This window comes from Psittacula echo (genome assembly GCF_963264785.1).
Source record: "Psittacula echo genome assembly, chromosome: 11".
Taxonomy (NCBI): Eukaryota; Metazoa; Chordata; class Aves; order Psittaciformes; family Psittacidae; genus Psittacula; species Psittacula echo.
The window spans coordinates 1,846,802-1,977,006 of record NC_137746.1 but is presented as its reverse complement, the minus strand read 5'-3'; the positions used below and the strand labels follow the sequence as shown (position 1 = coordinate 1,977,006).

General features: G+C 48.4%; 4 protein-coding genes across 7 annotated transcripts in view; 3 read left to right on the top strand and 1 right to left on the bottom strand.

Moving 5' to 3' along the window:
• P4HA2 (prolyl 4-hydroxylase subunit alpha 2) overlaps nucleotides 1-6,098 on the bottom strand; it is a gene marked incomplete at both ends in the record, with an annotated part of 18,626 nt that extends 12,528 nt beyond the window's left edge. For both annotated transcript variants that reach the window (XM_080627074.1, XM_080627073.1), the window contains 5 exons: nucleotides 570-809; nucleotides 1,571-1,708; nucleotides 3,662-3,813; nucleotides 4,506-4,602; nucleotides 6,017-6,098. In XM_080627074.1, coding sequence (XP_080483200.1) covers nucleotides 570-809; nucleotides 1,571-1,708; nucleotides 3,662-3,813; nucleotides 4,506-4,602; nucleotides 6,017-6,098 — 709 coding nt within the window. The remainder of the gene's footprint in view (nucleotides 1-569; nucleotides 810-1,570; nucleotides 1,709-3,661; nucleotides 3,814-4,505; nucleotides 4,603-6,016) is intronic.
• A 34,043-nt stretch (nucleotides 6,099-40,141) lies between these two features.
• Nucleotides 40,142-78,760, top strand: PDLIM4 (PDZ and LIM domain 4; the record flags this gene model as incomplete). Its single annotated transcript, XM_080627028.1, has 7 exons — nucleotides 40,142-40,234; nucleotides 51,095-51,246; nucleotides 58,556-58,640; nucleotides 71,670-71,848; nucleotides 73,851-74,008; nucleotides 77,318-77,438; nucleotides 78,556-78,760. The coding sequence occupies 7 exons, from the start codon at nucleotides 40,142-40,144 to the stop codon at nucleotides 78,758-78,760; spliced, it is 993 nt and encodes a 330-aa protein (XP_080483154.1).
• Nucleotides 78,761-85,492: 6,732 nt separating this feature from the next.
• Nucleotides 85,493-105,334, top strand: SLC22A4 (solute carrier family 22 member 4). 2 transcript variants are annotated; one of them, XM_080627186.1, is made up of 10 exons: nucleotides 85,493-85,925; nucleotides 91,419-91,522; nucleotides 92,489-92,643; nucleotides 94,602-94,773; nucleotides 95,997-96,123; nucleotides 98,017-98,117; nucleotides 99,078-99,292; nucleotides 100,002-100,184; nucleotides 101,762-101,889; nucleotides 102,722-105,334. In XM_080627186.1, exons 1-10 carry the CDS (start codon nucleotides 85,533-85,535, stop codon nucleotides 102,752-102,754), a joined length of 1,611 nt encoding a protein of 536 aa, XP_080483312.1. In that variant the 5' UTR covers nucleotides 85,493-85,532; the 3' UTR covers nucleotides 102,755-105,334. The 2 variants fall into 2 exon arrangements, with proteins under 2 accessions (XP_080483312.1, XP_080483311.1); XM_080627185.1 differs by having other exon boundaries at nucleotides 101,762-101,897.
• An 827-nt stretch (nucleotides 105,335-106,161) lies between these two features.
• Nucleotides 106,162-129,482, top strand: LOC308225948 (organic cation/carnitine transporter 2-like). 2 transcript variants are annotated; one of them, XM_080627184.1, is made up of 10 exons: nucleotides 106,162-106,729; nucleotides 113,031-113,134; nucleotides 115,356-115,510; nucleotides 116,348-116,519; nucleotides 117,432-117,558; nucleotides 121,730-121,830; nucleotides 124,455-124,669; nucleotides 125,848-126,030; nucleotides 126,375-126,510; nucleotides 129,319-129,482. In XM_080627184.1, the coding sequence occupies exons 1-10, from the start codon at nucleotides 106,337-106,339 to the stop codon at nucleotides 129,332-129,334; spliced, it is 1,602 nt and encodes a 533-aa protein (XP_080483310.1). In that variant the 5' UTR covers nucleotides 106,162-106,336; the 3' UTR covers nucleotides 129,335-129,482. The 2 variants fall into 2 exon arrangements, with proteins under 2 accessions (XP_080483310.1, XP_080483309.1); XM_080627183.1 differs by lacking the exon at nucleotides 129,319-129,482 and adding an exon at nucleotides 127,039-128,898.
• Nucleotides 129,483-130,205: the final 723 nt, after the last annotated feature.

Below are 130,205 nucleotides of genomic sequence, written 5' to 3'. Positions count from 1 at the left end.
ACAAATGCATAACACAGTAGATGTCTAATTGGGGAGGCTGAACCTTTCCAATGCAGGAAGCAGGCAATGCTGGATAGGAAGCAATGCTTATTTGCTTACTCAAGAGACAGCTAGAAACAGACCAGAGATAAAAGGAGGTTTTAAGAAACTCAATCTGTTCTGGGTATTCACTAATAAATACTCTAAGAGCTCAGGCAAGGTATGCTTCTGCCATCAAAGAGTACCCAACACTGAAGAATAAAGGGGAATACATGAAATCAGGAGGACTTTACAGAAGATACAGCACTGCCTAAATCTGGTAGCCCTGATCACCACTTCAGACAACCTGACCAAACACATCTCAGGACACTGAAGCAAAGCACACAGATCCTGCAGCCAGACACACATCTGATCTCAGGTAAGAACAGCACACACTATAAGATAACTTGTTGAAGATACTGCATGCATAAGGAGACCCAAGACCTGTAAGTCATCTGGCAGGATACCCTTCCAGTCAGCTCACCCATATGGACCCATGGCTGTTCTGGCACCAGTTCCCAGTGCTCCAATAGCAGGTCTTTTGTTCTTACCAAGGGATATCAGCCGCCTGGTTAGCTCCATGGCTCTGTGCAAATCCCCAAACTGGAAAACAGCATAGCTGAGATAATCTAGGATCTCCACTTTGCTGACTGCTGTATCCTCCCCTTCATCGTGTTGTTTTAAGGCTTGTTCCATCCACAGTACTGTGTGATAGTAGTCTCCATCATTGTAAGCAGTCTTCCCCATACCAAAGCAGTCACCTACTGTCAAATAGGACCTGTATTTTGTTCCTAAACCCAGAAAGACAGCATATTTAGGAATATCGGTAAACACACTTTTATCATCCAAATAGGCTTCTAAAAGACAATGCTTCAGAGTTAAAGATTAAATTCTATCCTACTTCTGTGACATTAATTCCTTTGGAAACCAAGAGAAGTTTAACATAGGTATTAGTGTAAGCTATTACGTTTTTTATTGTAGACAAAGGCAGAGCAGACCAACAGCTTAACAGGCTTTACTGAACCTCCAAACACTGTTAGATGATCAGAGAAGCCTGACTACATCCAGAGCTGGCTTCTTTGTTCATTACTGGAGATGCAAATTTGTGTGTAAGCAAGCTGATGGTTATTAAGACAAACTGGGCATCCATTTGACTGTATCTGCACTGATTTCCAGTTGCTCAGCAGATGCACAGATAAAGACTTTACATTAAGGTCATTGTTAATAACCTACATATAATAACTGAAACTGTTTTGCCAGCTCAGCTATCCACACTCTAATAAAGCCTATTGAGTTTTAAACAGTGTATTGCTAGCAACCATGACCTGCTCCAGTACATCTCTTACAAGCAGCAGCAACATTTATCAGGGCATAGATGACAAAACACTGACTCATCTCAATATACCTCTGGATTGCCCAAAACATCTCACTGGGGCAAAACCTGTTAAACCCCATTTCATAGATAAAGAACAGGAGCACAGTCACTCAACAAAAGCCTCCTTGGAAAACCACTTCCTTCCTCGTAAAGGAAAAGAGTCCTCTGTGCACTTACCTGGTAAGTTGCCTCGAGAGAGAGTTTCAGGATCCAGTTTGTACGTGTCCTGCAAGCGCATCAGAGCCTTCGCAGCTCCAGTCTCATCCTCTTCCGTTGGGAAGAACTGACGCTGAATTGTGAGATTTGCAATAAAGCCTTTGCAGTGAAAGGGAAAGATGTAACAGTCAGCACGTGAGTAAGTATCAGTACAGGATTAACACAGAAGAGGAAGCATCTGCTTAGTTTTGGGAATTCAGATGCAAATAATCCAGATTTGAAGCCCCTTATTATGCTCTCAAGATATGAAAACATAGCTTTCTGTCCCATTTTGAGAACACAGCTCATGAGCAAGAGACAAAGGATAAAGATCTAAACCCCTCAGTTTTCTTGTGCCACACAATCACTAAAGTACAATGTGAATCTAATGATCTTAAGTTTTCATGCTAGAAAGAGACAAGGAAATGAACGGCTTTCATCAGTTCTCTTGCAACACCCACACAGACAACCGCAGATCATAGCACTAAATGATGATTTCAGACTCTCTACTCCAGCATCTCCAATGGCAGCTCAGGAGGCAGAGACCCTGATCCAGGATCCCCCAAGTCCGGGTAGGACCTTACTCAGTAAGAGGCTTTTAAACCTGACAAGTAAGACCAGAAAGCACTTAGAAATGGAATGAAGGGTACTACATAAATGTATCAAGGTTACGGCGCAGGTTGGTTGGGCAGATGTGGGGGCCACCAGCTGAAGGAAAACCACCCAACCACTTCAAGCCATACAGCAAGCAGAACTGGGAAAGGACACCTTAGAGAAAGGATTAGAGAGAAATACCCGATAGAATTGAGTGATTTATTTCCATCTAGGATGCCTATCCAAAAAGCAATAAAAATCTTGGCTGGAAAAAACCTTCCAACTACCTAAACTTTGGCATATGCAAGTAGAACGGGAAAACATGCAGTGCTCTGCCCAAAAACATCGCCTCTTCCCCCTTACTGACAAGGAGTCCAGTGAAAATAAACCTCCATTTAAAAAAGTAAGCTCTGGAAGGAAATTCAGGCAGGCACTGACAACAGGATGCAAAACCAAAGATTACTAATGGAAACATTTGATTGAGGAGAGCAGGTTTACAGACAGCAATTCTTTATTACCCTGTTATCAACAGACTGACTACAACTTTGCCACTTCTGAATGCTGGGCCTGATACAAATTCCTCTAATAGTTCAGTATGTGTCTCATTTTGATTCTTAAAGCTTATCTACTGATCAACGTGGTCAAAAAACAATGGTCACCAGGAGAAGTACGAGACTGGGAAAGCAGATGATTAAGTTATTTTTAGATATATATATATATCTAAAATTTATTTAGATATTTTTATAATTAATATATATATTAAATTATATATATAAATATATATTTATTATTATATATTATATATATTATATATATTATATATATTATATATATTATTATATTATATATTATATATATTATATATTATTATATATTATATTATATATATTATTATATATATATTATATATATTATATATATTATATATATTATATATTATATATATAATATATATATTATATATTATATATATTATACATTATATATAATATATATTATATATTATATATATTATATATTATATATTTATTATATATTTATTATTATTATATATTTAATATATATTAAATTATATATATAAATATATATATAAAAATTATATAAATTATATAATAGATATAAAATTTATTTAGATATATATATATATCTAAAAATAACATAAAGCTCAAGAACAGGGATAAAACAATGGTTGCCAACACAGGTGACAACTTCAGCATATCCTATTCTTTCATTTTCCTCAAGCAAAACTAGTACCAGTTTCTTTGAGCCTTCACTGAGATGTGTTTCAGTGGCAGCTTTCACTCACTTGGGGAACCAGTCAACAAGAGCCAGTCCTTACTTTAAATCTCAGACAAACTTGGCAATAACACTTAAGCCACAACACACAAACAAACATTTGCAGCTTTCCAAAATACAAGGAGGATAAGCAAGTCTGTTGTAAGGCTGCCTCTTGCCATCCTGCCTCCTCTAACTCCTTACCATTCGTTGTATCCTGAAGAACCAGGTTTTCCAATTCCAGCCAGTCAGTATTTAAACGCTTCACCAGCTTATATGCATTTACAGGATGTGCCAGGTACCCTTCTGGATCTGAGGCTGATTTGCTGGTCAGTGCATCCAGTTTTTCAGCCCAGCTGGAATAAGAAGTGTACAACTCAGTCTGAGAACGATTTATGAATGCATGTCTTCCTTCTTAAGTCATTCTAATTACACAGCTAAAATTAATTTATTGCTGCTTTTGCCATCGTAACCAGCTTTTGAGCTTTCAACTTCACACAGATAAAGTGAATTCCAACTGATTTAATTATAATAGTCTTTTTACTTTAAAAGGTATTTGTTTTCCTATTATTTTAAGCCTTATTAAAGTCGGATGCATCTCACTTGCAGTAAGTCTTAGCCATCAGTTTTCAGCATGTCCAAGATGTGCTATAGCCAAGTTGACAACTGAGGAGAACAAAGCAGGAGAGCTGTCCCTGAGGGCAAACCCAACACGGTAAAGCAGCCAGGGATTTCGTGTCCACTCCACACGTTGCCACAGGCACGCTTTGCCATTATAAGGAGTGCTACTCCAGGTAGCAGAACACTGGCACTCAGAGGCATTCAACTCACACAGAGAAGCCTCTCCTGCTTCTCCAAGGGAGCACTGTGATGGTACAAGGACAGGGAAGAGCAGGAAGAGCCCAGCAGACAGGTTCTAAACAAGCAAAGATTAATCAATATCTGAAGCAGGGCCCCCTACTAACACAATCTAGCAGCAAAGAGTGGACATAATTGAACACAGACGAGTCATTTCATCACCCTTCATTACACAAACCTCTCCCCCTACCTTTTAATCTGAGAGAGCTTGCTCTCTTCTGCTCTGATATAGTCCTTTAAAGATTGTACCAGGTCCTTCTCTGCATAAATCAGGTCTGTCATTTGACCTAAAACCAGGAGTACGAGCAAATGTTAATCAGAGCTAAAAAAGGAACAATTTCCAACAGCACAGAAGACAGACTTGAAATGCTTTAGGACCATTAAAACCACAAGTTTACAAGTTAAGGGCATGCACATCAGCATTCATAAACCACAAAAGCTGTTATACGCACAGGCATGACTTCAAAAGCTTCAAGGGGCTTTTCAAATCCCACCTTCAATGGCTCACACAGCGCTGCTGTGACCCTTCCACTGCCTCCGAGTTACTTTTAGCATTACAATTGTATATAAGAATCAAAAGAAAGGTTTGACATTAATACAGCTATTGAGCCAAAGCAACAAGAGATCCAAGTAGTTGCTATATGTAGAACAGATGCTTTGGATGCAGATTGGGTCACACTATTAATTTATTAGCTTAACCATCGGCACCACTTAAAATTACAACTTTTCAATGCAAGTAACTGTGGAAACACAACATTAAACACAGAGGCATTTCAGGCTAACATGTACAGACTGACGCACACACTCGCTCCTGATGGGCATTAGCGGTAATTGCTGGCATGTCAATCCTAATTGCTGTGACAAACTTTGATTTCAAAGACCAACCACAGAAAGACCGGATGAGATTTCTAACTGCAGCCACAGCTTAAGTTTCAGCATTCTAAAGTAATTATTAATAAGGCATGATTAAGTAGATGGAAGTCAGCAGGTTGGGCTATTTCCAGAGCTGGGGAAGAAACCACCAGGAGTTTTGAGTTTTGCCATTCACAAGCAGTTCCATTGAGCTCGGAGCACGTTGTGCAGAACAGCCAGTTGTAGTTAATCTCCAACATGTTTACAGGGGAGAACTCCCCACATTATTCCACAGGAAAACATTAGACCAAATCACGGCAGAAAACTCCATTGGTGCTTACTTTTAGGCTCTACCACAACCATACTTGGTTCTCTCACAGTTATCAGAATACAAGAGCTGACGATTTACTTTCAGCATTTATAACAATGTGAATTCCTCAGGATTTACTCAGGTCCTACAGAAGTGGGATATTAATTTGTCCCTTCTGACAGCTAACTCCAACTTTAAGACAGGAGAGTTCAGCTGCTGTCAAGAAAATATATCACTTCCATTCTTTTCACAAATCACATTCAGGACTCAGCTTCTTAGCAGAAGGTTTGTGCTCTGTTCAGGATGGCAGCAGGTACATAAGACACAGGCACTGTCTTATTTTACTGACAGAGTCCCCAGAGACTTGCAGGTCATGAGTAACAGCACATTGTGATCAACTGCAGATGTTGCACTGACACAAGACTTGCAATGCAGAACAGCATCAAGGATGCAAAAGGGTGGCTTTTCCTAATGCAGACAGGGTTTGAAACTGGCAATTGCACTGACTACATCACACCGTGCATCAGTTCTTTCCATACCTATGGATGTGAAAAACTCCGCTTCTGTGTGCCAGATCAGGAGAATCCAGGTGAAGAACACCAACTGCAGCCTGGGCTTCATCTTCCAAATAGCTCAAACCTGGAATAAATTAAAAGGAGAATGAGGAGTAAAAATTACTAACCTCTGAGGAAAAAACCCATGGCATGGGGGTTGGAACCAAGGCCCCTTCCAACCCAAACCATCACAGGATTCCAAGATCCTCATCTTCTGTCATTTCATCCTCATGGAAAATTATTTTGGTCCTTGAAAGACCGAATTCTAATCAGTGCCGAAAAAAGAGTAATCTTCAAGCACAGCAACTGTTATTTAACAGCCTCAAATGCTATCTTGTACGCTCTCTGCGATTCACATGGAAGACACTGCAGTCCATGAGAGAAGTAACGGAACCAGTCTACTGTCCACTGAGATAGAGAGAACAAGGGCAAGCTCCATGCCTTCCACATCATGCATAATTATAGCTGGAAAACAGGAGAGTACACAAGGCTGAATTCTCTGCCAATAATAATAAATGTCTACATTCAATGGTCAGACTTTTAACATGCTGTAAAACTCAGTTACATAAAAGCTGTCTCGAAAGGCAAACAGTGGGAAAGCCAAATAGAGGAACAGAGCATTCCGTAGTGTGGCAGCGGTGGCTGGAAAAGTTGAAAGCGAAATTTCCAGCTCTGCTTATTCAAGATGCCTCATCCCAGCACATCGGCCCCTGGACATGGTCCTTATGGCTTCTGTATTTCAAAGGCTGTGCCAGGTGAAACCCAGACCCTCGAGATGGTGGCTGGAAGAGGAATGCTGTGTTTCCGAGAGCACAGCCCACGGAGGGCACGGAGGGAAAGCCCATCTGAGCAGAGAGGCAGGCGGTGGATGAGCGCGGAAAGGGATGCGAGGTCTGCACAGGAGAGCCGCCGGGGCCCTGTGCTTCTCCTGGTCGATCTGACTGATGGCCAGGACTGCCTCTTCCAGGAAGCTCATGAGGAGCCCACCCTGCACTCGCAGCACCCATTGCTCACAGGAGCTGCCTGTTCACTGAGCAGGAACCACCACGGCCAGCCTGCACAAGCACTGCTGCTCAGTGAACCCCGAGCTCCCCTAACACCCATGCACACGCACGGTGTCAAAAGGGAGAGGACAATTGCTCACCTTAACTCAACTCTAGGATTTATTTTCCTACCCAGTGTAACTGGGCAAACTTTACATTGGCTTTAACCTGCCAGAGGGGAGACTGAGATGAGCTCTCAGGCAGAAGCTCTTCCCTGTGAGGGTGCTGAGGCGCTGGCACAGGGTGCCCAGAGAAGCTGTGGCTGCCCCATCCCTGGCAGTGCTCAAGGCCAGGTTGGACACAGGGGCTTGGAGCAAGCTGCTCCAGTGGAAGGGGTCCCTGCCTGTGGCAGGGGTTGGAGCTGGAGGAGCTCTAAGGTCCCTTCCAACACAAACCAGTCTGTGATTCTCTGATTCTATAAAACTTGAGGCTGGAAATGACCACTTGCAACCTGCTCTTACTCCAACTACAGTAACCAGCATGTAGCTGTTTGGGACAAAATGGAATCACTTAAATCTGATGAGAAATGGTAATAGAGGGGAGAAGGGAAAGGAAAACACATTGAAGGTAAACACCAAACACCACCAGTGATACAACCATCACTAAGAACAATAGTAAGAGCTCTGTTCTCTGTATTACCACACAGCAAGATGACTGGTTTTAAATAACTCTTTGATTTGCTTTGGAAGCCTTTATAAAGAATCAGACACATTTACCCCAACAGTCTGCAAGCATGAGTAAGCAGGAAAACATCTCACAGCATCATAATAAAGTCGTCTTCTTTCCCTCTTCTGTTTCTCACCCCCCTGCAAACCACATATTCCCAAACTGCTTGTTTAAGCTAGTTCAGAACTAGTACATGGGTAATCTGAGAACGGAGTAAAGCTGAATGAACTGTACCACGCAGAGGTCTGCCAATACTAAAAGCCACAATAAGCGATGTAGCAGAAAGCACAGCAAGTCAGGAGCAGTTGGGAAGTGCATTAATTTGGATATATTAAGCCACAACTGTCCATCTGCACTGCCTGTCATCGTTACACTGAGTGCTTTTCTGGATGTGCTATACAAAGCCTGGCAAAACAATTACAAGGGAATTTTCCAGTTAAAACAACACAACCCGACATCCTCCGCCCTGCACCTCCCCACCGTGTTTTCGCATGGCTGAGGATATCTGCCAAGAACACTTACTACAGCTCGCAGCTTGTCTTTACAGCAGATCTTTAACAGCTTCGCCATCCCACTCACATTTACTTGAGTCAATAAACAGAAACCTCAATAAACAGAGAAACGGGCTCTTGCTTGCACAAGCAGGACACCTGGCTGCAGGGATTTCATGCTGCTTGGACACATTCTTTTCACAGCCATTACTTGGGGAATCAGCACAAATAATGACCTGCAGGAGGCTGAGCATGATGCTAGAACCACATTCTTGGACAGCACGAGCATGTATGCACACACATACACACACAAACGCCCATCCCACCATAGCTAAACCATCTGCTAACAAAGAGGGTAAGAGGCAGAAGAGACATTAGCACCTCCTACCTCAATAACTGAGACAAATCTTTATAAAGCCAGTGTGTTTTATTCAGAGAATGGAAGAACCCTGTTGCATAGAAATGCCAGGTAAGAAGCCTGTGTAGGATCAACACTGCCTACGTTCCTGGCTTTGTTTCAGCAGCATCTTCCAATGAAGGAGACATCCTGCTGGACACGTGAATTTAGGATCTCCTTTCATTTAAGTGAGCATAGTGACGTTCCTCTGCAACAGACTGAGCAGAGACACTGCGTTCAGTCCAGCCTTGGGCTACAAAACCCCCCCATGCTGAACTGACAGCTGATAGTTCCCTTGTCCTGAGCTGGGGCTGTAAGCCCAAGACAAGCAGCACACTGCCCTGGCTCATCGGGCTACATCAAGTGCCATCAGCACAGGGATCCTAAGGCCATGTGTACCTCAGAGATGAGCACTTACACCACTGCTTTACCTGTGAGATGGCTCTCTCTGCAGTGAGAAGCTGTTTCAGCAACACTGGTAGAGGAAAACTTCTCTGCATGCACTAACAGATAATTAGTGTTTTGCTCCTTTCCTTCCCTTCAATGTGCCCAGCCAGCAGAGCTGAAAAGCAAACCAAATGGATATAGTACAAACACTTCACTTCTTTGAGTATAAGCAGTGAATCATTGCTCCCATTGGAAAGATGCTGTCAGGCTTCAGAAAGCACTGGCAGAAGAGAAGAAGTTTCTTCTAGACGAAATGAACCAGGATGGGATTTTTTCTCCACAATTTAGGGAAAATTCTTTATGAAGCTTCCTAAAAATTCTGAACCAAGAAGATACAAAGACATGACCTGAACCGTAAAACAGCTGCTTGCACACCTACCAGGGTTATCGGTTTCTCACCCACTCTGAATTTCACACCCAGTCACAGGGGATTGAAGTCAGCTCCCACTGGAGCCAAGGGAAGGGCTTTTTTTCAGGTCAGAAGAGGAAACAAATACCCATGACTCATCCAGTCCCTTTGGGACTCCCACTTCTGATTGAACTGATAGGCTGCAGTCTCTTTTGTATGCCACAGAACAAGAGCAGGATCCTCACAGAGCCTTCCTTTAGACCAGAGGCTCCACGCCGAAGCCATAAAAACATGAACACCCCCACCATTTACCCCACAAAAAGAGTGAACTATCAGAGTACAACCACTTACAAGCTGATGCTGCAAATAAGGGTTACAGCTGTCTCCTGTGCTTGCCTCTGCTATTAAAGACACCTGGAAAATCACTGCTAGAATCACTGCCTCCACATGTCCCTAAATTTGAAGTATCTTGGTGAAATCTAACAAGCAAATGACTACCCCAGAGTCACCTCAGGCCACAGATGGATTCTTGGTGCAGACACAGTCGAGGCCCACACGCCAGGCTCTGAAGAACAGCTCATCCTCAAACAGCAATTTGAGGTTGGACTCTTGGATGGGGCAGGTCCATTTGGGGCTTCTCCAAATGCCAGCGCTTTCCACCCACTGTTATTGCTTGCAGACACAGGAGGAAGTAGCGAGCTGGCTGTGCAGCTGCCTTCATCCCCTTCCCCCTCCACAAAGCTTCACAAGTAGGCAACAACTTGCTATCAGTATTGAACGCTGTAGATAAGGCTAATTATATTTAAGTGAAAAATATACAACAATAGTACAATGAAGTGCAAGACTTTTACATACTTTAGAGCCAAAAGATGGGCTTAATTATAAACAGATTCTCAGGATGCTGCCAAGGAAGAGCTTCGCTCAATACCTCTATAAGAAAAGCAGTGGTAAAAAACATCCAGCTTGTAGCAGTATTTCAGCTCTTGCCTGCCACATTAGCCAGGAGATGCCTGGCACATGATGGCAGCTATGAAACTACTTAAATCATTAAATCCTAAGGAAGCATTAATGTTACCCCAAGCAAGCAAACCTTCACCACTGGCTGAAGACTTTGAAACAATTCAGGGCCAAAATTCATCATCTACATGAACTCAGATGCTCCAACGTTCAACCACACCTCTGACCCAAAGTGCTTTGGATTCCAATGCCTGCCAGTGTCCCACCCAGATCGTGCCGTCATATCTTGAATCTCATGTCATGATTCACAACACTGTCAGCGCAGCATGCAGTGATTTACCTTGCTACAATGAGCCAGCTCTCAGCCATACCCAGGGACAAACAAAGCATTGCTCCTTTTCAGCATTAGCTGCCTCCTTGCAAGTGAATTCTCTTCTCTCTTCATCATTAACTGCTTCCCAGCTCCTTCCTCCAGTTGGATTTGCTGCTCAAAGCAGCTGATGCCAACATCACTACCTTCCTTGCCAAAGGGTTTCATGTGCATCTGAAAACAATTATAATTGCCTAGCAAATAATACATGATTGCCTTGTATTTTGCAAGGCAACCCAAAAGAAAAGGAGGACAAGTTGTTCATTTGCACACACTGACATGGATACAGGACATTCACACAAAGCTGCATGTACTTCTAGCATAGAATGGCTTGTGTTACCTTTCACTGTAATAACAACCTTAGAAGCTGTAATCATCTTGATCAGCTCCCAACAGGTTTTTTTACACCATAGCAAAGAATGTTCCTTCCACACTCCAGCAGGCCAGAAAATCTGTGCAAGTCTAAGGCACAGCAGAGCTGCCTGCATCCTTACCCTGCAGCATCTGCAAGCTCATCCCATATGAAGCAGCCTGAAGCCAAACCCCACGCTGTTAGTGAAAACAGCAAGACTGCATGCTCTTTTTCCACTAGAGCTTATTTCTTTCATCATTTAAGTTTAGACTGCGTTTTACTGTGCAAAGCCCAGAATTCTAGCACATCATATTTCACATAGCCTTCCATGTGCTCATATAGCATTAAAATCTTCCCGTTTAGAAAGGTTTATGTCGGTGAACTGTTTCTTCCACTTAATATTGGCAATTCAATTAAAGTCAGACATTATCTCAGAGGTGCGGGGGTTGACTCTAATCCAAGATCACTCCAGAACGTGCTCCCCACCACACTCCACATTCTCATTCCTCAGACATACAGAAAACCCTACACAAGAATCAGAGCTAGTCATAGGAAAAATATCCATGTTTACAGCTTGCTGCTCTGGAAGCTTGCCAGTATGCACAGCATGGAAATCATAAACAGATTGGATTCCTGACTTAAACCTCGACTGAAAAACTTCTTACACTAACTGGGGAATCATGCTCCCTCTGCTGTTACTGTCCCTGCAATACAGACTCATACTCTGGGCTCATGCTTCCTGCACTGCTTCCCAGAGTATGATTAGCTCCATGAAGAAAAGGAACCTCAAGAAATGATGGCTTAAGCAAGAAGCAAAATTCTTGCCTGTTAGTGTCATAGTAATGCTAACTCATAACTGCAGCACAGCATTCTCCCTGCAAAACATCACCAGACTTATCGGTTGCTCTTTGTATTTACCACATACCTACAGGATTATTTCCTAGGTCCGTAGCACCAGAAAGCTGAAGTATTATCCTGGTAAGGGCTGTTGGTGGCAATTCAGCTCAGCTTTGTCCTCACAGACCACATATAAAATTAAGGAGCAAAAGGTGTTACAAAAACATCTCCTGGGAAAGCCTACCTTCAGTGCTTAATACTAAGGTGATTCCTGGCTGCGAATACTGAACATCACAAGGTCAAACAGCTCCACATCCTCTTTCCTCCTGGCTTCCAGGTTACAAGGGCAGCTTTTGCTGCCTGAACTAAAGCTATTCCTGCCTGGTCAAGCGCATGTTTTGCATTGCTATGGCACAGCAGGCTCCTGTGCCCACCTGAGCTGGGGTAACACTCGAGGAAGTGCCTTCAGGCCAGGCTGCCCTCCACTGCAGCTGCTCTCCGCTGGCTCCTCGCCCAGCACATCAGTGCGCTCGACAAACACCAGGGCATGTGCCTTTAGGAAAACAAATCTCGGGTTAAACCAAAATGACACGGGAGGGGAACAAGTGCCGCTTGAACACCTTTATAAAGCTTAAGGCTTAAGAGTGAGCCTGCGGCAGGCTGGAAGCGCACGTACAGCCGGCTATTGCAGTGACTCACAGTGCCCTTTCTAAGTGGCAGTATCAGTCATATCTAAACCCAAAGAGCAGGGAAAAGGGGAAATCAGCCCCGCCACAGCTTTCACTGACAACACGTCCAACCTCTTGACCCAAACCCGGTGGTGCTTTGGGGTGTCACGTCGGGCACCCCCGGGGAAAGGGTGCACACACCGGGCTGCTCACCCCGCACCGAGCCGCCGGACGGACCCGCGGGCACCCAGCACCGGGGAATGCGCTCCTCGGGGGCCGGCGGAGCACGGACCCGCGGCACCTAGAGGCTGGAGCCCGCTTTCCAGGCAACTGCCCCCCGAAAGCACCCGAACCCCCGCCCAGCCCCAGCACCCGGGCTCCCAACGGGGACGGTCCCAAACCCGCCGCGACCCCTCCGTGCTTGGGAAGGGGGGGTTCCACCTGCAGCCCGCCCGCCGGACCCTGCCCCGCTCACCCGGCCCCGCCACGCTCCTCGCCGCTTTCTAGAACCGCCCCGGCCCTTCCAGCCGCGCCGCCGCCGCCCGGCCGGGCCCGCCCCCGGCCCGCTCCTATGGAGCCGCCGCCACGTCCGGAGCGCCGCCCATAGCCCGGCCCCGCCGCCGTAGTGCAGCGAGGAGCGGCGCAGAGCGCCCAGCGGAGAGCTCCATCACCTCGGGGCTCCCGGGTGGTAGCGGTTAGAACCGGGTTGCGCGGGGAGATTACACACGTTAAACACCGCTTGTACAGCCCGTGCTTTATGAACGCTGCCTGCCGGCCCTGAAAGCCTTCCCCGAGGACTGGCTCTGCCTGCGGCTCCGGCGCTGCCGCTGAGCCAGCGGAGCTGGGGTGACTCCGTTGCTCAACATCTCGTAAGCCTCAGGCAGCCTCATGGGAGAAGGGAAACCACGTTTAAAAGGGAAATGAGAAGATGAATCCCTTTTACAATGATGATGCCTTTAGACATGGACATGTACTGACAGGCCAAGGGCAATGGCTTTAACCTGCCCGAGGGGAGACTGAGATGAGCTCTCAGGCAGAAGCTCTTCCCTGTGAGGGTGCTGAGGCGCTGGCACAGGGTGCCCAGAGAAGCTGTGGCTGCCCCATCCCTGGCAGTGCTCAAGGCCGGTTTTTACACAGGGGCTTGGAGCAAGCTGCTCCAGTGGAAGGCTGGAACTGGGTGAGCTTTAAGATCCCTCCCAACCCAAACCATTCCATGATCCCGTGATTCTATAATCTCTGCACTGGCACCTCGGAACAGGGTGTGAGATTAAGGAAGGAATGACAGTCTTTGACTCAGGCAGGATGGGCTCTGCCAAGGAGCAGCACAAGCCCCTGCTGCAGTTCACGGCTTGAGCAAGGACAGACTCCTCAATGGGGGCAGAGACAGAGCTGAAACAAAGCCGGAGAAGATAATTTCCCCAGCTCACCAGAACATCCATCTCATTTACTTGCTTTCCCCTACACAAACCAGTGATCGTAAAGTCCTTTCCGACCCTAACTATTCTATGATTCACAGCAATTCAGAGCAACCATCATCATTGCCAATCATGGTAACAATGACCTTAGCCAAAAATGACATCTTTTCAATCTTAAATACAGTCAGAAATCCAATCAGACCATACAAGAACCGGGAACAAGCTACCTCTTGCTTTCCACACTCACTCCACCATCACAGTCCATTTGCTGAACAGAGAGCTAGTGAAATGCAACTGAAAAATGAGGTTTGGGGAGATGACTCACCCGATCAGAATCCATAAAGAAAGTGGAAAATAGGAACTAAATATCTAACATAAGGCTGCAATTTCACTGAAGCTTTTAGCAACTGCTAATACCATAAACCATAATGAAGTGGTCCGGCTGTCCTGTCACCAGAACATCCTACCAGAGCTCCATATGTTGCACATACATACACTTTGTACATTAACATTTATTTGGGTGAAGCTGATTTCCATCACGTATTTAGAAAAGATTGCATTACTGTCAATGGAAAAAGCACTAAAGATGTTAGTGCATTATAGAGACTGCAAAAACATCAGTCTTCAGAGACAGTGATGTCATTCAGAGACAGATTTCTTAGTTCTGATGGTTCTTCTTTAACCTATTTTTATTAAAGACTTTCTGCTCTTGAGCAGAAATTTCTCTGCTTTAGTGGCAATGACTAAAAATGTGTTTATGGAGGTGTTGTGGGTTTGCATGGCAAGAGGGAACACACAAATCTGTCTCTCATCATGGGAATAACCAGCTATACAGTCCTTCGGACCGTACGTATAGCCCATAAATTGTGTGTTAACACAAAAAGCCTTGGCTATTTGATGTTCCTATATACTGCATAGTGTGCTGAAGGGACAACCCCAGCTGGCACCTGGGGAGCTGTGACATGGAGATCTGGTTTAAAACCAGGAGACTCAAGCATCCTGTGAGTGCTCCAGGCCCTCACCTTCCTTAAAAGTGGAGTCAAAGTCCCTCTGCAGAGAGCTTGGCTGCCAGATGCACACACAAGTATTTTTGGATGCCCCCTTGTCTCTCATGTTGCGAGCCTTTTGTCTGAGACCTTAGCAGAGGAAATACTGAAGCTATCTTAAGAGGACTAACATAGCACAGTATTGCATTCCCCATAAAACAAAGCATAGAGTCAGAACGGAGGAGGCAGGGACATGTCTGGATAACAGAACTCCTGACCTCACTGTAGCTCAGGTTTCTCCCCCAAACTGCAGCTAAAAAGGACATGTGTAAAAAGACCTCGTACACGAATCAGCTCTAAATTTAGCTGTGTGTCTGTTGCTCTTCCTTTGGGGTTTTTTTATGAATGAAAAAATAATCACAGCAGAGCCTAGAAGAGCAAGAATGGAAGCCAAAACCCAAGGCATGCCAGCATCCATTGTGCTGTTTGGCGATTCAGCCTAAAGTCTGACCAGTGTCTTTACCTCTACCACAGCCAAAAGGTCAATCTATGCTATGGAAGTGGTGTCTGATGAATTATCATCTAATTATTAGTCTTCCTTTAGTGTTTGTGCAGCTGGATCTTGCAAGCTGAGGATGCGGGGCAAAAGGAAATCCAAACTCCATTGTCAGTGTCCTCTGACAAAACCCAGAGACCCTGGCTGCAAACAAACTCCTGCTCTGAACGTTTCCCAAGCAATCAGACCTGCACCAGGAATGGGGAAAAGGCTCTTTTGCACTTAACACTGGGTTGGGAGCTCCATCCTGTGAGGTCCTGAGCTGCTCTGATGCTGGTGTGCAGCCGAGCAGACCAGAGAGGCAGGAGGCAGCAATGAGAGTTATTCGAGATTGCACCCCTGGAGGACACCAAAGCGCAACCAAGAGAAGTGAAAGGCTGGGATTTAGGTGTTAAAATTCTGCCGTGGATCACCTAGACAGGAGTTAATGTGAGATAAACGCACAGCGATCGAATGGAAAAGGTCTGTCACCCAGAGCGGCAGCTCCAGTGCCTGTGTGCCAGGATTGGGAAAGCAAGGCTGGATTTGTTGGGAGCATCAGGAACACGAGCCCAGGGAGGAATCCGACGGCTCGTGTTCCTGTTTAATGTAATTATGGTACAGCTGAGGCTGCTCTGGCAGCGCTCGGAGCCGTGCCCAGCTGCACGTTCACAAGGCTTTTCAACTTCTGCAAATAGAGGAATAACCAGTAATTGCCTGAGCAGCTTATTTTAACCTGCCCAAGAGCACCCACACGGGATTAGGGGTGTCTGACTACAGGGACACGTTCTCTCCCCTCCTCATGGGCGCTGCGCAGATTTCAATGAGACCTTCCAGATTGTCCAGGGGATGTAGGGGTGCAAATCCTAACCCTTGCTAAGCACTGGGAGTGAGGCAGCTTCTATAAATGATCATTTATAAATGGTCATTTCTGATGTTCTCCTCCAAAATCTGTCCATAGGCACCTAAGGCTGCAGCTCTGCGAAAGCCCTGAGCAACTGCAGCCTCCATCGCTGGGATGTCCAAGCTGAAACATGTTATAAATCATATCCCTGTTTTATGGGTTTTAATCAAAGGTTGGCCCCCTCCTCAGCCAGTGAGTAAGCTCTTTTGTAAACTTGGCCAGCAGGGATGATGAATCACCCCGTGTTCCCTGTTTGAACTAAGGGGGGGAAGCTGATGGATGCAGAGCTCAGCCCCAGCTGGGGCAAGCACATTCCCATCTCCCAAGTCACTGCACACTGGGGTGTAAGCGATGGGGAATGTACCTGGGCGGCTGCAAGAGGCCTGTCTGACCTCTATGTTCACCCCATGGCAGTAATTCTGACTGTTAATTGAAGTAAAGGCTTTGAAGTAACGCAGGCAGACCACCCTGGCTGAAGCTCAGAATGCAACCTGTATGGATTTAGCCTTGAACACATTTAACATAGGGCTGTGTGGAGGAGAAGCACAGTTTGGTGCAGAATAAAGTCCAAGAGGGAGCATGGAAAAGGACTGGGGTGACCCCGTGCTGCGTGGTGCAGACCTTCCTCCCTGCATGCCCTGGATTGTAACGCAGATGCTGTACATGACTGAGCAGCCAATGCAGAGCAGGCTCTGTGAGTCATTCCTTCGCAGACTCCAGCATAAATCAAATCCAGAAATAGGAAAGGCCAGCCGGTCACAGGATTCCTTTTAGGTTTAGGAAAAGATGTAGTTAGGAAATGTGGGTAAAAGACATTAAAAACCCCATGAAATACAACCAAACAAAAATCTCAACCTGTGTTTTATTGAGGCACTAAATAGTGGATGAAAAACCAGACCTTAAAAAATCACGTATTGAGCCAGGCTGAAGTCAGATCAGTATGAAACATTTCTCTCCAGAGAGGATAATTTGCAGTCACTGTGCTTTAGGTGGCTATCATCTTCTGGGCATGGCTCCTTCAAAGTGTGTGGGTTTTCCACATGGAACTGAGATGTATTTACCCAGAAGAGATTCCACAAATGGGGAAAGGTCACCACATCTCTTGATTTGGGACTGAAGAGAGCAGCCCAGGCAAAGGCTGCTAACAGGCTCTGCGGTTTCACTGCTCACTAGCTCCAGTGCTGTCAGCTCCGGATCCTTACTTATTTGGAATCAGCCTGTGCTGGCTTGTCACATCCCTTCTTTGCACCCTACATGTTTTACAGGCTCTTTAGAAGGGAAACCCAGCTGATGGAACATGCTCTTGCAGAGCACGTGTTAGCTTTCGGCTGAGGTTCTGAAATCTCCATTCTCAGGAACAAACTCCTAGAGAGGATGCCAGCATCCTTCCTGAATCTGATTGATCACAGGCCTAAGTTCCACGCTGGCAGAGCGGTGTTCACATACAACTTCAGGCCTGTCAGCAGTGAGCACGCAAAGGGAACACATCTTTCCTCCATCTGCAGAGCACTCAGTCCTTCAGCTTCTCATCGTTCTCACACATGATATCCTTTCATCCATGTTCCGTTTCACAGAATCACAGAATCTTGGAACAGTTTGAGTTGGAAGGGACCTTAAAGCTCCTCCAGCTCCAACCCCTGCCACGGGCAGGGACCCCTTCCACTGGAGCAGCTTGCTCCAAGCCCCTGTGTCCAACCTGGCCTTGAGCACTGCCAGGGATGGGGCAGCCACAGCTTCTCTGGGCACCCTGGGCCAGCGCCTCAGCACCCTCACAGGGAAGAGCTTCTGCCTAAGAGCTCATCTCAGTCTCCCCTCTGGCAGGTTAAAGCCATTTCCCTTGGCCTGTCCCTACAGGCCCTTGGTCCAAAGCCCCTCTCCAGGTTTCCTGCAGCCCCTTTAGGCACTGGAGCTGCTCTCAGGTCTCCCCTTCAGGAGCCTTCTCTTCTCCAGGCTGACCCAGCCCAGCTCTCTCAGCCTGGCTCCAGAGCAGAGCTGCTCCAGCCCTCTGATCACTGCGATCACTCGTGGCTCATGCGCAGCCTCCCAGGCCAGAACGTGCTAGGAGCATCCTTCTTCCCAGAGGTCTCCTCTGTCCGACCAGGAGCTGCTCCCGCAAAGGCTCTTTCCTGGATCCCCGTTTCAGTGGGGAAGTGGGGCAGCCCTGGCAGCATGGGTCCTGCTCCTTCCTCTGAGCAGTCCCATCTGAACAGCAAAATGCAGCAGTGGAATCGTGAGCTTGTGGAGTTCCAGAACTCCCTTCTGGCACATCCCTCCATTTAAAACATATTTGGCTGACTCCAACAGTAGATCTTTATTCCTTCCCAGGCAGACGAAGCAGTACAGTGTGTGCACTGTATACTCAGCATAAGTAAACAGTGAAGGCCTGAGCGTGGACATTCACGTTGAGGTATTAAAGAAGGCAAGAGAATCCTTTCATTTCAGTTGCTGGAAGGGGAAAGCACGTCTTCAACATACACCCATGCTCAATTCCATGGGTAAATTCACACGGCATGCTTGCTGGGGTTATTTGAGAGCAAAGGCTGTCTCTTGGCTCTTTTACTTTCTCTGGAGCTGGATGGAAATTCAAAGGAAAACAAAATTGTGCTTTCTCATTTCTAATTCAAGAAACACATTCAAATACCATGAGGTAAATCCTCATGCACCTTTCCCATCTGCGGGACCTGGCTTGTATTGAATGCTTGTCAGAGGAAACTTATCACAAGGGAAGTAATTTTGTCCCACAGACAAATCTTCAGCCCATACAAATTGTAACCCCCAATAACTTCTTCTTTAACCAGCAATGTTTGAAGCCCCAAGAGATGAAGCTATTTTTAATTAGCTGTGGGTCAGGCCCTGGCAGTGGGGCCTAAGATGCTGTCCCTGTAACGACTTTGAGGAGCCAAACCTTAAATGAATCCCCGTGGGTGACGCTGGTGTTTGTGTTGGGTTTTCTATAAGGAAGCAGCTGGTTTTACACCCCAGCAGCGAAAGGCTGCCCAAGGAACACAGCCATGGCCATGCAGGGAATGCTGGCAGGGCCTTGCACGGGAGCTGCCCGTTCCACATCCCTTTTGCTGCAGGAAATTAAAGGCTGCCCCTGAGCTATAGGAAAACTCCCTTAGAGCCATGTGGCCAGGCAAAGTGACCTTTCATTGCGGCAGTGTTACCTGTTTATCTCCCAGGAGCCCTCTCCCATCAATGCCAAGGTTTCTATTGGGAGCTCAGCATTGTGCTGGCCCCTGCTAACACCCAGGTCTGTGCAGCAGCAGCACCCCTGGGAAGTGTCCCTAAATGTCCCCGCTTACTGAGGGCTCCAGATGAACGTCCTCCCGTGAGGGGTGGTGTTAGAGCCGCTCTCCCTCAGCCCCGGCTTCTGGCCAAGGCAGCCAACCAGCCCCCTCCCAGGAGCATGAAATAAGGTTCCTCATTCTTTATTACATCCTTGAGTTGTGCTCTGCTGAGCTCTATCTCGGTGAGACAAGTAACAAGAGACAGGACAAGAGGAACCGGCCTCAAGCTGCACCAGGGCAGGTTTAGATGGAGCTGAGGAGCAATCCCTTCCCCAAAGGGTGCTCAGGCATTGGCACAGGCTGCCCAGGGCAGGGCTGCAGTCACCGTCCCTGCAAGTGTTCACACACCGTGGAGATGAGGCCTCAGTGCCATGGGTCAGTGGTGCCCTTGGCAGTGCTGGGGTAAGGGTTGGACTGGATGAGCTTAAAGGTCTTGTCCAACCCAGCTGATTCTGTGATTCTATGACTCTATGAAACTGTCCCTGATCTCCAGCCCGGTACCACAAATGCTGAGCTCTACGTTCTGCAGGGGACCCATTCGCTCTCCCCGCAGCCAGGGGTCCCAAAACCCACATCCACGCTGCTGCACATCCCCAGAGAACCCCGCGAGGTGCCAGGTCCCAGCTCCCTGCCCTGCCCGTCCACTTCCATGCCCCCTGACTGCTCCGCTGCCTGTCAGAGGAGCTTCGTCCTGGCCGGCCGAAGAGGCACTGAGCACCCGAGCGCCCGCTCCGGAGAGGGGCCACGGGCTGCGAACAGCAGCGAGACCCGGCCCGGCTCCGGACGCTCCGCCGGTGCCCGGGCTGCAATTCCCAGTGCGGCCGGGAGGGGGCAGAACGAGCTCGGGCCGCGGGGCCGGACCCGGCCCTCAGCGCCGATCCGACCGGCCTGGGCACGCTGCAGCACCGGCGGCAACGGAGGGGAGCGGGGGCTTGTTGATCAGTTGCTGCCTGGACATTGCCCTGCATCCCTGCCCCTCTTTCGGCCGTGAGATGAGGACCGGCTCCTCTCCGTGCAGCCGGTGGTCCCAGCTCCGTACATCCGTGCAGTGTGAGCTGCGCACGCTGGGGTCCCAACGGAGCCATCACCAGCAAAGGGCTTTGAGCCGCTGTGGCAGTGCCCCATGCTTTCCTGGCCTCAGTTTTGGGGTGGCTGCAGGAGGAGGGTATGAAGGAAGCAGAGAGGGATCGTGCAGAGGGAGAAGGGATGGAGTCACCTGCAATATGCTTGCATCCTAGAGCGTGGCTGAGCCAGGAGTACCCAGCACCGTGCATCAGATCTTCCCTCCCCTTGACCGTTTGCTGTGCACAAGCAGAGCCTGACACAAACATTCCAGGTGTACCTGTGACCCTTTGGGACAGGGCAGGGGAGGTGGGGCTGAAATCCTTGAAAGAGAAAGTAAGAAAGAAATTGAACACAACTCCCAAAAGCTGACCCAGGCACGTAGTGCAAGGGGCAGTGTGTGCACTAAAATACAGCAGGAATTTAGCCAGCGCTCAGGAGATGCTGCTGTCAGCTGGAGAGGCTTCTCATGGCAGTGCAGGATGTTTAATATGCCCTCCCTACAAGACGTTTGAAAAGCCTATATTCAAAACTCACATGGAAAGGGCCCAGTAGTTGTGATGGTACCTAGGAAAAGCCAGCCCCAATGGGAGGACCTGGCAGCCCATGGTAACCCCGCTCCTCCTGCACAAACCCAGCCATGGGGCTGACTCAGCACCGCACCATGGGCCTCCAGCTCCACACCGAGGGCGTCGTGGTGTGATCACCCCACCCTGCCTTGGGAAAGCCACTGCTCTGTGCTCGCTCAAGCTCTTTCTTCCTCCTCCTCTATTGCAGCGATGCTTGGCTGTGCGTTTCGGTGATGCATCACAGATGTGGATGCTGTGCGCCAGCAGAACACTGAATTCCCACCAGCTGTGCAGAAACAGTTAATTTTTGAGTGTTCACCATGGGGGTCATTGGGAGCCCGCTTGTCACTGGGTGTTATCTGTGCCTTGGGGCATCAAGGATGAGGGGGAATGGCTTTAACCTGCCAGAGGGGAAATTGAGATGAGCTCTTAGGCAGAAGCTCTTCTCTGTGAGGGTGCTGAGGCGCTGGCACAGGGTGCCCAGAGAAGCTGTGGCTGCCCCATCCCTGGCAGTGTTCAAGGCCAGGTTGGACACAGGGGCTTGGAGCAAGCTGCTCCAGTGGAAGGGGTCCCTGCCTGTGGCAGGGGTTGGAGCTGGAGGAGCTTTAAGGTCCCTTCCAACCCAAACCAGGCTGGGATTCTGTGATTCTAAAAGGACTTTGCAGACAGAGGAGGTTGGGGCTGGAGCTGGATGTGATGCTGAGCTCTGTTCTGCCAGGATCGGTAGGAACCAGCCCTGGCTATTTAAAGTGCCTCCGTCAGCACCTGGGAGCTTGGCCGAGTTCTGCTGTCTGCAGGACACGTGTGGGGCAGTTTGACCTTCCTGCTCCTCCATGGCCTGGCACTTTTATAGCTGCAGATGTGCTCACTGACCACAGAAGTGTTCAGTTCCTCTTTGAGTCCTACTCATTCCTAAATAAAAGCAACCTAGTGATGAGACTGAAAGAAGAAAAGCCGCTACATCCAACATCTGGGTACAGACTGCAGAAGGTCTCATGCATTTCTATGTTAACAGAAGATATTTATGTGGGTCGAAGTTGAATAGAATCTTTCATGTCTTGATGAAGTATTTTACTCAGAGGAAGACACACGAAGAGGGAAATAGTCCCATTTATTAATACAAGTGCATGAAAAATCACGTACAATATAGGATTAAATGATGGGACAGTCATAAAAGGGACAATTTATAGTTGAAGGTCAAATGAAATGGAACATTAACCTGCAGAGCAGCTCTTGGCCTTTCGTGCCCTGTTCTTTTGCTATGTCATTGTTTAAGGGCAGAGCTCTGGGCACCCTCCTCAACAGGCAGCCTTCCGCCTTCGGATGTGCTGTATTCTGGTCGGAGCTCCCGTTCCCACGGCAACAAAACTCAACAACATTATGGGATTTTCCATACAATCATGCAAGTTCCCCTCTGCCCGGGAATGGAAGCCCTGTGGCCGCTGAGGGATCCAAGCACATGGGCAGGGAAACATTCAGCCTGAAGAAGAGAGGGCTCCTGAAGGAGAGACCTTAAAGCAGCTCCAGTGCCTAAAGGGGCTGCAGGAAACCTGGAGAGGGGCTTTGGACAAGGGCCTGGAGGGACAGGGCAAGGGGGAATGGCTTTAACCTGCCAGAACAGGGGAGACTGAGATGAGCTCTTAGGCAGAAGACCACACAATGCACAGCCACACTGTGGGGCTTCTCCTCACATAGAGCTCCCCTGCTTATGCTCCATCATGGTGCTGTGCATCCCAGGGCTCATGCACCTGGTGATTTATTTGCCCCTCAGTGGCTGAAGCGAAGCTGCGGGGCTAACGCCTCTCTCCATCCAAAGGCATTCGTTTGTTCCTGGGGGTTTCACACTGGATGAGTCACTTTTCCTTTTAACCTCACTGCTCCGAGTGCATGGATGCACATCTGTCATCCCGGCCGCAGCTGGGGTAATGCAGAGGTCAAGGGGATAAATAGCAGAGGCTTTATGAACACCCTCCCTCCAGAATTCCCTCTTTGTAGCCAGGAAATAAAAATCACACAGAATCCATCAAATTACGTGCTTACATACTTCAGACATTGTTGTAAAAAATACCCCTATTGACTTTCTTTTCCTTTTTTTTCACCTCCTTTCTACAAGCCCGTGGGATAGGATTCCCTGTTTTCCATGCTCTCCTGACACGGTGCCAAACAGCAGAGAGCAGCTGAGGCCATATTTTGTCAAATGACCCGAAAGCCAACATACTTGGCAATAAATACACACAAGATGTTATGGTCATTTTGATACAATGAGTGGATTGCATTCCGGGCCAGTCTGTTTCATTGGCCTTTGAGTTTTCATGGCAATGCTCTGGCAGGGTGATTATCTTCATTCACAGGCAAGTTGCTAACACCATTATTATGCTGAATTACCAGGAGCGTTTGCAGCCCCTGCTCACATTTGCTGGCCACCTCGGAGGCCAGAAATATGGCCCCAGTGCTCCTAATTTTGCCTGGAATTGAGTCTGGAAGTATAATCAGTGCATTTCTGCCTCTAAATGCTCCTGACTATTAAAGAGAAGCTACAAGTCCAGTTGGTGAGGCACTGGCACAGGGTGCCCAGAGAAGCTGTGGCTGCCCCATCCCTGGCAGTGTTCAAGGCCAGGTTGGACACAGGGGCTTGGAGCAAGCTGCTCCAGTGGAAGGGGTCCCTGCCTGTGGCAGGGGTTGGAGCTGGAGGAGCTTTAAGGTCCAACACAAACCATGCTGGGATTCTATGATTCTAATTTGGGAAAACAAGGCCTGGAGCAGCCCCAAGGAGAGCTTCTGGGAGTTACCAGCATGCAGAGCTGAGGATGAGGATGAGGAGGGGGATGAAGATGATGAGGCTGAGGAGGAAGCCCTATGTTCCACAGGGGCAGGGAGGAGGAGGCAAGGCAAAGGGCTGTGGTCTGCCCCAGATCCTGCCCCACCACCTTGGCCTCAGTACAACACAGAGCAGCCCAGCTGTGCGGAGCTGTGTGTAGAAGGGGATGTTTGCAGCAGAGCTGGTGGTCAAACACAATTGGGATAATGGATGCTGACCCTGGAGAGGGAGGGCACCGCTGCCTTCCCATCCCCGTTGGTGCACCCAGTGCACCGTTTTAGGAGCTCCCTTGTTCTCCGTGCAAACGGACATCCTCGTTGGTCGTGGTGCTTGGTGCCTGTCCTCTCCACCATGGCTGATACACTCAAAGAATCCAGACCCTGCCCTGCCTTTGCCAGTAAAAATCCACGCTTTAGAACTACCGCTGATTTCCTCCAATAAATAATTAGCACTGAGTCAATCGACGCGTGGGGCCAGGAGACAAACTGGCAAAGCTTCCTTAGCGGAGGCGCGCTCCAGACTGTAAAGCAAACACAGAGCCTGAGCGAGCCGCTCACAGTAGTTGTGGCAGTGACTAATTGGAAGAGCACTTTCCAGCCGCAGGGAAGGGCAGCAGGGATGCAGCTCCCCAGGGTTCGGGCAGCCGTGGCCGTCACCACGGGCTCCAGCCTCTTGGAGTTGTTCTCCCAAGCAGCTGCAACCACCGTGAAGGTGGTGACAGGACTCTGGGGGCTCTGGCTCAAACGCCTCTGTGTGTTTCACGCCGGGGGCTGGTGATGGGAGCAGCTGGAAGGGAAGGAGAGGGCAGCAGCTGAGAAGAAGCCGCCTTTAGCCAGGATGAGCACAGCCCAATAACAATGAGGTGATGTAAACCCAAAGCCTATCTTCAGCAATTAATTAGTGTGGTTCCATATAAACAGCCCCAGCGGTAACCCCAGCTTGGCTTCTGCTGCACCAGCAGACACTGACTCACACAGTGCTGCACTCCGAGGTTTGGAATGGCTGTTTTGGCTACAAGCACATAGGAAAAGGGCATAAAGGTGCAGGTGGGGCTTGAGGAATAAATAAAGAGCAAATTCTCATGGAATTCAGAGCCTATTTAAAAACAGGATAAAATGCAATTTATTGTAAAACTTCAACGAAACATAGTGTCTTTGTGGGTTTCTAAATGAGTTCATCATACAGAAAGCTGTGGTTTATTGGGCCTGTAGAGACAGGACGAGGGGAATGGCTTTAACCTGAGAAGGGAGATTGAGGTGAGCTCTTAGGAAGTTCTTCCCTGTGAGGGTGGTGAGACACCTTTTATTTTCCCCTTGACAATCACAGCCAGTGGCATATGTGATTTCATCCACACTTGGAAAACATCAAGTTTCCTCCGGGTTATCCTGAAGTGAACTCCATTTAGGGCCCCAACCCAGGCAGAGCAAGTTGAAAGAGATCTTTCCACTAACTTAGGTGGGAACTGAAAACTTGTGAAGTAAATGTTGGCCCATCTTTTACAACACAGGAATTTCGTACTGAGTCCGCTCGGGAGTAATTCCTTCATTAAATACAGAAGAAACACAGGACTGGGTGTTAGTTATCATGAAGAGAAGCAGGTGCTCCTAACGTGACTTCCAGACACTGAAGGCAAAGAAGACCCAGCTCAGTCCCAATGCTCTGGCAAGCAGACATCGTGGTGTGCCGGGTTCTCCATGTGCTTTTGATGTACCCAACACGGAGAGCAGTGAGTGCCAGGGGAGGGGAGCCATGGATCCTTCCAGGATTGACACCCTGGGCTGGTTCCTGCTGCCCACTGCTCCTCCAGGAGTGGTGCCGGCTCCCTGGGTTCATGGGATTGCCATCTGATAGACACGGATTGCGCTGCTCTCCCCAAAGGCCTCTGTAAGGTCACTTCATTTCTGCACGTCTCAGCTTTGCAACCTGGAAACAGGCTCTTCCTCCTGTCCATCCCACAGCAAGATTTCCATCCTCCATCCATTACTCCTGGCGATGCCAGAGGGTGGACACGCCAGCTCCCACCTGGTGCCAGCTTCATGCTGGCAGGAGCCACAGGGCTGCCCTCTAGGGCCAAACCCTTCCCTCCAGCTCCACCATCAGCCCCACCGATGGTCAAAGCTACAGAAAGAGAAGCTATTGCCACAAACACTTCTCCTTGCACTAAGAGGCCAAGCCCACAGTATCCTACTCACATCCGCCATATGGTTTATCATAGTGTCCCTGCCCATGGCAGGGGGGTTGGAACTAGATGATCTCTTAGGTCCCTTCCAGCCCAAGCCATTCTATGATCATTTATGATGAGTATGATTTATGAGATAGGTGTGTTTTGCTTCTGGAGGAGACGAAGCTCTATTGTCAAAAAAGCAAATGAATTTGCACTGACTCAAAGATGTTGCATGCATTTACACGTCCAGCTGTACTGGATGGAGTACGGGGTGTATCTAACTGAAAACCCGTGGGAACTGGGACTAAATACGTGCTGTGGCTTAACAGTGACTTGTTGGTGACAGAGATGGGTCTTAGTGCTTGTATGGGATATGCCGTGACAGGAATCCTGGAATGGTTTAGGTTGGAAAGGACCTTAAAGCTCATCCAGTTCCAACCCCTGCCATGGGCAGGGACCCCTTCCACTGGAGCAGCTTGCTCCAAGCCCCTGTGTCCAACCTGGCCTTGAGCACTGCCAGGGATGGGGCAGCCACAGCTTCTCTGGGCACCCTGTGCCAGCGCCTCAGCACCCTCACAGGGAAGAGCTTCTGCCTAAGAGCTCATCTCTGCCCTCGCAGCATCTCCGTGGCCTCCTCTGGACTCTCCCTAAGGCAGCATGCACTGTGCTTGCAGGGGTGGGCACTGCATGAACACACCAAGTGCCATTATGGTTTATGCTCTGCAGAGAGGCAAGAGGGGCCAGGGGTCAGACTGAGCCTGTGAGATGGGACTGTGGGCACAGGGCTGGCCTCCTCCATCGTATCTGCTCAGTGGTGGTCTTATGGCGGGGGGGGAATTTACTTACAGGCAATAGAAAACAAATGGGGTGGTTTTATATGTCACATAATGCTAGGCTAGGAAAAGCAAAACAAAGCAAGAACTTCATTATGCTTAGAAACATCCCTGTTTCATTAGAAACCAAATGCATTTTGTCTTCAGTGCCCATAAAGCAAATGCCTGGGAAATATCACAAGCAATCCATTCCTTCTTCTGGCCTGCTCTGAAAAGCCACACTGACGGGAATGCTCACGTGGGTTGGATGGGAGCCAATACACAAAATGTTTAGGGGCCCCTTGGTGCATTCAGCAAAAGTAAATCCCATTTAGGCTCTAGCCTCACTCAGAGACTTCCCTCTCAGACACTTCCAATGGGCCAGGAAGGTCTTTTCTACACCCCAAAACTATTTTGGGGTGTCTGTGCATGACATATTACCTGGAAGTTGTGTCTGTTGGTGTCCATCTACATCCACATGAGGAATGAACCCTAGATATGTTATAGTTCTGTAGGAAAACACTGGGCTTATTTAAAGTACTTGGCATCTCTAAGTAGGAGCTGCAAGCTTTCCATGCTGGGAGGAGGTAGGAAATCACGGGGGTGACTGTTCAAGTCGCACAGCCTCACACTTTTGTTCTCCGCAGCAGCGGGTGCCAGCAGCCCAAGGTTGAGGCACCTGCGTTTCCTACTGACACGCAGGCCAGGAATGCAGAGGAAGTGCCTGGGAAGGGCGATGGAAGAGAACCAGATTTCTTTATAAACTAACAAGCCTCAAATGAATGTTCAAAGGAAATTACTTTAGTTTCTTGCACAGAAAGTTTTAGGTGAATGTGATTTGATAGCCTCTGAGAGGAAAAAAACAGGAGACAGGAAAAAACCTTCCAGAGAACACTTTATAGCAGAGTTACACAACCCTGGGGGTGCGAGTGGGGAGAAGCAGAGAATTCCAGCTCCAGAGAAACCGTATCCAAAGCAGAGAGATGCTGGGATGCGGAAGACGCCAAGGGCTGGATGTGTCCCCAGACAGCTCCAACCAGGACAAGAAACCAGCACCCCTACAGAATGAAGATGTTTCTTTATGCCTTATATCAACCCCTCCAACTTTAAACCCTCTACTTCGGAACACATCAGCACTGCAACAAAAGCTTTTCCAATATAAAAACACGAGAGTTCAGAGTTTTCTCAGTATAAGACCATGAAACAGATGAGGCAAACTGTTAGCTGGCATAAAGCAGCAGGGATGAGCGCACTTGGACACAGCTCCGCAGACTGACACCAGGCAGAGCTCCAGCGTCCCTGATTAGCCACCCCCGAGGAGGATTATATAAAAAAGGCCTTGGAAAACACCACAATAAATGTGCCACCTGGGTATAATTTGTGGATTTCGGTATTTGTTTAGCTCATCACATATTTCGTCTCTCATGAAGCAGCCATAAAGTAGCGTCATATTCTGCCTAACGTCAAAAAACTCCATAAATGGACATGAATTAACAAGAGTTCAGCTCAAACCAGAGTCAGGCTTCCTGGTTTGTTTGGGCTCTGTGTCCTGCCTGCTCCCCCGCTTGGGTGCGATTCCACAGCGGAAAGTCTTTCCCCACCATCCCGCTTCGAGCTGATGCTCAGACCTAATGGGGTGTGCAATTTGGTCTCTTTTGAGCTTTTTACAGCGGGTGACCCAATCTGATGAGCTAACAGGAACCTTACATCATTACAGAGGAGAAAGCTCTCTCCGGGACTAAAAATACCACGTTTGATTGTCCAAAAGGAAAGAAAAATTGTGCTTCCCTAAGCATGTTGTAACGATCCAGTTGGACATGGGCCGGAACAGCCTCTTATTCATTAATTCCATCTTCATAGTCACAGAAATAGAGAAAAGACCTTCTAAGCTGCTCCATTCAGTGAAGAATATTTTCCTGACAGCACTATCCAAACTTTTTTGCCAAGTTCAGCACAGGGACTTCCACTATTTCCTTTGTCAAATCTCTTCTGGGAGCAGAAACTCTCGCTTGTTGGGTTTTTTTCCCTGGTATCTGTTGTTGTCAGCTGGATTTCATCCCTGCCTGACAGCATGGAAACGGCGTGTGCAGCACGGGGTCTGCGGGAGGGTGGGATGGAGGCTGTGTGCTGGCTGGGGACAACCTGCCAACAGATCATTTCCAAGTGAGTCACCAGCAGTTGATGGTCAGTGGCGGTGAGATGCAGAGAAACCTCTCTGATGGTGAACTCACTATGTGCCTGCTCCCTCTCAGCTTCAGCTTAGGGACCATTGAGGCAATGGAGGTGTCTGTGGCACTTCAAGAAGAGCACTGGGCATCTCTCCTCCTTCAGCTCGTCAGACCCCATCTGACTTGAGAATGAGGTCTAATGACAAGGCTGGCTTTGCTATGAGCCACAGCTCAGGTCCAGTGACCTCCAGAGGTCCAGTCCAGCCTCTTGTGCTCTGTGATCACAGAACCATAGAATCAATCACATTGGAAAGGGCTTTAAGATCATCAAGTCCAACTGTTCCGCCAGTACTGCCAAGGCCACCACTAACCGATGTCACTGAGGGCCTTGTCTACACGGTTTGTGAACTCTTCCACACTTCCAAGGACAGTTATAGGTATATTTAGTACACATATTAATAATAATGAATACTGCACCTAAAGAAGGTGTTGTGGTTTAAGCCCAGGCTGTAAATCAGATCCACGCAGTCTACTCCCTCCCACCCTTTCTTCCCCCCGCTCCCGGAGGGATGGGGAGGAGAATCAAAAGAATGTAGCTCCCACAGGTTGAGATAAGAACAGTTTAGTAACTACGGTATAACACAAATCACTACTGCTACCACCAATAATAATAATGATAAAGGAAATAACAAGGGAAGAGAATACGATACCACCCGCTAATACCTAGCCCGACCCAGCAGTGATCTCGCACTTCCAGGTAACTCTCAGTTCTACATCCTGGGCATGACGTGCTGTGGTATGGAATACCTCTTTGGTTAGTTTGGGTCAGGTGTTCTGTCTCGGCTTCCTCCCAGCTTCCTGTCCTCCCTGGCAGAGCATGAGACTCACAAAGTCCTTGGTCAGGCTAAACATTACTGAGCAACAACTAAAACCATCAGTGTTATCAGAGCTGTTCCCAGGCCGAAAGTCAAAACCACAGCACTGCAGCAGCTACTGAGAAGGAATAAAAATGACTGCTACTGCTGAACCCAGGACACAAGGCCAGACTGAACGGGGCTTGTAACAAGCTGCTCTAGTGGAAGGTGTCCCTGCCTGTGGCAGGGGTTGGAGCCGGATGAGTTTTAAGGTCCCTTCAACCCAAACCAGTCTGGGGTTCTGTGATTCTATTTTAAAAAATTCTACAAAAGCACAACTTGGAAAAATACCTGGGGATCCATAAACTAAAAAGCTTCCTCAAACACATATTTGAATTATTTATGCTTCTCCTGAGACATTCTGACCAGGCACAATCGACTCCGCATCCATGAAAACAGAAAAGTAAATATCTACCCGTGCCAAGTATTTGCATTCTCCCTCCCTCGGCAGCAACACTGATTGCTTTAAAAGTAGTGCTGCAGTTAAGATAGTGAAAGAAGCAGTGAGTGGTGTCCCTGGGGCCTGATAGGGTTTTCATGAAGACAGGCAAGGAGAGGCAAGGCCATGGTGCTGGGTGGCAGAGGCAGGTCAATGGTAGTGCTGCTGAGAAGAAATAATGAGCTTTAGAGCACTGCTAAGGTTTAAAGCCAACCAAAAAGCCATATTACAGCTTCAAAGAGGCACAGAGGAGTTAGAAAGGCTGAACAGTTCATCCTTCCTGCACATCTTCCTGGCCATCTAGCCACAGGCAGGTCATACCCCTTCCTAAGAGAGCCAGAAAAAGGCTGAAGAACACAACGGCTGCATGTGTTAATAAAGAAATAGTGAGATGCGACTATTAGGTGGAACCAATGATTATCCTAATGCCCACTGAACACTGGGGATAATGGCCAAGCTGCTCATTGAAATGACATCCCCCCCATCACCAGTGGGAACTTTTCTATGGACATCACTGAATGTTGAATCAAAGTTTTCAGCGCTGTTAGACACACTTTTGTGCAGCATCACCTACAACCTTGCAGGTTCTTAAATATAATGAGTCTTATTTAAACTCTGAGGACAAATTCTACTCAAATCATGCAACACAGCTCTCTCTACCTAAATGAGTTGCCCAGATGCCGCCAAAGGCAGAACTTCAGCCTGGCCAACACAGCTTCTGAGTAGCACATTGCTGTCTCTCCACTTCCTCGCACTCCAGTAAATGTCAGGGCTATTTCTCTGAGTAATGACAAATCCTTCTAAATGCTTTAGACTTTTGTTCAGGCTCAGCTTTTCCACATCTGAGTAGCTGCATGCTTGGAATGAGGGGGAAAGAAAATGCAATTACCATTTGTGCAGAAGTAGTTTCAAGCAATATGCTGCAGAAGGTAACCTAGCTCAATGCTCTGAAGAGATCAGAGGAGCATCTTCAGTGGCAGGAGCCTGCAGCTTAATAGCCACATAATTATGTGTTAAGAACCTAATGATACCAGAGAAAAGAGATGGACAAAGATGTGCTTGAGCTTCTCTGAACAGGGATGTTGATGTGTGTTGTCCTCTGGCTGTAGCCATCACTTTCTCACTCTCAGCCTGGACCATGCCCATCTTAACTGTCATTTCAGTCCTCAGTGAGAATGCCCCACAATGAAACCTGATAAAACTAATCTTCTTTGACTGAAACCTATTCACGTAACCAGCCAAGCAGGTATGGGAAGGGTGCTGAGGAACCGGAGGGGATAACTGCATCACCCACACAGCTCCAGCTGAAAAGGATGGGCACCTACACCCTAAAACGACAAACACGGGGGAAATCCAGACAGCTCAGACCTGAGGGGGCAGGTACGGGGCTGGAGGGCCTGACAGATAAAAGGAGCAGTGATGGATGGTGTTGTAGCAACAGTCACTGCAAAAGCAGAGAAGGAAACAAAAGAAACAGGATACGGCTGTTTAAGGAGGTAGATACGTTACGTTCCTGCAAGCATTTATGAATTCCTGCTTATGTGCTAGAACACAAATATTGCCAATTGCTTCTATTTCAGTTTTTGCCTACTCAGTAAAGTTACTGCCTGTACTCAGGGGCCTGGATTTGTGCTGCTCCATTTGTGTAATCTGGTCACACACATGCAAACTTCAGGAATATTAAGAGAGAAATCAGACAAGAGACATAGTAATTCCAAAGCTCAGTATTGAATGGTTGTGGCAATCTTGAAAGTTGTATTTGCATGTTATTTGCCTGCTTTTGGTCTCACTTGGGGCCCAGGAGATTCACTTCCAGAAAGAGCAAGGTTTCGGCGCCAAAGCATCTTCATCTCATGCTCATGGACGATGAATGCTTATCCTCATGTCTAGCTCGAGCACCTCAGAGCATTTCACCTCAAAGTTCAAGAAAATATTTCCCAAACGATGTTTGGAAATCCTCCTCCAGCAATCCAGAGAACTCAGCAAACTGGGAGAGCTCAAATTGTTTTAATGCCTCTCGCATCCAGGATAAACACCACCAAATATGCTCTGCATTTTCCATTGGATTCTAGGGTTGTCTCCTGCAGTTCCCCAAGGCAATTAGAACTGATGTGTCTGCGTATCAGTGGGTTTCATGTGTGGTGTGAAGATGCTTGTGCCTCTTTAGGTAACTTCTACAAAAGGCCTGCAAGTGTTGAAGAACTGCCTGAGTGGAGAGAGGAAGCATCCATGCAAGTACTGAGCTGAGCTGTGTCTTACATCCTATTATCATGCCCTAAGCAATTTTGTTGGCATTGCTTTGCTCTTGCCATGCAGGTTACACTTTGTAGAGCGCAGCCTTTTACACTGGATGAGGACTGCTCACTTTGGACACCCTCAGCACAGCCTGAACACCTTAGCACAGAGTGAGACATCAACTGATGGACTGGGCTAAATGAATTTGGGCAGAATGCACAGGGATAAGGTATCACAAGGCTTAACCCCCTTATATTTTAGCATACTGTTTGTCCATCTGTCCCTATCAGTGGGATGTTTTGAAATGAATGGGAAAGCTTCTGTGAAACCCACCTACAGAAACCTTTGTGATTCCTGAGGCTTAATACTGGCATCTGTGGAACTCGGCCTTTCAAGAACAGTTAGTTTGCTGTATTATCTCTGACTGATAAAAGGCAAACTCTCCTTGACCTGCATAAATTGAGAACATTCAGCTGAATTTTCTCCAGTTGTCTGCATTCTGGAGCTGCACAACACCCAAAAAAGGAAGCATCACTATCAAGAGAGGCAAGAGTCGGGGCGATAAATGCCGACATCCCAAAGTAAGGCTGAAGACCTCCTTGGCTGAATAGGTACAATCGCTTGGCTTCTACAGCATGAAATACTGATCCTGAAAACGTACCAAATTTGTTTCCAGAACATGCCAACAGCTGACATCTGTCACGGTTTCGTAAGAGAAACACACAAAAGCTCAGTGTTCAGCTGCTCAGTGAAGTGACTCACATTAGACCAGAGGTTTTGACTTTGCTCTTCCAGGCACCGTTTCCGATGGGCAATCCATCAGTTTAATCCCATAATGGGAACAATTAGCCTTACAGAAGAAGCAGATCAATTGTAATCTCGTCTTCTGCTTACAATATTATGCCAATATTTCTTACTTTCTCAACTGCTGCTCATCGGGCACATTGCTGTGCCTGCACAGAGGTTGCAGCTCATGGAGAGGAAGAGCCGGGGTTAATCCTGCCCTCGCTCTCAGTGCCAGGACAGCAGCTGAAGCTGCTGGGAGGAGATTGTGCCCCCCAAAGCAAACAGCTCCTTGCATCTGGTCAATATAGTCATAGAATTACAGAATGGTTTGGGTTGGAAGGGACCTTAAAGGGTCACACTGCTGGGGATGCAGCCCAGGACACAGTTTCTGTGTTCAAGCCCACACTGTGGGTCATGGGGAGCTTCTCATTGACCATAGAATAGAATCATAGAATAGTTAGGGTTGGAAAGGACTTAACTTTGGATCTAACTGTTGGACCTAATTTTTTAAAGGAACTTGGATCATCCAGTTCCAACCCCCCTGCCATGGGCAGGGACACCTCACACTAAACCAGGCCACCCAAGGCTCTGTCCAACCTGGCCTTGAACACCGCCAAGGATGGAGCATTCACAACCTCCCTGGGCAACCCCTTCCAGTGCCTCACCACCCTCACAGTAAAGAATTTCTTCCTTATACCCCTTATACCACTTCCAGCACCCCCAAGCCCTTCTCCTCACGGCTGATCTCAATCCAGTGTCCCCCAGCATGTGCTTGTGCTGGGGATTGCCCCAACCCAAGTGCAGGACCTACACATGATGAACTCCATGAGGTTTGCAGTGGCCCACGTCTCCAGCCCATCCAGGTGCCCCTGGATGGCAATGGACGTGTTTGCTGAAAGCACTATGAAATATCTTGTGAGCATTGCAAGCCCTGACGAGCTGCTTTGTCCTTCTCCACAGCCTTCCTCAAGGCTGCCTGTTATCAAGAACAAGCTGCTGCTGTGCTCCGACACGAGCCGACCACGCTGTGTCATTGCTTCCCAGTGTTCCCCTTGGGAAATCCACTCACCGGCTTTTATCTTGTGTTTAGTCTGCGATGTTTGTGAGGTAGGGATTTATCCTTGCTGCTCAGCAAAACCCCAGCTCTGGAGTCTGATGAACAAGAATAATGTGTAAAAATTGCCTCATGAATATTTGCCAGCAGAATAAAGTGCATTTTGGGTCAGACTTTGCTGCTTTTTACCCTCTGAACACACCTCAGACAAAGGCTTCACCCTAGTCCTTTCTGTGAATCTGTGTCTGCTTCACGGTGTTGAAGAGAATCAAAGATAGAACTTCTTGCACATAGTTTTCTCTGTGGCAATCCTACAAAGCCAGGAAGCCTGTGGGGAGGCAGGAGCCTGCTCCACCTGAAGGTGATTACACAAGAAATTGTACTGGACCTACGAGGTTTCTTTCATTATCCTAATGATTTCTATCACAGCTGGGGTTTTCTCTGTGGGATGCTGAGATCGGCGAGATAAACCTTTAAGGAATGATTTAGACAAACAAATGAATTAAATAGAATTCGGAATGACAGTTCCCAACACTTGGGCATCCGCCAAAGAGCTCTCAAAAGCCAAAATAATAACTCAGATCTGAGAGATCCTGCAAAGCCTATAAATTAAGTAATCCTTGGGAAGCCTGCAGTTAAATCCGCCATAGGGTTGAGATTTGCCTGGACTTCATCCAAATAATGAGTTTCAAAATTAACTGGTTTCACAGGATGTTGGGTTTGGGGATATTTGGGAATTTTTAAACTATTAAGTAAAGAAATAAACTGAAACCCTGAAGAATCTGTCGTACATAAATCCCATGGGGTTAGGAAGGCACCAGAAAGGACTCAGGCAATGGAAATGGAAATGAAGATGAAACTGTCAGGGACTGATTAATGTAAGTAAAGATGTTTCCTGGAGTTTATATATATTGGAGTATATGTAATATACTCCAAGAAATACTGAGTACAGGGAGGACGAATCGCACAAATGCCATGAAACATTGCTTGGAGTCTTTCCTCCCACAATAGTTTTGAATTCCTGTGATTGAGAAAGGTCATCTCTGTGTTACACAGGAATATGTAGTATTAACGTGTTACAGCCCTCTTCTACACCAAAGGCAGGTCAAAGCAAAGTTCAGTTAATACTTCCCGCAAGAGCTTTCTGCATGAAGTAGGGACCTGCCAAATGAACCTTTATTAAAACCTCTTGCAGTTTAATCACTTGTACTATAACAATCACCTTCCCACACTTCAGATGCCCTTTCATTCTATGCCTTCAGCCAAAACCCGCCTGATTTAACTATGTCTTCTTCAGTTGCCATTCCATCAATGCACTGGATTGACGTTTCCAAATACGCTCTTTCTAGAAGGTAAATCAGGCATGACTGATGGATGAGTGAAAACTGTAATTCCCAGCACATTCCCAGTTGCAGATCACATATCCACGCTGAATAGCTAATTATACAGTGGAACACATTCTGGCTTGAAATGGAAAGGTAGTTGGAGTAACTACCAGGTCATGGAGGTGCCAGCAGTCATGCTGGGGGCTCCACAAACATTTGGGTGCATCTCCAGGAAGATGCTGCTGGTTTAGGGGATTCATAGTGCCACATGAATGTCATGAAGCCTCTTCATAATCTAAGCTGTGCCTGCCAGGAATAAAGCAGGAAGTGCATGAGGATACAGTGAGCAGCTTGTTGAGTTGAGCTGAAAGCAATGAAGAGAGATGCCCCTGCTCTAGCAAGTGGAGTGTACAGGTTGAGATTTTTAGGTCCTCATGTAAAAAGACCCCATCCATCTATAGAGTGGCTGAATTCTACCTTGAACTCTGAAAAACAAGGAAGCTTTATCTTAGCATCGTCATTTATTAAACTTACAAGGTTTATCTGGTACTTTTTTTGCAGTCTGAAATAAATCTGTCATGAAGGGCCTGGGGGCCCTGCAAAGAGGAGGCAATTTATCACTGACTGATAGTCAAATTGTGTCTATCCATCGATTTAGGGATGAATAACTTCTGCAAGAAGGAAAGCAGTGAAGAAAATGTTCATAGCAACCCATACACCACCTTATCACCCTTAAACTGATGTGAAAATATTAGAGCATCTCGTTTCTACTTCCACTAGACCCTGCCTGCTGCTAGAGGGGACTCCAGGCTGACTTCAGCCTCCTGAAGCCACTCTAAGGAGAAACAGTCATAGTCTAGAAGAAGGCAGTTTGTAGAGCAAGAAAATCTCCTGGCCTGGAGAACTACAAAGCCATAACTATGCTTGAAGTCCCTCTCTCATGGGGAGATGTTCAAAAACAGCCCTGGGGGGTCATTATCAGGCCTCCCAGATAAGCATGGGACCTCTGCTAGACACTGGGAGGTGGGCAAATGGAAAACCTGAATGCACATTCAAAATGGGACACAAAGCTGAATAGCTGTAGTTTACCCAGTCGGTCTGTGATAACAAAGGAAGGAAACCACGAGTGTCACCAGCAGCACAGAAGAGCCAGAATGGAATATTGAAACAAGAAACAAAGAGGTGATAAGGCTTCAGGGTGGAAAAATACTGGAAACAAACACCGAGGAAAATACTGAAGGGGGGAAAGATAAAGCGACGGGAGTGATGAGATTGGATTCATGAACATGTTTGACCTCTCTTTTGAATAATGTGTGCTCTGTGTTAGAGCTTGCTGCAGGGTTTCAGCACTCAGCTGAAGAATGAGCATGTTGGAGATACCGTGTTTTGGCTGGATGTTGGGGCTGGCTCCTACAGCAAGGTTCATAGCATCTCCTGTTGGTTCTGCTGATTCCCCATCCAGAATAACTCCAGTTAGCATTTGGAAATGAATTATAATTGAAAAGTTCTCAAGTGATCAAAGGCAAAGCAGAAATTTATGGTCCTGGTTTGGTTGATCAAAGTGGGAGCACGACTGGGCCCTTTGCAGGCTGCAGAATTGTGCTTCTCATAGGCAGCACGTGGGAAAAGGTGTGTGAGCAACTGAAAGAAATAAGGCATCTGTGAAACATGGAGTTCTTTAGTTCATGTTCTCATTCCCCAAATCCTGGGGAAAAACCATCTATGGCTGACAGAAGGCTGCCAAATTAATTCCTGCTGCAGCTCGGAAAGCTGAGGGCTGCTCTACATGTGGACACTTCCCACCAGGAGCAGTTCAACTGCAGGTACTTTAATTCAGAGTCAAACTGCCTCTCGTTCAGCTCAGTTCGATGTAGTTTGGAACGCAGCCTCATTTGAAAGAAGCCCACCCACAATTTATACCAATTGGGGTAATTATAATCATGTTTTACTTGGGCTGAGTTTTTGACAAGCTTTAAGTTACGTGAGGGGTAACCTAAGCCCTGAGGAGAAAGCGCCTCGCAGCCAGCAGCTTTCCCATCAGCTTTTGAAATGAATACTTTAATATTGGGGATTTCTGTGTTTTGATCATCTACCTCCTATGCCAGCAAATCACTCTGAAACCCTGACGGTTTGCTGCTCAGCAGAGCCTGCCCCTCGCAGCCCGTGTGCAATTTAGGTAATGAAGCCCCAGTGAATGCCCACGGGAATTGTTTGACTCCACGGAGCTTGCAGGCTCCATTTTCTTCCCTGCTCTTTCCCTTCTCTCTGTTTTTATTGGTGTTACTTCCCAGCAGACTTGGTTTCTCTTACAGGAAGGATTGTTTTGGATTCCCTCGTAAGAGGACGGAGATGCCAGCGCTGATACCGCATTCATGCACATCTTGAACTCAGTCCCTTGGGGAGAGCTCCTCGGCACCAGAGAGAGCAGCAGAGGTGGGACATGAAGCAGTCCTCTGCAAGACACAGTGTTTGGCTGGGTGGATTTTCTAACGCAAGCAAGGAAACCTCAGGCCAGCCTCCTCCCAGACTTCGGCAGGCTGGGTGATATCATGCAGGAATGAGGAGGTATGATTCATCACCGCTTCACAGACAAAAGTCAGCTTTTACAGCCTCTCCTGGTGCAGGCGCACGCTTGCATGGAACAAAGAGTAGGGGTGGAAGTGCTGCGGGTACCAGCTGCAGCTGAACCGCTCCTTCTGCAGGCACCTTTTGAGCAAAGCAAACAGAGTTTATTGTGTTTTGGGTGCGTAACACAGGACGCTCGCTGTGTTCACGTCGCTACATCCCAAGGCTCAGGAGTGTGTTTAAAAGGGACATGGTCACACAAACCCTCCGGTGTCGGGAGCAAACGCCTGCAGACAGATTTCACAGCAAACAGCCCGTAAATCAAACTCACAGAAACTGGGCAACAAGAAGGTGCTTGATGAAACTGGACTTTTCAAACAATGCATCCTTTGTTAGGCCCTTTTCTCTGAAGTGGGATATTCCGGCCCGGCCCTTTCCAGGAAGAGAGGGAGGATTTCAGCCATTCTGAGGTTTGCTCTCAGCTTCTAGGGGGGACGCTGAGCAGCTGTGCTGACCACCCATCGCAGCTCCAAGCTATGGCTGCGGGCCTATGAGCCATCACTTCAGACACCCTCTAAACATCTTCTGCGTGCTCCGACAGCCACCACTGGAAGCTGGAATGCTCCACAACACCTGGTGCTCCCCCTGCAAAGACACAGTGATCACAGAATCACAGCACAGGCTGGGTCGGAAGGGACCTTTAAAGGTCATCCAGTTCCAACCCCCTGCAATGAGCAGGGACATCTTCAACTAGATCAGGTTGCTCAGAACCACTTCCAGCCTGGCCTTGAATGTCTCCAGGGATGGAGCATCCACCACCTCTGAGCAACCTGTGCCACTATTTTACTACTCTCATTCTAAAGGATTTCTTCCTCACATCCAGCCTGAATGTCCCCTCTTTCAATTTAAAAACATCACGCCACATCCTATCACAACGGGCCCTGCTAAAAGGTCTCTCTCAATCTTTCTTATAGGCCCCTTTTTAAGTATTGAAAGGCCACATAAGGTCTCCCCAAAGTCCTCTCTTCTCCAGGCTGATGGGGTGCACTGGCCAAGAGATCCCCAGACTGCTTTACACCCAAATCTGATTTATTTCCTTGAAGTTTTCTTTTTTAACATACTTCTCACTATGGATGTTAACAGTTGTGACCACACATTTATAGACCTATTACACGATTTTCCTACCACTCTGGAGGATGGAGGTGCACTAAGTAAAGGCTTTGGTCACACCAAATGTGCGTGCCCTGCTTTACTACTACCAGCGGCCGCTTTAAACCCCACTGGGGAAAAGGTCCGGGGGAAACCCCCTGGTAAATCTCAGCCCCCCCGAAGGCCGGGAAGGGGTCGGTCCCGCCTCCCCACCACGCCCCGCCGAGCGGGGCGTGGCGGGGGCGGGACCGACCCCTTCCCGGCGCTCCGGCGTTCGGCTGCTGGGCGCAAGTGGGAGTTGGAGCTGCAGTTGCTCGTGGGCAGGGAGCGTTCCGCCGCCGCTATGTCCCACTCGGTGGTCTTGCGCGGTCCTTCGCCGTGGGGTTTCCGCTTGGTTGGCGGTAAAGACTTCAGTGCTCCGCTGACCATCTCCAGGGTGAGCCCGGGCGCGGAGCGGGGTCGGCAGCAGGTGATGGGGAGGGGGCTGCTGGTGCTCGGGGCTGGCGGGTAACATCGCTCGGGGGCTTTTTAAACACCAGTTACTATCTATACCCCCAAATAGAGCGCTCCTCTCAACACAGCGCTGATAGCCTTCTCCATACTTTGTTTTTTGGGGGATGTTAAATTCATAGAGATATGCTCCCAAAGTTTTCAGTTCTCAGTACTAAGGAGGGCTTGGATTTGTGCCCTGAACTGAGTTCATAGGCTGTTGGGGTTTTTTTAGGCAGGGACAAGTAAAGTCAGCAAGAAGTTTCTCTGTGCAGGCTGTTGCTTTATAGGGTCCCTGCGGGCTGGTAGTAATTACTGTGTAAGTGTGCTCGCACTTGTGTTTAACCTCACAAAGATGTACTTCTGGAAACTTCTTTGCTAAGACACGGCGCCTAGCTTGAGCTAGGCTTTGTGAGTAGATGGATGTGAAAACAAACCGTCCCCCGTGCAGGAAAGAGCGTGATGGGCTGGGTGATGGATGAAGTGCCGAGACCAAGCCGGGCACGTTCCCGCAGGCACTGGTGCTTCCATCGCCGTCGGCTGGCTTGGGAAGGGGCTGGAGAGCCGAGGCTCCTGTCCTTACACAGCGCCTTGCAGTGGTGTGGTATAGCTGAGCTCTCCTGGGCAGCTGCTGCCGGAGCGCTTGAACCCACTCTGAGAGCATTGAAAGGCTTTGAGAGGAGCTGTAACTTAAAAATACTGTCATAACGCATCCAAGTTGTTTGCTGTCTCTTCGTTCATCTGCCAAAGCTGTGATGGAAAAGGGAAAATGCGTTCCCTGAGCTTTAAAGAACTAATTATGGAAGAGGGCATGTTTTAAAGAGGCTTGGTTTGTATTTGGGTCCCAGTGCACCTATTACACAGCTTTATGTCTCTGGTTTTACTTTGCACGGTCCCTTACCAAGTGTTCAGCGAGGGGTTTTTGGAGGAGCAGCAGGAGATGGATGGAGGGGAGGGAAAACCAAGGCAGTGCAGGGAGCAGGGGCTGGCCGTGCTGCTGGGGTGCTGCGAGGGGAGGCACTTGGCTTCTGGGGCTCAGCCTGCACCTTCTGGAAACAGGGATGTCCTGTTTCTCACCCAGTAACGTGGGATATATTGCAACAAGACACAAAATCACCTCTTGGTGCTTGTAAGAACGTTCCTTGTGTGGAAATGAACATCCCAGTTGAGCGGAGGGAGCCTCTTTTCCTCTTTGAGAGAAGTTTGGTTTAATATTAAACAAGAAAAAACAAAGTCTGCTTCTGCCTAGGCAGGTGCCTTGCCAAATTCCTCGTTTGATTCAGCAGACCTGGGAGGCGCGAGGCCCATTCCCATCAGGCCAGGCTTGCTTTGGATCACAATGAGCTGTAACACAAGCAGTGCTCATGGGGTGTTATTGCATGATACTGAGTGTGACAGCCTGTACATTAGATCCTGGTTTACTTCTGCTCCCGCTTATGAGAAGGGCAATGCTCCAATGTGCTGCTGCTAGTGGATGCTCTGGGGGGTGATAAACAACTCGCTGGGATGTAAATTCGGGTGTGGGGTGCTCTGCTTGGGCTCCAGTCTCCTAATGCAGAGGGAGACCTCACTGGCTTTGCAAATAGCACCAGAAAATGTTAAAACTGGGGAAGAATTAGCTTCTGCTGCAGCTCCTGGCTGTGGGGATGGAGGAGGGGGCTTTGCTTGGTCGTGGGTCCCTCCAGCCCTGCCTCTATAGACGATGGAGCTGGTGTGGTGCCTTATTCACTTTAATTCTCTCGCTGTCTAACCAGGAAATCAGTTCTATCCAGCTTGAAACCCAGCCTGGGCTGGTGCGGGAGGGAGGGAGGCTCTTGCAGCCTAATTGCTGAGGCTTTTGGCTAACTTGTGCTTCCTTCAAAGTGCTTTTTTTTGTTTGGTTTAATTGTTTTATATTAAAATGCCATTAAATTACAAGCATATTTTCAACAGCAGAAATTCAGCCAGGAGGCAGGACCAGACTCTGGGATTCACACATCCATCTGTGTGCTGACATGCTCTGGGTGTGCTGGGCTGGATGCGGCTTTGCTGTGCCCCACTTGTGTGCTTGAGGGAGGCTGCGAGCATCCTACCTGTGCGGGTTACATTGGGAAGTCATAGGTTGCGGTTTGGGACTGGAGGCATGCGAAAGCCACCCACATCCAGTGCCGGGTGCCAAAGGCTGGCGGCCTCCTTAGGAAACACCAATTCATCTGTGCAGGGGCTGGAGAAAAATACTTGGTTGTTAGCAAGTTGCTTTTCTCTACTCGTTGCTCAGCTACTACAGAAACAGTTTCTCCCCAGACCTCCACTAGCTGTAGCAATGCAGGGATGTGCTGCTGCCCTAGGAGCCACAGTGAGGGATGCTTTGCTGTCCGCTGGGGCACACTGGAGGGTGCAGCTTCTTCCCCAAAGCCTGTCTGATGTCATTGCTCCAGGTTAAGTGCAGGCAGAGTTCCTTAATGTTGTGTTTATGGGATGTGAAGTCCAAGTGTTGCTGTTAGAGGGGAAAGAATGAAGCCATCGCTGGGAAAGGAGCTGCCAGATAAGGCTGAGCTGAGCAGGAGGCACAGGGATGCAGCTGAATACTGGGCAGAGAGAGGTCCCCAGAAGTGGTTTGTGATAGTATTGTTAAAGGGATAAACTTAAAAACATGGATTTGGCAGCAAGGAGAAGAAAGATCACAGAGTTCTGCTTTGGAATAGGGCTTGACTTGCTTTCCAGGACTTGCTTTAGTCCCCTGCGTGGTCACTGCACTTGTGCAGGTGCTGATGCTGAGCCCATCCCATGCAGATGTTTCAAATACACTCATGAAATCAAGCAAAGATGGATTTCTCTTGGAAGCAGGTCGCTTCCCTCTGTGGTTTGATCAGTCTTGGCTACCAAGTGGTAAAGATCTGATTGCTCGAGTGGCTGAGAACAGTTGATGCTGCGCACTGCGCTGGGGGGGCCACACTTGAGTTGGAGCATCAAGTTCTGCACTGTGAAAGATAGGGAAAGATAAATGCAAATCCAGAAGGGAGGGTACAGGGCACCTTTCTCATGTGGTCACACAAAAAGCTGGGTGTGCTGGCCAGCCTTCTGTTCCTTGCTTGCATTTTTGGGGGACCCAGATGAGCAGGGCTGGACTTTGCTGGGGTGGTTTTGGGGGGACACAGCCTTGGGTGCTGCAGCAGCCACAGGGATGGTGCTGGGAGGGGAATTGTAGCCCCAGGCTGTGCTCTGGGGAAGAAACCCAGCTTGTTTTATACCCACGGTTAGAGTAAGCTAATGCCAGGTGTAGTATACTGTAATTAATGGTTCCTTCTGCTAATAATATTTATAGGGGAAGGGGAATGACTCAAAACATCTGCTGAGAGTTGGCCTTAATGCCTTGGTAGAAAGTGGTTTTAAGACTTAATTAAGTTTCTGGGAGCTGACAGCTGCTTTTCCTTGGTTGAGCAGGTTAACAACTGGGCTCTGTGTTTGCCCTTCCTGGGAAAGGGGATTTACTGTGCCTCTTACTCCAGGTAGCAACAGCATTGCCTTTGAGCAGCAACCACAGTTGGGGAACAGCAATGGAATAACTTACTCAGCTGCTCTCAGTGTTGTGCTGGTAACCATGTCAGCGAGTGCTGCCGCACTGTGTGGCATCACATTGATCTACCCCTTGCCTGGGATTAAAAGATAATCATTCATTAGCGTAACGAGAGGAGCTGAATGTGTTTAATCACTTGAACTTGCTCGTCAAGCTCTTAGAGCAGTTGATGTTGTCATCGACCCAACTCTGCCAGTGCTAAGCCAAGCACTTGCTGCTGTTAGAATCATAGATACATTGCTTGGCTAAGCAGATAATTGACAAATGGGCTGATTCCAGTCTGGTTTCTAAGTTTTTAGGACAGTTTTCCCTGTATTGGCTGCCTTCAGCATCACTTTACCCACTGGTCTCTAGCATTTTTCAGTGTTGACTTGGAGCTGTAACACAAGAAGGGCAAGAACTAATTGGTCTGCAATCCATTATCCAGGTATTGTTTGAGTTAAGGTTGACTTTTAAACTGAAGTAGCTTTTGTATTTGAGCAAGTACGTGTCCTGTTAAAGGTTAGGATACTCGAGAAGGAATTCTGCTGAGGGAGGAATTCCAGTAAAAGTGGTCTTGTTGATTCTGTCGGGGCGAACACCCGAGTGCATTGCTGTGATCCCGCTGAATGCAGAGAGTTCCCACTTGGAACAGTAATTTCCATGAGGCGTGTTCTTGCGTGCTCCGGGGTGGGGGTGGCAGAACACAAGGCTGGGCGGGTTTCCATACCCCGGGAACTCCACGTGTGGTGGTGAAAGCAAGAACCGGAGATGCCACCAAAGGGAATGGGGCTTTCTGCTTTGCTTTCCATCAGGGTTTTCTCCTCATTTGACATGTAACTTCTATGGATTTGATTGTTTATTAAGTGGAAGTGATGCACTTTGTGCAGAGCTCCCAAATGGACTCAAGTATTTGTATTGATGAACTAAGGATGAACTAAGACTAGAAGCCCAACGGATTTCTACTGACCTTTGGTGGTTTTATTGCCTGTATAGACCCAAGTGCTGGTAGCTGTTTCTGGGTTGCATGTTAAAGCTTGTTAGCACCTAATAGTTCAAGTTAGATGATTTTAAGTGGAAGGAAATAGTTTCTTTTCTGTTCTCATCATTCTCCCAATGATTGCTTGTAAGGTCTCGAGTGAGGGATCTGGGTGGTTCCACTCGAAGCTGTAGCAGTACCCAACAGTTAATCTGAATTACAGGTGAGAACTAACAAAAGTATGTAACAAATAGATTTGCTGCTGAAGTTGTTCTCTCATTGGGGCTTTATTTAATAACCAAAAGAGAAGAATAAATGCTCGTGCTGGTTCAGGAGACAGTAATGGTAGAATATGCTGGAATGAAAGCCTAATGCTAATTACTGTAATCTAGCACGCTGATAATCCAGAGTGGGAAAGCAGGCGGAAAGAATGATTCATGTAGGTCCATTCAGGCAAGGGCTGACCTTAGGGCGAATTGAGCAAAATAAACCCAGCACACCCTCAAAAACACTTGGGGCCTCTGCCAGGTTGAACAAAGCAGAAAGAGCTCAGTGTGAGGGGTTCTTCTGAGCTGGGGATATTGGGGTCTGTGGGCTGACAATGGTGATGTCAGTTCTCCGGCTTCTTGAAGATTACCGGTTGCTGTTGGGACAGGTATTCAGAGTTAAAGTGGTTGTATCCCACTTGATGCAGGGATAAAAGAGAATAAAGCTGGATAGCATGCTCACTGAAATGGCCCTGTTAGTGTAGGAGGCGCACAAGGGGAAATATGTGGCGTTATCCTTCTCTTTATTTTTGTTGCTGTGTAGCACAATAGCTGGTGATTAATCCTGGTCCTACTTGGAGTAGATAAATCCTTTAACTTCAATACAAATATGCCACTATGGATTGTGTGGGATTAGTGTAGGCTATTGCAGTTTCTTTTACTTTAGCTTGGGGGCAAAATGCACATCAGGAGTCACGCAGCAAATCCTAGAAGGCACAAGTCCTCTTGAATGCAGTATTTGTAACTGACTCTGTTTGATTTGTGGGCTCTCAGAGCGCATTGACTGAAGGTTCTTGGATACCCAAACACTTACTGCAAATGTTTTTATTTTCTAAGTCATCTGTGACCACAGGTGCTCGAGTGTGAAGGGAAGCAGCGCATCTGGTGGTGCTGATAAAACCAGCTAAAGCAAACATGCTCACGGGAGATCCTCTGCTTGACTCGCTGTCAGCCAGATGTGTGCCCAAGGAAACCCCAGTACCTGGCCACAGCCTGTTAATGGAGTGGATTTGTGCAGAGCCATTAACACTGCACATGCCCCAAGCCCTGGAAGATAAACTTGGGTTTGGTTTCTACTTCAGGGCTTACACAAAGACGTCAGCAAAGCCAAGATTCATTGGGTTACTTGGAGCCGTTGCAAAAATGTCGAGCTGCAGTGTGGCATTCCAGCGGCTTTTACAGCCAGAGAGACCTGGGATAAGCCTAGGTTTGTCACACAGGGAACAGAGCTCTATTGGAAAGCAAAAAATAAGAGAAACTTGCTGTGCAAGAGGATTTCAGCCCATAAATCTTCCAAGCATCGTAAAGATGCCTCAAAGCTCGTGCCACACTCAATCGTTCTTGTCAACCAGAGCAACTCAAATTCGCACCCATTAAGCCTTAAGTAGTTTTACACGTTGCGAGGACTGATAGCGGATTACGTGCGAATGACATTTTACAGTTCCAAGCCTCAGAAAGCAAAATATACCCGGTTAAAGCAGATTATTTAAAGTAATTAGTCTTAATTATCAGATATGGGCAATGCGCAGCTGAAAGAGAATCTGTTGCTGAACTGACTATGCAGTAACAGGCACCATGGAGCAGATGCTCAGCTGGAGATTCGATCAATCACCATAAACCACACACCACTTCCCAGGAGCCTTTAGGACATGTAAAGCTTCTGGTAGACAGAAGCTCCTGCTCCAAGTGCTGCAGGAGCTCTGGGTACCCTTGGGCTGAGCATGGCAAGCTTCTGGCAAAACAAGAGAGAAGTGGGTGTCTCAATGACCTCTGTCTTTCTCAATCAGCATTTTAAGGTCTGCACTCAGGTTATGGGGCTGGTTGCTCTAAAACTCATGTCTGATCTCATTGATTCTCTGCCTTTTCCTTGTACGAAGACCTCAGCCTTTGAGCTGGATTAGGATCTGTGCTATGAACCTGATTCTAAACTTGGATTTGAAACCATTAGTACTTGGATTCAAAAGGGTTTTCAAGTTCTTGCCTTTTATAACAGTCATACTCTGGTTCTTTCCTTTTTATGCCCTTAAGTTTCTTGTTTCCTTCAGTAGTTAAATGAATTAAAGTTGCATAAACCATGCTCTTCATTGAGCTGTGCAGCATACCTACATAATGTCTTGGTGCACTGGATGTTGTATGAGCAATTAGAAAGATGCAAATAGATTGGTGAGGGATGTGTCATTTCAATGCAGGGTGCTTGGAAGAGCTGAAGAGATTCCCTGGACAGAATGCTTAAAGGATTTGGGGAATTTATCTTCATTAGTTAGTCATTTTGCTCTGGGTTCTTCCTGGTTTAAAAGCTACTGCTACCATAAGCTCATCTGCTGCCCCATAGCGTGTTTCCTGATAGCAGAACAGACTGCCTTTGTTTCGAAGCTGAGAATTTTGTCACCCTATCTTGAAAGCCTCTGGAAGACTTTAATCAGAGCCTTTTGATCACGCTTGCAGAACAGAAAATTCCCCCACATTTGGCCTGTAACAGATCACCATTGATTTAAGAGAAGAGTGGTGTGGTCTGTGTAGGCTTCTCCTGTGGGGCTGCACCTTTTAACCCATGAAATCCTGGGAAGATGGCTTCATTAATTGATGGGATGCTTTGCCTTTTGGTACAGTAGGGCTTCTTTTCAAAAGTGAAGGAGATCTGGCAGAGAGAAAGCTGCCTTCACTGTGTAGATTTGGCCTGAATAGGTACTTTTTGTTAACTGGAGTAAAAACTACTGGGAGAATAAATACTAAGTTCTTCTTTCCAATGGCTGTGCCCGGACTAGGCAGACAGTGAGGAGGAACCATATCCCACATCCTCAGGTCCTGACACAGGAGATGTTATAGGGGCACGTTCCAGGGGAAAAGAGTTAAAAGAGGTTAAGTTAATAAAACAAATTAACCTTTCACTGAGGCTTTGATTGTTTCAGCTTATGGTGTTGGCCCAGCTCTAGAGCTTGAGCAAAGCTGCCCCTGAGCTGAGCCATCCCTGCAGGGGCAGTGGGGACACCCATAGAGGGGACTTTGCCCTGCAGCACTGGCATGCTCCCATGGCTGCTCTCCAGGGGGGAAAGTGTAATGCTGTGTGTGTTTGAAGAGTAAACTCCTCTTGGTGCAAGTAATCTTGCTTACTAAATGAGATTGCGCAGCTTCCAACACTAACTGGCTTAGCACGACAGCTGCCTTAATGTGCTTTATTTTATTGGCCTGAGGTCAGATGCTAGCACTCAGTAAATCCTAACGAGGCTCCAGTGGCCAGATAAGATAGCTGCTGCTGGCTTTGGGCTCTTTCCAGCCTGTTCCATCGCATCAGAGTAGCCACTTGGCTGGGGAGAGGGCTGCTTGGGGCTGGTCCCTTGGGGGAGAGCAGAGACTGGGTGGTAATCTTGGGAAAGGTGGTGGGGGAAATAACTGGAAAGACTTATTTAAAAGCAATTGGCTTGTGATGGTGTGGATATAGCTCACTGATCACGTTCTCCTTTTACTGAGTCATCAGCTTGTGGGATGTTGATGCTACTGCCTGTGAGTCCCATTTTCCATCTCTATCCTCAGTGTGAAGGTGATGCTCTATGTAAAATCACGTCTTTGTCCTGGGTTTGGAGACCCTGGGTTTGCAGAGGCTGTCTTCATGGATCCACATGGAGCAAAGCACGTAGGAACCTTGCACAAGGACTCAGACACAGCCCTGGCCCGTAACCAGGCTAGTAGGGCTTTCTGTGGCATGTTTGGTGTCACAGCACAGCTGTGAGTTAGGAGAACTTGAAGTGTTTTAAACATTATTCACTGCAATACAAACTCTGGACCTGACAGACGTGACGATACTAATTCCCAAGCTGCTGTGGCAGTGATGCTGTATCTCAAACTAATGAGTTCTTGGAGTGCAGTTCCATTGCGAGCCCTCCATCATCTCCATGGCTTGCACAAATTGCTAATAGGAAGATACTGCCAAATTAATTTGAAATAAACCAGAATCTAAAAATAGGAAACAGCTAAGAGCCCCGTTTAGGAACAGCTTATTCTCCAAGGAAACTACAGTCTGGTTAGGATCAGCACAAGGAGAACAATCCATTGGACATCTAGACAGCATTGAATAGACAAGAACAAAACGCAGCTGTCCTGGGTCAAACTGGAGAGCTGTTAGTCCAAAAGCCCACTGCAGCTGGGGATGCAGGGCAGATACCCAGGGAAGCGGATAACAAAAGGCAAGCACATGGAGATGCTTCTGTGGAGGTGCTGCTTGAGCTTCTGGTTGACTTTCTGGTGGGTCTGGCAGCTTCTGTGGCTGCAGAAGGAGCTTAAGGCTCTGTGGATGCTGTGTCTTCTTATACAGGTTCAGAAAACCCAACAGGACAAAATGAGCCTATCCTGGGTCAAAGTGTCCTGTGTCAGAGCCTTACAGCTCACGTGTGCTGTGTGCAGAAGTACCTCCTGTTGTTTGCTCTGAGTCACAGGGAGCCTGTGAGCAGGGAGGGAGTTGGCTTGGCAGGGTTTTAGTGCAAAACAGCCCAGCTGAAACTATTGAAGAGCAAATGGCAAACACTGATTTACTCTGACAAGGCAACAAAAGGCTTAATTCAGGCTGCCAGCTCTACTTAACTATGAAGAGTGGTTTGGAGCTCCTCAAACACCTCTGGGTTCATGTTTCAGTGGTGTTGGTGGCTGTGGTCACACAGGAGCAGTGCAGCAGGTTTGAGTTATGCTGGGTGCTGCCTGCCTCTTGCTGGCTGTTTGACCAGCCTTGGTCCTGTGAGCAGCCCCAGTGTAATCCACACAGGGCTTTGGTGGCAAGACCAGATCCTGGATAAACTCCCTGTGGAAACAGAACTGGGGAAACCAAATAGAGATAGAAACAGGGATATGTGCATCCTTCCTTTCTAGGAGACTGCCTGTTTCATGGTGGTTGGAGGGGGTTCATAGCCACCACTTGGTCTCAATCTGTTAAAACCCACCCCTGGTTTATTAGTGTCTGCCACCATGCACTGCTGTAAGGTGCATCCAAGGGGAGGTAAAGGGCAGAACAGTGATGCTGTTGCCTGGATCTTCTGAACAGGGTGGGATGGAGCAGAGACCTGAGGCTGGGGATTTTACCTGTGTCAATCAAGAGTAAATGGATTCAAAGCGCCACCGCACTCTAAATGCAGTGAGAAATGAATAACCAAAAGTCAGGCCCTACTTTCTCACTTGATAGGCCATGTGGTCGCCTAGCGCAGCGTTAGCAGATGCTCTGAATGACTGGAGAGGAAATTAGAGGGCAAGCACATCGCTATGAAGAGTTTAGACAGACACGTTTACCTGTCCTGCCTGCGCCTTCCGTCATTTTATATTATTGCAGAAACTCAAACCACATTTGGGCTGATGTAAATGAAACGGTAATTTCTCAAGGAACTCTTTTATGGGCTGCGGGATTGCTCTTATGGCTGACCACAAACTGTACCTGGAGCTGTCATTAGTTCCTCGGGAAAGAAGTTACGAGTTTTATGAGGTTCTGGCATTGCTACAAAACCAGAAGGAAGGGGCTGTGGAGCCCTAATGAGCTGTGTGATACTCCATGCAGGGCTAGCAAGAGACAAGTCGTTTGAATGATGGTCAGGGAAAAACTGATGTCAAATGTAACCTCTCCACGGGAAGCAATTAGGGGACTGTGTGTGTCTTCTAATTACAAGTTAGCCAAAGAGGAGGGATTCGTGGGAGCTTTAGGGATTGAATCTCAGGGCGTGATTTCAGGCCTGCGAGCCAAAGGAGTGGAAAGCATCTCTCTGGAAAGAGGGTGCTGCGTTATGTCAAGCAAGAGACAAATCTGAAGAGGACCAGGCTGACAGAAAGCTCTTCCTTAGGAGAGCATTGTTGTAGGGGATTGGCCCCCAGAGAACTGGGGCTAACTTGCAGTGCCTGGCTCTGACATCCGACCTCTGGTAGATGCCGTAGGTATGGGCAAAAGACATCTTCTCCATAAATAACTATTCCTTTATCTGCTGCTTATTCCAAGAAACTGGGCTTTTTTAAAGCCGAGCATTCTTTTAAGTGCCACTTTTATTTCTCCCTGCCTAGATTAACCCTGGCAGTAAAGCAGCCATGGCAAACCTGTGCCCAGGAGACATCATTCTGGCAATTAATGGGGAGAGCACGGAGAACATGACACATCTAGAAGCACAGAACAAGATCAAAGCATGCACGGACCAGCTGCTGCTCTCTGTGAACAGGTAGGTCCTCTTCTGCTTGAGCTGCTCTTGTGGCAGCTTTGCTGGGTTTTTCACAGAAGGCCCTGGAGCAGATGTGCCCTCAGGCTCAGTGCTGGTGTGTCCCCATGGGCTGCGTAAGTGTTCTGAGCTTAAAAAACAATAAAACAGCATTATTTGTAAAAGGCCGCTGTACAAGAAATGGGTTTGGTTCATTTATATGTGTGTGTTACAATTTGTACCTTAAAGGCTTGTCCAGGCTGTGAGCTGGGTCAGATCCTTCAGCCCAGTGGAGGTTTTATTGACTCAAGCATCACACTGGGATCAAAATCTCCTTTGGGCAGAGCCTCACACTCCATTAATATCCACCTATTATTTTCCTAAGCATCTATTCAATAAATATACATCTGAAGGTCCTGCAAATTGACTTCTTCAGGGTATTTCAAAGCAAAATGAAAGCTTGGGGTTGTTTTTTGGTATTAATCCTGTAGCTGGAAGTTCCCAACACAAATCACAAATGATCCAGGCAGAACGAGTGCTCCTTATAAGGCTCCCAAATGGCTAATGTTATCTGTGATAGATTTAAATAAGTGTATACAAGTCTCCACTTCAGATTAAAAAGGCATTTCCTGCCATAAAGAGCCATCATTTACTGTTTATGCTTTCCTTGGAAAACATGTAGTTTGTGACTGGAAGCCTGGGCAGTGGGGAAAGCACTGCCGTAAATGGAGCAAAGCCTCTCTGGCTCCTCATGGTTCATCAGACAGCGGTGTCCGGGCAAAGGGGAATCCCATGAGCTCAGCCCGTGCCATAGGGATGATGTGGCTTCAGCACTGGGAAGTAAGCCAAAATAGAAACCCAAGGAAACCCTTCAGGCAGGTGGGATTTCACACAGCCAAGGAGGACGGTTGCTTTGCTTTCCATTTGGAGCAGTTCAGGGAGATTGGATGGTCTTGTACTCCAGACAGGAGCTGCACCTGGGGCAGGATGAGGGCTCCTGTCTGGGCTGTGCAAGGGCTGGTGGAGCATTCCCTGGAAGAGGTGGAAATCCTCATGTTGTGATGGAAGCTGCTGCAGTGCTTTGGCAGCAGAACAACTTCATCACGAGTTCAGTTTTGCTGAAAACAGCTTTCACCTGCAGCGCGGCACCGTTTTATTGTCATGTGTGAGGGTTCCTGCAGTGTGAACCCATGAGCTGAATTCCCACGTTTTCACCTCATTTTAGCCACTGGTACCAGTTGGTGTCTGTTTTTCAGCTGAGCTCAGACCTTGAGTACTCTTCCAGGGTGCTGCTGGTACCCACCCAGTCCTGTGCTTGGGAAGTGGTGCTTGAATCTTGCAGCCCTCTGGTGCCCTCTGGGCTTCTTCCATCCCGTGCCCTTTCTCCATGAACTCTTGACATTGTGTTACTGAGAGAGAGAACAAGATGGGTTTTGTTTTCCAGCTGTGGTCAGTAAGTGCCCTTTGACTAGGAAGGAAAATCAGAGTGCGGGGGAAGATGAGAAGGGAGAGTCAGTGTGGGGTCTGATAGGATGTCCCAAGACCAATGTGGCCTATCTGGGTTTTGGATTGGGGATGCAGAGAGCGTTCAGTTTGATGGGAGGAGATACTGATTATCCTGCTTATATATTTGCTTCATGAAGACATTTGGGTGCACTGATGGGGAAACAGGAGCCAGGAGCACTGACCGTTTGTGGGTAGAATAGGTGATTAGAGTGCAGAACTTTCCCATGCAGCAAGGCAAAGCCTCTCCTCTGAACTTGAGAGGGAGCAATTGAAGTGGATTTGTTGTGATGCAAGCTTTGGCCACAGCCAGGCATAACCGCAAATGGCAGGACTGCAAATAGATCAGTGCATCTCGCTGACCAGGTGAACATGAAGCCAGGTAAGAGAAAACAGCATCAAACCCAATGTGAGGTTCCTAATGCTGGGCTCGTGAGAGCTCTGTATCTGATCTTCCACATCATTCTGGAGAGGCTGAGGGAGGCTGTGTCTGGAGGGCATCAGCAGCAACACAGACACTGTGGTGAGAAGCTGGCAGAGCCTGGGGGTTTCTTCTCCAGACAGGGCCACCTTGGAGGGGAAAGCTGCTTTGTTTTCTAACAGTAACACAGGCTTGATGAATCCCATCTGGATTCTCCGTAGTGATGTGTGTTCGTGTGAACAAGTACTTGCACATTAAAATCAATGATGTTTCTTGCAATCAAGCCTTTCTTATCCTGGAAGACAGTCAGTGCTCAGGCAAGTGCACACAGCAAGCCTAAGGCACAGGGATAATCCCCTCGGCAGTGCAGTTCATCCTCTTCCTGCTTACGTATTACTGTGTGTTTTCTTATCTCCTCCAAAGAAAGTCATCCCAGCCCCTTTAAACAGTAACACCTCTTGTGGTTATGCTGCAGCCGTGGTGATTAGGAAGGACTTGTTCCCTCAAATCAGGTTATGCCTCAAGACAAAAGCAGCCATAAGCTTGGATCAGAGCTCGGCTTTGCTTTAGGGCAGTGTTGAGTGCCTGAAGGACCCCGGGTGCTGGACAGGAGACCTTGTGGCATCAGTGATGCTGTTCCTGCTGACGCACGCTGCTGGAAAGTCCTTGGCAGCGCTGCCCGGACCTGCCCGTCTGTGCTGGAGGGGGAAGGCGAGCCCGAGAGCTCCTTTGGAGCTGTTGTCATCTGCCAGCTGCGAGCATGCGGTGCTGCATCCTTCCTGAGGAGCTGGCCGCAAGCCCACACTGGGAAGGGGATGTGGCAGCTTCTCAAGTGTGCTGGGGGGGGGGGCTCTCTTGTCCCCTGCAGCACAGGGTCCCTGCTGGTATCTGGAGGCTGCCCCTGCTCTCGAGCTGTGATGAGGGTGGTGAGACACTGGCACAGGCTGCCCAGAGAAGTGGGGGATACCCCATCCCTGGAGACATTCAGGGCCAGGCTGGATGTGGTTCTGGCAGCCTGATCTGATTGAAGGTGTCCCTGCTCATTGCAGGGGGTTGGAACTGGATGAGCTTTGGAAGTCTCTTTCAACCCAAACCGTTCTATGATTCTTCTTTATAAATCTCTTCTCTGTCCTTTATCGAGGACTTTAACTCTCCATGGAGTGGTTTTCCCTTCTTCTTAACATCCCCATTCCCTAAAGCCTTTCTTGGCTAGATCCCTGTCCCCCCTGAAGTTAACGGGTGCTCTGTCCCCTGCTTTATTGGGTCTTATGTTGCCCCAATATGTGTGGGGCCGTTTCTGGGCAGCGATGCTGTGGAAAGCAAAGCAGCACAAGAGCCTCACTGTTCCAAAACGGAGCAGAGCAGCTGTGGAAATCCCTTCCCAGCTCTGTTTTGCTCTGGGCAACCCTGGCAGAGCAAGGACGAGGGGCTGAGAAGGAAGCAAGTGGTGTGCATAGGCTGGGAAAACCCAGATTCCATATGGATGGCGGTGGTGTGCAGCGTTGCCTTTGCAATGCAGATCTGATTTGTTCTCCTGTGCTTGAGACTGAGTGACCAAACCCAAGTGCAGAACTGCAGTGAGATTTGCAGCCACGAGCTGTGCCCTGCTGCAGGAGGGATAACTGGATCCTGCTTCCCAGGGGATGAGCAGCGTGCAGAGAGCCCTCTTGGACCGGTGCACTGCTATGGTTCTGCTGAGTCTGCCTGGAGACTTTGTGTGAAGACTTCTGTTTATTCCTGCTCTCTGTACAGAGATGGAGCTTCTCTGGAAGTGTCTATGGGAGAAAGCCCAGTAACGATTCTGCTGGACGTGGAGCCCCACAAGTCCCTGGAAGCTCACGCAGTTGATGTTCTTCCGAGCCCGCCTCCCCCTGCTCGTGGCGGTGTTGTCGGGGTCTGTTTGCAGTGGATGGGAAGGATGACAGCGTGTGATGCTCTCGAGTTTCCAGGGAAAGCACAACTGAAAAAGTGAATCACAGCTTCCTCTCTGGAGCTCCTCGAGGAGCAATCGAGAGGAAAACCGGCAGCTTTCCAGAGCCTCGGTACACAGCGATGGTTTCAGCCGAGAGGAATGAAGGAGGAGAAATCCCACAGCTTCTCCTTCACGTAGCCTGGATGAGCTGGGTCCGTGGGGGTGAAAACCCTACATCAGGATATAGGGATGGATCCAGCACCTTATGGTTATCACAGTGAAGTTCGCAATCCTGGGGAATTAGAAGCATCACCTGTAGCTGCTCCTACACCAAGTTCAGCTCCCGGAAGGCTAATAGCCATATCAGTGATAAAAATCAGTGTGACCTTAGGGATGTGCCAGTGTGGGAGGTGAATGGTGTTCAGGAGATGGGCAGGAACCTGGAGTCTACCCCTCCCAGAGGGGACCATACAGATTGGTGTGGTACAGAGCGATGTGGTGGCTCTGGAGGTTTGCATGGCTGTCGCCTGCTCAGCCGGTGTGGCGCCTTCCCAAGTGCTAAATGTTAGTTTATAAGGGGATGGAGAAACAAGGAATTCAGTAAGACCCAGGAATTGCTGTGGCTGAAAAGCAGCTCTGCAAATGGAGGGAACAACACTTGCAGATCATTACCAGGTGAAAAAACATTTTGGTAGGTATATGTGAGCATGTGCAAGTAATCTTCTGAGGATGATGTTGAGTCCCTTAGGAAACAAGTGCTGGGATGTAAGGTGTCTGCACCTTTATTTAGCTATGTCTTGTTCATGGCTCCGTTTCCCACAAACCCCATGTTGAAGGCCTGGTGCTAACCTAGGTCAAGTTATTTTGCTTCGGGTTGCCCTAGCAGTGTTCAAATAGAGCAGTGCTGTTAGTGCAGGGTAATGATTTCCACATAGCTGCCTTTAATCCCCTAAAACACATCTGAAAACACTTTTCCCATCCTTGAGCCGTAAATTAAATGACTCGGAACATTTGAGGGCAACATCTGATCTCTCACCCGTTACATTGGGAAAGAGTGATTAGGTTTTGCTGTTGCCCAAACACAATGTTATGGCTGTTGGTAGCGTGACCCTGGTGCCAGGGTGGCTTGGGGTGGCCACCAGCAGCCTGTTGTGCAGGAGCTGCCCCTGGCATCGTGCTCTGTCAGAGCCATCTCCTCGTTATTTCAGATTACGTGGCATTCTGCTGTTCCTGGGAAAAAGGAGTCTCCTTGTGTAAGCATAAATGCTCATCAAGCTTATGACTCGTGCTTCTGTTCGGTGAGCCCGGTGTTTCTCCCATTCTCTTTTGCCTTTGAAAGTGCTAAATAGAACCTAAATTGTGCTGTATCAGCTGAGTTTCAGGGTGGTTCGAGTGGAAGCTGTGGCTGGGGTGAGCCTGGCTTTGTTCAGGCCGTCCCTGTGAGCTGTATGAGGCTGTCTTGTTTATGCCAAGAACTTTTGGTCACTCTAAAGAACTGATGGTGAAGCCTTGAGTTGTTAAAAGCACTAACTACGAATGGGTTTCAACATGCAAACCTGAGCGTGACTGTGCCTTTAAGTGTAAAGACACCTATAAGGACTTTGGGAATACCCAAGTTCAGGTGCTTTCTGGTACAGATGGTGTGGTCTTTGTTGTTCAGGGGTATGGAGAACTGTGAAACCCCAACTAGGAGGTGTTGGAAGTCCCAGTGTCTGAATGCTGTAGCTTCATGCAAAGCATTTTACTGCTGTTGCTATTATCTTCTGCAATCAGAATCTCTTTCTGAACCTTGATTCTTATTTACTGGCAAACTGAAGTCTCCAGGGATCCTTCAAGCTGTGTTTGGCATGTGGGCACCAGAATGGAGCGAAGGGGAATGTCAGAACTGCCCCATGTCAGCAGCAGCGTGAGTGTGCATCAGGCTGACTCGATGCAGGGGAAGAAGCACGGAAATAATAATGCTGGTCTCTGCCAATGTAATTAGGCATTTTCATTGTTCTGGGCCCCCAGATGAAATTCTTAATGTGGAAGTAATATACACAGCCCTGCATCATGGCAAAAAGCAAGTTGGGATTGCTAGGAACGCTGCCCTTCTGGGGAAGGACGATTTCCTTTGTCCCACCAAAAGCAGTTGGAAAGACCCACCTAAAACCAAATAGTTACAGTAAAGGTAATTTATCAGAACAGGACATGAGCTATGAGAAGAGTATGTTGTGCCCTGTTAAAAAGCTGTGATGGTAGTGCTGAGCAGTGGTTTGGAACACACACAAAAAGCTTAAATCCTCAGGGAATGCATCTAAAGTGTGCTAAAGCCAGTGGGAGTCTTTGCTTTTGATAGGCTTCGGATCAGACCCTGAATCTGGAGAGGTGGGTTTGTATCCTGACTGGTTTAAATGTGAAATACCCAAAGTAAAAATCACCTCAAGAATTCCTGGGTTAAACCCATGCTCCATATTTTTCACGCTTGGCCTCTGCAGATAATTAAACCAAAGCTGAATGTGGTATGTGCAGGGGCCAGAGTCTGATGGCGAAGGATGCTTGGTCACGGCAAGTGATCTGTGCCTGTCGGAACACAACCTGTTTTCATCAGGTGGTGCGGAGTATGATGATGAACAGGATAGTTTGTGTTTGAAACCTTTATCTTCATGCAGTCTCCATCTCCCATCTCAACCTCTCAGCATCCAGAAAAGGTGTGTATGTGTCTGCTGGATATGCTCTGGACCCCTGCAGCTCCCTCCTGCTCCAAGCGCTGGAGGTCCCATCCCAGCCATGCCCCTGGATGCAGGGGAAACAAATGATCAGGCACATGGAAACCCTTTGGAGAATGGGAGCGGCTTGGCAGGACTGAAGATGCATTTGTGAATGGAAACTGTATTTTTAGGGCTTTTTTTAATCTGGCACCTGTCGAAAGGGTCAGGATGATTCATACAGGGCTGTGTAAGCCTTCTCCCTGAAAGGCATTGGTATAATTACTGCCGTAGTTTAGTATACAGACTTGCCAGGGATTGCATATATATACAGATATATATATATATATACACACATAATCAAAACCTATTTCAGGATTCAGGGCCAGAAGAAAGGAGCAAAGCCACGACCATGCAGAACCAAACCACCACAAGCATGTCTACTGATTTCTTGAACTAAGTTTGTATCTTAAACTCTACACTGAGTTAAAGCTCGTAGTTCAAGAAGGGGTTTGAGCTTCATGGTTTCAATAGCATGGAGCTGGCATCTTCTCTATTTACTATTGTAACATTTCTGAGGATCATTTTAGACAAACACGTTCATATAGTCATTCCCTGGCAGGCCTGTATGCTATTGTATATTTGGGGTTTGTGGTTTGCTTGGGGTTTTTGGTCTGGTTTCGGTTGGGTGGTTTTGTTTGTGTTCTCAGAAGCCTGGTTTTCACTGTTTGAGGGGATTTGGAGTTTGTGGGGGTTTTGTTTTGTTCTTTAAAGCGATTTAATTGGAGTTTCCTTAATTTCCCATTGCAGAGCCGAAGGAAAGACCTGGTCACCTCCTGTTCTGGAAGATGGCAAGGCTCAAGCATACAGGATCAACATAGAGCCGGAACCACAGGTAGGGCAGCAGCAGCCCTGCACTGGCTGGGGAGAGGAGATCCATGTCTGGGGTCTGGAAAGCCCTCAGCTCTTTCTGTAATCCTTGGAGTTTCTATGTGTGGGTTTAAAGCATGATGTTAGCTAGACATCTATCTCTGTGCAGGTCTTGTTGTGCTTTCCTTGGGCTGGTGAAACCCAGGCTCCTGCGGTGAACCAGATCTCTGAGTGAATCTGGCTTAAACCCAGCTCCATCACTGCCTTCCCCCCAAGCTAGGCTGTGTTGAATCAGCTTGCTGGTGGCACGAGGAGCCCAGGCAGTGCCATGAGGTGGGCAGGACCCAGCACAGATCCCCCCTCGAGAGCAGTGACCAACCTCATGGTCAGCATTGTGTTTGATGGAGATGTTGGGAGCATTCCAAAGGGTGCTGCCCGATGCCTGCCCTGCCTGGAGCAGAGCACAGCGCACCTGGGGTCTGCTTGTGCCTGCTTTGGCCGAGGTTCCTCCATCTCTGCTGCTTCCAGCATCCACTGCACCCTCTTATTCCCATGATGCTGATTCACTTCATGTGGTGGTCTGGGGTTTTCTTACTTTTTTCCTGTCTCCTGGTATAGAACCCCAGCCTGGTTTGTGTTGGAAGGGACCTTAAAGCTCCTCCAGCTCCAACCCCTGCCACGGGCAGGGACCCCTTCCACTGGAGCAGCTTGCTCCAAGCCCCTGTGTCCAGCCTGGCCTTGAACACTGCCAGGGATTTGGAGCATCCATCTTTCTCTTCCTTCTCTCTGTTTTGCAGCTTGTCTCTTCCCTCTCTCTTCAGCTGTCTTCCCACCAGCATTCTGCTTGTAGCTTGCCCTGCCTTCCTGCTCTGTGGTCTCCAGGGCAGCGTTGCCTTCAGCAGCAGCCTGATACTGGGAGGTGGATGGAGTTGAGCAGATCTCCATCTTCAGTACTCATCTCTTGACTAGCACCTTGTTAGTGAGGTCAAAGATGGCTCTTGTTCTTTTCTGGCTCCTTAAAGGGAAGAGGAATGGTGTTTTGCTCCTTTCTGCCTCTGAGCTACCTGACCTTAGGGGTTTTGGATGTGTTGGTCCATGATACATGCTGAGAGGTATCTGTGGAATGAGGAGGAGACCGGGAGGAGTGTTCAAATGTTGCTTGTACAGTTTCCTTCTCAAAGGTGGTTTGTCTTACAGGCTGTTTCGTGAGAGCATTTTCTCCAGCACATGCTGGATTAGCTCTGCTGCTCATATCTAGAGGTGGCTTTTGCAATGTCCAGACAGTGGTCCCAAGGTCTCCCCACAGCTCTCCCTTGGCTCAGTCCAGAAGGGATACAAGACCTGCAAGGGTGGAAAAGGGCAGGATGATGCTGTAAGGAGTGGTGTTGGCCTCGTTTCCCTTTGGCAAGGTGTGGGCAGAGAGCACCAACAGCAGAATCTCCACCAAGTAACAAGGATGAGTGTGAGGTTCCCCAACAAGGAGCAGACCTGCATAGTCCTGCCTGGAACCTGTTGACTGTAGCAGCCATGTGGAATATGGAAGTATTTTGCATTCCTATGGCGGGCAGAGGGGTTTTCAGCCACCAGCCCTCCACAACAGCAGCACCAGCAAACCCGCCCTGGGGTCACGCACCAGCAGCTCGTGGGTCTTTCCTGCCCTGAGCAGCAGAGCAGGGGGATCTGTGTGCTTGGGCTTTGAGTCCTGGCCACGTTTGCTTCATTAATCAATTAGAGCAATCTCTCCTGACAGATACTTTTTTCTTAATAGACTTTAATGTGCCTCAAACCCTGTGAATAATATTAAATGAGGAACAAATGTGCAGCAGTCCCGCTGCCAGATACAACATTTCTGAGGTTTAATGCAGACTGGATTTGAATCTGACTAGTAATATATGTTACATATGGATCTCTTTAAAAATTAGACAGTTACAAAGACTATAATGAAGGGGGAGAGATGGATTTTCCTGAATCCAGACCTACACAGATAGTGTGTAAATCTGGGGAGTGCTCAGATTGTAAAGCAGATGTGTTTGTGGCAAAGCACTGAGGCATGTGCACAAGAATAAGCAGGCACAGCAGGTTCATAGGATCATGGAATTAGGGCATGGATTGGGTTGAAGGGACCTTAAAGCTCATCCAGCTCCAACCCCTGCCGCGGGCAGGGACCCCTTCCACTGGAGCAGCTTGCTCCAAGCCCCTGTGTCCAACCTGGCCTTGAACACTGCCAGGGATGGGGCAGCCACTGGTTTGGCATCCACAGATTCCGGCTCTTGCTCTCTTTTTGGTGGCTGTATCCCCACATTGTCTTGCTTAATGGCTTCTTGCGTTTCCCAGAGAGGAGATCGAGGAGATTGCATGCACGTATTAGAGTACTCTTGCTGTGATTGACTCCCCAAACTGAGACTGTGCCTTGAGCATGACACTGACTGCTTGGGACATGTGCCAGCAGCTGTCCTAACCCCTGAGTTATTGCTGATGCCCTCACGACCTGAACGATGCTAAGGGTGATCATCAGCACCCGAGGGTACAGACCCTCACAGCAGGGATCCCATCCCCTGGGAGCAGAGATGCTGATCATGGCCGGAGTCCCCTCTGGAGCGATGCCATGCGACCCTGGGCTGCATTCATCCAGCTCCTGTCGCAAAGGCATTTGTTAGACTGTGAGGAAGAAAAGCCTCATTGTAAAGTAACGGCTTGGCGCAATGTGTGTAACCTTTAAGCACGCTTCCTCGCTTCTGGGAAAAAACAAACTGCTTTGAATCCCAGTTCTGCAGAAATCTGCCCTTGGATCACAGAAACAGGGCTGGGGCTGCTGCTTTTCAATAAGGGGCTGAGAATTTTGCTTCTTGAAAAGGGTTTTGGGAGCTTTACCCCGTGTGGCCTTTCCAGTAATGTGAAGCACATTTTCCTTCTTTCAGGCTTTACTCTATCAACTTTTCCATTGTGCTGGGCAAAGATGTCTTGGAAGTCTTTTGACTTGTGACTGCAGCAGTTCTTGCTGGAGGCCCTGGAAGATGTGAGCATGAGCAGAGTGCCTAAATCTGTGTGATTTCTAGGAAAGCATGTGCCCTCTAATTAGGTACATGTTTGTTTAGGTGCAGTGTTTGTCTTGAAGGCAGCGAGGCTTGCAGTTATCCTTGTGCGAGAGAACTTGGAAGGCATGGAGCAGCTGATGACCTCTCCTCTCTTTCAAAACGTGTTGTGGTTTCTCAGTTGAGCTTTGTGGAAAACCCCTACTCGGAGACTAAGAATGTAATCAATCCCCCTTCTGAAAACTTGGATTAATGCTGTGACTGCAGGGGATCACTGCGCTTGCAACAGAAGAAGCTGGATTCAGAGAGAGCTGCTTGTTCTCAATTAGAATCGACATTGAACAGGGTGGTAGCGAGTCACCTTCATGAAATAATAGGGGTTTAAAAAGTAGATTTTGGTTATCAGTTGGTTACACTGCACAAGTCTGCCCTTAACAGCAAGGACCTATAGAGGAACTTGCATCCTGAATAATGAAGAGCTCTGTGTCTGGCAGGACCTGTGGGGATGCTGTGGGGTGGCTCAATGCTCTCTAGCCAGCAATGCTGTCACCTGGAGTCAGGGTTTCCATCACACTGGAATGACATAACTGCTGATGTGTTGGGATCTCTGGTCTCGCTTTGCTGCCAGCTCTTTGCCCAGTGTCGGTGTCACTGTGGGTCCTGGCAGGTGGAGAGAATGGGATCACCAATCCATCAGTTCCTAGAGATCTCACTGCCTTCAGCTTCCTGTAGTGCAAGCTCACTGGTCAGAATACCACCGTATGATGCTAATAAGAGGAGAGGATATTTGCTCCTTGACTTTTCTTTTACTGCCAGAATTGGCAGCTTTCTTGCCCTGGACTTTGAGGCAGAGCCCCATCAGTGCTAACTGTCAGTAGATAAGTGTCTGGCTGGGAGGATAATTGCTGCAGGAATTAATTGGCAGCATGTAGCCAGGGCTGGAATAGGATGAAAGTGCTCCCAGACCTGGACACTTGGCTAAAGTAAGCTACATGGGGTTGAAGGCTGGGTTTCCTCCGGCTGTCCGAGGGAGAGGCACTTCCCGCAGGTCAGCCCTGTCACCGTGGGAATGGCATCCCAGTGCCACCCAGCCGGGATGCTGGAAGATCCAGTGGCGTGGTGTTCTCAGGGGCAGGGATGGGGATGATGGGTCAGTGCTCCTGTCCCCTTTGCCTTGGTCCTCTCTCATGCTCTGCTTCATGAGAAGCAGCTTTCCAAGTCCAACCAAGGGCTGAGCTCTGAGCCATGGAGAAGAGCTGGTCTTTTGTTATTGAGGATGAATGACTCCTCACTTAATTGACTCCAAGTCTTGCTTTAAGTTCTGGACGGATTGGTGATGCGCAGGAAGTTTCCATACATCTTTACAAGGCTTGGCACAGGCCACACTTATTCCTGTGAACCAGGGCTTAAATCCTCCTCAATGGAGAAGTGGGATTTCCGTTCTCAAGGTGGCCGACCTCCCTTCCTCCTTGGTCCCAGGTGGGATGGGCCACGGCTGCTCCTGGGAAAGCTCTTGCAGGACCCTTGGTCCCCATCAGATGGGTATGGGACAGAGGGAGGGGAAACCGCCTGCCTCGTGCTTTGGGGAAAACAAAGAGGATGAGATAATGCCCTGGCATGCGACGGGCTCCCAGCACATGGGAACTCGCAGCTTGTTTGAGGGCTGAGTTAATAGCAGAAACATGCTGAATCCTGACGACGGCCGTAAGCGGAATCAGCCTTCAACTGCGGGTACTCGGGCAGCGTTTCACACCCAAGCATCAGGGGTTTATACACCCCTAGAACCTGCTGGCCTGATTTAGTGGGGGAAGAGGTTGCACACAAGCTGGTGTGCACTTGTGTGCATTTCTTTCCTGTGTTAGATTATCGTGTCATTTGAAAGCAAAGCAGATTCCTCAGTACCAGTGTACCGTGTTGAACCGTTGTAGCTGTTACCTTTCATGTGAAATCCTCCAGATATCTCTAAATGATCTTCAACAACCCCAACGTATAAAAGAGGTAAAAAGTAGTGTTAAGATAAAGGGGAAAAAAAGGGGGATGGAAACTTAAAAATGGTGCTTTCTTCTGTCCAGGTAACTTAAATAGTTTGTTCTCATTGAAGGTGCACAGGAGCTGTACTGAAATAACAACAATGTGGGCCGATTTAGAAAATGCTGGGGGATAAAGAGCTAACACAGATACATACCGTGTTATTTCACTTGATAACATCGGTTTCAGTGATGACTCTCTTAACACGGGTAAGGAAACTGCCTGCTTGTGTACTCAAATACAGTGTTTGGTTGGAAGCGTACATGTAGCTCAGTGTTTCTGTTCTTAGCCTTTGGGGACAAATAACTTGTCGCATTTCATTTTCCTTGCTGCTTACTTAAGATGAGGAATTGCTCTTTGCAGTCACTTGTGTGACCTGCTGGGTTGAGAGCATGCGGGGAGAGGCTGGGACCAGAGGAGGGATGCAGGGAAGGGGGATGCTGGCTGTGGAGGGATGCTCGCTGTGGTCCCCGGACTCCTGTGTACCCTACCCTGGTTTTTACTGAAAGAGCCATTCAGATAAGATCCACCGATGAAGTTGGAATCCATTGGGCTTAAGCATGGGATTTGGTACAAGGGCCTATAGGGACACAACAAGGGGAGATTGAGATGGGCTCTTAGGCACCCTGTGAGGGTGCTGAGGTGCTGGCACAGGGTGCCCAGAGAAGCTATGGCTGCTGCGTCCACTTTAAGGTTCCTTCAGCCCAAACCAGTCTGGGATTCTCCTTCCAGTGTATTTCCATTGCTTGTGCAGAAGAGCTTTGTCTGCAGAGCTCTGCCCGAGGGTGTTTGGAAAACGCAGCCATTCCCTCTTGTGCCCCCAGCTCAGCAGGGCTGTGATCCCCAGCTATCTTGCTTTTGTATGCAAGTGTTAATAAACCCAGTACGTCTGTACAAAGCCCTCCTCTGTCTGCTTGTCAAACACCCCCCTGCACCCTTGATATTAAAAACATGCCCTCTGCACTGCAGCAGGCGAGATAAATGGAAACACATTTTGATCCTTCCTGCTGGGCTCGGGTAGCTGTTTTCCATTGCTGTGAGGTTTTAAGAGACCGCTGGTGAGACAGGTAGCTTAAGGGATGAAGTTGTGGCATCGCAGCTCAGATCCCTCTTGAGCTCCTTAATTCACATGAGGGCTGTGGCTGCTCCCAGGGGTGAAGATGTTCACTGAACCCGCAGTCATCAGGCCCTTGCTATGGCCACCACTGTGATCAAACCAAGGTGGAAGTGTTCATTCCTTAAGGAGCTGTGGAGCGCTTCTCTAATAGTGAGAGACTGTCCCTGGGTTAGGTGCATGCTGTCCTTGTGCTGTGCAATGTATAGTCCAGAACACGTGCGTGTGCAAATACAGAGCTGGAATAGCCTACTCTAAACCCACCTTATTTTAATAAAACCTCATTTTAGAATCATAGAACAGTTTGGGTTGGGAAGGACCTTGACATCATCCAGTTCCGACCCCCCTGCCATGGGCAGGGACACCTCACACTAAACCATGCCACCCAAGGCTCTGTCCAACCTGGCCTTGAACACCACCAAGGATGGAGCATTCACAACCTCCCTGGGCAACCCATTCCAGTGCCTCAGCACCCTCTCAGTAAAGAATTTCTTCCTTAGATCCAATCTAAACTTCCCCTGTTTCAGTTTGAACCCGTTACCCCTTGTCCTGTCACTACAGTCCCTGATGAAGAGTCCATCCCCAGCATCCTTGTAGGCCCCCTTCAGATACTGGAAGGCTGCTCTGAGGTCTCCATGATTTTAAATCAGAGCTGCTGCTTGTGAGAGCCCTCCTCTAGCAGGGGGTGAATGTCTTCCTCCTGGAAGCTAAGAAATGCATAACCAATGTTTAAAAATAGCTTAGAAATTTCCCCGTCCATGCAAATGTGTTTCAGATGACTTTTGTTAAGGCTGTTATAATGCTGTCAGAAATAACACATCATTTAAATGTACTATACTATAAATGAACTACAGGAAACATTGAGCTTCTGCCTCTCTGGTGCTGTCACTCCTGATCCCAGTGCTCCCAATGGGGTGAGCTGCAGCCTGGCACCGGTGTGTTCAGCCAAACCCCAGCTCCTGGAGTTGTCTGTTTATGGAATTACTCCTGGAAAGCAAAGCCAGGCTGCTGTATGTGGAGGTACCTGTGTTTTACCTGAGGAAATGGGGGTTTGGGGCTGGAAACTCGCACCGATGCACGGTGGTGGGGCTGACCTCAGCCTGCTCCCTGCCGTAACAGCAGTTACATGGGAAGCACTGGAGACTCTCACGTCATGCTTTAGCTGCAGCTTGCAGGGGTTCCAGCAGGAATTGCAGCGTGTAAACCAGAAAGAAACACTTTCAAGTGAGCCTGGCTGCTGGGGCCAGGGCCATGAAGCTGAGCAAACCTCAGCGATGCTCACTAGGGCCTGACCCATGGGTGCTTTCAGCATGTCCAAGACCCAGCACAAGGGCTGTGGGGCTCGTTTGGAGCCCCTGTCCCAGGAGCTCACTGTGCACTAACATCCAGGCCTTCTCAGGGTACAGAGCATCCTAGGGACGTGGGCTGGGACTCAGCCAGGCTCCACATTGAGTCGTGTTTCATGTGAACGTTGTCTGTAGCCTTTTAACTAAAAACCCATCTGATCTCAAGGGTTTGGTCTCTTACTTAGATCTGAAAAATGAATTTGGTGTTTAGCTGATGAGTGGGAAAGGAGCGGAGCAAGAAGGACGTGATGGATAAAGCTTTCCTTCAGGCTGTGGTATAGACTGAAAGAGGAACTTGGCAGAGTGTCTGAGACCTGTCTCATAACGTAACCCCCACGCTCTGTTCATCCAGCTTCAGCAAACTACACCCAGCCTTTGTCCTTATCTGTTCATCTTCTGAGCTCAATAATGGGATCGTACTTACGAGACCTTTTTAAAGTTAGATTGAAGCCTGCTTGGTCCGTAAAAACAGCACCTCAACAGCACATCTGACCTGTGCTAATAGGGAAATGTGTGTTAAAATGGGTGTAGCTTTTAACACTTACCCAGCTTTGGGGGCAGCTTTTGACATTAAGTGTTTGCCACCGGATTTCTTCTGCGGCTGTGAGCTGGAGAATCAATCCTGCTCCTGTAAATGTGTTATTTGCATTCAGATGGAAACTGTGCTGTCCAGCCCATGTGCGTCCTCTGTGGATGATCACAAGATCTCCACTTCTGGGTCTTTTGAACCAGTTTATCAGGGACAAAGCACTGTCTTTGCTGTTGAAGAGCTGGCGGAGGAAAGAGAGGAAGGTTTGCATTGGCCGTGTTGCAGTTGTCTTCTGTGCAGAGAATGAATTTCAGTCACAAGGGTAGGGGCTATCCTAGGAGGTGTCTGCAGGCACATTTGCATGAAAGAGGGCTTGAAGCAGTAAAATTTAACCCCCAAAAAGCACTGTGCCAGGAGAGGTCAGAACCAGGTCGTCAGAATCTGATTGTACCCTTGGCTCAGGGGAAAAGGCAGCCATGGGCAGACATTGCACCTTTGCTTCAGTGACATCCTTGCTGCATCCTTTCCTTTTCTCCTGCTGCCAGCTCTGAGCCCTGGGAACTCCAGCCAGCAGTGCCAGGCACCCATTGGAGAAGCTGGGGAGCCCATCACCAGGCTGTCTGGGCACACTGGACAGCAGGCATGGTGGGGATGGGTCTCAAATCACTGCTTAGCCTTGCAGGAGCCCTGCTGGTTTTGCTCTGAGCCGATCTTTTCAGGTGTAGCTATTGAGGCAGATGGTCTGATGCCCTTTAATGATAGTGACATACATTATCCCAGTCCTGCAGAAAGGGTCTCTTGCCTCTGCTCTTCCATGGCAGGCAGCTGAGGGACCCATGCCAGGGATGTCTTTTAGCCATGTATTGCAGAGGCAGAGAAGCGCTGGTGAGCTCTCTGCAGAGCACAGCTGGGCTCAGTTACACAAGCTCAGAGCAAGTAAAACCCTGGTGAGCAGCTGGAATGCTCAGGCTCATCCTGCAGGATGGACACAGGTAACCAAGTGTGGTCACACTCTTCCAGGTGACCTCATGGCTAAGGGATGCTTTGACCTCCTGGTGCACAAATAGCAACGCTCGTGTCTCTAATTCACCACTTTGGCAGCAGACGCCTGGCTGACACTGCTCTGGGTTTAGGAAGTGGATCTGAAGCACATCAAACAGAAAACTGCTTTTGGCTGAGCCAAGCCGTTAATGACCTTCAGCTCTGGTTAAGTCTGATGCAAGGTGTGTTCATAACAGAGGGCAGGACGGGCTCCCCTGGGCTTATGGGAATAAACATCTCACAGGCAATCCCTGCATTGGGAAGCAGAGCTGCTGCTGGTCCTGCCCCTGCAGATCATCTCCCACCACTGCACAAGGGGCTCCAGGATGGGTCTGGGGCTTAGAGGTGTGATTGTGGAGCTGCGTTCAGCTCTGCAGCTCCCAGGTCTGCTCCCAAGGAAGGTTTCTAAGATATTCCAAAGCTATCATTGATCAAAGCCCTTCCACATCAGGCCGTGTGTGCCATGGAGGTTGTAGGAGCCTCTAAGTGGCCTTCTAAATTATCAGTCGTCAGGTTTAATCTCTGTCTGATAGTCTGGAAAATGCGATGAACTGTTTTGTGTGTACTTCTGCCCTTTTAAGGGTCTTGATTTGAAACACTGTGAAGTGGGCATTGGCTGAGGGTGCTCATCGCACATCATGCTGGATCAGAACCATAGCCATACACAAACCACCCCAAAATCCACCTGCTCCTGGGCACTGAGGCTTCAAACAGCTCCATCCTGGCTGTGCCTTGTGTGTATCCACGTGGGATGCCTGTGTGAACCGTGTCTGCCAGGAGTGAGAGGCCTGGGCTCCAGAGCTCCAAGTGCTGTGTGTCGGCTTGGTTACACTCCATAACTGATGGTCCTAGAAAGCAAGAGTGAGGGAACAGACTGCACGTTTCTGTTTCATAGGGAAGGAGCTCTCCTCGGTGCAGCTTTGCAGGCTGGCTCTTGGGGAGGGTTTGCAAACCCTTCTAATTTAAGAGAGGCCATAAAAAGCAGGAAGGAAAACCAGCACAGAAAAGCAAATTAGGTCCTGAAGGGGGGAAATTATAACTGATCTTGAACCTGAGAACTGGAAGGAAATCATCTGGTTCTAGGTTCCTGAGGATGCATGCGGGAGGGTTGTGCGCAGTGCGAAGCCTTGCAGGGGTCTCACAGCCTTTGAGATGAGGGGAAGGAGACTGTCCTGGAGAGATTTCTGTGCAGCAGGAAAGGTGCACGGCACAGAAACTGAGCAACGAGGAAGGCAAAGACCAGTGTGCACTGAGGGGTAAATGCTTTCTGTGTGTTAGCTGCCCCCAACATGAAGCACAGCTCCCAAAGCCTCCAAAGAACTTGGTGGAAGAGGCTGAGGGACATCCATCGCTTCATCTCCATGGGATTGGTCTGGTAAGTGTCAGGATAGCAGGAGTGCTTTGGTGTCTGTCAGGAGGAGCCTGTTGATCCCTATGGATGCTGCTGGCTCACCTGTGGCTTTATAACCCCTTTATAACCTTATGTAGTGGAGCAATGTAAGGGTGAGCTGCCACCACCATGAGCATCCTCTTCCCACAGGGACAGCGAGGTGGTGAACCCAGGAACCTCAAGGAACTCTGCAGTGCAGGGAGGGCTCTGAAATGCCGTTTCCATCACCAGTCTCATCCCTTTTGGAGAGAGCCCAAGCAATAAGTTTTGGCTTTATAGCAGCATTTGCTTTTGACGTGCAAATTGCTGAGCTTGGCAGGGACAAGTGGGCAACGCTTTACAAGTTAACCTTGGATTAAAGCAAGTCTGTGGAGATTGTTCTCTGGGTCCTTTGATGGTTTCCATTCCAGAAATAACCAGTCCCATGCTCCCAGTGAAGAAGCCTGGATATCCCTGGTGCAGAGGAGCCTGTGGGGTCCGAGGGAAGGAGAGCAGAGGATCCTGCCCTTTCCTTTGCAGGCAGAGGCCCCAGTTGCTGTGTCCCTCAGACTAAATGTGCATCAGTGCATGGGCAGTTAATGATAATGGGTGTCTAAAAGCATCGCTCTGTGGCTCTCAATAGCCTGCCAGCCAGCACAGGCCATTGCTTTTCTCTCTGAAATGTTTATGATCCTTCTTTTCCTCCCTGTTCACGGTTGAAAGCATTTTCTTTATTTCCCTTGAACTAATAATAATGTAAATCTGGGAATTGGAAACCCATAGCCTGGTTATATGTATATATATGAAGAATATAAATCGGGGAATAGTTAAAACTGTATTATTCCTGGCAGCTAAACTCCTTTTTTAGTAAACACTTTGATTTCTTGTTTTGGAAGCGGTTTTCCCCATGTGTGTATGCAACCGTGTGGAAGGAGCAGCGCAGAGGGGGCTCAGGGTGGATGCTGAGCCTTTTGAGGTGGTGGAAGTACCAGGAGCTTGCTGGAGCCTGCAGCTTTTCAGCTGGTGGCAGGAGAAAAACGGAGTTAAGCCTGTTTCTTATCAATCACAGAATCCCAGCCTGGTTTGGGTTGGGAGGGACCTTCAAGCTCCTCCAGCTCCAACCCCTGCCACAGGCAGGGACCCCTTCCACTGGAGCAGCTTGCTCCAAGCCCCTGTGTCCAACCTGGCCTTGAACACTGCCAGGGATGGGGCAGCCACAGCTTCTCTGGGCACCCTGTGCCATCGCCTCAGCACCCTCACAGGGAAGAGCTTCTGCCTTAGAGCTCATCTCAGTCTCCCCTCTGCCAGGTTAAAGCCATCAATGGGAGTTTTGCCTTAGGAAGAGCTGAAGAATTGGACTTCCAAGATCTTTTTCTAGCAGGGTCTGGTTTTTATTTCTCTAAGCTGTTCAGTTTTACAAGGCTTGGGAACCCCAATGCTTTCTGCTCCGCACCAGCGATGGGCATTTGTTTCCAATTAGTATTTATTGGATTATTTCAGTCAGAAGGAAGCTCTGTGTTAGAACCCTGCAGGATGCACTCTGTGATTTGTTCACAGGACGGTGTTTTCTTTTCCTGCTTGGTTTTGCATCAGTGTCGCTGGGGATCTGCCTTGAAACAGATTAAACCAGATTAAACAGATTACAGCCTCTTACCCAAGCGTCTGTTTCTTCCACGGGTAAGGGCACGTTTCAGACTCGCATGGCTGGAAATAGCAGCAGCCTAGGATACCCTGACACCCTCAAGGCTGTGTCCAGCTTTCTGCTGCTTTTCCCAATAGCTGGAATTAGCCCCTCTCTGGGGAAGGGGCTGCTGGTCACGGCCTGGATCAGATGGCTTGTGGCAAGATTGGCAGTAGGTACTGTTGGATTTATGGGTGTGCATGGGGCTGACTAACAAAGCTATGGAAAAACACATAGGTAGTGTTTTATGTAGGGAAAATAATATGGAAAACTTGTGGTTTAATGGCATCCGACTTCCTGACATGAGGTCATATTTCCATAGTTTGCCTTGTGAATTAAAAAGCAAATGAGAATGTGAACCTTTGACCAGTGTGTTTGTCACTGTGAGTGCCTGAGGAAACCTCCCCAGACCAGGGATCTTTGTGGACAAAGGTAGCTGCAAATAAGTGAAAATACCAGGATTGGCCCCTTGGCTTCAGGTCTCGCCCAGGCTGTGCCTGGAGCTGAAAGCTTGGGTTTTGCTGGTGTAAATCAGAGCGACTGCCTCAAATCAGGAGAGCGATAACGGCTCTGGAGCGATGTAACATGAAATGAGAAGCAGACTCAGAGCCTTTCTTCTGCGGAAATAACAAATAGGCTTTTACAGGGGAATAGATGCGGAATACTTGGCAGTGGCTTGCCACGGGTTAACGGGCAAGTTCATTTGGTCCGAGACCAAGGAAAGCTGCAGAGATTCAGCAAGACTGAGCTGTGGGTCAAGCCTGAGTTTTCCTTTTCGTGCTGCAAATCTCTGTTTTCCACAGCATGTGTAAAATATTACTACTGCGACCTTCACGTCCCAGCACAGCCCCTCTGCGTGCATCCTACTAAGAACCAGAAAGCTCGAGGTGTTTCTGCTTTTTCTTCTCTTCCAGGACAACGGACCGGCCCAGAGCAGGAGGACGATGCCCCATGTGCCTGGGGCCAGCGCCATGGACAACAAGCAGATGCTGAATGTGCAGCACCACCACCCGAACCGGCTCTATGCCAACAGCAGCTCCGAGTCAGCTCTGCCAGGCCAGCTGAGTGGCCTTCACATATCTCCTGCCCACAGGTAGGATGAGGGCATGGCCAGGCTCTGGGCTCTCTCCTGCAAACTCGGTTTCAGGGGGATGCATTGAGGCTGTGGTGATCCCAGAGCCCCTGAGATCCTTCACCAGCTCCATTGCCCTTCTCTCGATATCTCTCAATATGTCCCAGAACTGGAAGATGGGTGAAGGAGCTGGTTTTCCAGATCTCCATAAGATCCTTCTATTGCCGATGGGGGCAGGTAGATTAGCAGCATCAAATCCAGTCGCCAGGCTGGGGTGAATGTCGGGGAGCATCAGAAACGTTAGTATCCCAGTTTTCCAAAGTACATATGCAAGGCAGGATGGAGAGGTTTGCCCTCCTCGGAGTGGGGATTGCACCACCACAGACCCAGGAGCAAACACTTGGCCTGGAGCTGGAGGTACCCACAGGGAGAATGAACCCCAGTAAAGGGGGATGTTTGGGAATGTTCGATCAGGTCCGTGCAGCTGTGTGGGAGGCTGGGAAATAAAGAACACTCCGAGGAAAGAAACAGCTTTTGTGTAGCCAGGAAGGGTTTGGGTGGAAGACTCGGGCGTTGAGACGGGCCAGGTTGTGGACTGCGATGCTTGCGCATGGCTTAGGCTGCTGCTGATTTATGCTCCTCCAGACTGGCAACGTATCCTGCAAGGAAGCAGTGTCTGCATCAAATACAAAGAGCAAAGAGAGTTTCTGTTCATCTGGGGAGCTCTCTGCCTGCACTAATTCATATTTCAGTGATGCTGCGAGCCAGCTTATTCCCTGCGCAGCTCCAGGGAAGTTAATGAAGTTGGAAAGGAGGGATCTGCACAAAAAGCATGGAGAACAAAATCTCCTGTTTATCTCTGTGCGAGCCAAAAGGCAGGAGATTAGCTCGAGCGTTTTGAGTAGAATTGGGGCAGATGTGAATTTGTGCTTGATGGGGCTGGACAGGTCAAAACCTGCTGCTTTGCATTGAGGATGTGTGAACTGAGGTACAAGAGGGCTGCAGCAGGGCAGAGGGGAGCCCAGGGTTGATTTTCTTTGTTTGAAAGTGATTTTTATTTCTCTTTAATTCTGTTTTAATTCAACAAATGCAATTCTGGTGGAGAAAATGAGCCAGATGATGGCTAAAATCTGTGTGATGGGGTTCAGGGCTCTCGCTGGTTTTATTGGCTTTATAATGACCTTGGTGACCTCCTCCTTAAACAGGAAAAGGAGCCCCTTCCCCCCAAGCTGTGCTGTGCTTTGAGGCCCCACTGAAGCGCACCAGCACTTGAATTCACCTCTGCTCAGCCCGACATGTACACATGTACCCAGAATATGTTTGATTCCAAACTGTGCTTGCAATGTTTTGCTGTACTGAATGAACCGGACTCACGGTTTGAATGACTCTTTGTTGTCTGTTGTACCCCAGTCATGCTGCATCCAGACAAGGAGCAGCGTCTGGATGCTGGAGGTTAGGGGGGCAGTTATGGGGCTGCTCTTGTGTCCCCTCCACCACCTCATTTTAGCTGTGGCTGTGCCTGGCAAATGGATCTTTCCATGCAGTCACCTACAGCAATGCTGACTTCAAAAGACATGGAAAGGGGATTCGCTGTCATGCCTGTGCCCAGCAGCATCACGCGCCGTCCCCATGCTGGGTGTCCTAACGGTGGTACAAGGGGTGGCTGGACCTCCTGGCCCTACATAATTAAAGAAACTCATTGTTTTACCCATTTTTCCCAATACATTCCATGTGTGGCACAGCAATTGGCAGTGCTTGGAAGCAGCTGCCCTATTTCCTGAAGGCATCTGGTAACTGGGCCAGCCCAAACTGTGTTGCTCAATCGGAGCTGAACAGAGAACAAGTTTAACTTCCCTGGTTCAGTGGCTGTTCCTGGGACAGGCACCTCCAGGCACAGAAACCACGGGAACAGAGAGGTGTTTAACTGAGTCTGAGGGAATGTGGAGGTTCCCATCGGTCCCTCACGAGCTGACAGTCGCTGTTTGTATTTGACTTGAGCCTTTCTTTCTCTCCTTCAAAACAGCATCGACCCTGTGAAGTCTCTCCCACGGAACAGGAATGGGATTGATGTGGAGTCGGATGTCTACAAGATGCTTCAGGATTATGAAAAGCCCATTTCGGAGCCTAAGCAGTCTGGGTCCTTCCGATACTTGCAGGGCATGTTGGAGGCTGGCGAGAATGGTAAGGAGGTTGGCATCCATGGTGTGTCCCATCAAGTCCTCCCTGCAAACAGGGCTGTGGCTTGAGCCATTGTTTGGTCCCTTTGCACCCCCTTCCATGGTCCCACACCCACCAAGCTGCTGCTGAAGGCTTCACCTCCTTCTCCTTCCATTACTGAGGTCCAGAAGCTTGGAAAGCCTCTGAAGGACCCATCTATAAGAGCTGATGGGAAGGGTTTGCAACCTCTCCTGCTTTGCTGTTTTACCATACATCGCTTTGGTGCTGAGGCAGCTCAGCCCAACACGGGATGCTCTGAGCATCCTGTGAGGGTCCTGGATCCCTGCAGATCCTGGATCCCCGCATCTGGGTGCCAGGTTTCAAACCAGGTTTTGGATACTCAGCATCTGGGGGCTTACCAGGGTTTGTGGTTGCCTTGAGCATGATGTGAAAGTTGGGTTTCCCAACAGCTTCTGCGTGGCAGCTGTGTTTCCTGGGGCTGCTTGTGAAATGCACCGGCCTGAAGTGGTTGTGTAAGATCACCAGTGGAGAGCCAGCAGCCTGTCTGAGTAAATGGCATTTGCATAAGGACGTGGGATGGTCCTCGGCAATGCAGGGATAGCGATCAGGAGCTCCTGGCTCACATCTGGCGTCTGTCACAGCTTCCTGCCTGGATCGTTAACACAAGCAGGAGCCAGCTCCAAGCATTAAATAAGATCCCCAAACTATACATTTCAGCTTCTTTTTATTTGCCTTTCAACCTTAAGTCCACTGCAGCTTTTATGTTCAAACTCTCAGGCTTTGCTTTACAATCATTAGGGCAAGACGCTTCTTTCTGCTTCCTTCCAAGAGCCTCGTACTCCGATCATGTGAATCCAGGAACTTAGTTTTTATGGGAAAACACCAACTACTGGAGATCTCATTATGGAGCTGCAGGAGGTAGCAAGTCAGGCCGCTGCACTTGGGTTTCTGTGTGTGTAAAATGATGGCGAGCCCTGTTCTTTGACCAGTAGGATATTGCTTGCTTCACAAGAAGCACAATCACAGGTAACTTCTGAGCATCAAGAGGTTCTGCCAGTTCCGGTTTCCTCAGTGGTACTGAGGTGTGTCTGCAAAGCATGAGATAGGATCAGGTAGGATCAGCCTTGGAAGTCCTGGGTGTAGGTACTGCAGCCCCTCCTAGGCTGGCAGGAAAACCGGTGCTAATGACACGCTCCAGTTGTACCTTCAAGTCCTTCACTGAGAGCAAGCAGGAGCAGCTTCCCATGCAGCATCTGCTGCACCTCTGGGCCTCCTCATTAGGAAGAATAAACAGGAAGCAACTGTGTTAATGCTGTGAGGCGCTGGCACAGGGTGCCCAGAGAAGCTGTGGCTGCCCCATCCCTGGCAGTGTTCAAGGCCAGGTTGGACACAGGGGCTTGGAGCAAGCTGCTCCAGTGGAAGGGGTCCCTGCCTGTGGCAGGGGTTGGAGCTGGGTGAGCTTTAAGGTCTCTTCCAACCCAAACCAGGCTGGGGTTCTGTGACTCCTCCCTTCTCTGTGTTAGGGAAAGGGAACAAACTTGGAGCTTTGCTGTTTTGTTCCTGCCTCACCTCGCATCCTGCAGTCCTGGGGTGGCAGAAACCCAGTGCTACCCTTTGGGAGGACAGGAGAAGGAAAAGCTATGGAGGACAGAGAGGTGCTGGGACAGTGCCTGGACCCTGGGTCTGCCCCAGCCAGTCCTGGTGTCTGCTTATCCTGGCAGTTCCTTGGCACCAGCCCATCTCCAGTGCAGCATTATTGGGTTGGAGCCCAGGATGCTGCTGATGGGCATGAGCCAGGGTGGTGACAGGCTGGAAGGGTCCATCCTGGGGCTCTGCCACCCCCTTCCCTCTCGGCTGTGCTGGCAATGGGGATGTGTGGGTGCAGGCACAGCCTGGCCCATGCCATGGTCGTTACACTCTGTTTACTTCATAAGGGATGAGAAATTAAGTGAAAAGCCTCCTCCCAGCATAAAGCTCTGTGATATATTCAGATTTCAAATCCCCAGGAGCGTTCCTGCTTCGTTGTTTTACAGCTCCCACCCCTCCTCCTTTTTCCTTAAGCCTAAAATTATACATTTTGGCCTGAGCCTGCTTTGTGTTGTCCTTTTAAAGTCAAGATCTCCTCTCCTGGGGAGCTGGGTGTCTCGGACAACCACCTGATTTATATGGAAGATGTTTCTACTGGAAGCCACAGCTTCTTCAGCATCACCAGCCCCATCCCAACGTGCTTAAGGAGCAATGCTTTGTGCTGAGGATTTTGGTGAGGGCGGATGAATCACAGCAGTTGTCTCTATGAGTGCCCTTGGTGTGGGAAGGATGAGCACTGCAGCCACAAATGGGATGGTGATGGTTCAGATTGTGGGGTTAAAGCATCTCACTGCCTTGCTGAGGACCATAAATTACTGTGAGGCTGTGGGCTGGTAAATAGAAGGAAATGATCCATCGTTTGGGAGGATGGGAAGCAGCCCTCTCTGCAGGGCTTGTTCAGCTGTAAAACCGTTTGGGATTTTCCTCTCCTTCTCTCTTTTCTAAGCAGCTTATCCAAGCTCTGCCTGAGAGACAGTGGCAGCTTGACTGTTGAATGCTGGCAGATGAGCACGTCTGGTCCAGGCATGCCAGGTCCCTCACTGCGGGAAGCCAACAGCTTGAGCAGTTGTTTCGGTTGATTCCCAGCAAGGCAGAGGAAGGACTCAGCAAGGGAGCTTGGCTGGAGCCAGCCCAAGGCTTGGGGGACCCCTGGGCTGGAGCAGCCCCGCTCTGCTCCTGGGCAGGCGCTGTCACACGTGTCATGGCTCTCGGTATCTCCAGGCACTGTGTTTTGTCTCAGGAAAGTGGGATTTGGTGGGAAATGGGTTCTTTTGCGTTTACTCACTTGGCTTGTGTTGGTGTCTGGATCAGAGCTATGGCTGGAGATGGGGTCTGCTGTGTGAGGATGCCTGTACATCCCAAGGGTGACCTGGGTGATAGTTACTAAATAGCCCAGCAGCCACATTCATATCTCATGTCTGGATAAGGCAGCTTGGCCTTTGGCAAGGTGTACATACCAAATTGTTAGCGCAGGACGTGGATATATTATCTGCTGGTGCAGCCAAGGGCTTCTGCCACCACCCATGAGCAGAGGGTCAGCGCAGTGTCCTGCGGTCATCCATGGCCCCAAATGCTGTCTGAATCTAGCTGGTCTCACTACTTGCTTTTTCATTCCTTCCAAGCCTCTTGTGACAAAGACTCATCTGAGTCCCTACCAAAGAAAGAAGAAACAAAAGCCCAGTGAGGGCAGGGTCTCAATGTGTGTCTGCTTCACATCCCGGGCAGGTGAGAAGCTCGACAAGCTGAGCAACCCCCGAAACATCAAGTCTCCAGTGTCCAAGCTTGGTGGTGCCATGTCCGGGCTGCAGATGCTCCCTGAGTGCACCCGCTGTGGGAACGGCATCGTGTAAGTGTCACATCCCAACGGAGCCTCTGGTTCGGTAGGAGTGGGAATGCAGCTGGGTCGGGTCCTACCAGATGTGTGGGTCAGAGTTTGAAGCAGAATACCTTACATTTATAGCAGAATATCTTGGATCCCTTTCTGCTCTTTGCTAACCATATATAAACCTGGAATTGAGGAATATGGTTTGGCTTGTCCCTTTTAAGGGAATCTTGCAGCAAAACGAGGATGATTCATGGGATGGTTTCTGCCCTGCTTATCCTAGTAACTGCCCAGGGACTATGAATAGTGCTGGCACTCTTTCACTGCCTTATGGAGGGAGAAACACTTTGAGGGTCAAGTCAGAGAGGTCTGTGGATGATTTTTGTTCGTTTATTGAAGAGTCACTCTCTGATGGATTGATGTTGGGTCTGATTTCAGAGCATACGGGCATTTCCCTGCTTCATTGTGTTGTAATTTATGTTCTGTTGTAATTTACTGCTCAAGCCAGATTTGCTGGCTGGGAGCCTGCTCTGCAAACGCTGTAACCATGTTCTTGCTGGTGCTGCGAGCTGAGCAGAGATGCTCCAAAAGCCACAGTGCCTGCATGTGCGCATCCGCAGCCCTGCCAGCAGTGCTTGGAGTGTGTTCAGATGCTGGCTCCTGATGCTCAGATCCAGCCTGAGTGTAGATGTTGAAGGCTGTGGTTTGCATCACATCCTGGAGGGATGCGGACAAACAGGAACGGAGCATTGCTTCCCACAGAAACATGATGGAGCTGCGCCTGGAGCAGGATGGCAGCTTTGGGTGGGCTGAGCTGCTGGGATGGGAACCCACGATAACACCCTCACATGTCCCTGCATGCTGCTCTCCTTCACTTACTCCATTTTACTGGAGGGCGCTGAGGCGCTGGCACAGGGTGCCCAGAGAAGCTGTGGCTGCCCCATCCCTGGCAGTGCTCAAGGCCAGGTTGGACACAGGGGCTTGGAGCAAGCTGCTCCAGTGGAAGGGGTCCCTGCCCGTGGCAGGGGTTGGGACTGGAGGAGCCTTAAGCTCCCTTCCAACCCAAGCCATTCTATGAGTCTACGAATGTTTGCGCTCTTTGCTTCTCCACCTCACCCCAGCTCTCCCCATCCCTCCCCAGGGGCACGATCGTCAAAGCTCGGGACAAGCTCTACCACCCCGAGTGCTTCATGTGCGACGACTGCGGCCTCAACCTGAAGCAGAGGGGGTATTTCTTCATCGAAGAGCAGCTGTACTGCGAGACGCACGCCAAGGAGAGGGTTAAGCCCCCCGAGGGCTATGACGTGGTCGCTGTTTATCCCAACGCCAAGGTTGAACTTGTCTAAACCCGGGCTGAGCTGTGCAGAGGGCGGGCGCCCACCCACCGCCACCGGCTGCGCTGCGGCTGGAGTCAACCCCGGTTACCAGAGCCCAAGTTCAAATGCCTTTTCCTAGATAAAACCGTTTACACTCGGGATCTCCGGGGGATGGTGTTGAAAGCATACGAACAGGTTTTTCCCTTCTTTTTGACACTCTGCTTTTCGGGTTGCTGCGGTGGGATATTAGTCTGTGCCATAACCTTATCCAAGATCTGTGTAAATATTGATTACTTCTCTACTCTGTTTCCTATAAAACCAGTATTACCCCTTTTCTGTCCCCTCCTCCCCTCTGAAAAAGCAAGGAGGATGTTTTAAAAGCTCATAGAAAATAAGGCACTTTAACAAATGAAGCTGACTCCGATATCCTGACATTTATCTCCTGCCTTCTGGCTGCCCCAGTGATTAAAACCCGACCCCCTGAGGAGCCTGGGATGCGGTACCAGCGGGTCGGAGTTCCTGGCTCATCCCAGCAGATGTGCTGAGGAAGGGTGGTCTCTTAGAACAGCAACTGCTGTGGAATTCCCTGGATCAGGGCACTGCAGCGTGAGGCTGGCACGGACCGATCCGAGTTCCCCAGGAGATCTCCACACTCATAATGCAAGGAGGCTTTTATCTCCCTTGTTTCACTCTTTATTCAGTTGTTCTCTCATCCAATCCCCCAGCACGCCTTAAAGGACACTGAAATAGCACGGAGCCCACCTCGGCTGTTCCAGCTCCCTTGCTCCAGCCCCATCACTGTCATTGCTTTGCCTGTTCTGACTCTTCCCCATCATTTGCTATAGTTTTGTAGCTCTTTATTTCTAGATCCCATCCGCATCTGCTTCCCAGCGAGGAGGTGCTGATCAAATCCTTCCCGGCACTTAGGAAGTAACTGGAGCTGGTGAGCCCTGATCCACAGGCAGCAGGATTGGATTTATACCCATATCCCAAGGCTCTGCTTTCAGCCAGGTCCATCATCCACTTTGTTTAATGGGGAGAAGTTTCTGAGGATCTTGGAATGATGCTTTGTTGGAGAAATGGGGTTGATTTCATGTTGGTGCTTGGAGGATGGAGAGTTGAGTCTCTCAGTTTAGTCTCCCAGCTGCTGGGTGCCGATAAGAGCTGTGTGTTTGGTACCACAAGGTTACTTCTGCTTTGCAACAACCTCCTTCCTCCTCCTCATTTGAGAGAGGGAAAATGTGGGGGAGAAAAAGGAATGTCTGTGCTTGCTTCTCATACATGCAAAAGGCAAATAAGAGATAGGGCGATGGCCAAAGCACTCCTTCTCCTCCTGGCTCTCCATAACTCAGAAATCTGGGGCTGGAGGAGGGTTGGGAGCACTATCCCAGTTGAGGCTGAGCACACAACCTCTTCCTACAGGTTCTGCATCCCAGAAGGGAGGAGGGATGTTAGGGTGGTACTGGGCTACATCTAGACCTCTTCATGCAGTGCCTTACAGGGATTGAAGCTGCTCCTGCCCTGTTCCTGAGCATGCAGCTCCCCCCAGCCGGGTACCACCTCACAGCCGCAGGGATGCTGGTCCTGTGCCTCCCTGCCAGCAGCAGAGCATCCACCTCCCCTCCCTCTGCCATAAGGATTTGCAATCGTTAAAGTACAGGAACACGTGGGAATTGTTATCACAGCGCTGTGTTCCTTGTCTGCATGGGCGTGCTCGGTGGGGTGGAAGGGAAATACTTGGGACAACTGTAAATGGTGAGGAGACTGACAGTCACCGGGTGGGAAGCATCTCTGCCCTGTTTGCAGGGCTCTGCTTGGAGCCACTGTCAGAAGCAGTTGTTCTGAATTCCCCATCCCCAGGCACGTTGATTCCTGACTTCAGGACGCCTCATTCACGTTATGGGGTTTGTAGGAGCTGCCACACGTGAGGCTCCCGTGTCCCCAGGGAATGCCACTAAACTGTAACACAGGGGCAGGGCACCGTTTGTATGGACTGCAAAATAAAACTGTATTGATGGCTTTGTGTCTCGTGTCACTCAGCTCGGCCTTTGCCTGGTCCCTGATGGCTTTCCTGTGGCCGTGCCCTTATGTGTGGGGGTCCCTCGGCATCGGGGTAAGGAGGATACTGGATAAACTGGATAATCTTGGAGACAGCTGCGCTTCTCATGGCATTGTGCATTGAGAGCCTTCCTTGAGGCTTGCCCTGTGTTTCTGGCAGGGTTTGGTTGGGGGTTTTTATTGCTCATGAGACCTTGGGACCCTGCATCCCATCAGGTCCAGAGATGGGATGGGCTGTTGTGTCTCTGCCTGCTACCTAGAATCCCAGACTGCTTTGGGTTGAAGGGACCTTAAAGCTCCTCCAGCTCCAACCCCTGCCACAGGCAGGGACCCCTTCCACTGGAGCAGCTTGCTCCAAGCCCCTGTGTCCAACCTGGCCTTGAACACTGCCAGGGATGGGGCAGCCACAGCTTCTCTGGGCACCCTGGGCCAGTGCCTCAGCACCCTCACAGGGAAGAGCTTCTGCCTAAGAGCTCATCTCAGTCTCCCCTCGGGCAGGTTCAAGCCATTCCCCTTGGCCTGTCCCTACAGGCCCTTGCGAAGAAAGGCAAGAGGGGCTTGGGAAAGCTCTGTCCCACCTTGAGTCACGGAAACCCAGCAGGCGGTAGGAGCCAGAGGAGCAGGAGGGTGAGAACAGGCTCGCTGGGGTTTAGCTGCTGTATCCTTGGGGGATTTAAAAAGACAAAGCCTCTGAGGCTCTGCTTGTGAGGATTTCCATGGAGTGTGGGTCTGCGTAACCCCATGTCTAATTAGTGCACATATGCAAATAATTAACATGCTTGTGGCTTTCCTATTAGTGATTTTTCTGTTCACCCCTTGAATGTAGATGTATGTTGGATGTGTTTATATATTATAGTCATAGGGATTTATCGCCCCTCTACCCTGGGCACTGCTGCCCCATGGGGTGATCCCCAGGGGTGACACTGAGGGGGACACAGGGTGCTTGGCTGGACCCTCTCAGACCCCTCACTGTCCCCAGGAGCCTCCTCCAGGCTCCTCATGCCATGGAAATGAAGGCACATAAGATCAAAAACGATGAAGGGCATCATTATTAACTCAGTGAGGTGGGACCAGTGCCAAACGATTCAAGTTCTAATTGTTTTAACTTTTTCCATGTATCATCATTCAAGTTTCCCACTTAGCCGGGCATTATTTCCACCACCACACCCCCTTTCTGCTGCTGCTCTTCGGAGCTGTTTAACTTTGCTTTTGTTACTGGGTGGCTGCCCCGCAGACCTCAAAGCAAAAATCTCAGCTGGCCCATTTGTATTAGGATGAAAGTCCTTGTGCCGTAAGAGGGGAGGGAAAGAGGCTGCTTGGAAAAGTCCCCTCTCCTCCCTTTCTCTTCTGTGAAAGGGGCTCTTTTAATTACTTCAGGGGAAAAATCTCCCTACGTATATAATAAAGCACAGAAAAGGGCTCCTCAGTGTGAGGGAACTTATCTGGGAGCTATTTTGCCTCTCTGTGTCTCTCTGGGAAGGCACAGGCTGTCAGGAAGCACCCACGGAGCTGCCCCAGCCCGGGAGCAGCTTCTCACACCCGGACATGTAAACATTCAGAGTTTTGATGTAGTCCTGAAGCAGTTCTTTGTGCAGGGAGAGCCGGTGGGGAGGGCCTGGGCTGCGGCCAGCACCGCTGCTCTGCGGGGCTGACATGCACAGGGTCGCTCTCTTGCTGTGCGAGGACACGCTTCAGGCTTCCAGCTTTATTAATGGAAACAACCAGGGTTTGTTTTGCTGGGGGGGTGTTTCTGCAGGAACACCTCAGCCCTCGGAGGGGGTGATACACAACATGGGTATTATTGTACATTGTTATGTATTATTATTATACATTGTTATTATTATTGTATTATACATTGTGATACACAACAGGGTATCCAGAGGAGCTGTGGCTGCCCCATCCCTGGCAGTGCCCAAGGCCAGGTTGGACACAGGGGCTTGGAGCAAGCTGCTCCAGTGGAAGGGGTCCCTGCCCGTGGCAGGGGTTGGAGCTGGAGGAGCTTGAAGGTCCCTTCAACACAAACCAATCTGGGATTCTATGATTTTCCTTTGCCCCATCAATAAGCTTCCACCTGATCCCAGTGCTACACAAACAACACAAGTCTATAAACTATCATGTGCTTTCTTAACTCCCAGCTCCTGAGATGGCTACTGGGAGGGTGGCACATTAGTCCCACCAAGGCAGAGGATCCCTTGAGAGGGGCCTTGCCCAGGCAGAAGAGAAAGAGCCACTGCAGGCAGCAGCCCAGAAGCCCTGGTGATGGACGTGCCTGGTGGCAGCGTCACTCAGGGTGAGGTGATGTGCCTGCATACACACAGGATGGGGCTGCTCCTCCATTGCTGGGCAGCCTGCAGCAGCACAGCATCCCGTCGGTGCTGCTTCCTCCTCCAGCCCCTGCCTGCCTGGTTTGGGCCGTGTTAGACAATGTGTTTGCACAAGAACAAGACACTTGCACAAGAGGAGCCTTCTCAGCTCTTCAAGGTCCTCTCCATCTCCCCCTGTGACAGAGCTGCTTCTCCTCAGCATCTGATTTCACTTTACAAGAATCTCTCCGACCTCGCTTCCCGCTCACTGCTCTTCATCTAACAGCCAAAGCGCGGTTTAGGAGGCTGCGGTGAAATGCACCGACTGCTTTCAGAGGGGTCACTGGGGAGAGCCAGGACCAGCCCTTCCTCCACAGTGAGTTTGCTCCATACCTGCCAGAGCCAGCTCCCAGATGCTAATTCCATGTGGTCTTCACAATCTCCATGCCTGGGTTGAAGCATCCCTGAGGTTGGATCCCCCCTGAAATGATGGTCTGCAGCAGCTGGTGGTGCTGTGGCAGAGCTGGCTGGAAGAGGAGGTGTTAACAGAACTACTAATTCATGTAGATTCACAATGTAAGAGAAAACCTCACGGTGTTTTCGTTTTGAGCACATGAAATTTTAAAGATATTAAAGATTCATCTGCAAACCAGATAAGCCTGAGCATGCCCTACACATCTTCCCTTTTCTTTTGATACGCTAAATGTGCAGTCCAACCACGGTCGCTTAGGACTGCAAATTGTTCCTCTGTAAACTCTTACTGTTCACTGAATAATTATTAAGATTGCATTAGCATTAATGCTCAAGACAATACCCTCCCAATTCCGTATTCCCTGGCGGAGCAGGCATGCATTGCCTGGTGTTGGGTGGTTCTTGCACAGCCTCAGGGCAGGGCAGGCTGAGAGCTGCTGCCTGCGAGGCCCTGATCACCCAAATCAGCCCCTGCCCTGCTCTTATCACTGGGGCCAGCTTCAGCTCTGGGCTGAATCGGCTGGGCTGGAAAAGACCTTTAATTTCATCCAGTCCAACTGCTCCCCAGCACTGCCAAGGCCTCCACTAACCCATGGCACTGAGGCCTCGTCTACACAGTTTGTGAGCACTTCCAGGGACGGTGACTGCAGCCCTGCCCTGGGCAGCCTGTTCCAATGCCTGAGCACCCTTTGGGGCAGGAATTGTTCCTCAGCTCCATCTAAACCTGCCCTGGTGCAGCTTGAGGCCGGTTCCTCTTGTCCCATCCCTTGTTCCTTGGGATCAGAGCCCAGCCCCTCCTGGCTCCATCCTCCTCTCAGGCACTTGTAGGGAGCCATCAGGTCCCCCCTGAGCCTTCTCTTCTCCAGACTGAACCCCCCAGGTCCCTCAGCCCTTCCCCATCACACTGTGCTCCAGGCCCTGCACCAGCTCCATTGCCCTTCTCTGGCCCCACTCCAGCACCTCAAGGTCTCTCTAGTGAGGGGCCCACAGCTGAACCCAGGATTCGAGGTGCGGCCTCACCAGTGCCCAGCACAGGTAAGCATCTGCCACTTCTGGCCTCTCTCCAAGCAGGAGGTATCCAAACCTTCCCCATTACTGCATGACGTGTTCTCTCCATCCCTTATCCCAAGCAGCAGCAGATCTCTGCATGGCTCGGATAAATGCTGCCATCTGCTTCTGCTCCCGAGGCATTGCCGCTGCCATCGCTCCTCGGTCTGCTCCTCCACCTTCCATACACACACAACCCTCCATCATCTCTGCTGGAGAGATGCTTCCCGGCCTGCCCTCATCCTCAGCTCTGCACACCCGGACTGCCCCATTCCCGAGCAGGCACCGTGGGGAATGACACTGCTCCAAGGAGCCGCATCGTCCAAGTAATTCCGGAACAGTGTGCATTGGGAACACCCGCGCGTGTCTGAGTGCCCCTTGCGTTATTTCAGAAGATGACAGTCTTGTCTCATGTCTGAGATGTCTCTGAGTCCAAGCAAAGCCCAGAGTCATGTGCAAAGCAGTAACCGTTAACACATAGGGAACCGGAACAGAAAAAGTTCCTCTCCCGAGGCCGGCGCTGCCGCAGCCGCCGCTGACCTTGTCTGCGGTGTAAACGCGGCTGGGAAACAACACCGGGCACGGATAACGGCGGGTTTCCGACGCTGGGTCCGATGCCCGGTGCTTCCCGTGCCCGCGGGCGCTCACCTCCCACCGCCCGCAGCACCGCGGGGCCGGGCATGGTGCGGGGCTTCCGGTACCGGCTGCAGGTCCCGGAGCCGCCGGCAATAAATCTGTGCAACGCTCTCACTGCCCCAACGCCTCCGTGAGCAGCCGCAGGGTACCCGGGGACCTGCGGGGCCTGTGCTGTGATTCCGCCCCCGCACCAGCGGGACGCCCCGCCCCGCGGGGCCGGTCTGGGGAGGAGCAAGGAGCGGGGGTGTCCGGGGGCGCGCAGAGCCGCGGAGGGTCCGCGTTGTGCCATGCGTGACTACGACGCGGCCACTGCCTTCCTGGGCGAATGGGGCCGCTTCCAGCGCCTCGTCTTCTTCCTGCTCAGCGCCAGTACCATCCCCAATGGCTTCAATGGGATGTCGGTCGTGTTCCTGGCCGGCACCCCCGAGCACCGGTGCGTCGTGCCCCGCGGGGCCAACCTGAGCGCGGAGTGGCTGAACGCCAGCATCCCGTTGGAGCTGCGGGGCGGGCGGGCCGTGCCGAGCCGCTGCCGCCGCTACCGCCTGGCCGCGCTCACCAACTTGTCTGCGCTGGGGCTGCGGCCCGGCTCCGACGTGGAGCTGGAGTCGCTGGAGCAGGAGCCGTGCCGGGACGGCTGGGAGTACAGCCGCGACGTCTACCGCTCCACCATCGTCACCGAGGTGCGCGGCCGCGGAGACCCCCAAACCGCGGTATCCCCCGCCCCAACCCCCGGTGCTCGTCACCTTTACCCCGGTACCCTCCATCCACCCCCTGTTGCCCCCGGCCGTGCCCGGGCGGGCTCCGCCGGGGTTTTGGGGGATCGTTCTGCCTTGGGGGGGGTCGAACAGGAAGCAGCGAGCAGCGGGTAAAGTGCGGGTGGAAGAGGGTGCGGGTGGACGCGATGCAGCGGGGTGAAGGGGGGTACAAGGGGTGCAGGGCCCTAGAAGGAGCCACCGGTCTCTACTCTCGTGCTGTAGTGTCCATTGAAACCCGGCTTGTTTGTCTGGGAGAGGGCTTTTCTGCACAGAGGGAGGCCAAGGCTTTAAATAGAAGCCCAGTCATTTCCTTTGCTGGCATGCTGACTGCCCCGGTAAACTTTCCACCTGATGGAATCCCTGGTTCCCAGTGGCACTTTGCAAGGGGATATCCAGGCTTTTCCATCACCACCCCAGCAGCCTGGCTGTGTCCGGGGCAGCGATGGACCCTTGCTGGCCCCAGCACCCTGTGCCAGCGCTGCCAGCCATGGTGACATGGTCACCAGGAGCTGGGTGAGACGAGATGCGCAAGGCAGGCGCTGTGGTCACTGCAGCACATGTGGTTTGCTGTGAGCCTGGTCCTGGCTGTGGCCAAGCCATCAGCTTGGTGTGTAAGTCTGTACAGTGGCATCAGTTGTACTGAGCGCCTGTGGAATGGTGATGGGTTAGGTTTGGCTTGTTTGGGTTTCCTGGCTGTGCAGCAGCAGGGACGTGTGTCTGTCTCTGCCTGTGCTGGTGAGGAGCCTGGAGCTCTGGTAGAGAAGGAAAACACAGTTCCAGTAAAGCTGCTGCTCCTTAGTGTTGTGTGAAAGGGTTTAAATATAAAGCAGCTCATCCTCATGCTAGCCAGCGTTTGGGTTTGGTGGCTGGCAGGCAGGAGCAGCGTGCTACAGGTAGCTGATGGACACGCTATGGCTCACTCTTGGGGTGCATGGCACAGCAGGGAGCAGTTGTGTGGCCCTTGTCTGGGATCCCTGTAAATCAGCACCAACATCTGCCACCAGAAAACACTGCATGGGGGCACAGGTCCTGGCTGGGGGTGTGTGGCTGCAGGGTTGTGCCCTGGGGACATGGTCAGGGTCTGTACTGAGGTGTGTGGACATGGACTGGGCTGCACTGAAGCATGCGGGGAAGGGAGGCAGCAGGGAACAGCTGCAGGGTAGGGGAGGGCAGGGATGCAGCCTCCTCTCACGTGCTCAAAGCGATGCCGTCGGCATGTGTGACACTTGTGTGTGCCTATCTCCTGACATTTGTGCTGGCAGCGGCGCTCGGTCACCGGGGAGCCCTCACAACACCAAATCAAGGCTTGGGAAGCTCACCCTGCTCTTGGCCGTGGGTGAACCATAGCAGCAGCCCACTGCTGCACATGGATGTGCCCGGCTGTACCCAGGCAGTGCCGTGGTGCTCGGTGCCGGAGCACAGCCAGGTTATCCCATGGTGGCTGTGAACTTGGAATCTCTGGTTTGGAGTCAGTTGCTCTGAGGGAGGCTGCAAATGAAGGAAAGGAGGAGAAATGCTTTTCCTTCTTACCAAGCAGCAAACAGTCCAGTTGGCAGATGCCAAACAAGAGCCGTTCATGCCAGACTGATGGGATGCAGCAGTGAGGTTTGCCATGGGACCTGGGGCATGCCGTAGAGCAAATAGCGCATTCAGGGATGGAAACCAAGTGCCAGGTTCCCATCTGTGAGCCAGATGGAAAAGGAGGATACTTGTTTTGTTTGAAAATCGCCATGGACGTTTGGAAACCATACAGAATTTGGTTTCAAAAGCAGGAAAACAAGGCACTGATGAAACCCTGTGCAGAAGCAGTTCAGTTAAACTTGAGCTGATTATTTCTGTACTCAACATTTTTCTCTGCATTAGGGAAGGCAGGCCAGGACATGCTGTCAGAAAAGCTCAGTGAGAAAACATCTTCAGTTGAAGAACTCAATGGAGGGGCAAAACCTGATGGCACGAGATTAAGCTCTGAAAGTTTTGATCTGTGCAGTTGCGTCAAATCCTGTTATTACGGCTGCTTGAGGGGAACAGGCTGGGAGATGCCAGATCCATGGTATTTGGTGTGCAGGGACGTGCTAAACCCTGGGAACGGAGGATCCCGACTCAGTCATCTGCTTGGTCTTAAAAATGCAGATGGGGGCTGAAAAGAGCCATGGCAGAGGGTGATGGAGATGCTGCGAGGGCTGGAGCAGCTCTGCTCTGGAGCCAGGCTGAGAGAGCTGGGCTGGGGCAGCCTGGAGAAGAGAAGGCTCCTGAAGGGGAGACCTGAGAGCAGCTCCAGTGCCTAAAGGGGCTGCAGGAAACCTGGAGAGGGGCTTGGGACAAGGGCCTGCAGGGACAGGCCAAGGGGAATGGCTTTAACCTGCCAGAGGGGAGACTGAGATGAGCTCTTAGGCAGAAGCTCTTCCCTGTGAGGGTGCTGAGGCGCTGGCACAGGGTGCCCAGAGAAGCTGTGGCTGCCCCATCCCTGGCAATGTTCAAGGCCAGGTTGGACACAGGGGCTTGGAGCAAGCTGCTCCAGTGGAAGGGGTCCCTGCCCGTGGCAGGGGTTGGAGCTGGAGGAGCTTGAAGGTCGAGCAGGTCCGCATCCCTCATGTGGTGGTGGCCCCAGAGCTGAGCATGGAACTGCAGGGGAGACAAGTCTCACAATGCCTTAATAGTGTTGTTCTTGAGCAGCTCTTATTTCTGGTGTTCGGAGCACTTCCTTGGAAGCTCACATGCACTTTGCTCCCCTGTATGCTTAGCTGGGGACATGACAGAATTAGTTATTTTCTAGTTAATGAGTAATTAGTCCAGTACAGGCAGTTTGGAGGTTGTAGCTATGGATGGCGTAGCTGTGGCTGGGCTGCAGCTCTGGGGCCATAGTGTGCTCAGCACCGGCTGTGATGGATACAGCCTCTGAGGAAGAGAAGTTAAATTTCCCTTTCCCCCACGTACTGCTGGCAAGGAGTCAGCATGCAATGAGTAACTGAAAGCCCGGTACATTGAAGCACAAGTGAAGTCTTCCCATGTTGACACATGCTTCATCACCGTGCAGTGCTAGGACATGAGCCTCCGTGAGAGCAAGTGCCTCTGGTGTGGGAGGCTGGTACTTTGGGAAGACAAGCTGTACCTATGGAATAGGGCTGGATACATCCCTGCATGCTGTGTGTGGCATTGAATCTAACATAGGTGGTGTGGTTTCTTCACTCAGCAGATTGAGGTATATGTGGAATCAGCTGGATTTGCTGTGTTTGTGTTTTCTGGTCAAAGACAGCGAGTTCCTGTACACAGCTCTTCCTTTGTCCTGGGAAAAGGCAAAGGGAACAGCTGGGTGGGAGGCATTTGGCACCAAGGAAGCACAAGAAGCAGTTATTATTTAGCTGGGTTTATTTTGCAGCCAAAGTGCCTTTGGCACAGTGGAGGCATTTTAAAACGCTGACCCTTCACTGTGAGCAACTGAAGCCTGAGGGTGCGGAAGCAGGCACTGCACTGGCAGCCCTAGAGCAAGGTGCTCAGCACTCTAATAATGGTCTGTATTGGTTCCAGATTCTGCCACCACCTTGTCACCAGCTTTCCCAGAGCAGGGCAAGGGAAGTGCAGCAGGATGAGTTTTCTTTGCCATGTGAGACAGGTCCCTGTGCGTGTTTTTTCACTGTGAGCATCCTTAGCCATATCAAGTGGTCCTGACCCATGTGCTCACATCCACCCAAGCAAATACAGTGAAGATAAGCGCCAGTGTGCACCCAGGTGGGCTCATGGCAACATTTCTTCCTTCCCAGCAGGGATGAGAAACTGTCTTCCAGAAATGGCTGCCATAGGTCTTAATGACAATGTTGTTATTGTTAACACTAATGTTAATAATGTTTTGTTATTGATAGAATCACAGAATGGTTTGGGTTGGAAGGGAGCTTCCTAAGATCTCATCTATATCTCCCCTGTGGCAGCTTAAAGCCAGGATTAATCAGATTTAATTCTTGGAGGCACATTTTAGTCCTTAAATCTCCATGTTCCCAGATTAAAGCCTTTGTGTGTGCTTCCCAGAAAGAGGCATGGGCTATGTGCTTAAACCCGATTCATCTCTGTCATGTAGCTGGTGCTACTCTGCAAGCTGGGCACAGGTACCCAGCTTCCCTCCGCTGGCAGGGTGCATTCATTCTGCCTGCAAACAGGCACTGATTGCAGCTCATTCCTGAATTATAGTCCGGAGCAAACTGGAAGAACCACCGCATCCCTTCTTGCTTGGGGGTTTCCTTCTCCTTGTTCTACAGCAGAAGCAAAGCCTGGCCATCACCCCATTGATGGTTTGGTTATGGCAGGACCCACAGTGCTATCAGGTGGCACCTGGATCTCTTTGCAACCCAAGAGTTGCTCATTCTTGTTGCCTGTTGCTGAGCTGAGGATCCTGAGCAGCCTTGAGGGGAGGTTTCTGCTCCACTGCCCCTGCCTTGCCCATGCTCCGTTGCCACTTGCTGCGATGGCTCAGCCCTTCCATGCCCCCAGCACTGGTGCGGGTGATGTCCCGCTCTCTGATAGCATGGCTAGTTATTGAAATGATGCTATACTTTGATCTGTGATCTAATTAGCTTCCTTCTGTGGTAGAATTATCTAATCCCAGACTAACACGTTTGAAGTCTATCCATGCGCGCTCCCGGCAGGCATGCCTTGGCTGGCAGATTAGTCACTGGGATGGAGCAAGCCACAGCTCTAGCTTCAGCAGGCAGAGACTCATGATGCTGCTTTTATTCTTCTTGTCTGGGGTTACGAGCTGCCTGAGGTGGAAGTTTCCATGTTGGCTCCTGTCCTAACCCTCCAGCCGCAGCCAGGGCCAGTCGTGAGGCTGAGTGATGGGCAGGGAGTGAGCCCTGCAGTTTATGGGGATGGAAAGGAAGTTGGAAACACGTTAGTGCAGGAGGAGAAATTTCATTCTGTGCGCTGTCTGCGTATGGTTTGTCAGCCCCTGAAGTTACAGGATTGAACAGGTGAACTGAAAACTGTCCCCAGCCAGGGGTAGGGCAGTCCTTCTCCCCTCTCTATCGCTCTGCTTTCCTGATAGGGAGCATCTGGGGACATGAGGAGCCATGTCCTAGGTGTCGGGGGTCTGATGTGGCAGTTGGGGTGTGTGGTGGGGAGATGGTGCTGGAAATGGGGTCAGGACGGGGCTGCAAACACCAACTGCTCATCGGGTTTGGCGTTCAGAGGTGATGGGGTCCCATCAGATGGCTGCCAGCGTTTTGGCCTGATGGGGCTTGCCTGTGCTTTAACAGGGCATTGAGCAGTGACTTTCACTGTGGAAACGAGTGCTGGTGCCAGGGGTGGGTGGAAATGTGGGTGTGGGGCAATGGAATTAAATTATGTGGAAAAGTGCATGTCTCCAGCCCATAACCCCTGTGCCTGGATGAGCGTTATGGCTGTGTCTGAGCACAGCCTCTTCTCTTGCAGTGGAACCTGGTGTGTGAGGATGACTGGAAAGCCCCGCTGACCACATCCCTGTTCTTCGTGGGAGTCCTCATCGGCTCCTTCATCTCAGGGCAGTTCTCAGACAGGTAACACCGCAGCTGCCTGTGGATGAGGAGGCCATAAAAGCCACTGTGCTCCCCTGGGTATTTAGCAGAGAGGCTTCCAAACTCGATGGGAATCTTAATCCTAAAGCCACCAGCATTAGGTTCCATGTGATCTGAATTTAGTCTCCTGACTCCTGCCCCGGTGCAGAAGTCAGTCAGTGTTACTGTTTGAAAGGGAGACGAGATAATCACTAAATCCCACTGGTGCCTTGTGCCCGCGGGGAGCATCAGACAAGGCGTGTGTGCCCCGTCAGCCTCCCCGAGAGCCCAGCACCTTCTCTGTGAGCTATTCACTGAGCTGCTTTGGAAGTGTTTTGCCAGTGAAGGGAATGTTCTGAGCCTGTAGCTGAGGGGTTTCCCTCTGCTGCTGCAGAAACTGCTCCTAGGTCAAGGGCTGCTGCTGGCAGAGTAGCCTGGGCAGCATCCATGCACAGGGCAGCAGCCCTGGGTGTGCAAACCTGAGCATAACCTTGCTTTTGCTCTTACCTTCCCCTAAGGAAATGCCATGGAATCCGAACCCAGAGGAGCAGGTGAGAGAAAGGGTACAATGACAACTCAGACCGAAACCCGTTGATAAAGCCATTTAATACATTCAAAGCATAATGGTGTTGCAATGTATAGATGCCAGTAGCCTTAAAGCCATCGCTTCCTAACTTTCAGCTGTGTGGCTTGAAATCTTCACGTGTCTCACTTATGTAGTGTAATCTGGGCTCTTGTCTAGTGGCTCCCTGAAGTTTCCTTTTTCTTCTTGGTTAATTTCCTGCATCTTGGAAATGAAAACATTTTTAGTGCTTATGAAATAACCAGAATTCTTTAAGATGAACCAAACCTCAGGTTGTGCTGAGCTGCATTGCTTGAGGTTGGCTGTTTGTGCTCCCTCCTGCTTTCCTACACAGCCCCTCTCCACCTGTACATGCTGTTTCAGTAACAATCTCTCTTCTGCAACAGGTTTGGCAGGAAGAACGTCCTCTTTCTGACCATGGCCGTGCAGACTGCCTTCAGCTTCCTGCAGATCTTCTCCATCAGCTGGGAGATGTTCACAGTGCTCTTTCTCATAGTGGGAATGGGGCAGATCTCAAACTACGTGGTGGCCTTCATACTGGGTATGAACACGTCTGCATTGGATTCAATATTTGCTCCATGTACTGTTATTTTCTTTTCCCCTCTGAGCATTTATTTAGACAGCAGTGAAGCCTCACTGGTACAATTCCTAATTTAGGCCAGTGTGAATTTTTTGCTCATGGCTACATCAAGCCTATATTTCCTATAGGTTTAGAGGAAAAGAAGAGAGCAAGAAGACTAAATAAAGACCTGTTTCCTCCTTCTTTGGAGAAGAAGTTCAAGGCAGTGTTCAGGGTTTGTTATCAGCAGAAACAGCTCTGAGATAGAGAAGGCATTCGGGTTCCTCCCTGTCGGAGGGAATTATGGGGATGACTGATGCAGGCCTCGGGTGGGAGCTGCGATTTGCAAGAGCTGTCTTGTGTGTACATATGTGTTTATGTCAGTTTTTCATATCATAGAACCCCAGCCTGGTTTGTGTTGGAAGGGACCTTCAAGCTCCTCCAGCTCCAACCCCTGCCACAGGCAGGGACCCCTTCCACTGGAGCAGCTTGCTCCAAGCCCCTGTGTCCAACCTGGCCTTGAACACTGCCAGGGATGGGGCAGCCACAGCTTCTCTGGGCACCCTGTGCCAGCGCCTCAGCACCCTCACAGGGAAGAGCTTCTGCCTAAGAGCTCATCTCAGTCTCCCCTCTGGCAGGTTCAAGCCATTCCCCTTGGCCTGTCCCTGCAGGCCCTTGTCCCAAGCCCCTCTCCAGGTTTCTTGTTGGCCCCTTTAGGTATTGGTAACTGATTTAGGTATTTTAAACCAGTTGCATTAGTATTACAATTTGTACTTCTTAATATGAGCTAGTATAAATTAAAACCTAATAGTTAATGCTGTTCTTTCCTACCCCATGAGACTTTAATGCCGGGGGGGAAAACAGAGCAGAAGAACATGATGTGAAATCAGTGCTGTGGAGGGGATGCACCATCATGTCTCTGGGGCAGCCGTGAGTCACTGCTGCCAGTGGTGAAGGGAGGATTAAGTAGGTCAGGCTGTCAGCAAGGAGATCATTTGCCATTGCTGTTGCCATCCCAATGCCACTGCTCCCCCTGTCCTGGGAGTTAACTCCTGTGTGGAGCTGATGGAGCCAGAGTGAGCGCCTGCTGTGGGAAAGCAGTGACATGGGCACATATAAAGCCCCCATTGATGCTGGCTGTGCTGCAGCCCTGGCACCCTCCATCCCCAAGTGTTTGCCTTTTCAAGGGGCTACCTTAACACGGGTTTCTCCTGTCATTCCAGCTTCCAACATCCAAACCTGTGTTGCTGCTCTATGCATAACACAGACCCTGCTCCAGCCTCCAGGCTCTTCCTGCCCTTAGCACTATTGCTTCCATCTTTGTGAGAATCGTTTCCTGCCAAAGATGGTGGCAAAAGTCTACAGAGATGTTTTTTAACCACATCCTGGGCATGACACAGTGGCTGTAGGATGCTTTCATGGGCTGCTACCTGGCTACTGCAGCAGTAGCATTGTTAGATGATGGCATCTTCCCTGGTGGTATCCTACAGCCTGTGTTGTGCTGGTCCAACATTCAGCCTTCTGTTCCAAACAAAAAACATTAAGTTTGTTTCCACCTCACTGTAATTCACATCCTTCCATCCCATGTCAGACCTGAAGCGCTCAGCAGTGAACTTAACATCTTAGATCCCAATGGGTTCAGTGCAGGAGCGGGTTATGTCCTAGACAAGCATGCGGGAAAGGCTCCTGAAAGGCTGCCGACCATTCCCTGCCTGCTCTTATCCATCTCTGACAACGCATTAACCAAAGCAAACAGAAGTCACTCCTTCATCTGAAGGTCCCCAATACTCCCAGCAGCTTTTCTGTACTGAGTGGGTTGTGTTGTGATGCTCCTTCCTAAGACTGTTTAGCTTAACTTTCTCATAAATGCGGTAAAGTATTGAGTGATGCTTGGAAAGAAAGCATTGAGATGCTAACCCACCCTCCCTTGTTTTGAACAGGAACAGAAATTCTGGGCAAATCAGTTCGTATTATATTCTCTACATTAGGAATTTGCATATTTTTTGCAATTGGCTACATGTTGCTGCCACTGTTTGCTTACTTCATCAGAGACTGGCAAATGCTGCTGCTGGCACTCACGATCCCGGGGCTGTTCTGCATCCCGCTCTGGTGGTGAGTACCACTTTTCAGTCAAGTTAACTACCTGCAGAGCCCTGCTGGTGCTTGAAGCCACTTGTGCATTGGCTTTCCAGAGCACTTGGGGATGCTGTATTTGATTTGTAGCTCTGGACACTGTTAATTTAACCACCTCTAGGTTTACCCCTGTAGTACCACTGCGTGATTCGTTCTAACTTTGCTTCCTTCCTTGTTTAATTTAAGCTGTTTTTTAATGTAGATTCACTTGCTGGTTGGTACTAAAATCCCAGACTGGTTTGGGTTGAAGGGACCTTAAAGCTCCTCCAGCTCCAACCCCTGCCACAGGCAGGGACACCTTCCATTAGAGCAGCTTGCTCCAAGCCCCTGTGTCCAACCTGCCCTTGGCATCCACAGCTTCTCGGGTACCTCAGTGACAGGCTGAGTCCATTCTCTCGCACGCAGCGGTTTATTGCACTTGCTATCCTGAAGCAGTTCTCTGCACTCAGTGTCATTAAGTCGCAGGCCAGCCCTCTCCAGCAGGCTCTTGTGTGCCAGGAGCCCTGTGTCCTCTCAGCCTTGGCTTTGGGTGCTGCAGCAGGACCTTGATCTGTGAGCTCCTTCAGCCTCTATAAGCATCTGGTTAAGCCAAAGGTTGGCTCTTCTTTCCCCTGCTCCTCTCAGCCATCCCACGCTGTCCTCTTGGTAGCTGAGTCCATGTTTTCTTTCATCTTTCCACTGCACTCACCCATCCCTGCTCGGGCGCACTGGTGACGTGTAGGTGCACCCTCACTCGCCCATCGCTGCTATGGTGAACTGTGAGGTTTGTATAGAAGATTCCTATGACACAGAGCCTTTAAATATACCCTGTGCATAGTTAAAGCATTTCCACGTTGTGTGTGGTTCCCTAAGAACATTTTTGCTCACCACTGGCTAAGCTACCCCCAGCTTTGCTGTCTGTCTGATGACATCTGGGGTTTGTCTGCTGGGCATCAATTACCCCTTAGAAACCAACCACCCAGGACAAGGGTAAGCGTGCATCTACTTCATCACGAGAATAAACACACCCCATAGACTGGAATTCTCCCATTGATCCCAGTGGGACAAATCCATGAATTACATTGCCCACGTGCTTCTGTGCTGACTGTCTTCTGCTGCAAGCAGTCTGTGAGCTGAGAGTGGAACTCACGGAGACGATACATGTGATTTTTAATAACTCTATGTGAGAAACGTTGAGTCATTTATTGTGCAACCCATTGCAGGATCATTCCTGAATCCCCTCGGTGGCTGATCTCCCAGGGAAGGTACAAGGAGGCAGAAGTTATTATCCGAAAGGCTGCAAAGATAAATGGTGTGCCAGCCCCAGAAGTGCTTTTTGACACCGCAGAGGTATGTTTCATGCGCCCTGGTGCTTTACCTCACCAGAACTTTCCCCCTTTGGCCAGTTGACTTGTTGGGAAATGCCAGCACAGAAATGGCTTGCACCAGCAGCTCTTCAGGGCTGGCAGTGACTGTTGGTGCGAGGTAAGTGCTGGGTTAGGGAGTTCAAAATGAGAAGCCAGAGGGGCTTCTATTTGTTTGGTTTTTACAGTGAAATCCTCTTCCTCAGCAGTGCTGGGTTGTGGTTTTCAGAGCAAGGGTGACCCAGATTGCTTCAGCCTTTGGTACTGAGAAGACCCAAGGAGGATGTGTTTGTCCCCCTTTCAGCTTGGTTGTGGTGTTAGGGATTTGCAGTTTAACAGCCACCCTTTGTGGGCTGCACAGGGGACCCTAAGTCAGCACCCACATGTGCTGGGGCTGGGTGGCACAAACCAAAGCACCCCAGTGCTACATGGTCACAAGAAAACCACAAGTAGAGATGGTGGTGAAGAATATCGAGCGCTTCAGGTCTGTTTCTCTGCTGTGCTTCGCATGTGTTGGTTAAAAGGAGAAAGGCCAGCACAACCCCAGCAAGCCGCGGAGCTGCTCAGCAGCAGCACGATGGCTGGTTCTTGGGCTCATCTCCCCCTCTAGTGGCTCTGCCCTCGCTGGAGCTCCTGGAGAAGCACAGACGTTTCTCCTATGCAAAGAAACCAGCCACACATCAGTAATACCCGTGTGTCTGTATGTGGGATCTCACTTCACTGCACTTTGAGCCTCCTGATGTCTCCCGATGGAGCAGAAAGCAAAGCACTGTGTGCTCCTTTGCAAGAAAGATGCTGCGTGCTGCACCTCCCAAGGGCTGGATCCATCCCTTCAATGTCATGTCCACACTTTGGCTGAGCTGCTGAAGATTTCTTTTCCAAGTGTATGTTCTTGTGTAAACCGAAGTGCATATTCCAGCTATGGGAAGCTCATCCTACAGAAACCATGGGAAAGCATTTTCCTTACTTCACAGCCAGAGGTCAGATGTCTTTCGTGCTGGGCATGACTTTTTCAGGCTCCAGTACGTGTTTTGCTTTCCATCACTCCTGTGTATTTATGAGACCAAGCAGCAGCTCCACTTTACTGCATGGGAATCTTGTGTGCCAAAGCGTCTGTCCACCAAAGCCTGAGGATGATGTTTGCACGTGAAGTCCTCCATTGGAAGTATTTCTTAAACGCTGCTATAAAGACATTCCTTGGAAACCATCCTCTCTTCCTAGGAAAGGAAATCCACTGGGTAGCCCCATAGGGAGGACCAGGGTGATTCCCCCTTTGGGCCTGGGGGGAAGCCTGGCCACGAGCACTGGCTTTGTCCCAGCAGGGACTCTCCATGCAGGCAGAAGAGCTCCCTAATGCCACCCAGAAGATTCCAGCTTCAAGCCCAAAACTGGACCCTCTGCCTCCAATGATGCCACCCTGCTGAGCTCTGGCATCCATCCTCCCCACAGGCAGCAGAACTGGGTGGTTTTCTGCATTGATTTCCCGTTGTTTGTGAAGGTTGAATGGAAGAGTCGAGTGGACGGTGCACAGACAGTGCCTTTGGTAATGAGGTTACTCCTGGAAGCTCTATGTTAGATCCGTAAGGAAATGTTGATGTGTCTGTCTTGTCAGCTGGCACCTTTTTCACTAGTCAGCATGAGCAGTGGTCTCAGTGCTACCTTTCTTATAACAAAAACCTGGAAACTACCACGAGTACAGTGGGTGCACACAAGCTTTACCTAAGGACTGCCCTCCCTGGTGCAGAAGCGGCCCTTGGGCTCACTGCTTATCCCCTGATAGAGTCATAACATCATAACTGCCCAGACCTGTGGGTGGCAGAGGTTGCTTTGCTCTTAGGTGTGTGGGAATGTTTTGGTTTTGTTTTCCTCTTTCCTTCAGATGCAGGATTGGAAGCCTCAGCAGCAGCAGAAGGCTATCCTTCTGGACCTATTTCGAACCCGAAACATTGCAACTATTACTATTATGTCATTACTTTTGTGGTAAGGAAATGTGTATTCCTACAGTACCCAGGCAATAGAACACTTTCTGATTTGAGGGCACATGCCACAGGTTTAGATAATAAGTCTAAGCCTCAGAGCCCATCCACATGGTCCTTGGCCCTCAGTGTCCTTGCACCCACACTGCACTAATCCACAAGAGTATGGAGAGAACAGCATCGACTTAGATGTAAAATAGTTAGGAAATTACAGGTAACAGCTCGTGTATTGCAAATTCTGTTGCTTTGGTTTCTTTAAAGAAGCTCCCAACTCTGTAATCACTATTTGAAGAGAAATGTCCTCCTTGAAGCAAAGGCAGCAACTCAATAAGATAACAAGAAGCAGACCCATGGCCGGTGGTTTTGTTTGGTTTCCGTACACTGCCCATCTCAGTGAGATCCCGGTCCCTGTCTGGGCAGCCACAAGGGATGAGGACCCAATAGTACCATATAGACAAACGAGGACCCTTTCCTGTACATACTTCCCCCAGCAGAAAGGAACTGGCTAGCACACTTGGCATGCCAGAGTAAGGCATTCCTGAGATGTGAAATCCGAACATCCAGCTCTCTCATGAAGATTAAATAAGATGTAATGGAACTGCTGAGGGTGGGAGATCCTGTCACTGGAGTTGGCTACAAGTAGGAATGTAGTTGGCATGGGAAGCTTTCCAAGTTACTTCACTGTGCCATTAATGACTCCATTGTAATGAAAAGCCTTTGTGGGCGACCTACACAAAGCCTTTTACTTGGTATAGTATATGCAGGAAGGACAGAGAAATCAAAGGTCTCTTCCAGCCGCTGTGGATATGGTCACTGGAAGGGATGACAGAATTAGAAAGATGGGGATGCCACGATGCCCATGGCTTAATGGAGCATCCTATTTTTGTCACAACATCTGAGGCAACACTGGAGGTGTTCAGAGACTGATGTTTCTGGAATCATTTGGGTTTACTGGTTTCCTCAGGTTCTTCACATCAGTTGGTTACTTTGGCCTGTCCCTCAGCACTCCAAACTGGCATGGAAATGCCTATATCAACTGTTTCCTCTCGGCTGTGATTGAAGTTCCAGCTTACGTGATTGCCTGGCTCCTCCTCCGCTGCCTCCCCCGGCGCTACTCCTTAGCTGGCATCTTCTTTTTAGGGGGAGGTGTTGTCCTCTTCATTCAGCTGGTTCCTGAAGGTACAAGGTTCAATACACGACTTGAGCATATAAAATGTTAGAAATGGTTTATGGTACTAATAGTGCTGTAAAACTGCTGGGAACCACGATCACATTTAGGATCTGAAGTCAAGTTTGTGCTGATCACTTGCAGCCATGATGTGGTTTTATGAAGATGCTGAGTCATGCACGGCTGTCATTTATTGTGTCAAATTACTGAGCTTTTTATAGCCCAGGGGAACCTGGAATTGTAAAATGAGAGCCAAAAGTGTACTGTGATTTATCTGGTTGTGCATAGAGGCTAAAAAACCCTGCAAGTCTTCCAGGTTTCACTGTGTGTAAATCTCTGCAGGATTTGATGAAAAAGGGTGGATTTAAGCTTGTCTTTTATTGCTGTGTAATCCACTTTTGTTCCATTTCAAGAATGCTGTTTTACTTGGAAACAACCAAAATCTGAACAGTACAAAATAACCTGAGCTTCTACATTGTGTTCAGTGGGAAGTTTGGAGCCAAGTCAGCTAGGGATGGGGCTAATACAGTGTATATTTTATATATACACCCATACATATGTATACATATATATGCAAAATGTATAATGCATTCTAGAATTAAACCAAAACCATGACCTCTTGGGAAAAACCAGTGACCTGATCTTTGGGATATAGAAGAAATACGAGTAGTAAGCACAGGATCTTGTTTATTCACCTTGATTTTACTTTTTCTCCTCCAGATTTTAATGTCCTGTCTGTGGGCCTGGTGATGCTTGGGAAATTCGGCATCACAGCTGCGTTTTCAATGCTGTACGTCTACAATGTGGAGCTGTACCCAACGCTAGTGCGAAACATGGCAGTCGGAGCTACTTCCACCGCTTCCAGGCTGGGCAGCATCATTGCTCCTTACTTTGTTTACTTGGGTGAGACATCTTGTGTTCCTTGCTTTGTGCTACACAACTGCCCAGAGAAATTATCTGAGCTTCTGCAGTGCAGGTTCAGCTTTAAGTCCCTTCACTGGTTGTCTCTTAAGTCCCTTCTCTCACCTTGGGTCTGTACATGGAAATGATCCGCATGTTGCAGACAGGAAAGGGTGACAGAGATTAGGGGATTAAGGGCAGAAGTATCTGCTGACTCTAGCAGAATATTGCTGGTGTCCTGCTAAGAGGGTTTTGCTGGTTCACCATGGCAGGAAAGGGGAGAGGAGACTACCTGCTATCTGTAACTCACCTGTGTTGTCTCAGGTCTACATCTCAGTCTGAGTGTAACAAACTGCACCAAAAATAATGAAAACACATGGTCTTTATTTCATACTTGTACAGTGCAAATGTAACGTAAAAGGGACAGCAGGACTGTGATGCGCCTTAGGGTCTTCAGTTTCTTGCAGCACAGGTAACAATAATAGTTTTTAAACCAAACTGTTGGTTGGGTTTTTGAGGTTATTTTTATCCCAGGTTTCCATAGGCTCAGCCTTTCAAAGAATTCTTGTTCCAAGACCCTCTTGTTCCAGTCATCAGAATATTTTCCTAAACCTTAGGAGGTTTTAGGAGAAACTTGTCAGCTGCTGATCTTTGCTACAGCTAAATTAGGACCTTGCAGTTCATCCAGCTCATGAACACAGAAGAGATCAAATCACAAACTTTGACTCCGTGTGCAATACCCAGAGGTCTTCACTTTACTGCTGGTTTGTGCCCTACATCATAAAGCATGTTGCTCTAAACCAACTTAAAGCTGGCAAGTCCAGTTTGGTGCTTTCTGTACCATAAATACTTTAACTCCTAGCTAATCCCTTGACTGAAAGACCTTTTCCTTGCTATGCTATTGTGACTTGAAGATCTTTCATCCTGCCCAAACACTTGTGCGCTGGCTTCAGGCTGCTGGCAGGGACTGCTGCCTTCTAGTCCAAAATAATATTCTGGGTAGAGCAAGGTCAGAGCCTCTTATCTGTCATGGGAGACCTGATGCTCTCCCCCTGTGCACTCAGGAAGGTAACTAAGGATTCCCATGTTAGCTGCCCATTAGTCTGTAATTGGCCTGTTCTTTTGCACAAGCCCAGCAGGATGCACAATCCCAGGCAGCTGATGAGTGCTGGGTTGTTTGCGCGCTTTTCCTCCCTCATGTTGAATTATTTAACAGAGGATTTGGTTCCTGGTGACAGAGTAGTATTGAAGGCTCCAGCAATGATCCCAGCAGAGCAATGAACCTTGCAGAGATGTTGGCTATCCCAGCTGGAAGTGTACAAAAATCATATTAGCTGCTACACAGACATGGGAGATGGCATGAAACCAATGGTAGGTGTTGACTATCCTAGAAACTGAAAACATCTTCAGACAGATAACAGAAGTAAATCAGTTTTGGATTCACCTTTGATATTTATGAAGAGTTCAGCTAATAATCCCAATTTATTCTGCATTGCAGCAATGTTTGGAAGATAAATTTTACCCATGGGGTTGTTGGTTATGCACATTAAGGACTGTTATCATGTCCTATGTTCTTACAGATGCCTATGACAAATACCTCCCATATATGCTGATGGGAAGCCTGACTGTGCTGATTGGGATTCTCACCCTGTTTCTCCCAGAGAGCTACGGCAATTCCCTGCCTGAGAGCTTTGAGCAGATGCTGAAGGTGAAGTGGTAAGGGGGTTTTCCTTCATCCCATCATCACAAGAATTCCGCACCTCTTTCTACATAGTCCCTTTTCACAATCAGTAAAGATGTAAATCAGTAAACAAGGCCGGGTTGGACACAGGGGCTTGGAGGAAGCTGCTCTAGTGGAAGGTGTCCCTGCCTGTGGCAGGGGGTTGGAACTGGATGAGCTTTAAGGTCCCTTCCAACCCGAAGCATTCCATGAGTCTATGATTCCGTTTCATCAGATCCACTGCAAAACATCAGATCTTTCAAAGTGAACCTGAGAGCTGCTGTGCTTGAAAGTGGGCACCCGGAAAGCAAGGCTGACCCTCACATCACCTTCAGGCTGCTGCTTTCTATCTCCCAACACTTTCAATCCTTTTCTAGCGCTCGCTCTCCTTAACCTTTCATTTACACTATTCATTGAGTGGGACATTGTACATTCCAAAACACTTCACTCTTTCAGTGTAAGTTCATTAGGTACCACTCCAAATTAAACACAGGATTGCAATTCTCTAGCCTCTTTCATTTGGGAGGCTACCAGTTTACCAGTTACCATCAGGGAGGGAAATTCTTGGGAGCAGCAGGCTTCTTGCATAAACACTCTGAAGCAGCTGAATTACAGTGAATTATGTTCAAGTTGCCAGTGTTGTTTTGCTGCACTACTTCTGCCATCCAGAAAGGTGTAATTTACAGAGCACTACATTTTCCCTAACGCTTCTATTGGTGGTGGAACATGGTTATTTTAGTGGTGGTAATTAGGCGAGGGAAGTGTCTGATGACACCCTGTGAAACGTTCCCTGGCTTCTCAGTCTTTTACTTGATTTCAGTTTCAGAAATGGGCAACAAACCACTGGCATTAGGAATGCAAAGGAGAGTCCTAAGGTTCTGGTAACACCCTTGTGAAGAAGGACACACGCTCAGAGGGGCTGAAAGAAGAACAGTATCTTCTCAGAATGCATCTTCTGCCAGAGGAAAACCCAACAGTCAATGCTACTGCACCATAGTTGTTATCCCTTGTGCTACTGTACCCAAATACATAGTTTACTAACAGATGCTGTCTAGTCCTGTAGGACTCTCAGTCTGTAATTCAGTGTCCTGAAACTTGGGGCTTCTCCCTTGCTGAGAGATGGGGGCCTGCCTGTGCTAAACAGAATTCAAGGAGTAAGCTAGAAATGAGTGTAAGGAATAGTACAGCAATGACTCCGGTCAGTCGGGTACTCAATGAAAGCTGCTTAAAGGAAAGAAAGGATAGTGAATGTAATGCTCATGGTTTTTCTCACTGTGTGTGTTGACTGGATAAAGGGGAGCTGGGGTCTGCCTCTGAAAACCTCAGCATGTGCCCCCGAAGGGAAGATCTTCCTTTGAAATCTGGGGCCAAAGCCCAATAGACTAAGTAGGATCAGGATTTAGTTGTAGCAAAGCAGACATGCCCTTCAATGTAAGGATGTGGGGTTCGTACAAGACATCAGAGTATCTTCTGATGTCGCTTGCTTTTCCCAGGAGCTGGGATCCACTTGTCCCTGTAAAACCTGATGCTTGTTCATGAAGCCTGTGCCCAATGAAATCCTTGGGCTTCATGAATGTTTGGTGCCCTTGGGGATGGATGGGGAATCTTTAACACTGAGTAAGGACTACAGCTTGCTGACCACCTGAGGGGCTGTGCCTTCTTTCAGAAGAAACATGGGCTTAAGCAAGTCAATGATCCCATCCAAACAGCTTTAGCTTTCAGGTGTTTCATGGTTTATGGGCATAAGCAGGGGTTTTAGATCTTCTGGGGTTGTGTTTTTTCCAAAGCATTTCATTTGAATATATACCACGTCATTCTGTACCTTCAGAGAAAGTACAGAGAGACAGTTTTAAAAGCCTCTGCATAATCCTTGTACCATTTACAGATTTAAAGGGGATTTGATGCTCACAAAAATCTGATGTTGTGTTCTGGAGATGTTCACCTGCAGCTATGAAAAACCACAAAAGGGCTAATTTGGGACCACAGGTTTTTTCAGAACAAAAAAACCCCACCAAACCACCACCAACTCCAGCATTTTGTTCTTCAGATCCTACAGGTTATGGGTGTATTTAAGTTCAGCAACACTAGATTGGATGAAAATAAATGCAGAGCTTAGGGTTGTACTACTACTGTTTAATGAACACTACATAGCAGAATACCTTTTATTTTCCTATTTATTGGCTTTATTCATACAGTTCTTGGGCACATAAAGTCGATCAGACCTTCTAGACTGATTTTTATCATCTATAAGTATCAATTAGCCATGATTTGACTTCTGTAAGGGCCAACAAAAACATTCTGTCTTGCCTGTAATGGGAGAGTTTGTGGCAAGCTGATCTTGTGCTGGCACTGGGCATAGAAAGGAGGCTCTCCCTCCAAGTTTAAGCACAAATATAAAGCTTTATAACATGTAAGTGCAAGGAACTTGTGCAATTACTTTAAGCTGCTCTTCAGGATGCAGAAATACCATTTACTTTCACATTAGTTTGCTGCAGTTAGGCTTTTGCCATGCATGTAACATGAGGCAACCATTATCCTGTGACCCCTGATGTTCTCATCCCTTCTCAAGCTGGAATTTCTCTGGTATCAGCAGTATTTAATCTTGGTTTTACTTGCTACAAAGTTAATCTATAGAATAGCAGTTTAGACATAACTACATTTGTCAGCAAAGCCTTTGTATCAGCATGGGACAGGTTTGACTTGATTAAATAGAGGTGGCCGTATCTTTGTGAAGATTTTTATATCAAGTTGATACTTACTTTGTGTGATTGTAGGCTTGGGTGTTTCTAAAAAGTAAATATTTTTGTACTCTTGAACTCCGCAGTAACTTAAAAAACCTATTTTTCCTTTTTTAAATAAGAAAAAGGGTTGCGTTGGGTTTTGGTTTAAATACCTTGTTTTAATCGGTCTCATTTTTCTTACTCGGTCTCAAGCTGGTGTCACATTTTAGTGTTTTCAATGGCACATTTAAACAAAGACAAATCTTTCCCAGCTGTGGAATAACTTTCTGAAAAGTACTCGATGTTGTTACACGGCCTCATGGTGCCTGGGAATGGTGAAAAACAAGAAACAGGGATTGCTTCAGCTCATAAAGCAGTTGCAAGGAGAATTTTTGTCCTCTGCCAGTGGCTTTCCCAGGCTCGCAAGCCCCAAAGAGCAGTGGTCTGTGGAAGAACCCAACAGGGATGAACCAGAAGTGCCAGTTTCTGGCCAGTTACTATTCTCTTAATTGTAAAGCTGAAGCAAACAGCACTGGTTTAGTAGCTGTTGGCAGAAGTTAAATGTATTGCTGTGAGCTATTTAAGCCTCTCCCTGCAATCTTCAGCGGGAAGGGCAGGAGGGAAGCACCAGCGGGATCATTCTCACCGACTGTAGAGGCTGTTGCGCTATGCCTCAACTGTCACCACTGTCACCTTTACCTGGGTCTCTCTGTGCAACCTTTGATCCTGGGCTGGTTAACTGGATGTGCTGAAGCATACATGAAACTGTAGCAATTGCCACTCATTCACTTATGTCTTCGTGGTAATAAAAATGTGTGCTGGCATTGTATAACCTGCTTTCTGTGTGGAGTGCAATTGAAGAGGAAGTCTCCTCGCTTTAACGCTTTGGGCAAAGAGGTGTAAAAAGGTAGTTTAAAATGTACTTAGCATGGGTAATGTATGAAAATATGAAAATGTCCAAACCCCGGCCAAGCTCAGCCATGATTTTGAGGTTTAACTTCAATTTTGTCCATTTCACACTTCTGAGATTTTTCACAGCTGTGAAGAACATGATTCCAACACGGAGCGAAAGCTCTTTTTTAAACAGAAGCATTCAAAAATGCTGTAAAAGGTGTACCTTTGGCTTTCATCAATTAGAAGTGAAGATACCATCCACAAAAGGCTGGTCGGAAGTGTGAATTAGCCCAATGCTGGCAGGCAGGGAGCAGCGTGAGAACGGGCAGCGCTCCTGCCCGCAGGGCTCTGTGCATCACCCTGCACATCGAGGTCGCCTCTTCGGCCCTTGCTATCAGTACAAGCCGAGGCGCTGCCCGAAGCCAGGCCTGGGCTCTCCCTCGGGCCGCTGCCCGGCGGCGAGGCGCAGCACAGCACCCGGCAGCTCCTCTGGCCGCGGCGGGGCTCCGAGCGCCGGTAGCCAGCGCCGGGCCCGGGCCCGCCTCGAGCCGAGCCCCCGCCGCGCCTCCGTGCGGACGGACGCACGGCATGCCGGGAGCCGCCTGCCCCCGCTGAGGCTGCGGCATCGGGCCGGGCCGGGCCGGGCGGTGGCGCCGGCAGCGAGCGGCCCCACCTGAGGGGCCTCCGCCTGCAAACCCCACCCCCGGCCGCTCCTCCGCCGGCGAAGCCCGGCCCATGGCGAGGCGCTCCGCGGCGGCTCGGGGTGGCCGCTTCCTGCTCGCGCCAGACCGGCCCGCAGGTAGCGGCGGCCGCAGCTCGCCATGCGCGACTACGACGAGGTGGCCGCCTTCCTGGGCGAGTGGGGCCGCTTCCAGCGCCTCGTCTTCTTCCTGCTCAGCGCCAGCATCATCCCTAATGGCTTCAACGGCCTCTCCATCGTGTTCATGGCTGGCACCCCCGAGCACCGGTGCGTCGTGCCCCGCGAGGCCAACCTGAGCGCGGAGTGGCTGAACGCCAGCATCCCGTTGGAGCTGCGGGGCGGGCGGGCCGTGCCGAGCCGCTGCCGCCGCTACCGCCTGGCCGCGCTCACCAACCTGTCTGCGCTGGGGCTGCGGCCCGGCTCCGACGTGGAGCTGGAGTCGCTGGAGCAGGAGCCGTGCCGGGACGGCTGGGAGTACAGCCGCGACGTCTACCGCTCCACCATCGTCACCGAGGTGCGCGGGGCGCAGGACCGGGGCTGCGGGAGGAACGGCGGGGTTGTCCTAATGCCGGATCTGTTCGCTTTGCCTGGTAAAAGTAGCCTCTAAGCGCAGCGCATTTAGTGCATGTGCGGCGGCTGCTGAATGGGCTTCATCTGGTGCCTGTATAGTGGCTTGGAGCAGGGGTCAGTGCAGGGATAGTGAGTGCGCCCGCCTCGTGGCTCAGAGAGGGCTCGGGTGATCAAAAGGGTTTGGTTTTGTTGTGCACGATGCAGCAGTCAGGAAGCGCTGCCGTGATGCTGTGTCCAAAAGGACACTGAACTTTATCTGTTCAGCCCGCGATGCCTCTGCTTTGATCGTGCCCGCTGCTTTGATGTCCCCGTTCACCTGCAGGGGCAAGTCATGTTCTCCTGTGCTCCTATGCACCCCATGAGCCAAGCCTGTGGTCAGGGCAGGCAATACAGTTGAAGCTGTGCCAATGGTCCCTCTTGTTTTAGGTGAAAGCTGAAGAGATACACAGGTGCTGATTGACTTAAAGTGCAAGGAAATAGATTTTGAGGAATACTTGAATTTCCAAACATGTATAGTTTGTTGGGGTTTATTTCAAAAGGCTTATAAACCGTTTGTACAGTCCCATTGCCTGTTTATGCCTGTGGACAAGTTATACAGAGCTGGAACTATAATTGCTGTTAATCCTTGCTTTGCAAAATGAGGTGTTTGGATAGTGATGGGTGTGAGTATTTAATGCACATAAGCATTAAGTACAGAGCACAGAAGTCTTCCTCAGGAGGACTGGGGTGAGGAAGGGAGTGTGGGAGAGGAGCTGTGGCAGCACAGGGAATCATGGAGTGGTGGCACTGGTGTTGCTGGAAACTGCCCTTCAACACACACAGCAGCAGGGCCTTGAGTGATGCACAAGGCATCACCTCACCTATTTGTAAAGAGCTGCTTGAGAGGAAAGCTGCTCTGAATCTCTAGACCCTGCTCCTTGCCAAAATGCACTGTTGTGTGAGGCTGAGCTGCTCGCAGGGCAGCGTAAGGCACTTGGCATCTTCTCATGGCAGTCCCATTCACGGCTGAAATGCAGGTTTTGTTCCAGTGCCTTACTATAATGTTTCACTTGGCTTAGACGTGGTTTCAGCTTTGTCTCTGGAGCTTCTTCACTGAGCTTTGCCTTGATGTAAATTAAAACATCCTGAGCTATCAGGGTATTTATTGTCCAGGAGTCCTATAATCTATGAGAAACAGGAGCTAACATCTTGCTGCGCCTCCCCAGCAGCTCTGGTTTTGGCAGATGTTCTGTGCCTGTGGGAGGTAATGTCTGTCTGCCCAGACATCGTGCACCAAGGCAGTGTTGGGGTTGGGTTTTTTCTCCCTTTATTAATGTCTCCGAGGCAGTTTTGCAAGAGCTGTGGCCTTTCACACACTTGCAGGTTTTTGGTGTTAAACTTGTTGCGTTTCTTGGCTTGCTGCTGCTGCTTTCACGATTGACCAATCTTGTGTTTCGTTGCGTATCTCAAACTCATTGAATAATCATGGAGACCTTTGTCCCAGATTTCCGCAGCCAAGGGAGGGGGAAGGGAGAATTGTTTTAAAGAAGGCTTTTTGCTGAATCTCTCCTGATTCTGGGTAAAGTCCTCGTTTATAGTTCTGCTTTTCAGAGATTTAAAACATTCAGTTCCTCCTCACTTGGAGAAACACTTCCTTTTCTCATACAGGCTAACAACAGGAGGTTGTTATTAGCCTGTCTGCAGTGTTTAACCAGTTCCTATGTAACAGAATCCCTGTCTGCCTTTTATTTCTTGAAATGCTGTAGCTTGGGGTATAAGAAAAGCTTTGCTTTGGCTCAAGAAGCCGTCTGTGTCACTCTTACTCCTCCGTAAGTCCCATAAAAAAAAGAATGTAGGAGTAATAAAAGTTCCTATGTGGTAATAAAAGGAATAAAACCCGGGGTAATTAAGGGAAAAGGCTAACTTCTGCCCGTCTGATCTGTTATGGGGCTGTACTGAATAACTGGGAATAGAATTGAGCAATGGAGTTAAGAGCATGAGTGGACTAGAAATATGATATAAGGAGAAGATGTTAGATGATACAGCAGTCAAAGCACTTGAGTCCACATGGGAGTAATTCTAACATACTGAAACATAAACAGGCACATTTTGTATACATGTGTTCACCCTCTGCTTCTAAGATGTGTTGTGGTGTTCATCGGTTTGAAATCGGTTCAGGGCAGGAGGTGTGCTCCAGGGCTGTGTGGTTTATGCCTGTTGTGCTCTTGCAAGCTTCAGGGACTGGCTTTGGCAGAGGAAGGATGCGCCTGATGGGAATTGCCAAGAGTCCTGAGGCTTGGCGCAGGGCTGGTGCTCTGTCCTGCATGGACATGCAGGGAGGGAAGGTTCTGGGTAGATCCGAGGGCCCAGAGGTTTACGTTCCCAGCCCACCAGGGATTCAGGTGCCCTGCTGTGCTGCCAGACCTGCTGGAGATCAGCAGGTCATGCCAGACCTGCAGGAAGGAAGTGGAGATGGCAGTGGAGACATCTGGAATGACAGAAATGGGCACTGTGGTACACCTGTGGAACGACAGGTTTCCATGTTCACCCTTTCGAAGGCAGAGGGATGTATTGTTTTGCTTTACCAAAATAGCCCCGGGTCATGGTAGACATTGTCCTCTTTTCTCCAACCCCCTCAAAAATGTGATGTATGAGGGATAGTTCAGTTTCTGCACTGGAGTTGTAAGATATTTGTCACTTCCCTTCCTGTTCTGTGCAGGTTTTCTCTCTGTAACAATTTAAAACAACAACAAGGGGAGAAATTGAGCAGAATGTATGTTTTGTACCTACAGACTTGTTTGTATTTGGATAATGAGCTTTAATGGCACATTTAGAGCTTCGAAGTATTTGAAATAGACAAATGTATTGTCAGAGGAAAGGGTGTTTAATAACACTCGTAGCTCTCGAATAAGCAGAGTATGTTTATATAGGTATAAACAAGACCAGATTCCGAATCAGAGCTCCTGAGTCCTCAGTTGTGAGGCTGCGAGATTGGTTTTGAAGAGCCTGCCTCTACTTGCAGGGAGAAGCAAGTGGTAGGAGAGAGACTACAGGAGGCTGGATTGACTTCAAAAGCTCTTGCTAACATGTTGACTTTATAAAGAAAATATTAGCACATGGGACCATCCCTCTTCGGTTTTCAGCTGCGCGTTATTCTCTGCTTGAGGAAGACAGCTTAAAAAGAAATAAATAAAGGAGTGGGAGGACCCTAGGTATTGTTGCTATAAAAATTCCTGTTCCTATTGAGCTTTTCCTTCCATAACGGGTGTAACCAAGTGAGGCTCTTGAAGTTGTTGTATTTGTCACAATTCGTCTTTGTTCAGGGTTGTAGTAATGCTGTTGGGGAAGTGGGAGTGTTTCTGCAGTGGAGCAGTTCTCTCTCATCTGAGAAACACCCTTTTGTCAAATGAAGGCCTAAATTCTATGGGTGATGGCCTTGCAACTACTTGTAACTATCAAAACATATTTGGTAGTGGTCTGTATTTGGTATATATTTGTTTGCTGTGATGCTATTGCAAGGCCTGACAATGTTTTGAGAACTCCTCTATAATTAGACTTGAAATTTCCATGTTATGATGCACTGGAAATATCGGGCAAATTTTATCCTTACGTAGGGTGGCATCTTGTTATTAGCAGCTAGGATTCTGTTATTTCCTCTTTTGCCATCTCTTACAAGGTGATATAATTGCAGTGAAAGCGGAGCAGGATGAGGGAGCTGCATCGGTGTCTGGATGAGAGCCACTGTGGGGTTTAGTGTTAGTAATTCATGAGGTGCCAGCTCTCCTTTCAAGGCATGGGGTGCTTTGCAAGTGCAGTGGACACAGAGCCTGCACAAAGGAAATTACTCTTTGCCCCTTCAGGTTTTGAAGTGTCTGGAGAACACAGAAACAGTGTTTTTCACTTATGGTACAGCAGTATCTTCAGCGGGACTTGTGGCATCCTGTCTGCTGGGACTTGCCTTGCGGTTTTAGTGTGATGCTGTTATTTTGGGCTGTGAATGTTGTTCACAGTTTGCAGTTTAAAGAACTCAAAATATTTCATCTTGGAGTCTGCATTTTGACTGTGGTTTGTGTGAAAACTGCGGGGAAGTTTTCTTTTTTGATAGAAGTTACATTAGTGTGTAGTTGCATGCTGGAAAGGTGTAGGAAATGCTAGTCTAGCAAGACTGATACAGTTCTACAGCCGCTGCTTAGTGTAATCCTAGCTGAACCTGCCATACTACTTCTTGTTCAGGTCTTCTACCAGTCGCCTCTTCCCACCCACCCTCACCTGCAACTGGTATCAGCCAGGAATCTTACAGAGGCGAATATCCCACCGCACATCTCTACTCCGATATATAAGTAATTATTGCTGGTAGATGTGAGGATATTTACAGGCATCACCCCAGCCTGATCATTGTTCAGGAAGAAGCTACAGCGCAAGATGTCCGAGTAAGAATATAAGTTTAAACTGCAGCAGAGGGTGTCCCCTTCTAAAGTTGTAATAAAATGGAGTTAGGATGCTCTGTGCTATGCCTAGAGCATTGAGTACCAGTGTTCAGCAGCTCAGTGCTTTGCAACAGCAGCAGCTGGTCTTTGAAACAAAGCTGAAGTGGTTTTCTCCTGTTTGGAGCCCCCCATACCTTGCTGGGGTTAATCTTATCTCTTTCACTTGGGCAAAGGCTGTTAGAGCTGGCAGGCCTACTCAAAGGATACTAAGAAATGAAAAAAGCACATGATTATAGAGCACTGGGTCATGCTATACCGTGTCCTAACAGCACTGCCAACAACAGGATTCAATCAGTAACTACTGGGACACTCACTGTTTGTGATGCTGGTCTATCAGTGATGCTCCAATGACTTCTTGGGCAACATACAGCTGAGGGAAGGGTACGGTTGTGAAATGGTTCTGGAAGGCTAATGACACCATCACTGACAAGCAATAGCGTAGACCTTGTTGGTGAGTTATTAAAAAGTTGACGACTTCAACATTCATTTACTGGGGCAAGAGGCAACAGACCTTAAAATCCCTTTGTTCTGATGGTTGTGCATCTGTGGAGTCTGTAAATAACTGGTATTGCACAACCAAGGCAGTTTTTCCTTGGATATTTGGTATTGAAGTTCACTTTGGTGCCTGGTTCAAGTGATCTTCAGCGTAACAGCTCCTAACATTGCTTTAGTAGAGTGGAGAGAAAAACAAGCTGGTAATCATTGCCACATTTAAAGAACCACTGTGGTCCCATCTGCCAATGCAAGGAGCTTTTGGCAGAACAGTGCAAAACATTTTACTACCATGAACTCTTTCAAGCAGGTCTCTGCCTCAGTGATCTGAAGAAAGTGTTTGTTAACGAGCACAAGCACATCAGTGTCTGGAAAGCCAAGTGGGCCACAGCTTCATGTCAAAGTACAGGGGGATGCCAACTCACAAGTACAAGGTGGTCAGCTGGAACATAATGACTTATTTAGTAATGACTGTAAATCACTGAGCTAGAGTTTTGGCTAGGTAGATTTTAGTTCTGTGATTGAAGATGACTGGCTCCAGTAGCTGGTGCAAGGATGGTTCTTTGTGAGTAGGCAAGTCTTTAGTAATGCAGGAGTTGTATTCATGGTCTTTGGTTTCCTGGTAAGTGTCATCATGTGTAGGCTTGTGATAACTACTGGAACCTTTGGCCTATGTGAATTTGGTAATGATCATTCACTGCGTAGTTCAGAGTTGCCAGATCCACTTTACTGAAGCTTCCTGGCTGGATTAGCCTCTGGTCGTCACAGAATTGCTCAGACATTCTTTAATCTGTAATGAAGTACAGCTTTTATGGAATAAATGCAGAGTTAATTGTAAATGTTAATTGCAGGTTTTAATCCACATGATATTGATAAGTATAGCAAGTTAAATCCCTTACATGAGTGGTTTGAATTTGTGATTAGAAAGCCACAGCTCTGACAGGAGCTTCTGTAATGATGTATAGTTGATGGTGTCGCAGGGTTTATTGGAGCAGTGCTTGGAAGGCTGGTGCCTGTGCCTCAGGTGGTGGGAGGCTGGAATGGTTTGGGGGGTAAGTGCAAGTATAATTGAGAGTTATGAAGTCTGAAATTCTGATTTTTCAGACATAGCAGCCCAGCATCCCTTCCCATTGCTTTCGTGGAGCTGCATCTCTGCAGCAGGTTACTCATTCCTCTTGCGGAGGTTTTCTGTCCAAAGGGCACGTTTGATCCAGGCTCAGCCGAGGCGTTTCGAAGGGAGGGGAGGTCATGTTTACCAGAAGACTTTCATGTTCTCTCTCTCTGCAGTGGAACCTTGTATGTGACAACGACTGGAAGGGACCCCTCAGCACCTCCCTGTTCTTTGTGGGCGTCCTGCTTGGATCTTTCATATCGGGACAGCTCTCAGACAAGTAAAGTATATACACCAGAGCTGCTGGCTCTGTTTGATGCTGTTTTGTAAGCAATTCTGAATGTGAAGTTTCCTGTATCTTTCTACAACTGCTAATACCTCTTTGTTCCGTGACTGTCTAATCTGAATGTCCAGAGTGTATAGGGAACACGTCCTGAACTAGAACGGAATGGTACGAAGATTGTTAGTGAGGGTTATCTTTATCTGTTTATTTTTTCAGCAAAACTGCTTCTGCAGCAAACTGGTTTTATGCCAGGAGCAGGTGTAGGAGATAAGCTTCATCTGGAAACATCAGATTAGGGATATTCTCTTCTAATTACTTTGGACCATGATCAGAGGGATTCCTGAGGCTTGTTTTCCCTTTTTTGAGGTCAAATTTGAAACTCCTTGTGTAAACACCCATAGCTTCTTTCCTCATCATCAAATGCAGCATCTAAATGTGATGATCTGCATGTGTGGAAGCTCAAAGCATGGCTGCTGCTCAGCTGTACTCCAGCAAAGCGAGGCTTTCTTGTCAAGCAGTCCAAACCTTAATGAATTGGAAGAAACTATTAGTTTCTGTGGTGTCAGAAGTCATCTGGTTTGTTTTTTAAAGCTCAGTTTTCCCCATTCTCTCCTTGGGATTTGCTGTGCAGTACATTGTGTGCTGTCTTCCTGATTGTCAGAGGACAGTATGTGGTCCTCTAACTTGCTGATTCACTTGCAGGGTTTATCTTTGAAACACAATCCCTGTGCCACGAATCTTGTAGCATCGTTCAGGGCCGTTGCGTGGTTGCCTGCTCATCGGGTTGGACCAACCTTGAGCTTGGAGGCAGTGATCCTTGAAAACCAAGCAGCTCTCCTGGCCTTCTCTCCAGAGCAATATGGCATGGATTTTTTCCAAGCAGATCCCTGATGAGGCCAATGTTTGCTCTCCCAGTGATGCTCCCTTCTGCCTTGTTTCTCCAGTCATGATCCTGCACTTCACCATGGCACAGCCAGCAGCCATGGCAGCCTCCAACCCTTACATCGCCAAACAGCTCTCCTGGTTTGCAAGCTTGCGGTCCAGCAGTTTCTCCTTTTGTCAGCTCCTAAGTCATCTGCATAAGGAAGTTATCATGAATGCATGCCAGAAACTTCCTGGGTCTTGTCCTTCAACCCCCCCCATGATGGCCAGTGTCTTTGAACACAAGGCTTCCTGTGGTTGTCTGAAGTTGGCCTCCTTTACTTCTTGCTGACCATGTGGACTGCAGTGGACACCCACAGCAATGCCAGTGTTGGTCCGCATGCTAATCCTGACCCATAAGCTCTCAACCGGCTCTTCATCCATCCCCAGAGAGTTCTGTGCCTTCTGGCTGCTCTCACATTTCCACTCTTCACTATGAGGTGTCTCCCACCAGTTCATCTGGGTGCTGCTGCAGGGCTTGAGTGCTTCATTCAGAAGAGCTCCCAGCCCTTTGTCTGCTACAAGGATGCCAAGTGTCTTAGATGGTAACTGCCCAACAGGTGAAGCAGGAGCAGTTCTGGTGCCAAAAGCCATGAGCTTCCCACTTTCAGAGTCATAGGAGTCTCCTCCTGCAGGTCCTTCACGTGGTGACACAGCTCCTCAGCAGCCACAGTCAAGGAGACCATCAGTGCAGCTCATCCAGTTACTCTCACAGGACATTGGCACTGACTCCTACAACAGCGTGATGGGTTGGGTTGAGTTTAATTCCTTTTTGCTTTAATACTTCATCAGTAGAACTGCTGGAGTCCCTTAAATTGGTTCATTTCTTACCAAGAGGAATGAAGATTGCAGCATGGGATCGCTCTACTGATAACAGCATCTTACACACCTCAGGTTTACCTCTCCTTCGGAAGCTTTCCTTCTTTGTATTTTACCATGCTCCTCTCCATCATGAACTATGCGCTCCTTAAAAAAGGATCATCTCATACTCCTGCATTTTACATAATTTGATGATTTTATTCCCTGTTCATCCTATCAGCAAATAAAAAATAGTGTCCCAGCATATACTTAAAGGCAACTTCAGCAGCAGCCCTTGGAATATTACTTTTTCTTGGCCAGTGGATGTTTTAATGTATTTAGAATAGTTGTGCCTGTGTCATGTTTCCTGAACCTCTGCTTTCTGCAGATGTTTTGTATCTCCCTGAAAATTCATATGATTAATCTTATTTTTCTGTGGCTGAAGATTTCATTTGTGCTGTTGTGTAATAATCTGTTTTCTTTAATCTGTCCATGGAAGGTTTGGCAGGAAGAAAGTGCTGTTTGCGACTCTGGCGATGCAGACTGGCTTCAGCTTCATACAGGTCTTCTCTACCAGCTGGGAGATGTTTTCAGTGTTATTCCTGCTGGTCGGCATGGGGCAGATCTCCAACTACGTGGCAGCGTTTGTTCTTGGTATGAAAGTCCTGCTGGGCACAGTATGTGTTCTCTCATCTTGTGCTTTTCCTGCTCCTTTTCAGTACTGGCTTAGGGTTGATTTGTTTGCCAGGCAGCACTGTAAGAGTGTCCTGACCACATGTGGATAACTTGTTCTCTCCTTGGAAGTTTCCAGTTGATAGAGGTGCAATCTGAATTAATTCTGTGGCTTATCATCCTAAAAAAGCAAAAAATCTGTTATTTGGAACAAAGTCCATCTTCTAGTTGGAGAGATAAGACACGTAAGACATGAATTCTCAGGGATTTCTGTTGTCCATTTTGGGGCCTGAGTGCCCTTTTGATTTAGAATATGTGTACATCAAAAGATTGCAAAGCTTTTTGGGCTAATAGCAAAATAGTCTTTCAGAAGGTGGTACAAGTCAGGAACCTAATTCAGGCATCTCTGAATTATTCCATAAAGAAGCTGTTTTCTCTCCATGAGCTGGAGAGGACCCTGTAGAGATCAAGCTGAGGTTAACTGTTGTGAATGTTCTGCAGTATGTCAGGTGGGTTTAGTTCCTCAAGTAAAATGTGAGATTCTGAGAAGATAAAAACGGAGAAGTATTAGCTACTGTGAGCCACAGAAATACCTTATGGCCCAGTTCTCTTCCTGTTTCATATATAAGTACCTGGGTTGATGAAGGATCACTGCGTGAAGCAGATCTGTGGTGCTTCTAAAACCACACAGCACACTGCACTAAATGCTGTAACTATCCCACATAGTGTATTTCAAAGCCAGTTATTAGAGGTGGGTTTGGTACGTTATGTGGTTGCTGTTAAGTTAAATCCTGCCCTTGCCTCTGCTGTTTTGAACAGGCACAGAAATCCTTGGCAAGTCAATCCGGGTGCTGTTCTGCACGCTGGGCGTCTGCATATTTTATGCATTTGGCTACATGTTGCTGCCACTGTTTGCTTACTTCATCAGGGACTGGCGGATGCTGCTGCTGGCACTCACTTTACCTGGGCTGCTCTGCATCCCGCTCTGGTGGTAAGTGTAAGTTACAAGGCTTCAATCTTTAACAGGTCCTGTCTGCAGGTTTCTAAGGTCCAGACTCCAACCAGCCTTTACCAATGAAATTCAGGAATGGGCAGGTGAAGAATGGACATTGTGTCCTTAACTCTTCCCAGCTGCAAGTCCATAGCTTTGCGGGTGATGTGACTTACGCCTGAGAAGCCTACTGTTCATTTTCTGTAGGCTTCTATAAAATGAAGCGATGCACATACATAGAAAATAAAGTCAGTAGCGCTCATCCTTCCGCACCAGCTGAAATCCATGAGTAGGCCTGAACTAAGGGCAGAAGGAGAAACCGGTTCTTTTGGGAAGCTGGGCAGTGCTCGCATGATGTAGATATGGCAAGCTACCCATCGGTACTTGCACATCTGAGACTTCTATGTTTTCCTCCATAGTCAAATACTACTTTTAGGTGGCATGTAACATTCAAATAGTCCACACGGTGGTGGTGTTTCCTCGCTAGCATTTGTAGTTCCCTCGAGTTTCTCATGGAATTGATTGGTGATTTCTGCTTTCTGACTTGCCTTTATGTGACAGTATTTACAGTTACTGATATTACGTGTGTTATTCTTCAAGGATGCACCTCTTTGCGTACGGAGTGCTACTTGTGTAGTCACGTTTCTGAATTCCTTTAGCTGTTTCCCCTACTCTGGAGGTTTTGATTGCTCTTTTTTCCCTGAGTCATTGCTAATTGCTTTCGTACTTCTAAAACCCACGAACACATTTTGGTCTGTTCTTGTCCAACGTGCTAGTCTGCTTTTGTAAACCTGATTTCTGTTGTCATTGCTCGAATTTCTGCAAGATGTGGCAGGTTTTGAGATCTTCATACCTGGAACAGTGTGGACTGATGCCTGCAGCAGTGCTTGTTACTCTGAACCTTTTATGCAGGGTCATTCCGGAGTCTCCTCGGTGGCTGATATCCCAGGGAAGGTTTCAGGAGGCAGAAGACATCATCCGAAAGGCTGCAAAAACTAACGGCATTACAGCCCCAGATGTGATACTTCACCCAAGTGATGTAAGATTGATTTAGTATCCATTAGACCTATTGATGACCATGTAAAGTGATTGATTTCCAGACATATGAATGGAGTTATGCCTGCAGTGATATTACGTACTTCTCAGATGGGTAAAAGTTCATCCTTTTCCTGAAAAGCAGAATACCCTTTCCTGCTTCATTAAGATTTGCAAAGCCCTTGCTGTCTCATCACCATGGGAATGCCAGCATGCATTCTTTTTGATCCAGTTTACAGCCATCTTTTCCCTTTTAAACTCTAGTTTTGGGGGGCAGGTAATGAACTTGACATACCTATTGCTTTGTGATCTGAGTACTAGGGCTGAACAGATTTTGTACTTGCACATTCTAATATAGTTCTATAAATCTTAACACAAGACTAATCCTGATGAGTGGCACCGGAATTAATGTCATTCTAGTTCATATTCAATTCCAATTTTTACTCCATGCTAAGGAAAACAAAACTTGAGCCCTGTTAGGGTGGAGTAGATAGCGGTATCCTCCCATCTATTTCTTGCAACATGTTCTTGTTTCCTGTAGGTATCTCCCCTTTGTCTGATCTGTTTGGTGACCTTAAGGTGTAAAAGCAATTCCACACTCATTCAGACCTGGCCTCCAAAGGTCAGACAGACAGTTTGCATAATCCAGGGGAATGGTGCCTTTCTAGGCAGATGTGTAGAACCTGTCTGGGCAGTTGCCCAATTGTTTTCTGGTTGACAGTTGGTATTATCTTGTAATTTATGTGACAATCCCTTGTATGCTCACTTGCTTTTCAAGGCCTCTGTCCCAGGCTAAGGCAGATGGTTACCCATTAAGTTTGAGTGTTTGCTGTTGACATTGAAAAGGCTTTGCTTGGGTTGAAGTTAGCTGAGGAGCAAACAAACTGTTTGTTCAGACTTATTTGTAGATAGTAGGACAGACATCCCGGCCTTGCTGGGACAGAGAGAGAATGCTGGGAGAACCCAGACCTTCTGAGGAGAGCTTTTTCCCTGGATAGTCATCAGGACATGGGGTTTTTCCCTTTTTTATTCCTCTTTTCATGCTGTAGCCATGAAAACTCACCCATTGTGAGTGGCAGGAGAACAGAATATTAGCTCCATCTGCAACATCTGCTTAAGGTCACTGTCCCTGGAATCCTCCGTCTCCTGTTCTTAGAAAGAAACATTGATTTGTTTGCCCCCTAAGAATGGGGTTAGATTACAGAACAGCAGAAGGCAGGGGCAAGGAAACACTGGACAAGGGGAAATGCTGACTTCTGCAGCAGGATGGGATGGAGTTCATGGTGCTTGTTTACAGATAAATCATTGCACATTAACTTTAGGAAACGCAGATTAACATTCTGGCACTCAAAGGGAAATGAGCTTGATGAACAGGCACTGTTTAAATGCAAAACTCCTGCCCATCTTTTTACTTTTCAAGGTCAAAGTAATGCCCTGGCCAAAAAAATCAGTGCAGAGCTTCTCACCCTCAGTGGTCTGTTTGCCCTGTTCTCATGTCTGCTTTCTGCGGAGCTGTGAAGCAGGAGGCTCACCGCCTCTTGGGTTTTCAGGAAGCTTATGCACACTGCAGAGAGGTTCTTGGGAATCTGGCTGGCTCTCAGCCCTCCTGCCTTTGGAATGTGAGTTCTTTGGAACTCTCCTCCTTTGGAGGAGCAACGCCAGCTCGTGTTTGGAGTATTCCTCAGCCCCGGGCAGCTGGGGAGCAGCACCTGCAGCATTCAGGCTCCGGAGATCTCAAAACCAGTTAGGATCCCGCAGGTGACTGGTTACAAACAAGCTGCAGGGCACAGATAGAGGCTGCTTGATTGAGTTATCCCATATGAGGGGAGTAGAAATGCTTGGGTTACAGGTTTCATTTCAAACCATCGTTTGGCCCTTCCTGCTCTTCTCTTAGCTTCTTGTTGTAGCCTGTCCTGTCAGGGATTGTGTTGTCCATTTATCCAGCTCCTAAAAGCCATGCTCATTTTTTCTCTCATCAGCTGTGGCTGAATTTTGCTGTTCCGGTTTTGTTTTGTGGTTGGTTTGGTTGGGGTTTTTTTTTCCTCCTTTTTTGTTTCCTGTTTGCTGGTTTCTTGGCAACAAATAGTGGCAAAACTGGAGAGTGCTTAGGAAAGATCATGTGATTTATGAGAAAGGCTGGGAGCTGCAGAGCTGACTGAAGCTGACTGGTGGGAGGTTTGGCTTCAGGCAGAGGGAAAGCTATCAAACATGAAGAACTTCGCTTTTCTTAGACAACAGAGATATATGAAGGCAAATACAGTGCAACTGGGTGTGCACAAGCATCAGACCCTCCAGGTCAGAGCAAAATAGCACTCAAAGAATTTTCACCTGACTGCAGGGATTATGTAAACTTCATGTTCCCATTAGCTCAGGTACAGTTTACAAGACATGGAGAAGATAATGTATGTCTTGAGTTGAGGGACAAGAGATAAGGGCCACAAATCAGTGTCCAGCAACTACCCTGCCAAAAGAAACATCACTAACTGAATATGGAAGAGAGGTTGATGAGGAATTAAGTAAAACTAATGGTTGCTTTTATCTCTTTAGTGGTGTATGGTGTCCTGCAATACATCTAGCTACTTCTGCTGAACCAGCCTGGTGTTTTAGGGGAAAAAAGTATTGTAAGCTGAACTAATAGAGTAGAGGATGGTATGTTAGACCAGGTGGAAAGAGTTGAGAAAAGTTTAAAGTCAAGAGTAATTGCCCTCTACTGTAGCTACAACCATAGTTCATTTCTGTAGGTAACTTATTTGCACATACGATGAAGGAGTACATGGTGCCAACAAAAGGCAATTCAGTGTTTAAACATGTTGCGATTTAATTTGACATCCTCAGGTCAAGCTGACTTAAAAAATCAAGGGAGGAAGTGATCTCTGTATACAGTTTATTGTGCTTGCACTTAATAGAGGTCAAGCAAGAGTGAGTCTTCTAGTTGTGGGAAGAGAAGTCTTCAATATTGTGAGGTGTTGGCTTGGCAGCTTACAATTCAAAAGGTGCCAAAATACTTCACTATTACCTTCCTTCATTTGAATTTTGAGGTGGATAAAGTGCTAAGGATGCTCAGGTGGATGCATGGGTTTTTTCTTGTTAATGTTCTTCTGTAAGACTGTTAAAGAGACCATTAAGCTGATGAGTGAGCAGCTGTGATAAATCCTGAAAACATACCATCTTTTGTGATAGCAAAATATCACCTGGCTAGAAAACTCTGATTCTTCTTCTGCTTTATCGGAGTTGATAGTTTAAATCAATGGACCTTTTCTTCTTAAAGCAGCCTTTATATATTCTGAAAAGCCTGTCCCTGTTACTTCTAGTTAAGAGTCTGAATCTGAGGAGTCTAAAAAAGCCTTAAATTCTTTCCGTTTTTACAATCTTATTGAGCACCAAACTTGTTCACATGCTTCATGGACAAGTACCTTTGCATTGTTTACATGGAAGTGGTTTTATATTGAGGAGCTGGAAAGTTTCACGGAGTAAGGAGAAGTTTGTTGCCTTTCTTTGCTTATATTCTTAGAAGATCATCTCAAAACCAGGCTAGATAATGATGAGGGCTCTTCAACTCATTAGCCAGTTTGTCTCGGTTTAAATGCATTACTGTTGATGAAGCATGAGAAGTCATTTACTGAATCTGCCCTGCTGCAGTTTAATCTTGTTAGTTCTTGCCTGGTCCTCCAGGTCCACTGCAGGCAGTTTATCACTTCTTTTGCTAGTCTTTGAAGACCATTCTTGGTCTTTGGTCTTCTGGCCCTCAATAAACCCTCTGCTTTTACAGATCATGTTTTTCAAGTGTCTTCTCGTCCTTGTTGCTCTCTTCTTGTCAGGGTGCAGTGATTTGCATGATCCTCAAGGTGCAGTGCTCAAAACTGGATCTGAGACCCTGCCAGCAGTGACATATAAATCAGAATTAATGCTGTCGCTTTATAATTTAAGTACAAAAGTAACAATAAGCAGTTGCTTTGTGGAGCCTCAGGCAGAAGAAATCATTACTAATTTCAGCCTAAATTTTAAGTGTCTTTACGTGAGGGAAGAGCAAGTACTTTCACAGGTAGTTGGCTCTTATGGGTAAAAGTAAGGGACCTGTTTCAGCCCTGCAGTGTATGCTATGGGAGGGAGTTACTTTCACAGTAATTCTGCTTGCAGGAAGTTAATGATCCCATGTTTGTTGTTGTTATTTCCAGCTGCAAGACCTGGATTCCCAGAAGCAGCAGACGTACACCATTTTGGATCTAGTGAGAACCCGAAATATCCTCACTGTCACGATTATGTCAGTGATTATTTGGTAAGCAAGCATGGTTCAGGAGTATATAAGCACAAAAGCAGATAACCAGTTAAAACCTGCTCTTTGAACACAAAGGTGTTCTGAAGAGATACATACAAAACCAGCTCAAAAGCCACCAGCCTGCTGGCTGAAGCAATAAAAATCTGGTTATGTAGGTTCTTAATCTCAGTAACAGTCTAGAAACACATCTGGATTGTTAATCCTTTCTGAAGCAGTCAGGCGTATCCTGAACTGGGCCAGAATCAGATCAGCTGGTGATGATGTGTGGGAATCCTGCCTTATATTGGGCCTTGGGGAATGCTTTTCTGACTGTAACAGTCTTCAAAGAGGAATAAGTCATGCCCTGTCCTCCAGTCAGAGAACTACAGGGGTCTGAACACATCCATGCTTGACTTAGGGGGAAGAATCTTCCTATCACTTTTGTGTTGTCTCTTAAAGGGATAAAGCTGCCTTCGAAGTTTTAACCTGAGATTTCCCTAGACTTTCCTGCTAGCTGCTCTGTCTGCCTGCTGTCTTCAGATGGGTTTTGCACTAGCTGAAGCCATACTTTGATTCAACAGTTGTCATTCGCCTTTACTGGAAATCTCAGTGAAGCTATAATTGCTCAGAAGGGAGAAAACAGAGAGGGTAATCTGTAGCCTGCCAGAAGCTATAAAAGTGAGGTTTAATTAGTGCATGTACCTGCAGTGTCCTAACCAAGAAGGTCTCTCAAGTGCTTTGGGGCTAACTAAGTTTATTTGCTGCCTTTTTGAACAATGTTCCTGTGCTTCAGTGGGGCAAAGCTTTGGAGGTCAGTTCACAGAGCTGCCAGCATGTACAAGCTGATGTGGCTTTTTGGGTCAAAGGATGACTTGGCTAATATTTAAACCAGATTCCATTGCCCATCACCAAGAATATCAATTCAGTTTCCAGATATTCTGCATTATGAACCAAAAGAGCTCATAAAAGCAGCTCTGTAAAAGAGGGTGGTTGCAGGTAGCAGTGTATCACCTTTACATATTGCCAAGTGTTTTGTTCATTTTGAGTAAGTAGCAACCTTTACACTAATCCCTTTGCTGGGTTTGCATCAGGGAGGAGGAAATTCGGCTTCTTCTCACTCTGGGGTATGTAAATACCTCCAGAGGTTTTCTACAAAATGTAGAACTGTTGTCAAGATCTGCCAGTGTGATAAACTGAGACAAACTGCTGCTGCAAGTGAGTTCCAGCAAACACAGCTTATTGTGTATAGAAGTAACTCCTAGGAGCACAGTGTTGTGGAAAACACCGAGTAACTACCTCTAAGAAGAATAGTTGTAGCTGGCAGGGCACACTCAGCAGAGGGGAGTCACCCTCAGCTGTATGGCTTCGTACTTCCCCAGGTACAATGCAACTTATTTTAAGCAATTGAACCGTGAAGGCTCTTCCATGTGAAGTGGGGCAGAGGAAGGACTAATCTTTTGTCAGTGACTCCTGTTGTGCTGTGCAGTGATTTTGCTCCAGTTCTGTTTTAACACAGATGCTGAAGGAGATGAAGTGCTGAGTGCTTTGTACCCACCATTGCACCTGGACAAGTCATGAGCCAGTGCCCATTACTTCCTTGTTTATTGTGTGTTGCCGGTGAAGCATGACCTTGTCTTCCCAGCATCTCCCAAGACATGACAGGATTTGTCTCTCAGGCCAGTTGTGTGTTTCCGTTGATCATGTGGGAGCCAGCTCTCATCTGGCAGCAGCACAATTAAGGTGGCTGTGTTCCTGGCCCCCAGGCTCTGTCCTGCTGCACTGACCAGCCCAGGCGCCGAGCCATGCAGATGTGGCTTGGATGCTGCCCAGCCAGCCTGGGGCATGGCAGAGAGAATCCCAGATTGTTTGGGTCTGCTGTGATGGTGTATTCCTTCTCTCTGACTTTATACACAAAGCATGGAGGGTAATGACCCAGAAACAATGTTCTTCACCCAGAGCTCCCTGGTAAACATAATGAAGAGCTATGGTACACCACAGTAGCAGTAAAATTCGGTAGTGCAGACTTTCAGTTTAAGACTATAACTACTAGTAATAGGAACTGCTGTATCCTCACCTTAGGGATGATCATCACTTCTCTCCCAGGGTATGGGTTATGTGATATTAATATATGGAGGAATACATGAGAAGTAGTCAGCCCCCCTCCATCAGCACAGTAAGCAGAGACAAATGAGATATCTAAAAGTGACAAGTGCCCAGAGCTTCGTTGCAGGGTCTGAACAAGAGTGGGATGGACAGTTGCACAGTCATGCAATGGCATCAGAAAAGATGTATGACCTCTCTAGCACCTATGACCATGGGCTCATAGACCTGTGCCTCAGCAAGGCTAGCAACAGCTCTGGAGTTACCTCATTGTGGTAATGTTGAATAGGATATTTTTAATCTTTTAAAATGTATTTTATTCTTTGAATTCAAGAGCAACTTGGGAGATAAAAAGCATCAGCACTGTGAAATTGCTGTCTTGCTCTTTCTGAAGTTGGCACTTTAGTTGCTTCAGAGGTGAAAGAATTTGGCACATGCTGAATTTGCCTTCCAGAGTGGTTTCTGTGCTTAACAGATGTAACGGGTTCATAGCAGCCTCAGGAAGAAGAGAAATTAGTCTGATCCTGTTATTCTGCTTCTTTCAGGATGGTAATCTCTGTTGGTTATTTTGGACTGTCTCTTGACACACCTAACCTGCATGGAGATGTCTATGTGAACTGCTTTCTCTCGGCAGTGATTGAAGTTCCAGCCTACATTATTTCCTGGCTGCTCCTTCGAAATCTCCCGCGACGGTACTCAATGGCTGCTGCGTTATTCTTGGGAGGCTGTGTTCTTCTCTTCATTCAGCTCGTGCCTTCATGTATGGAATCGTTAGTTGATCTCAAATATGTATGATAGGTGAAGTGCAGTACCCTGCCCTAGGCAGATGTGGAGGAAAAGTGTCCTGAGGGGGACTAAATACAGGTGTTCATTTCCTGTCTTTGTCCCTTGGTTCTCTGTGCTGCTGCACAAGGAGCTCACACAACATGTCAATTCGAATACATTTTGAAAGGTGGGTCATTGGCTTTGTGGTCTGTTGGGATTAGCATTGTAGTCCAGATTTGCCTTTCATGCACATCCCTCACAAGATGCCCTGGTATGGTCCAAGTGTAAACCCAGGACTGGACAAACCAGACTTTGATAGGAGATTACCAAGAGGCTGCAGAACTTACTTCCCAAGGAGCTGTCAATGACTGTCTCTTTATGTCTTGTTTCAAGAATTATATTCAAGGGAGTCATTGTGGAATCATTTTTGCTTGGTAAAGATGCGTGTACTGAATTGGTATCAATAATTAAGATAATGTTTGGCAATTGGAAAGGAGAACAAAATAACATGTTTTGGATATCAAACTATATGTATCTTCAGGACAGTTAGATTAATAGGGTTATGGACTCATTATTGATAACGATATGGAATATGATAGGGGTTGTTGTTGCTTAGTGCTTGTTTACAAATCAAAGCATAAACAAGAGAATGCATAAAAGCTGCCTTGCTTACGTTATACAGGTAATAGATGTGTTGTGAATCAATTGCGCACGGATACGATCTGTTTTCATTTTCAACTCTGTCCCAGTTAAAGTTGACCCAGCTTCGTGTAATTAAATTATTGACTTGCAGCTAAGAATGTTAATGAGAAACCAGAGCAGGAAACCAAAAATAACTTCTTTCAAATGTTTAACTTGGTTCACTTTATTAAAAAGGGATAGAGAGCAATAGCAAAGATCTGAAATCTTTCATGATCTCTCCCATTCTTGCTCTGTTCTCCTTATTCTTTGCTTGGCAGGAAACCCCATGCCCAAGAGGGAATTAAAATGTTGAGTCCTAATAATTAAGAATTAAAACATAAAAACGTTGCCCATGCTTGTAGAGATGTACATGGGAAAAAAGATGCCAGACACTGGGATGAATTAGGCAGGAGTTATACAAACACAATGGAGTTGAGAGATGCCATGCATTGTCAGAGCTTTATTGAAGTCCTTCCTTCATTTTGATTTCAGATGTTCGTGCACTATCTATTCTGCTGGTGATGTTGGGGAAATTTGGGATCACATCTGCCTTTTCAATAGTTTATGTTTACACGGCTGAGCTCTACCCAACAGTAGTGAGAAACATGGGAGTTGGAGCGAGTTCCATGGCCTCTAGACTGGGCAGCATCCTCTCGCCTTACTTCGTTTACCTCGGTAAGTAATCTCCTTTTGGGGGGGAGATGCTGGTGGATGGAAAGCAATACTTTCTACCCACATCAGTGTCCTGCCTCTGCAGGTCCTTGGGCTTTTCTGCTGCTCAAGAGATGCTTTGAAGACTCACAATCTGATTCATTGGTGATCTGATCAGTCTCTTGAGATCCTTAACCCACATTTATAACAACAATGCTTTGAACACCAGACTATGAGGGCAGCTGGCTGGGTTGTTTTCTACTGAAGGCATAAGTCTTGCATGGTTAAAGCCCTGTACCTAGGTACAAGCATTACCAGCGACTTGGAACTGATACTAGCTTGCTTGTTTGTTTAATGTATTCTGCTAGGTGCCTATGACCGATTCCTGCCTTACATCTTGATGGGGAGCCTTACTGTGCTGTCAGGAATTCTGACTTTATTTCTGCCAGAAAGCTACGGAATGCCTCTTCCAGACACCATTGACCAAATGCTGTTGGTGAAAGGGTAAGTGTCGCCGTGTCACCTTCTGATCTTAACACATCTGTTCTCTATATGCAGAAGGGGAATGGACTTCCCCAAGTGTGGCCATATTCCTCTTCCCAAGTGCGTATGTTTTGGACATCTCAGCTCCGAATTTATCGTTTTGCTCTGAAGGCTGAATAGAAGTCCATGAATGCATTTAAGTGTATTGCTTTATAAAGGTATAAGGACACTTTGTGGGTTATAATCTGTCTTCCTAGGTTCTAAAAGTACTGGGGAAGGGCTGAACTCTTCCAGTTTAGTTAAACTGACCTAAAAATGCATTGAGAGCCTTTGAGCTTTTGCCACTGCTCTGAAGGTGGCACATGAGTATACGCCTGGTGTAGGAAAGGGACCTGTCCAACTGAAGCCAACAGGATGTTGAAATAAGGAGGCTGTAATATCAAATAGGGCTCAGGGTATTAAAGATTTTTTTCCTCTGTTCCCCATCTATTTTTTAAGTGATTTTTTTCTTTCTTTTTTTTTCTGCATTTCCTTTTCTTTTTTTCCCAGATTAGAATACAGACCTGCCTTTAGAAACAAAAGGGATTCCAAGGAGGAAGAAGAAAATCCAGAGATCTTTAAAAGCACAGCTTTTTGATGGAACTCCTGTGTACTTCCCTGATGGACTGAAAGTTAAATGGACTTTTTCTTCTAAAATGCATTCTAGAAAGGGCTAGTGGCAACACTTCCTGTAATTTTAACCTTATTTATTAATTTAAACACTGTGTTCCATACGTTCTCTTTTTATATGAGCAGAAGTAGTGTATAGCCTTCAGTGAGCTTTGTCAGCCACAGCTGGTTTAATAGGGAAGTACCATGAACAGTATCTGAGCAATCCTGTGTAACTTTAAGTGTGTAGTTCAGCTGAAAGATACTTGAAAATGAGTTCAAGGGCTGGCAGGTACCTGGATCCCTCAGTGAACCTTCCCCACAGCTAACGCACATCAAGAAGCCAAAATTGCCAGACAAAGCTGCTAATTGGGTTTGATGCCTGAACTTCTGTCTGTGGACAGGGAACTTATTTATGGAGGTGATGAGGACATCCCCCTGATCTCACTCAGATGACTTTGCACATGCTGAGTTTGTTACCAAATTCAGGAAGATGCAAAGAAAGATTTTGAGAGTAAATTGGAACTTGGTGTGTTCTCACTCAACACAGAGGGAAAGGGTTGTCTTGCACAAACTCTTTGTAAGCACTGAAGCTTTGCTCACGAAATTCACTTGATTCCAACCTGCATGGAGAAGCTGTTTACCTGCCTGTGGCCTGCTTCCAGGGCAGACTTACTTTGAATGATGCAGAAGGTTTTGTCTGTGTGTGGAGGGAGTGGTGGTATTTGGGGTTGTTCCACTTTGGTGGGTGGCGAATGTTTTGTGTCTGTTGTTTTAATGTCTCCTGTGCAATTTGGATGATGGAAACAATTCTCCTGCCCTTGTTCTGTGCTTTTCACACAGTGCACATTCACATGCACACAATTAATGTGTTTAGAGCTATGTTGTGTGTTAATCTGTGCCACTGTATTCGCCTCATGGTGGAACGTACTGAGAACAAACTTCAGAACATGGTTCTCTGAGCACTGGCTTGCGATTCTCGGGTGCCAACACTACAACTACTGTGAGGTCTGTTATTTCACTCAGCTCTCAAGTAATCACTGAATTGTTCTCAGCCTGTTTAAAGAAAGAGATCTCGTTGACAATCTGCCAAGAAATTGTTCACTGAGTCGTGGGAGCACCCTTGGCATTACCTGTGTTTCTTTAAATACATGCAATATATCTGTACACCCCATCTCATTTGTGCTGTTCTGATTATACTTGGACAGATGTGAATGGTGAAAAATTTCTCTCTTATGGCACTTGTCTGTATTTTGTTCTGTCTTGTTGAGACCTAATAAACAGAACATCAACCTTTGTAGCCAAAGCTTTTAGGGGCCTCACTTTGCTCCGGGACCTGGTTGTGGGAGTTGTCATAGAACCCCAGCCTGGTTTGTGTTGGAAGGGACCTTAAAGCTCCTCCAGCTCCAACCCCTGCCACGGGCAGGGACCCCTTCCACTGGAGCAGCTTGCTCCAAGCCCCTGTGTCCAACCTGGCCTTGAACACTGCCAGGGATGGGGCAGCCACAGCTTCTCTGGGCACCCTGGGCCAGCGCTTCAGCACCCTCACAGGTCACAGACATGACCAGAATGGTTCTGTCTTCTGAATACAGTAGGCATCAGCTGATTCCAGTCTCTCATTAACCAAGACTTTGATTCCCGCAGTCAGACTGATGTGTGCCCTTGGGATTGCTTGTTGCAGAAACAAGAAAGCTGAAAACACTGTATAGACTATAGTGGTTTGTTTGCTTAAACTTCCTACCGATGTCTTGAGCTATAGGGTTTGCTCCCCTTTTCCTGCATTTTCTCCCATACTTGTTCAGTACTTCAGTTTCTGAATGCAGCAGGAAGTTGCCCGGTGGTACCAGCTCGTACTGTCAGCTCTTCCAAAGAGAGAAGTCCCCATGCTTGGGCAGGTTCAGTGTCACTTCTGTTTAAGTTGACAGGTTTAAGACGCAGTGTGGGATTTGGAGCTAGTGCAGAAATAGCGGATGGATTTTGCAAACCTCACTTCACATCATACAATTGCCCTGACATGAGCAAATACATGGCAGGAGAGTGCATTAACAGCCGGTCTCCCTTGCCCAAAAGACAGGATGTGATTTCTCAGGCCTATCACCTTGTTTGGAATACTCATTGCGAACTTAAAAGAGCCTGTTCTAAAAGCTAAAATAAGGTTCTCTTTTTAAACCTTATTCCTAGGGGCGGGAACATTTAGAAGCTGCTGCTTCTCTGTGTGTTGCGGGAGAGTTATCTGATAACCGCAGGAATCTGAGCTCCAACTTCCTTGTAATGAACTTGCCAGTGTAAACAACTGTGGCCCGTGAGCCTCTTCCTGTAAACTGCTTCAGAAAACAATCCTGCAATGGAAGATCCCTGCTTCCCTGAGACAGGAGCGAGTACAGGAATTCCTGTCCTAAAGCACAGAGCCCATTTAAGGTCCAATTTAGCTCTTGTTTCTTATCCACTGTTCTCTCCAGGTATGTGCCTTGATGGAGGGACTTTTGTTCTTGCATATTTAAGTATTGTGATGTTTACTAAAGAGGGAGGGGGGAAGGAATTGGGGGGTTTTCTTGCAAAAAGGGGAATTTCCTGCTTATGACTAATGCCACAAGCACAATGGCAGCCTCTGTGTCAAAAAATACTGGGGGATTTTCCTTGCTTATGTTTTGAAAAGTATGAGTTGGAAACATGGGCTATATTTAATATGGCATCATGGCTACCTTTGTAATTCCTTTTCTATCCTGCTCTTTTCAAGTTTATCTCTAAAACAAGGGTCTTGTTCTCCTGGGTAGGCACAATCCAGCTCATAGGTATCGCCAAAGAAGTTGAGGGAATATCTTGGTGTAGGTGGGCGATCTGTGTGCAGATGAAAGGTCCGGATCTTGTCACTGGCAAATGTCAGAGTGGCATCAGTGCTGGCAAGAGGTAAGGCTTGTAGCACTAAGCATGGCGGTACCTGCGGAATAAAGTCCTGGTGCTTCACCATGCCTTGAATCCCAGTGGAAGTCACACACATTGTCCCTTTGGTGAAGAGCTGATGGGGTTTAGTACTGGTATCTGGTTGCTCCTGAACACTGGTCTTTCCT

Coding starts and splice junctions, on each gene's coding strand:
- SLC22A4 (XM_080627185.1), top strand. CDS start 85,533: ATGCGTGACTACGACGCGGCCACTGCCTTCCTGGGCGAATGGGGCCGC. Junction 92,644..94,601: donor CGTGGTGGCCTTCATACTGG/GTATGAACACGT, acceptor TGTTTTGAACAG/GAACAGAAATTCTGGGCAAA. Junction 99,293..100,001: donor CATTCAGCTGGTTCCTGAAG/GTACAAGGTTCA, acceptor TTTCTCCTCCAG/ATTTTAATGTCCTGTCTGTG.
- LOC308225948 (XM_080627183.1), top strand. CDS start 106,337: ATGCGCGACTACGACGAGGTGGCCGCCTTCCTGGGCGAGTGGGGCCGC. Junction 121,831..124,454: donor ATTATGTCAGTGATTATTTG/GTAAGCAAGCAT, acceptor TGCTTCTTTCAG/GATGGTAATCTCTGTTGGTT. Junction 124,670..125,847: donor CATTCAGCTCGTGCCTTCAT/GTATGGAATCGT, acceptor TTTTGATTTCAG/ATGTTCGTGCACTATCTATT.